The sequence below is a fragment of the Bufo bufo genome, chromosome 11 (genome assembly GCF_905171765.1).
Source record: "Bufo bufo chromosome 11, aBufBuf1.1, whole genome shotgun sequence".
Taxonomy (NCBI): Eukaryota; Metazoa; Chordata; class Amphibia; order Anura; family Bufonidae; genus Bufo; species Bufo bufo.
This window is the reverse complement of record NC_053399.1, coordinates 31,762,486-31,906,664: the sequence shown is the minus strand read 5'-3', so window position 1 is coordinate 31,906,664 and position 144,179 is coordinate 31,762,486. Positions and strand designations below refer to the sequence as shown.

At 46.2% G+C, this 144,179-nt stretch overlaps 1 protein-coding gene across 4 annotated transcripts; it reads right to left on the bottom strand.

Moving 5' to 3' along the window:
- Positions 1 to 62,182: 62,182 nt before the first annotated feature.
- KTN1 (kinectin 1) lies at positions 62,183 to 142,587 on the bottom strand. Of its 4 annotated transcripts, XM_040412586.1 has the most exons (46): positions 142,026 to 142,587; positions 139,609 to 139,764; positions 138,265 to 138,450; positions 136,323 to 136,453; positions 133,664 to 133,777; positions 130,188 to 130,328; positions 127,197 to 127,303; positions 126,975 to 127,107; positions 124,942 to 125,029; positions 123,251 to 123,402; positions 119,842 to 119,910; positions 117,963 to 118,000; positions 117,197 to 117,287; positions 115,696 to 115,764; positions 114,025 to 114,062; positions 112,792 to 112,882; positions 111,648 to 111,716; positions 110,071 to 110,108; positions 107,547 to 107,631; positions 106,288 to 106,356; positions 106,159 to 106,193; positions 105,021 to 105,111; positions 103,941 to 104,009; positions 100,507 to 100,544; positions 98,639 to 98,729; positions 97,032 to 97,100; positions 94,899 to 94,936; positions 93,899 to 93,989; positions 91,801 to 91,866; positions 90,849 to 90,889; positions 89,710 to 89,800; positions 89,548 to 89,625; positions 88,928 to 88,965; positions 86,972 to 87,062; positions 78,733 to 78,819; positions 73,189 to 73,272; positions 71,905 to 71,985; positions 70,234 to 70,323; positions 70,054 to 70,146; positions 68,745 to 68,810; positions 68,208 to 68,291; positions 67,053 to 67,136; positions 66,110 to 66,193; positions 65,284 to 65,376; positions 65,058 to 65,181; positions 62,183 to 62,338 (listed from the first exon to the last, which is right to left on the bottom strand). In XM_040412586.1, exons 1-46 carry the CDS (start codon positions 142,555 to 142,557, stop codon positions 62,334 to 62,336), a joined length of 4,299 nt encoding a protein of 1,432 aa, XP_040268520.1. In that variant the 5' UTR covers positions 142,558 to 142,587; the 3' UTR covers positions 62,183 to 62,333. The 4 variants fall into 4 exon arrangements, with proteins under 4 accessions (XP_040268520.1, XP_040268521.1, XP_040268522.1 ...); XM_040412587.1 differs by lacking the exon at positions 67,053 to 67,136 and having other exon boundaries at positions 142,026 to 142,557; XM_040412588.1 differs by lacking the exon at positions 78,733 to 78,819 and having other exon boundaries at positions 142,026 to 142,557.
- Positions 142,588 to 144,179: the final 1,592 nt, after the last annotated feature.

Here is a 144,179-nt window from a genome sequence, read left to right as displayed (position 1 = left end):
CTCCAGAAGGAAATAACAACCGCAAGATCTGCAGTGAGAGGCGGGCATAAATAGAGCCACTAAACAGCAAATTAGCAAAACCTGAGGAGTGGTGAGATCCTGCCCCCAACAACAGAAAGAACTGTCAGATAGACTCACGTGCTGCAAGTCTATCTGATCTTCTCAGACCTCTCACAGGGCAGGCAGTGACAGTACCGCCCCTTCTACGGGTGACCTCCGGGCACCCAGGACCGACCTTTTCCGGGTGTGCCCTGTGAAAGGCCTTCAGAAGGCGACTAGCACTGACATCAGTTGCCGGAACCCACATTCTTTCTTCTAGACCGTAACCCTTCCAATGTACCAGGTACTGAAGGGAACCACAAAGAATACGTGAGTTAATTATTCTGGAGATCTGAAACTCCAGATTACCATCTATCATGACAGGAGGAGGTGGCAAGGGAGATGGTTCAGCAGGTTCCACATAGTTTCTCAACAAAGATTTGTGAAACACATTATGGATCTTCCAAGCCCTGTGAAAGGCTTTCAGAAGGCGGGTGTGCCCTGTGAAAGGCCTTCAGAAGGCGACTAGCACTGACATCAGTTGCCGGAACCCACATTCTTTCTTCTGGACCGTAACCCTTCCAATGTACCAGGTACTGAAGGGAACCACGAAGAATACGTGAGTTAATTATTCTGGAGATCTGAAACTCCAGATTACCATCTATCATGACAGGAGGAGGTGGCAAGGGAGATGGTTCAGCAGGTTCTGCATAGTTTTTCAACAAAGATTTGTGAAACACATTATGGATCTTCCAAGCCTGCGGAAGTTCAAGATGAAACGCAACCGGATTAATAATGGCATAGATCTTGTAAGGACCAATAAATCTTGGGCCCAACTTCCAAGAGGGTACCTTCAACTTAATGTTCTTAGTGGACAACCACACCAAATCACCCACACACACGCCCGGACCAGTCATACGTCTCTTGTCAGACATACGTTTATATCTTTCGCCCATTTTTTTCAAATTGATTTGAATCTTCTGCCAGATAGATGACAATGAGGAAGAGAATCTCTACTCTTTAGGTATACCAGAGGACTCAGTCCCAGAAAAAGTACCAAACTGAGGGTGAAATCCATATGCACCAAAAAATTGTGACTTATCAGTAGACTCCTGTCTACGGTTATTCAAGGCAAACTCAGCCAAAGACAAAAATGAAGACCACTCTTCCTGATTCTTGGAGACAAAACTTCTCAAATAAGTTTCCAGGTTCTGGTTAGTGTGCTCAGTTTGTCCGTTCGACTGAGGGTGAAAATCCGAAGAGAAAGACAACTGAACTCCCAGACGAGTACAGAATGCCCTCCAGAACATGGAAACAAATTGCGTCCTCTTATCAGACACATCAGAGAGAATGCCGTGTAATTTCACAATGCTATGAATAAACACTTGAGCGAGAGTTTTGGTATTGGGCAAACCTGATAATGGTATAAAGTGCGCCATCTTACTAAAGCAGTCCACCAGCTCCAAAATCACAGTCTTCCCAGAGGAACTACGTAAATCAATGATGAAGTCCATGGACAAATGCGTCCAAGGACGGGGCGGGATGGACAAAGGAAGAAGAGATCCTGAAGGCCGAGTATGAGTCACCTTGGCACGTGCACAGGTCTCACAAGCTGCCACATAGCCCTCCACACTTTTACGTAAAACTGTCCACCAGAATCTCTGAGAAATCAGATCTACAGTGGATCTGGTCCCAGGGTGTCCCACAAGGACAGTATCATGATGCTCCTTGAACACCTTGTGTCGAAGCCCAGAAGGAACAAACAACCTCCCTAGAGGACAGGAATGAGGTACCTCACCTTGAGCTCCCAACACCTCCGCCTCAAATTCGGGATAAAGGGCGGATACCACCTTCCGATCAGCCAAAATCGGAGCAGGATCCTCCGAATCTCCCAACCCAGGAAAGCTACGCGACAAAGCATCCGCTTTGATGTTTTTGGCCCCAGGGCGATAAGTGACCACAAAATTAAATCTGGTAAAAAACAATGACCATCTGGCCTGCCTTGGATTCAGACTAGGGTTGGGCGATATACCGGTATCACGATATACCGCGGTATTAAAAAAAACGGCGATATCGCCGTTTCCTAATTACCGCAGTATTTTGTGACGTCATAGAAGTGGTCATGTGCGCTGACTGCTACAAAATCTGCGTCCGCGGCCGGCCGCCTGCCCCAGCATGAACCAATACTGGACATTTGCAGAGTACTTGTACTCGTGCAAATTTTCCCGATACCACTGCCGATACCTGCTGGCCGCTTGCGGCGGCGCTCTTAGCAGTTCGGCGCTCTTAGCAGTTCGGCGCTCTTAGCAGTTCGGAAGGAATTCTGTGACTCGCATTCCCAGCACCCGACCTCTGAGAGGACGATGTGATCCGCGCAATTAACCCCTCAGGTGTGGCACCTGAGGGGTTAATTGCACGGATCACAGCGTCCTGTCAGAGGTCGGGTGCCGGTAATGTTCTTCAGTCTATGCATTCGTGGCAGTGGGCAGTGCGCCCCCCTCTCCCTCCCCAGTATTAATCATTGGCGGCAGTGGCCACAGGGTCCCCCTCCCATCATTGGTGGCAGTAGGCAGTTCCGATCGGAGTCCCAGTAGTGTAATGCTGGGGCTCCGATCGGTTACCATGGCAGCCAGGACGCTACTGAAGTCCTGGCTGCCATGGTATTTTAGTGAGCAGCATTATACTCACGTGCGCCGTGGCCGCCGGGCGCTCCTTCTTCTCATAGGTCTGTGCGGCGCATTGCTAATGCTATAAGCATTAGCAATGCGCCGCACAGACAGAAGAAGAAGGAGCGCCCGGCGGCCACGGCGCACGTGAGTCAGCGCTAATCAGAGGCTGGGGGCTGATCAGAGGCTGGGGGCTGTTTTTTGGACTTTTGGTTTGTCTGTGGTCACAAAATAAATGTGTTATTTATTTAATTGTTATAATTGGTATCAGTGAGTACTTAAATAAGAGTATCGGTACTCGTACTCGGTCTAAAAAAAAATGGTATCGGGACATCCCTACTATAAACCACTCGTTCTGGTACAGAATTAACCCTGTATTGTTTTTGTTGTTACTAGAAGTCAATTGACTAGTTACAGATACCCGAAATGGTGAAAAATGACATCTAAAAGTATAACAATTAAAGTCTCCTTGTGGCTGCCTGGCTGTCCCCATACAGTATAATGTCTCCTTGTGGCTGCCTGGCTGTCCCCATACAGTATAACGGCTGCCTGGCTGTCCCCATACAGTATAACGTCTCCTTGTGGCTGTTCCCATACAGTGTAACATCTCCTTGTGGCCGCCCCATACAGTGTAACGTCTCCTTGTGGCCGCCCCATACAGTATAACGTCTCCTTGTGGCTTCCCCCATACAGTAGTGTCTACTTGTGGCTGTTCCCATACAGTGTAACGTCTCCTTGTGGCTGCCCCCATACAGTGTAACGTCTCCTTGTGGCTTCCCCATACAGTGTAACGTCTCCTTGTGGCTGCCCTCATACAGTGTAACGTCTCCTTGTGGCTGCCCCCATACAGTGTAACGTCTCCTTGTGGCTGCCCCCATACAGTGTAACGTCTCCTTGTGGCCCCAAGTGTTTTTTTCTTCTAAATGGGCATTTATCGCAATATATATCGTTATCGCGATACATTTCTTAATATCGTTATAGTGGGAATATTTTTGATATCATCCAACCCTAGTTCAGACGCTTCGCTGATTGCAGATAAGCCAGATTCTTATGTCAGTAATTACTGTAATGGGATGAATCGCTTTTTCTAACCAATGGCGCCATTCTTCAAAGGCCAATTTAATGGCCAGCAACTCTCTATTACCAACATCATAATTTCTTTCAGCAGAACACAGTTTTTAGAAAAAAAAGCACAAGGGCACCATTTGCCAGGAGAGGGACCCTGCGACAACACGGCTCCGACTCCCACTTCTGACGCGTCAACCTCCACATCGGGTTGCACCAGAATGGGAGCAGAAATGAAACATTCCTTTATAGCAGAAAAAGCATGCAATGCCTCTTCCGACTAGACTGAGAAATCCACACCTTTCTTGGTCATATCAGTCAAAGACTTGACAATAGTGGAATAATTCAGGATACATTTTCTGTAGTAATTAGTAAATCCCAAAAACGGCATCAGCGCTTTCTGATTCTCAGGTCAATCCCAGTCTAATACCGCACGGACCTTTTCGGGATCCATACGAAAACCTGAGGAAGAAAGCAAGTAACCCAGGAACTGCAGCGCCTGAACAGCAAACACACATTTTTCCAACTTAGCATACAACTTATTCTCCTGGAGGATCAATAATACTTGACTTAAATGATCCTGATAAGTCTCCATATCGGGCGAGTAAATTAGTATGTCATCGAGGTAAATAACAACAAACCTCCCCACCAAATGATGAAAAATGTCATTGATAAAGTGCACAAAGACCGCCGGAGCATTAGTCAAACCAAAGGGCATGACCAAGTTCTCGAAGTGGCCCTCAGGGGTATTAAAAGCCATCTTCCATTCACCCCCCTCCCTGATTCTGATCAGATTATAAGCCCCTCTTAAATCCAACTTGGAAAACACCTTGGCTCCGACAATCTGATCGAATAAATCCAGGATCAAGGGAAGGGGATAAGGATCCCGGACAGTGATAAGAATTAGCCATCGGAAATCTAAACACTGTCTAAGGGACCCATCTTTTTTTTAACAAAAAAAAAGCCTGCAGCCTTAGATGGTCTAATACAGCCCTGATCAAAAGTTTAAGACCACTTGAAAAATGGCAAAAAATCATATTTAGCATGGCTGGATCTCAACAAGGCTCCAAGTAGAGCTTCAACATGCAACAAGAAGAAATGGGAGTGAGACAAAACATTTTATGAGCATTCAATTTAATGAAAACAACGAATAAACTGAAACAGGCTGTTTTACAGCTGATCAAAAGTTTAGGACCACACCTCCAAAAAAAAATTTAAACTCCCCAAAACAGAAATCCAACTTCCAAAGATGAACTCAGTAATGAGTAGCTCCACCGTTATTGTTCATCACTTCCAAAATTCGTTTCGGCATGATTGATGCAAGCGTTTCCATGAGCGGAGTCAGAACATTTCTCCAAGTGGTGAAGACGGCCGCACGAAGGCCATCTACTGTCTGGAACTGTTGTCCATTTTTGTAAACTTCCCTTGCCATCCATCCCCAAAAGGTTCTCAATTGGATTTAGATCACGGGAACACGCAGGATGGGCCAAAAGAGTGATGTTATTCTCCTGGAAGAAGTCCCTTGTCCTGCGAGCATTGTGTACTGTAGCGTTGTCCTGTTGAAAAACCCAGTCGTTACCACACAGACGAGGGCCCTCAGTCATGAGGAATGCTCTCTGCAACATCTGGACATAGCCAGTGGCCGTTTGACGCCCCTGCACTTCCTGAAGCTCCATTGCTCCACTGAAGGAAAAAGCACCCCATATCATTATGGCGCCCCCTCCACCTTGGCGCGTAGAAAACATCTCAGGTGGGATCTGCTTGTCATGCCCGTAACGTTGGAAACCATCAGGACCATCAAGGTAAAAAAAATTCTCATCAGAGAATAGAACTTTCTTCCACCTTTGAATGTCCCATGTTTGGTGCTCTCTTGCAAAGTTCAAACGAGCAGTTCTGTGGCGTTCAAGGAGACGAGGTCTTTGAAGAAGTTTTTTGTTTTTGAAGCCCTTCAGTCTCAGATGCCGTCTGATGGTTATGGGGCTGCAGTCAGCACCAGTAAGGGCCTTAATTTGGGTCAAGGACCGTCCAGTGTCTTGACGGACAGCCAATTGGATCCTCTGGCTCAGTGCTGATGAAATTTTTTGGGGTCTTCCACTTGACTTTTTTGTTCCATAACCCTCAGGATCATTTAAGAAATTCCAAATGACTGTCTTACTGCGTCCCACCTCAGCAGCGATGGCGCGCTGTGAGAGACCCTGCTTATGCAGTTCAACAACCCGACCACGTTCAAAAAGGGAGAGTTTTTTTGCCTTTGCCATCACAACGTGTGACTACCTGACAGAAAATGACAATGAATCCACATCTTTGCACAGATTTGGCCTTTTAAAGGCATGTGGTCCTAAACTTTTGATCAGCTGAAAAACAGCCTGTTTCAGTTAAATCGTTATTTTCAATTAAAAATGCTCAAATGCTCAAAAAATGTTTTGTCTCACTCCCATTTCTTCTTGTTGCATGTTGAAGCTCTACTTGGAACCTTGTTAAGATCCAACAATGTAAAATATGATTTTTTGCCATTTTTCAAGTGGTCTTAAACTTTTGATCAGGACTGTATGTCCTTTTGCCAAACTCTCGGCAATATACTCTCGCATAGCTACTGTTTCAGGTTTAGAAAGATTATATAACCAAGACTGGCAATTTAGCTCCGGGAATAAGATTGACCGGACAATCATACTCTTGGTGAGGGGGTAACTCCTGATCTCCACCCTCAGAGAATACGTCCGAAAAATCAGAAAGAAACGGAGGTAAAACCTTAGTGGATACCACAGAAAGTGATGCGCCGAGAAAGTTGTCCATACAGAAATCACTACAATTACTCATCTGTCTTGCTTGCCAATCTATGGTAGGATTATTAACCATGGTAAACCTAGCACTAGAGGAGCAGGGAAACCCTTCAGCACAAAACGAGAAATGAACTCAACATGAGAATCACCCACCCTCAAATGAATATCCTGCACCATATGAGTCAGACACTTTTGCGAGAGAGAAGCTGAATCAATAGCAAACACAGATATCTCTTTGTTTAGTGCGCTTGTTTTAAAACCATGACTCTGAACAAATTGGTAATCAACAAGGTTAACCCCTGCTCCACTGTCAACAAATACTTCTAATTCAATATTTTTGGAGTCTAGCGCCACCATGGAAGGCAGGAGAAATCGGGTACTACAGGTAAAAGACAAAAATACCTTCTCTGACTCCCCATCCACGCTACCAAGAATAAGAGAACTAGATCTGTTAGTTAGAACCCTTTTTTTTTTCTTTTTCACCTTGAGTTTTAATATAACCTTCTTTTCCACAGAAGAAACAAAGTCTTCCCTGAACCTTGATGTTTCTATTACCAGGGCCTGAAGAGACCTGTCCCAACTGCATAGGCTCATCACCAGACTCTAGCTCAAGTGACTCAGAACCCCGAGGGACAGAAGAGATTGTGTCCCTATATGACAGTGCATCCCGAGAGAGGGGAACCTTGCATCTCTCTCTCAGGCGTCTATCAATCCGTACGGCAAGGGACATAGCCGCCTCCAAAGAATCAGGGTTTTCATGGAATACCAGAGCGTTTTTTAGTCTCTCAGACAGTCCCTGACAGAACTGACTACAGAGTGCTGGGTCATTCCACTCCGAATCTGTCGCCCATCTCCTAAATTCAGAACAATATGACTCTGCAGAACGTTCTCCCTGACTCAAGCTGCGCAGCCTAGATTCGGCCAGAGAAACCCGGTCTGGGTCATCATAAATAAGGCCCATGGCTCCGAAAAATTCATCCACTGATCGGAGGGATTGGGATCTGATCGGCAGAGAAAAGGCCCAGGACTGAGCATCACCTTTTGGCCTCATGCACACGACCGTTCCGTTTTTTGCGGTTCGCGCAAAAAACGGAAGCCGCCCGTGTGCCTTTCGCAATTTGCGGAACGGAATGGGCGGCCCATTGTAGACATGCCTATTCTTGTCCGCCAAACGGACGGAGGCCTCGGAACGGAGCAACAGATGCGGACAGCACACAGAGTGCTGTCCACATCTTTTGCGGCCCCATTGAAGTGAATGGGTCCGCACCCGAGCTGCAAAAACTGCGGCTCGGATGCGGACCCGAAAAACGGTCGTGTGTATGAGGCCTTCAGCAGAGAAATAATAATCCCCACTCTTTGATTCTCGTGCCCAGAGGAGATCGGACGTAGACGAAAATACAATTTCCAAGATTCTCTGAAGTGAACAAAATTATCACTTCCCCCAGAAAACCTATCTGGTAGGGCGACCTTAGGTTCAAGGCTGACCTGGTTCCCACTGCCTGAGAACCCCGAAGCTGTGCAACAGAATGACGGAGGTCAGCTACCTCCAAAGATAATCCTTGCATGCGATCCAATAGTGCATTCACAGTATCCATATCTGCACAGAGCAAGGAAAATAATGACGGTAAGGGCGGTTGTTAATATCACGGTAAGTGGGGAAAAGGAAGAACACCAAATAAACAAACTACAACAGTAACACAGACTAGGCCCCAAAGCTAGTGAGAAGGTGGATGGTAACCTCCTAGTTATCCCTGAGCCTCTCCCTGACTGCTAACAGTATGAACAAATCCTAATGGTGTAAGAACTCATACACCGGAACCGAAGACCTGCTGAAACGTTCACAAACCCTATATTTGGGAGCGGGGATGAGACTGCCGGAACCTTCCACCGTGAAGGGACCAGCGTCTCCCTGAGACCTGGACACAACACACACACAAAATAGAAACAGGAAGACTTAGCTTGAGATGAGTAAGAAGCAGGAGAACCTCTAACAACCAGCTTAGAACTTAAGAAGGAAATAACAACCGCAAGGTCTGCAGTCAGAGGCGGGCATAAATAGAGCCACTAAACCGCAAATGAGCAGAACCTGAGGAGAGGTGAGATCCTGCCCCCAACAACAGAAAGACCTGTCAAATAGACTCACGTGCTGCAGGTCTATCTGATCTTCTCAGACCTCTCACAGGGCAGGCAGTGACACTTAGTTGCTTAACGGGGTTGTCCAGGTGTTTATTACGGATGACCTATCCTCAGGATAGGTGATCAAGATCTGATCGCTGAGAATCCGATTTCCCACTGATTAGCTGCCTATAGAGGCCGCGGCACACCATGGGCGCCGTGGCCTCTTCCTAGGCCAATGACGTCACGTTCATCAGTCATAGAGCCTAGGCACAGCTCAGTCCTATTCTGGGCTGGGCTGCAATACCAAGCACAGCTGTTATGCAATGGACAGGGTTGTCAGGTGTCAGACCCCCACTGATCAGATACTGATGACCTATCCTGAGGATAGGTCATCAATATTAAACACCCAGAGGTTTGCACCAAGGCAGACAACCAGCCACTAAAAACCTCTTCCAGCATTTCCTATGTAAAATCGTAGGGTGCAGACAGTGTGAAAATCCATTCCTTCATTTTCTAAACATTATGTAATCCGAGCAGTATTTCTCCTTTCCCTGTTATTTCTGACACTTTAATGCCATCTCTCCTGTTGTTGACACAGCGTGATTAACGCACAGCTACAAATTTAATACCCTTGATCCTACCATCTCGGCAAGAGCAAAGGAACGGTTTTATGTCAGTGTGCAGACACAGATTATCAGTTAAATTACAGGTATCGGCAGCCGGGGAAGTTTGCTTTATCAAATGTGATATTATCCAAACTCTGAAGGAGAATTTACTTTGAAATTCGCTTTCAATAAATGAAGAAGTCCTGACGTCTCATTTCCAGGTCAGGCTGGGTTCTGGGATCGCATTTGGTCAAAGACAAAAACTGCAGAAAATGTTGCCCAATTTACAGAGGGTTAAAAAAGGCACGGTATGACAAAAATCACATGTCAGCAGTAGTTGGGTCTACGTGTGTTATCAGCGGGGGGGGCGGCACATAAATAGAAGAGGATTACACAACCATTTCATTTACCAGGGGGTTGTGGAAGGAACTCGTTGTATGGATCATGTAATGTCTATCCTGCCGAGGCGAGGCTGATTATATCCCTTAGGGTACTTTCAGACTAGCGTTAGAAGAATCCGGATCCAGAAATCCGTATGTAAACAGATATCATTTGTTTCCGGATTGTCTGACAAATGCTTTGAAATACCGGATCAGTCTCTCTGGTGTCATCCGGAAAAAACGGATACAGTATTTTTTTTTCCTTTCCTTTCCACATTTTTAAAGGTCTGCGCATCCGGATCCATCAAGGCGGCAATTTCATGAACACTTGGTACAGGATCCAGCATTAATAGATTTTAATGGAAATTAATGCCGGCGTGTTCCCGGAATTTTTGCCGGAGAAAATACCATCGGAAACTTTTCAAGATGGGCGGTGACCATGGCGGCCATTTTGAATCCAACTTTTGTTTTTTCAATAGGAAAAGGGTCATGTGACATCAAACTTATTGGGAATTTCACAAATAAAACAATGGTGTGCTTGGTTTTAACGTAACTTTATTCTTTCATGAGTTATTTACAAGTTTCTCTTTGTTTACAGCCATTGACAAGTCGCCGAGGTTAACACGTGAGGAGCGGATAGAAATTGTGTTGATGTTAGGGCAACGGAGTGCTGTCTGCATCTTTTGCGGCCCCCATTGAAGTGAATGTGAATGCGGACCCGAAAAAAGGTTGGGTGCATGAGGCCTTAGGCAGTACTTAAGAGCAGGGGGTATATGCAAATGGTTTGTTATGTAATGCAAAATGCGTGAACAGATAGCATCAGGACTGATTTCTGACCCATTTATTTCAAAGGGTAGGTGCCCATGAGCCTCTGTCTCCTTAGCCTTTAAAGAATAATCAGCATGAGATTCACAGACCTAGGAACGACACATTAATAAAAACAAAATGGACATTCACTTTGAATGGTTATATAGCCAATATGATTATAATCAGTCGGCAATGAGTATCTGTGGCTGTGGGCTGTGGGGTCATCTAGAATAGCTCTTTTGGTGTGTTATTAACTCGCCCCCATTTGAAAGGTCTCGGTTTGTAGCTTTCACACAGACAAGCTGCCTCCGTCATACTATTAGGATAGCAGATAATGAGATGGGAGAAGTGGCTGTCGGATAAATTAGGCTCCTGTGGTATTATTATAACGATTATGATCATTAGAGGCCTAGTGGGATTACACATTCCCTCGAGGGAGGAGATTGCTATTTTCAGACAACAATCAATTTTCTCTACATACATTTCAATTGCAGGATGCTGCTGAATTCTGACCAAATGAGCCAAAAAGTAGACATTTTGATACAATAAAATTCTCACATTGCATAAGCCAATATCACTGATATTATCATCAGAGAAGTCTAATATTATGTTATCAACACTCATTCTTCTGCTTCTTTTCAAGTGGATTAATGGAATTTGCAGATAGATAGATAGAAGATAAATAGATAGATAGATAGATATGAGATAGATAGATAGATAGATAGATAGATATGAGATAGATATATAGATAGATAGATAGATAGATAGATAGTAATAGATATATAGATAGATAGATAGATAGATAGATAGTAATAGATAGATAGATAGATAGATAGATAGTAATAGATAGATAGATAGAATTGTTGGGTGAAATGTAAATAAAATTCAATTTCTGCCACTGTTTATGGCATTTTATTTACCTGGCTTGTTTTTTTGCAGGGAAAACTGTAGTTTTTATTGGTACCGATGCTCTGTAATTCTGCCTTTTGATCATTTTTTATTTCATTTTCTTGGGAGGCGAAGTGACCAAAAATATGGCAATTCTGACTATTGGATTTTATTAATTTATTTTTTTGGCATTCACTATTAACCAGCCATGACAACCACTCGGCACCCTGCGATTGTGTCGTGGGAAGTTGAGTGGACAGGGGAGTCGCCTCTCTGTGTCTTACCACTCAGAGTCACAATTGACTGCAGCATCTGAGGGGTTAAACAGCCAGGATCGAAGTTATTTCCTATCCCCACGAGCCAGCTGCATACACACCCTGCGCTCCAACAATCTCTAACGTACACTGCAGTACATGTTGGGGTTCAAGGGGTAGTCTGGCCTTTATTTTGAGGATAAACAAGTAAATAGCTAAAGAAAAACCCATGCACAATAGTTACCTTTGGGCAGGGGCGTAGCTAGAAATGACTGGACCCCATAGCAAAAAATGTTATGGGCCCCCCCCCTCCCGGATCTCCCACCCCCACATACCTCTCGGACCTCTCACCCCTTCCAGAGCTCCCACCCAAACACCCCTCCTAGACCTCCCACCGCCATGAGCATAGGAAAGTCAGAGGAAAAACCAAATAAGTATATAAACATTTTTAGTCAAAATTGAAAACCATTCAGTAACTGATAAAGTGGCAAATCTAATAAACACGAAGAATTGAAAAAAACTAATAATTAGTAATTGTATTTTAAAGTAAAGTGTGTGTGTGGTGGGGGGCGGGGGAAATTAGACTTACTTGTAAGACCTGTACGTTCACTAGTTGTGAAGTGTCCTCTTCTTCGCAGACTTGCTATTTCTTTTTTTAACTTCCTGACGTGTCATCATTAAACGTTACCTTTAAAGGAGAGGGGAAAGCTTTAAGATTTAATCTAAACACACAATACTACCCATCTGTTCTTTTATACTTACTTAGAACTGTATCCAAATATCTGTGTATAATACCATGACATATAATAGCATCATATACTATATAACCCTCTGATGTCACAGATATCCCCTCTTCATCAAGTGTCCTGCTCCCCCCTCCTGCCTATATAATGGTCCAGACCTCCAGGGTCCTGCTTCCCCTTACTCCCCATATATAATGGTCCAGACCTCCAGGGTCCTACTCCCCCCTCCTCCCTATATAATGGTCCAGACATCCAGGGTCCTGCTTCCCCCTCCTCCCTAAATATAATGGTCCAGACCTCCAGGGTCCTGCTCCCACCTAAATAGAATGGTCCAGACCTCCAGTGTCCTGTCCCCCCCCCCCATATAATGGTCCAGACCTCCAGGGTCCTGCTCCCCCTTCTTCAATATAATGGTCCAGACCTCCAGGGTCATGCTCCCCCCTCTTCCCCAGATATAATGGTGCAGACCTCCAGAGTCCTGCTCCCCCCTCAATATAATGGTCCAGACCTTGGAGATCCTGCTGCTCCCCCCTCAATAAATTGGTCCAGACCTCCAGGGTCCTGCTCCCCCCTAAATATAATGGTCCAGACCTCCAGGGTCCTGCTCCCCCTCCTCCCCAGATATAATGGTCCAGACCTCCAGTGTCCTGTTCCCCCCTATATAATGGTCCAGACCAGACCTCCAGGGTCCTGCTCCCCCCTTCTCCTTAAATGTAGTGGTCCAGACCTCCAGGGTCCCGCTCCCCCCTTCTCCTTAAATGTACTGGTCCAGACCTCCAGGGTCCTGCTCCCCCCTCCTCCCCAGATATAATGGTCCAGGACTCCAGAGTAAGTTTTACCAGTCCCAGAGTCAGCCAGCCCTCACCACACAGCCACTTGAACGTCTGCGCGCCTACACTCCAGCAGCGCTGCCAGGCCCAGCAGCACGCAGCTTCGCTGTATGCTCCACCTCCTCCACTTCTAGCCAGTAGGACTGCCGCCGAGACTGGGAGCGGGACCACTCCCTCTCCTCACTGCAGGTACGCCTCTCTGCCTCCGGCCGCCCCCTATCGCACCGCCCATAGCCTGCAGATAGCGCTTTCTCTGTCTGTCCTGGAGGGGCCTGCAACCCCTGTAGCTACGCCACATGAATAAAAATATAAATAAAATAATCCTCAGCCAGCAGCCCGGGCCCCCAGTGGCGTAGGGCCCCATAGCTATTGCTATGGCTGCTATGGTGATCCCTACGCCCATGCCTTTGGGTATCACTCATTACAAGGCTGGGGCTCCTTCGTAAAAATAGTTTTTAAAAATATAAAAAATATATATATATAGAAATTCAAATCACCCCCTTTCCCCAAAATTAAAATAAAGAAAAAAAGGCGTCGCTGCATCCGAAAATGCCCATACTATTAAAATATATTGTGAATGGTGTAACGCAGGGATGCTCGACCAGCGGCCCTCCAGCTGTTTCAAAACTACAACTCCCATCGTGCCCTGACAGCTGTAGGCTGTGCAGGCCTGATGGAAGTTGTAGTTTTACAACAGCCGGAGGGCCGCAGGTTGGGCAACCCTGGCGTAACAGAAAAAAAAAAATCAACATGGCTGATTTACCATTCTTTAATGACTTCACCTCCCACAAAAAAATGAATAAAAAGTGATCAAAAAGTCATCCACCCCAAAATGTTATCAATAAAATCTACAGATTGCCGAACAGCCTGCCGGACCCTGCTGCCGCCAGTGTGAACGTAGCCTTACTAGGTTGATTGACTCAGCCCGCCACCCGGTTAGTGGTTAATGAGTGTTAGCTGAGAAAAGCTAGAGACAAGACCTACATGTGTGAGCCCCTGCAAAGTAGGCCTTGAGAGAAGCTTTATCCAGAAGACACCACTCCTGAGACTGAACATCCACTAGAAAGCTATTTAAGTGATAGAATTCTCAGGAGGGAAAGAAAATAGACAACCATACAAGGTTTAGAGCCACCAAGGTCGTTCATTGGATTCAGGCAGTAAGGTACTGCTTGTTTATGGTATTTAGACTTTACTGCTGTGGAAAAGGTTAATGGCCTCCAGCACCCACCACACTTGGAAGACAGACTGGCCATCCGGATCTAAGATCTGCACCCCTCAGCCCAGGAACGGCAGAAGGAGATGTACAGAATTGCATGCCTGTGGTTATGTTGGAAAGAGTGCAAAGTGTTTAAAGAGTAACTCAAGGACCACTACCACCATCATTGCTGCTGCCCATACACAGCTGCTGGGAAAAGAACTACATTATGATATATATGTTGGAACTGTGCTTTTTCTGCTATATGTACTACTACTGCTTGATATACAGTATTTTGGAACTGTGCTTTTGCTGCTATATGTACTACTACGCCCATCAACAACCATGGAACAACCCTGTTCATCCATTCATTTCATTGGGTGCTATGTATTAGTACTTTACCCATTCTGGGATCGAGCTTCCTCAGACTCCTGGTCGGCTCATCATTGAGGAAGTTCTCTCAAAGGGGTAGTCTCATTTCAGCAAATGGCATTTATCATGTAGATACAGTTAAAGGGACATTCCAGTAGGTAAAAGTTATACCGTATCCAGAGGATAGGGGATAACTATCAGATCGGTTGGGGTCCCAGCGGTAAGACCCCCACCGATCACGAGAAATTCAGCCCCATACCTCCTACAAGCCCCTTGCTGCTCCCCTAAAATTACCAAAATGGCACATGCATGCGGCTGTCCCATTTATTTCTGTGGGAGTTCGTTGAGCGATGTACTTGACTATCTCCGGAACTCCCCTAGAAATGAATGGAGCGGGCGCGCACATTGTGCTTTTTTGTGATCCTGGGGTTGCAGGAACTTGAGAGTCACACTATGCCACTATTTAGTTCCATTATATTATAAGGCCGCACTGCCACGCAGTGATCTTAGTTGTCAAAAGTCACCATGTAGCTTTACTGGAGTTTGATAAAAAAATACATTTGGCAATATGACCTCTCCCCTCTCCTCACATGCCTGTTTTAATAGCCTTGTGCATTCCCCAAGTAATAACAATTCTGGAACGTCTATTCTTATGGCTCTATGTTGTGCCATTCCTGTGTTATTTCTACTAGAAGTTATGAATGAATTGCTAGCAGTCTGCAGCAAGGGTACAGAGGGGTGGTAACCAGTTGGGGGTGTGTACCTGCACAGTCTGAAAATGGCAGCACTGATTGGATAGAGTGAGTCTGTGCAGGTACACCCCCCAACTTGTTACCGCCCCTCTGTACACTTACTGCAGACTGCTAGCAATTCATTCATAACTTCTAGTTGAAATAATAAAGGAATGGCACAACATAGAGACATAAGAATAGAGGCTCCAGAATTGTTGTTACATGTGGAATGCATGAAGCTATTAAATCACGCATGTCAGGAGTGGTGACAGGTCCTCATTAAAGGGGTTGTCCATTTCAGAAACTCCATATTCATAAATCCTATTAGGGAATTCTGAGGGGGGTTTCTCAATTTGGGTTCCTCACCTCTTGGCCAAAGTACAGAGCAGATACAAAGAGCAGCTCTCGCTCTGGAGGACCTGTCTTGTCCCACTGTACACAGATCACTCATTGATTTGAATGGGCACTGTGTAATATCTTATTTCTCCTGTGGTGGCGCTGCTGGGAAACTGAAAACTTAACCTCTTGGGGTCATAGGGCGTACAGGTACGCCCTGATGTCCCGCTACTTAAGGACACAGGGCGTACCTGTACGCCCTGTGTATTTCCGATCACCGCCGCGTGGCGGGCGGTGATCGGAACTGGGTGCCTGCTGAAATCAATCAGCAGGCACCCTGGGACAATGCCGAGGGCATAGAAGGGGTTTGTGTTCGAATGAGCCCATCGAGTCCCCGCGCTGCTGTGGCGGGGACTCAATGTCTCAGAAGGCAGCCTGATGCCGTACAGAGGCTGCCCAATGCCTTGCACGGCATCGGGACCTGCCTTCTACGGGAGCCGAGGAGATCCAGCCTTAGGCTGGGTCTCCTAGGCAACCTGTTAGGCAATGCAGGCAATGCATTACAATACAGATGTATTGTAATGTATTGCAGAGAGGATCAGACCCCCAAAAGCGAACATCAGAAATAAAGTAAAGAAAAAAAAAGTTTAAAAAAAGTGTTTTTAATAAAATTTATAAAGTAAAAAAAGAAAAAAAGACACCCGTTTCCCTTATTTTAGAATAAAAAAAAAAAAAAACACATATTAGGTATCGCTGCGTCCGTAATGACCGGCTCTATAAATATATCACATTATCCACCCTGTCCAATAAATACCATAAAAATACAGTGTAAAAAAAATGCTATTTTTGTCACCTTACATCACAAAAAGTGAAGCACCAAGTGATCAAAAAGGCGTATGCCCCCCAAAATAGTATCAATCTAACCGTCACCTCATCCTGCAAAAAATTAGCCCCTAAGACAATCACCCAATAAATAAAAAAAACTATGGCTCAGAATATGGAGACACTAAAACATAATTTTTTTTGTTTAAAAAATGCTGGTATTGTGTAAAACTTAAGTAAATAAAAATAATTTTAAAAAATCGTGTAAAAAAAAAAGGCATTTTTTTGTCACCTTACATCACAAAAAGTGTAATAGCAAGCGATCAAAAAGTTATACGCACCCCAAAATAGTGCCAATCAATCCGTCATCTCATCCCCTAAAATCATACCCTACCTAAGATAATCGCCCAAAACCTGAAAAAACTAGGGCTCTCAGACTATGGAGACACTAAAACATTATTTTTGTGTAAAACTTACATAAATAAAAAAAAAGTTGACATATTAGGTATCGCAGCGTCTGTAATAATCTGCTCTATAAAAATATCACATGACCTAACCCCTCAGGTGAATACCATAATTTTTAAAAATAAAAACTGTGTAAAAAAAGCCATTTTTTGTCACCTTACATCACAAAAAGTGTTATAGCAAGCGATCAAAAAGTCATACACACCACAAAATAGTACCAATCAAACCGTCATGTCATCCCGAAAAAAATGAGCCCCTACACAAGACAGTCGCCCAAAAAATAAATAAAACTACGGCTTTCAGAATGTGGAGACACTAAAAAATATTTGGTCATATTTGGTATTGTCGTGTCCATGACAACCTGCTCTATAAAAATACCACATAATCTAACCTGTCAGATGAATGTTGTAAATGACAAAAAACCAAAACAGCTATTTCTTGTTACCTTGCCTCACAAAAAGTGGAATATAGAGCAACCAAAAATCATATGTACCCTAAACTAGTACCAACAAAACTGCCACCTTATCCCGTAGTTTCCAAAATGGGGTCACTATTTTGGAGTTTCTACTCTAGGGGTGCATCAGGGGGACTTCAAATGAGACATGGTGTCAAAAAAACAGTCCTGCAAAATCTGCCTTCCAAAAACCGTATGGCGTTCCTTTCCTTCTGCGCCCTGCCGTGTGCCCGTACAGCAGTTCACAACCAAATATCGGGTGTTTCTGTAAACTACAGAATCAGGACCATAAATATTGAGTTTTGTTTGGCTGTTAACCCTTGCTTTGTAACTGAAAAATATGGATTCAAATGGAAAATCTGCCAAAAAAGTAAAATTTTAAAATGTTATCTCTATTTACCATTAACCACCTCAGCCCCCAGTGCTTAAACACCCTGAAAGACCAGGCCACTTTTTACACTTCTGACCTACACTACTTTCACCGTTTATTGCTCGGTCATGCAACTTACCACCCAAATGAATTTTACCTCCTTTTCTTCTCACTAATAGAGCTTTCATTTGGTGGTATTTCATTGCTGCTGACATTTTTTGTTATTAATCGAAATTTAACGATTTTTTTGCAAAAAAATGACATTTTTCACTTTCAGTTGTAAAATTTTGCAAAAAAAACGAGATCCATATAGAAATTTTGCTCTAAATTTATTGTTCTACGTGTCTTTGATTAAAAAAAAATGTTTGGGTAAAAAAAAAATGGTTTGGGTAAAAGTTATAGCGTTTACAAACTATGGTACAAAAATGTGAATTTCCGCTTTTTGAAGCAGCTCTGACTTTCTGAGCACCTGTCATGTTTCCTGAGGTTCTACAATGCCCAGACAGTACAAATACCCCACAAATGACCCCATTTCGGAAAGTACACACCCTAAGGTATTCGCTGATGGGCATAGTGAGTTCATAGAACTTTTTATTTTTTGTCACAAGTTAGCGGAAAATGATTATTTTTTTTTTTTTTTTTTCTTACAAAGTCTCATATTCCACTAACTTGTGACAAAAAATAAAAAGTTCTATGAACTCACTATGCCCATCAGCGAATACCTTGGGGTCTCTTCTTTCCAAAATGGGGTCACTTGTGGGGTAGTTATACTGCCCTGGCATTCTAGGGGCCCAAATGTGTGGTAAGGAGTTTGAAATCAAATTCTGTAAAAAATGACGAGTGAAATCCGAAAGGTGCTCTTTGGAATATGGGCCCCTTTGCCCACCTAGGCTGCAAAAAAGTGTCACACATCTGGTATCTCTGTATTCAGGAGAAGTTGAGGAATGTGTTTTGGGGTGTCTTTTTACATATACCCATGCTGGGTGAGATAAATATCTTGGTCAAATGCCAACTTTGTATAAAAAAATGGGAAAAGTTGTCTTTTGCCAAGATATTTCTCTCACCCAGCATGGGTATATGTAAAATGACACCCCAAAACACATTCCCCAACTTCTCCTGAGTACGGAGATACCAGATGTGTGACACTTTTTTGCAGCCTAGGTGGGCAAAGGGGCCCATATTCCAAAGAGCACCTTTCGGATTTCACAGGTCATTTTTTACAGAATTTGATTTCAAACTCCTTACCACACATTTGGGCCCCTAGAATGCCAGGGCAGTATAACTACCCCACAAGTGACCCCATTTTGGAAAGAAGACACCCCAAGGTATTCCGTGAGGGGCATGGCAAGTTCCTAGAATTTTTTATTTTTTGTCACAAGTTAGTGGAAAATGATGATTTTTATTTTTTATTCATACAAAGTCTCATATTCCACTAACTTGTGACAAAAAATAAAAACTTCCATGAACTCACTATGCCCATCAGCGAATACCTTGGGGTCTCTTCTTTCCAAAATGGGGTCACTTGTGGGGTAGTTATACTGCCCTGGCATTCTAGGGGCCCAAATGTGTGGTAAGGAGTTTGAGATCAAATTCTGTAAAAAATGACCTGTGAAATCCGAAAGGTGCTCTTTGGAATATGGGCCCCTTTGCCCACCTAGGCTGCAAAAAAGTGTCACACATCTGGTATCTCTGTATTCAGGAGAAGTTGAGGAATGTGTTTTGGGGTGTCTTTTTACATATACCCATGCTGGGTGAGATAAATATCTTGGTCAAATGCCAACTTTGTATAAAAAAATGGGAAAGGTTGTCTTTTGCCAAGATATTTCTCTCACCCAGCATGGGTATATGTAAAATGACACCCCAAAACACATTCCCCAACTTCTCCTGAGTACGGAGATACCAGATGTGTGACACTTTTTTGCAGCCTAGGTAGGCAAAGGGGCCCATATTCCAAAGAGCACCTTTCGGATTTCACAGGTCATTTTTTACAGAATTTGATTTCAAACTCCTTACCACACATTTGGGCCCCTAGAATGCCAGGGCAGTATAACTACCCCACAAGTGACCCCATTTTGGAAAGAAGAGACCCCAAGGTATTCGCTGATGGGCATAGTGAGTTCATGAAAGTTTTTATTTTTTGTCACAAGTTAGTGGAATATGAGACTTTGTATGAAAAAAAAAATAAAAAATCTGCATTTTCCACTAACTTGTGACAAAAAATAAAAAATTCTAGGAACTCGCCATGCCCCTCACGGAATACCTTGGGGTGTCTTCTTTCCAAAATGGGGTCACTTGTGGGGTAGTTATACTGCCCTGGCATTTTCCAGGGGCCCTAATGTGTGGTAAGTAGGTAAATGACCTGTGAAATCCTAAAGGTGCTCTTTGGAATATGGGCCCCTTTGCCCACCTAGGCTGCAAAAAAGTGTCACACATGTGGTATCGCCGTATTCAGGAGAAGTTGGGGAATGTGTTTTGGAGTGTCATTTTACATATACCCTTGCTGGGTGAGAGAAATATCTTGGCAAAAGACAACTTTTCCCATTTTTTTATACAAAGTTGGCATTTGACCAAGATATTTATCTCACCCAGCATGGGTATATGTAAAATGACACCCCAAAACACATTCCCCAACTTCTCCTGAGTACGGCGATACCAGATGTGTGACACTTTTTTGCAGCGTAGATGCGCAAAGGTGCCCAAATTCCTTTTAGGAGGGCATTTTCAGACATTTGGATACCTGACTTCTTCTCACGCTTTGGGGCCCCTAGAATGCCAGGGCAGTATAAATACCCCACATGTGACCCCATTTTGGAAAGAAGACACCCCAAGGTATTCAATGAGGGGCATGGCGAGTTCATAGAAATTTTTCTTTTTTGGCACAAGTTAGCGGAAATTGATATTTTTTATTTTTTTCTCACAAAGTCTCCCGTTCCGCTAACTTGGGACAAAAATTTCAATCTTTCATGGACTCAATATGCCCCTCACGGAATACCTGGGGGTGTCTTCTTTCCGAAATGGGGTCACATGTGGGGTATTTATACTGCCCTGGCATTCTAGGGGCCCTAAAGCGTGAGAAGTCTGGAATATAAATGTCTAAAAAATTTTACGCATTTGGATTCCGTGAGGGGTATGGTGAGTTCATGTGAGATTTTATTTTTTGACACAAGTTAGTGGAATATGAGACTTTGTAAGAAAAAAAAATAATAATTCCGCTAACTTGGGCCAAAAAAATGTCTGAATGGAGCCTTACAGGGGGGTGATCAATGACAGGGGGGGTGATCAATGACAGGGGTAGTGATCAATGACAGGGGGGTGATCAATGACAGGGGGGTGATCAATGACAGGGGGGTGATCAATGACAGGGGGGTGATCAGGGAGTCTATATGGGGTGATAACCACAGTCATTGATCACGCCCGTGTAAGGCTTCATTCAGACGTCCGTATGCGTTTTGCGGATCCGATCCATCTATCAGTGCATCCGTAAAAATCATGCGGACATCTGAATGGAGCTTTACAGGGGGGTAATCAATGACAGGGGGGGTGATCAGGGAGTCTATATGGGGTGATAACCACAGTCATTGATCATGCCCCTGTAAGGCTTCATTCAGACGTCCGTATGCGTTTTGCGGATCCGATCCATCTATCAGTGCATCCGTAAAAATCATGCGGACATCTGAATGGAGCTTTACAGGGGGGTAATCAATGACAGGGGGGTGATCAGGGAGTCTATATGGGGTGATAACCACAGTCATTGATCATGCCCCTGTAAGGCTTCATTCAGACGTCCGGATGCGTTTTGCGGATCCGATCCATCTATCAGTGCATCCGTAAAAATCATGCGGACATCTGAATGGAGCTTTACAGGGGGGTAATCAATGACAGGGGGGTGATCAGGGAGTCTATATGGGGTGATCACCACAGTCATTGATCACGCCCGTGTAAGGCTTCATTCAGACGTCCGGATGCGTTTTGCGGATCCGATCCATCTATCAGTGGATCCGTAAAAATCATGCGGACGTCTGAATGGAGCTTTACAGGGGGTTGATCAATGACAGGGGGGTAATCAATGACAGGGGGGTAATCAATGACAGGGGGGTAATCAATGACAGGGGGGTGATGAGGGAGTCTATATGGGGTGATCAGGGGCTAATAAGGGGTTAATAAGTGACGGGGGGGGGGGTGTAGTGTAGTGTAGTGGTGCTTGGTGCTACTTTACTGAGCTACCTGTGTCCTCTGGTGGTCGATCCAAACAAAGGGGACCACCAGAGGACCAGGTAGCAGGTATATTAGACGCTGTTATCAAAACAGCTTCTAATATACCTGTTAGGGGTTAAAAAAAACACATCTCCAGCCTGCCAGCGAACGATCGCCGCTGGCAGGCTGGAGATCAACTCTCTTACCTTCTGTTCCTGTGAGCGCGCGCGCCTGTGTGCGCGCGTTTACAGGAAATCTCGCGTCTCGCGAGAGGACGCGCCGGCGCGTCCACCCAGAAGAGCAGGGCCGCCGCAAAGACGCAATCCTGCGTACGGCGGTCCTGAGGAGGTTAATTCTTGTAGAACACCTAAAGGGTTAACAAAGTTTGTAAAATCAGTTTTGAATACCTTGAGGGGTGTAGTTTGTAAAATGGGGTCATTTTTGGGTGGTTTCTATTATGTAAGCCTCACAAAGTGACTTCAGACCTGAACTGGTCCTGAAAAAGTGGGTTTTAGAAATTTTCTAAAAGATTTCAAGATTTGCTTCTAAACTTCTAAGCCTTGTAACGTCCACAAAAAATAAAATGGCATTCACAAAATTATCCAAACATGAAGTAGACATATGGGGAATGTAAACTAATAGCTATTTTTGGGGGTATTACTATCTATTATAAAAGTAGGGAAATTGAAATTTGCAAATTTTTCACAATTTTTGGTAAATTTGGAATTTTTTAATTTTTTTGACTCAATTTTACCAGTGTCATGAAGTACAATATGTGACGAGAAAACAATCTCAGAATGGCCTGGATAACTAAAAGTGTTTTAAAGTTATCACCACATAAAGTGACACGTCAGATTTGCAAAAAATGACCTGGTCCTTAAGGTGAAAAATGGCCCAGTCCTTAAGGGGTTAAAGCGGTCGTCTCACTTCAGTAAGTGGCATTTATCATGTAGAGAAAGTTAAGACAAGGCACTTACTAATGTACTGTGATTGTCCATATTGCTTCCTTTGCTGGCTGGATTTATTTTTCCATCACATTACACACTGCTCGTTTCCATGGTTACAGACCACCCTGAAATCCATCAGTAGTGGTCGTGCTTGCACACTATAGGAAAAAGTGTCAGCATGTCTGGTGGCCGGGACCGTGGGAGCGCACATAGGCTGGTGCTTTTTCCTATATTGTGCAAGCACGACCACCACTGATGGATTGCAGAGTGGTCTGTAACCATGGAAACAAGCAGTGTGTAATGTGATGGAAAAATGAATCCAGCCAGCAAAGGAGGCAATATGGATAATCACAATACATTAGTAAGTGCCTTGTATTAACTTTCTCTACATAATAAATGCCACTTACTGAAGTGAGAGGACCCCTTTAATGCTGGGTCTTTCCTCAGATAACAGATGACTGAGGGGCAACAGCACTTTGTAATCACCTTTATAACAAATTATGTAGAAATTCTGCAAAAAGACAGTTCAACTGAGAATGGACGACCAAAAAGATTAAGATTTAATAAATACAATCATCGCAGCCTTCTGACTGAACTTCGAATAAAGGGAAAAAAAATTGTGCCCTTAGGCTACATGCACACGACCGTTCCTTGTGGTCCGCAAAGTGTGGATCCGCAAAAAACGGAAGCCGCCCGTGTGCCTTCCGCAATTTGCGGAACGGAACGGGCGGCCCATTGTAGAAATGCCAATTTTTGTCCGCAAAACTGACAAGAATAGGACATGCTATATTTTTTTGGCGGGGCCACGGAACGGAGCAGAGGATGCGGACAGCACACGGAGTGCTGTCTGCATCTTTTGCGGCCCCATTGAAGTGAAGAGGAAAACTGCGGCTCGGGTGCGGACCCGAAAAACGGTCGTGTGCATGAGGCCTAACACAGGGGTTTTTTTGTGCTGAAAATAAATAAATAAATTAATTAAGAATCCGCTTCAAAATTACACAGGGTTTTTGATGCGGTTTTTGATCCCGCCGATCTCATTAAAATCACGAAGCAGCAAAAAAAAACACTGTGAATTACCATGCCCCTTTCCTATTGAAATCAATGGGAGGTGGATTGTGTGCATTTTCTGTGCAGATTTATGCAAAGAATCAGCACCAAAATGCACATAGAAAAAAAACCTCAGTGTGAACACAGCCTAAAGGGGTTGTCTCCGCAGAAACAACATGGCCTGTATAGTGGCTCTCTATTCTTGCTCGTAGAGGGTGGTCCTGAGTGTGGGACCCCCATATATAACATACCTATGTCATAATAGGGCATGCGGACAGGGGTTGCCTATTACTAGCCACAGTCTGCCTCCCTTATCTGTGGATGCTTATTGGGAGACCACTTGTGATAGTAATGAGAAGACATACCGTATACATTAACCTCTGAGAACTCTGCCACCTCTAAAAAATTTGGCTTTTTTGGGGAGGAGGGGGGTGAAAATCAGAATGATATGAAGTTTGCCGCAAACAAGCGGCCAGTGAATGAATTCCACATCTCACAAAGGCGGCAGCCGCTAATAATAAGAAATGGGTCCACATGCTGAGAATCGGAGGTAGGCGCCTCGCTAGCTTTGTGAGCCATTGTGTGACGGTCACAGCAGGAGAAGCACGAACCATCTCCTGCCGGCTCTGCGCCAAAGCCTGTCTGTATATAGTCTGGAGGTCTGAGAGGTGAAGGTCCTGGTGGGTGCACGCTGTGACCAGGCAGGTCAGAGACTTTGTGAAAGGCGCAACTGCAGCTAAAATACTAGTTATATGCAAATCCAGAGCACTTTCCTGACATAAATGACAATGTACTGCTAAGCCGAAACTGAGTGAACCTACAGTGTAGCCATTAAGTATAAGCCCCCCTCCAGATGTCTATTTTCTGTCTGGTATTTTGCAGCTTCAAAATTGCCGCCCCCATCAATGTCCCCACATGTACATGACCGCCAGTTCTGAAACTCACCTCTAGTTCTGGTTTGACTCTTACAAACCTGGGCTCAAAGTCTAAAGCTGGCTGCACGTTTGTTCATCTGACAGCATCCCTCCCGACTCCCCCATACACATGCATGCTCAGTCCAGGCCGAGCGTCTGCAGAAGGCTTCGGGAGGGGAGAAAAAGGGAGCGCTGGTATTGGCAATAGTACTAGTCATGAAGCCGGTCCCCACTCTGACACTCCCTGGGCAGTGCAGCAGATGTAGGGGCACACCCTTTTCTTCCCCTTGGGGCACAACCTGATCTTGGGTTTCCTACCTGGTGGCGGTTGGGGAGTCCTTAGTGTTGATGGGTTTTGGGGTGCAAGGCAGGGATCTTTTGTGATGCAGGATGATATAATGCAATATAGTGGTACAATGCAATAGTGAAACCTGCTTTGAGCAGCCCGACTGGAAACATTGGCAGTTCATAAATACACGTACTTGTAAAAGCGTTGCATAATCTAATTTTCCCAAGGCTGCGTACAGAGTGGGTGAAAAGATATATTAGGGCCCCCTCTAAGTCCCTTTCGAGATAAACAGTGCAGTCTTCCCAAACCGACCAAAGGAGTGCAAATTCTCTCTCTTTCTCTATCAATGGCAGTACAATGCCCAGCTGCGGGGTGTAGTATTTTAACAGCTGGCCAGGCTGTCTCTTAAAATGGAAGGGTGGCTGAAGCTCCTAACCCAACCAAAATGCAGTGAAGTCCACAGCCATTATACATGCATTTCCTTCATTGGCTTTTTCCCTGGACCATACCTTGTAATAGTCACTCTATCTTCTATTAGGTTCAATTTTTCTCTCTTTTTCTCAGAGGCTAACACTTGTTTCTGTCTCTTTCATTCAGTTTGCTGTCTGCTACTTGCTCAAAACACTACTATCTCTCAGCTTGCTTTTTTTTTCATTTCCTCACTCACTACTCACAGCCCCCAGATCAGAAGAGTGGGACCAGCCCACACCTAGTAACTGAATCTAGGGCAGATAATTAAATTCTTTACCCCATATACAGCCTTAGGGAATTACTTTACATGCATTACAGTGAGATGAAACCTTTTTAGCAGTGAACCACAGGGTCACTGCACATGTATGTGTTGTCAATGGGAAGAAAGGAGAAAACCGCTGTTGGACACAAGAGAACAAAAGGATCAGGTAATCCTTCTCTTTGCCTGATCCTTCTCTCTTCATTGACACCATCTGTCAGGGGAGAGTCAGGAGCTCCCCGTCCTTGGTTGGTTCGGACTACAATACACTAATGCATATGGGGCCTTAAGACCGCTATCCAATGTGGCAGCCAAGTGTTCAGTGTGGACTACACCATGAATATCTACTGCAATTGAAAGTACAATACATGTGGATGTATTTTTAAAAAAAATGTGGGCAAAAATCTGCATGAAAAACAATCCAAGCATCCTGCGGACTTTCAAACCTGCGGCATGCCCATTCCTTTGTAGAAATGCCACAGGGAGTTTTACACTGATGACCTATCCTCTGGATCCTCTAGTCGGTGGGGGTCCTGCTGTCTGAGAAGGCATAGCGCCGTACATTGTATAGTGGCCCTGCTTGGTATCGCCTCTCAGTCCTAGTCACTGCAATGGGATATAGCTGTGCCTAGGCCATGTAACCTATGAACGTGACGTTACATAGCCTAGGCCAGTGGTGGCAAACCTATAGCACGGGTGCCAGATGTGGCACTCAAAGCCCTCTCTGTGGGCACCCACACCCTGAAAAAAGGTGTACCAATATGCCTTAGACTTCTACTGCCATTCATCAGCGCACTATGAGCGGCACAGGCAGCGCACTGAATGTAGGGAGCTATTATAGCTAAATGATAAGATACATAGAAGATATACTATACTGGACTGTAGTATTCAGGTAAATTGCTGTGTTGGCACTTGCAGTTTGGGCACTCTGCCTCTAAATGGTTCGCCACCACTGGCCTAGGCAAAGCTGAGAGAAGGCCGTGGCGCTACTGCGAGCGCCGGTGCCTTCTCAAACAGCTGATCGGCAGGGGTCCTGGGTGTCAAACCCCCACTGATCAGATACTGATGACCTATCCCGGGGACAGGTCATCAGTGTTAGACTCCCGGAAAACCCCTTTAACAATAAACCCCTTACAAAAGTATGGATTTTCCATAGTCACTACCCCTTAGAGTAGTTACTGGTTGGCAGTAGGTGCATTGCTGAGGATGCCAGGCAAGACAATAATACAGAGCCGGTCAGGATAGTCAAGTGTCAAAACCAGGGTGTCAAAATCTAGCAGGGAAACCATAAGAAATCAGAGATGCAGTTAGAAGACACAGCCGGGCTAAGGAGGGTATCGGATGTAAACAAGGCATTTAGGTTGGGATGTAATAAGGTGGGCACCATATGGGCATAACTACTGTGTGGGGGGCACAAAGGGGGAATAATTACCATGTAAGGGCACTAAGGAGACTTGGTGGGATTAAGCGTGTAAAGAGTTACAGGCGTGTCCTAGCATTAAAAAATTTGCCACGGCACACTACGCCGCTTGATTTTGAAAAGTTGGGAGGTGTGCGTTAACCAACCAACCAGCAAAGCTGGGACCTCACTTACAATGTGATTTTCGTAATTCTAGTGTATTCTCACCTTTGGGGTGAGGACTTTAGGGCCCGATGAAACTCCTACCTCTGCCCCCATATAGCTATGTCCCTACAACCAAGATGCCAGGGCCAGGAAGGATTCAGATGGGCCCCTTGTGATTACACTACTGGGCTGTGACCGCTAGCAAAAGAACCTGTCCGGAAACAAAAAGCACAGAGACTCTGGGACACGATCACTGCGAGGGGAGTAACGCTTTCACAATTCAGGCCTGATAGGAAGAGTCTCATGGTGCACCCCTAAAACTGTCCATTAAAAAAAAGTGGCAATAAATGGCAACTGCCTTCCTGCAAGGATGCATTCTGCACGCGCCGCCCAGACCTCTGCACACAGTGCCAGCGGGGATGCATACTGTGAAAGTTTCTGAAATCTGATGCTTCATGAGAACATTTGCCTTGGGAACCGCTCCAGGATGTGATTATATAAGGAACGCTCTTAGTTTAGGCTACATCGCCTACTAAGTCCATGGGCAGACACCATAAGTATGGCTCCTCTTCGAAATCGCAAACATAAAGAAGGCGGGCATTGTACCTGGTCGCAGAGTATACAGTATGCTATTAACCATTGCAGAAGGTACGTAAAAACAGAGGCAGAGTGTGCGATAGTGTGAGAACTTCCAGCATACACGAGTGCCAGACATATGGCGAGCAGGTGGAGGAGCGCGCACGCCTCCGACGGCACACTTCAGCTGAATTTCATTTGGGTTTCTGCTTTTGGATGGAAGAATAAATAATCCTTTAATCAACTTCCTGCAAATATCTTCCTGTTGAGCCCCATGTATGAGCAATGTTATGGATAAGAAATGTCCGCCACCCCTGAAGATGTTGAGGCACACTTAAAGGGAAATTTTATTAAAAATATACATTATTTTAAAGGCTATGTATTGGTGGTAATTTTTTTATTATTATTTTAAAGGTAAAAATCACTTTTTCAATTGATTGTTATTAAAAATGATGAGCCGTTTTCCCTGCACAGCTTTAAGGCCTGGTTCACACATGAGCGTTTTACAGCGCGTTCCTACGCGCTGTAAAACGCTCAACAGGCGAAAACCCATGTTTCTCTATGGGCATGGTTCTCAACTGCGCATTTTACAGCGCGTACGAACGCGCTGTAAAACTCCCTACGCCCAAAGAAGTACAGGAGCTTCTTTGGGGAGTATTGTCGCGCGTAACACCTCTGTTTTTCATTGGACGCCTCTGTGGTCAATCGCAAGAACGCACGTACGACGCGCGTTTCCTACTTCCAAAAACGCCCTGTGAAAACGTCTGACAAAAACGCGCTTGAAACGCGCGTATCAAATAGGCTCAAGTGTGAACCAGGCCTTAGTTTATCTGCTCTGTATTTTCTCTTTGCTTCATCAGGCAGGGAGCTGATGGGCTCCTCGTCTCTGACCTTATAAACACTTACTGATAAGAATGTGGCTTAAATAAGTGTTTATGACTGTTTAGTAATTTAGAGATAAGGGTTATTAGAAAGCACAAAGTAAGGGTACTTTCACACTAGCGTTTTTGTTTTCCGGCACCGAGTTCCGTCAAAAGGGCTCAATGCCGTAAAATAACTGATCAGTTTTATCCCCATGCATTCTGAACGGAGAGTAATCCGTTCAGGATGCATCAGGATGTCTTCAGTTCAGTCATTTTGACTGATCAGGCAAAAGATAAAACCGCGGCATGCTACAGTTTTATCTCTGGCGAAAAAAACGGAAGACTTGCCTGAATGCCGGATCCGGCATTTTTTTTCCATAGGAATGTATTAGTGCGAGATCCGGCATTCAAAATACCGGACTGATGGATCCGTCCTTCCGGTCTGCGCATGCGCAGACCGAAAAAAGAGGAGAAAAAAATGGATCCGTTTTGCTGGATGACACCTGAAAGACGGATCCGGCATTTCAATGCATTTTTCTGACTGATCAGGTATTTTTAAGACTGATCAGGATCCTGATCAGTCTTACAAATGCCGTCATTTGGCATACGTTTTGCCGGATCTGCTTGCGACGGAACTGCTTGCCGGATCACTCTGCCGCAAGTGTGAAAGTAGCCTAAAAGTACCATTTACACAGCTAGAAAAACTGTTAATCCTTTGTGACAGAAAGGCTCAATATTTTTAATAAATACCAATTGAAAAAATGATTTTTAGCCCAAAATGAGTAAAATGCAATCATAAAAAAAATTGTCCCGAACTCTAGGTTGCCAATTTCTGGTTCATAGAACTGGATGTTATCTGCTGCAGCGCCACCACAGGTGAAATTAAGTATTGCAAGGTGCAAGGGAGGCGGCTATAGGGGCTACAGATGAAGCAGTTATACCAAGACAGTGGACCTTGAAGCAATCCAAGGATCTCTCTGCTACATGAAAGACACCAGCATTATATATGGCATGTGGTAGGTGGGGGTTACAGATTTTGTACTGGGGCCCAGGAGCTTCTAGGTATACCACTGCAAAGTACCCACTGTCCCTGGCCTTCTCTCATAAATTAACGGGGTAGCGCAGGGGAAGTTCGACCCTTGTGGATTATGCCATCAATATCAGATCTGCAGGGGTCTGACTCCCACCGATCAGCTGTTTGAAGAACTTCAAAATTACCAGTGCGCCGTTTACTTTGCAGCGGCCGCACAGTGTAATTACAACTGGTCTTCCCATTCGCTTGAGAGGATTTAATCTAGTAGGAATAGGACAACATAGAATTAGGTGCTCCAGAATTGTAACTTAAAGAGGACCTTTCACCGATCCTGACATTGTGAACTAAGTATCATGACACATACAACAGCGCCCAGGGATCTCACTGCACTTACTATTATCCCTGGGCGCTGCTCCGTTCTCCCGTTGTCCTCCGGTATGTTCGGGGACTTGGTTATAGTAGGCGGAGGTTTTTTTCTCCCAGGCTGTGAGCTCTGCGCTGCGATTGGCCAGCGCTACAGCCTAGGAGAAGGAGACGCCCAGCAGAACAAGGGCAGACTCCGCCTACTATAACCAAGTCCCCGAACATACCGGAGGACATAGCGGGAGAACGGAGCGGCGCCCAGGGATAATAGTAAGTGCAGTGAGATCCCTGGGCGCTGCTGTATATGTCATGATACTTAGTTCACAATGTCAGGATCGGTGAAAGGTCCTCTTTAATGTGGAATACAATTATTTATTAAAACAGACATGTCAGGAGAGGTGACAGGTCTTCTTTCAAGGGGTTAGCCTATTAAAATAGATTGAGCTAGTCCAACTGCTGATCACCCCATCCCAAAAATGGAGCGGTAGAGCATGTCGGTCCACCACTCTATTCACTTCTATGATATATACACTGACCAAAAATATAAACGCAACACTGGGTGTGCCTTAGACTCACCACAATAAAAGACCATTCTCAAATGTGCACAGTTTTGCCTTACTGGGGAAGGGGGGGTCAGAAAACCAGTCAGTATCTGGTGTGGCCACCATTTGCCTCACACACTGCAACACATCTCCGTCGCATAGAGTTGATCAGGTGGTTGTTTGTGGCCTGTGGAATGTTGGTCCACTCCTTTGTGCAAAGTTGCAGAATATTGGCAGAAACTGGAACACGCTGTCGTATACGCCGATCCAGAGCGTCCCAAACATGCTCAATGGGTGACATGTCCGGTGACTATGCTGGCCATGCAAGAACTGGGATGTTTTCAGCTTCCAGGAATTGTGTACAGATCCTTGCAATATCATGCTGCAACATGAGGTGATGGTCGTGGATGAATGGCACAACAATGGGCCTCAGGATCTCGTCACAGTATCTGTGTGCATTCAAAATGCCATCAATAAAATGCACCTGTGTTCGTTGTCCATAACATACGCCTGCCCATACCATAACCCCACCGCCACCATGGGCCACTCGATCCACAATGTTGACATCAGCAAACCGCTCACCCACACGACGCCACACACGCTGTCTGCCATCTGCCCTGAACAGTGAAAATCAGGGCTCATCCATGAACAGAACGCCTCTCCAATGTGCCAGACGCCATCGAGTGTGAGCATTTGCCCACTCAAGTCGGTTGCGACAACGAACTACAGTCAGGTGAAGTCCCCGATGAGGACGACGAGCATGCAGATGAGCTTTCCTGAGACGGTTTCTGACAGTCTGTGCAGAAATTCTTTGGTTATGCAAACCGATTGTTGCTGCAGCTGTCCGGGTGGCTGGTCTCCGACGATCATGGAGGTGAACATGCTGGATATGGAGGTCCTGGGCTGGTGTGGTTACACGTGGTCTGCGTTTGTGAGGCCGGTTGGATGTACTGCCAAATTCTCTGAAACGCCTTTGAAAACGGCTTATGGTAGAGAAATGAACATTCATTGCACAGGCAACAGCTCTGGTAGACATTCCTGCAGTAAGCATGCCAATTGCACACTCCCTGAAACGTTGCGACATCTATGGCATTGTGCTGTGTGATCAAACTGCCCATTTCAGAGTGGCCTTTTATTGTGGGCAGTCTAAGGCACACCTGTGCAATATTCATGCTGTCTAATCAGCACCTTGATATGCCACACCTGTGAGGTGGGATGGATTATCTCGGCAAAGGAGAAGTGCTCACTAACACAGATTTAGACAGATTTGTGAACAATATTGGAGAGTAATGGGTCTTTTGTGTATGTAGAAAATGTTTCAGACCTTTGAGTTCAGCTCATGCAAAATGGGAGCAAAACCGAAAGTGTTGCGTTTATATTTTTGGTCAGTGTAGATTTATATATCCCATATATATTACTGTAAATAAATTCCACAAAACTGCTCAAATCCGACCCATAAACTGAGCTGCAATACCAGACACAACCCATGGGCAGGAGCGGTGGTGTTCTTGACAGTAAGCAGCTATGTTTTTCTAATCCGAGACAACCCCTTTAACTTCAGAAGTTGTGTGGAATATTCCGTTTTCAGCTGGATGTCTTCACTTTCCGCCCGCTGGACATGCTCTCCCTCTGGGTCTGTCGCGAGTAACTAATCTGAACGACAGGACCTTCTTCCCTCTCACAAGGGCCCAGGGGTGCAGTAATGGATTTACAGATGCAGGGAATGCAACTGGGACTTGGCGAGCTTCTTTGTAACTCTCCTGGACTCATCCTAATTGAAGTAGTAAACTATCTCGCCTGTGAGAAGCATCCATCATAATGACACGAAACAGAGGAAGTGAGTGCAACAACATATCCCCGCTCAGACTTCACTGCCAGCCATTTATCACCTATGGATGGACGGCTAATATTATGTGATCTAATGGGATGTATTGGCCGGACCCTTCTGAATATACTAATACTAGTAATTTTACCACACAATAGCGTAGAGCTTTTTTTATAATGCGATTTCTATCCAACCCAAGTTTACATTTCTTACGGAACTTCCTTCAGAAAATACACAAACCATCCCTAGAGGACGACCTACCGTAAATAGAGGCGATGTTGATTGATGACCATTTAACCCCCTAACACTTAATGCAGTACATGTACGGTACTATGCGTCCACATTTGTATGGCGCGGGCTGCTGCGGTGAGCACACTCCATACGCGGTGGGTGCCAGCTGTATCATACAGCCGTCACCAAGCCGCAATGACGGGGAACGGCGATCCCGCTGAACCCCGTTATTTAACCCTCGAGATGCCGTGACCAACGTTGTTTGCGGCATCTGTGGAGTTAGGCAGAGGGATCTGGCTACCTCTACCTTCGATCGGAGGCCACGGAGTGAAATTGTGGGGATTCGATTGGTTACCCATGGCAGCCTGGATGCTGCTGAAGCCTTCCAGACTTGCCATGTTAAGCTCCCTGCTGAACTATGCTCGAAGCACAGCGCAGCAGGGACAGTGTCATAATCCTATACACCGTGATAGATGGGTGAATAGCACAAGGCATCAAAAGATACCAAGTTCTAGGGGGATAATAGTTATTAAATAAAAAGTAAAAATAAAATTAAAAAAATATGAAAAGTTTGCCAATTTTACATATAAAAATATATAAACAATAAAACAAATAAGTATATAAGGTATTGCTGCGTCCAAAAATGTCTGAACTATTAAAATATAACCCAAAATTTCCTGTGCGGTCAACGCCGTAACGGACAAAAATATGAAAAATAAACAATTCACCATATTTTTGTCATCTCGCCCCCCCCCCCCCACAAAAAGATAGAATACCAGGGATCAAAAAGCCGTATATACTACACCTGCGGCAGTGTGATCCGGCAAGCAGTTCCGTCGTCGGAACTGCCCACTGGATCCGCCGATCTGGATGTGACTGAAAGCATTTGTGAGACGCATACGGATGCGGATCTGTCTCACAAATGCATTGCAAGAACGGATCCGTCTCTCCACTTGTCATGCGGACAGACGGATCCGTCTTGCATCTTTTTTTACATTTTTACCGGTCTGCGCATGTGCAGACCGGAAGGACGGATCCGGCATTCCGGTATTTTGAATGCCGGATCCGGCACTAATACATTTCTATGGGGAAAAATGCCGGATCCGGCATTCAGGCAAGTCTTCAGGTTTTTCGCCGGAGATAAAACCGTAGCATGCTACGTTTTTCTCTTTTGCCTGATCAGTCAAAATGACTGAACTGAAGACATCCTGATGCATCCTGAACAGATTGCTCTCCATTCAGAATGCATGGGGATATGCCTGATCAGTTCTTTTCCGGTATAGAGCCCCTGTGACGGAACTCTATACCGGTGTAACGTTATACTTCCCTACTTCATGAGATTTTCCTACACTCGTCACTTCCGGTCGCACCGGACATGACGTGAGGAGGTGTGCAGCGCCGCACAGGCGCACAACGACGGGTTAGGGAAATTTCACAGCAGAGTGCGCATGCGCCGGCAGCACCGCGCAGGCGCACAACGACGGGTTAGGGAAATTTCACAGCAGAGTGCGCTTGCGCCGGGAGCCTCTCCCGCGGTTAGGGTAGGGGAAAATTAAGGGCCAGTGCGCAGGCGCGGTGATCGGATGGATGTTCTCAGCTGGACACCGGCCGACACTGCGCATGCGCCGGGAGCCTCACCAGCGGTTAGGGAAGGGAAAAATGATGTACGGGCCAGTGATTTTTCCCTACCCTAACCGCTGGTGAGGCTTCCAGCGCATGCGCAGTGTCGGACGGTGTCCAGCTGAGAACATCCATCCGATGACCGCGCATGCGCACTGGCCCATAAATTTTCCCTACCCTAACCGCCGGCGAGGCTCTCGGCGCATGCGCACTCTGCTGTGAAATTTCCCTAACCCGTCGTTGTGCGCCTGCGCGGCACTGCGCTCCTCCTCACGTCATGTCAGGTGCGACCGGAAGTGACGAGGGTAGGGAAATCTCACGAAGTAGGGAAGTATGACGTTACACCGGAAAAGAAAAACGCTACTGTGAAAGTACCCTAAGCTGACTAAAACAGCCTCTGTCAACAACACAAGGAAATATGGCTTGGAGTCTGGGCACCTGATTACAGTTCTCAAGCTATTGAACAGTCCATATGTAGCAATCACTTTAATATATATATATATATATATATATATAAATATATATATATATATATATATATATATATATCTGCAACTGACACTATGTATCTCTGGCAGATAAATACACTGCTACAATAGAGCCACTCAATAGTGAAATTACAGCAACAGTTGCTTCTAACCCCTTCAGGACACAGACATTTTTCCCCTTAAAGGCCATGTATAAATATACCTTTGGAGGCAATTTTTTTTATGATGGCATGTTACTCATTTTTGGCTAAAAATAATTTTTTTCAATTGGCCTTTATTAAAAATATTGAGCCGCTCTGTCGCAAATGGTTAACTGTTTTTCTAACTGTGTGATTGGTACTTTCACTTTGTGCTGGTCATCTCATAAACCTCATCTCTAAACCACTAAGAGATCATAAACACTTACTTAAGCCACATTCTTATCAGTAAGATAAGAACTGAGCTATAATGAGTGTTTAGGAGGTCAGAGAGCACTGGGGTAATCTATGTTATCAGATGTACTCAGTGTGACCTCCTTTATGGGGGAAGCACCACAAGAAGGTTGAAGAATAAAATCCTCGAACATTTTAATTATGTTACAAATTCTTCTTATGTCAATATTTCGAATGCTGCCAGACGCTTTTTGTTTCGATGCATAGTAGGAGCTTATGAACTTTTTCTGCCTTTGGAATCGAGCGAGTTTTTCCCCTCTATTCGAGGGGGTGATTTCCAAAGGCGATTAATACAAAGGGAAGCCTTTTGGATTCTACGATTAAAAACAAGACATCCGAATGGTCTTAACTTAAGAAAGGAACTCAGGTATCTCTATTAGGATTGGGTCCATTCCATGTGTGCTTCTTCATATATATATATTTTATTTTCATTGTGTTGTTTCATCCAGATCAGCGGTTATGAGAATACTCTCGCCATGCTTGATTTGCATTTTTCTGTTTTTAACATTGTGAATCACTATTCAGACCATGCGTTTTTTTTTCAGGAATTCGCATTGGTTTTGTGTTTATTAATGTCTTGTCCATCACTTAATTTTTTTCGGAGGCTGGCACATTTTGTTATTCCTGATTTAGGAGTCTGAATAGTATCTATCTCATGTGCACTCACTTGGTTTTAAAAATGTTAAACTTGCACCAATGTTAATTTCGGTTGTTCCTATTGGCCGTGTCTTGGGTGTGCTGCAATCAGCTCCTTCTAGCTCTCACCTGGAGGTGGGAGGAGAGGCAGCGGCTAGCCTATATAGACATGGCCAGTAGGAGATCTGATCGGTCACGACTAAGAACATGTTTGTTCGAAACGCGTAGACGTTTGGTGGTGCCGTCACTGTATGGATTTGTACTATACTGAATAAAGGAACCCACGATATTTTCTAACTTCGATGCTGGATCCATCGCTTTATTTCTCCTGTCTGTTCCTGGTCTGATGGAAAATCCAAAGAGTGATTCTAGAGCATGTCAGCTGGGTCCATATTGTTAATAAAGGCCAATAAAAAAAAATATAATTATCTCAAAATGATTACAATGCAATAATAAAAGAAAATTTCCCCCAAAGCTGTAGATAGCCTTTAAGGACATGGGCAAATTTTGCAAATCTAACGTGCTGCTACACAGCACTGACATCCACAGCTGCACCATGGGACCCTTGCACCTCAAATCCACCAACACCAAGGGCTCCTCCACAGTTATAAGGCAGAAGAGCCCTAAAACCAGAGTGTGCCCCGAAGGCAGTAAGGCTACTTTCCCACTTGCAGCAGCAGGGTCCGAAACAGGCTGCCGGATCCGTGCCAACGCTAGCCCACCGTGCTGTCAGAACTCCGCTCCAGCCCTATTCACTATAATGGGGGCGGGCCAGAGGTCCAGCCGCAGCACGGCAGACAAGCCGAGAGGCGGCCAGACAAATACCGCAGCATTATAGTGAATGGGGACGGAGCGGACTTCTGGCGGCACGGTGGGCTAGCGTTAGCACGGATCCGGCAGCCTGTTTCGGACCCTGCTGCTGCAAGTGTGAAAGTAGCCTTACTGCGGCAGGCACGGATCCTGCCGCCAGTGTGAAAGGAGCCTGAAAGGTTCAATCTTACCCATCTCTGCACAGCCCAGGGACCGTCAGAACCCTGATTACTACAACTCCCATCCGTCAACACGCTTGCCCCTGTGGCTCGCTGCATGTTCAACTTCCGCTCCTTTGGCTTTCTGTCTTGGGGCAGGATGGAAAACAACAGCCATAATCTTCAATCAATAGATACATCTTGATATTTTATGTTTGCAGCAAACATCTCTTTCTGGCAGTAGACGTGATCTATGGCGGGAACGACCCGTAGTATGGCAGGGAGAAGTGCCGGTGATGTATGGGCAGGGAGAGGAGACAGCACTTATATATTCCAGGCGCATTTGCATGATCTATGGGTAATAAGAGGGGAAATCGCATCCCACAAAGTTTACAATCATGAATAATAAGCGCATCTTGACTTGCCGTTTGAATGCTTCACCATCTGAGCGTTTTACGAGATGAATATGTTACGGCCGCCGTGCGCATTTTGCTAGAGACTTTCTGCCAAGTCAAATCACCAGTTATTGATGGCGTGCGGAGGAAAACTGGCATTTTGCTGAAAGACAGATCATTACTCTGCAGATTTTTTTTTTTTACAGCACTCTGATTAGATAGATTTCCCCCGCACCTTATAAATACGTACGATAAAGGGAAACACCGTTGATAAGGGCTGACATCCTCCCATAATACCTTGAAGCGATGCGTTGATGATGACACTATCAGGGAAAATAATAACAGTGTCATATTTTTTGGCACACGTGACAAACCTGGCTCTCAACATACCATAGTCACAGTGTCTTTACCTTTAAGTAGCACTTTAAAGGGACAGGCCAACTTTTTCGGACTGCAAATCGTGCCTCTTTTTGCGGACCACGTCTCCTTTTCACAAGCCGCTCCATTCTTGTATAGACAGGCTGGCGGCCTCAGAGTTTGCGCTTGGACGCCGGGGTCTGATAATGCAGCATCCCACCACCACGTATAAGAAACATACATAAAGCAATGTTTTCCAGGAGGTCTCGGGAGTCTTCTGCTTGGGAGCTTCCGAGAGAGTTTGCAAGTATGCGTTAGGTCGCTTTCACACGTCAGTGTTAGATCAGTGATTGTGAGCCAAAACCAGGAGGGGGTCAAAATACAGAACAGGTGGAAATTTTTTCTATTATACCTTATCTCTATGATAAAATACCGAGCAAAGCGAAAGCAGCCTTAAAGGGATTGTCCACTTTGGACACATACTTTTTGTTAGAAGGGTTCCCCAGTGATTGATCAGCTGGGATCTATGGTGGGAACATAGCAGCAAGTGTCCAGTTTCCCTGATCCCGGGCCAGGCTGATATTGGATGGTGGCCTCACTATGCGGTACTTGGAGCACCCCCCCCCCACCCCCCATAATAATAAATAACGGTGTATAACTGCCTAATTATATGTGCCATTCAGTACGGTGCCCAAATAAGTGCCATAAGGTGGCCAAAAAAATAACTTCTATTCTATCACACAGCCCATGGACATAAGCGGTCTAATTTCTGGAAATAAAGCAAACCCTGTATTATAATTTTACAAGACCCCTTTAAAAGGGAAACGCCTTAAAAACATTCTGGATCCACATGTCTTTTCCAAAGTGAAAAGCAGCTACAATGAGCACCAGTCTCTCTGGAGGACCTGCCCTGTCCTCTATTACACAGACAGCTCATTGATGTGAACCAACACTGTGTAATACTCACTTCCCCCTGTGGCGGAGCTGCAGGGATATTGAACACTTAGGCCCCTTTCACACGGGCGAGTATTCCGCGCGGATGCGATGCGGTAGGTGAACGCATTGCACCCGCACTGAATACCGACCCATTCACTTCTATGGGGCTGTTCACATGAGCGGTGATTTTCACGCATCACTTGTGCGTTGCGTGAAAATCGCAGCAAGCAAGTGCGGATGCGGTGCGATTTTCACGCACGGTTGCTAGGAGACGATCGGGATGGAGACCCGATCATTATTATTTCCCCTTATAACATGGTTATAAGGGAAATTAATAGCAGTCTGAATACAGAATGCATAGTAAAATAGGCTGGAGGGGTTAAAAATAAAATAAAAAATTATTTAACTGTAGTCCACTTGCTCGCGCAGCTCGGCATCTCCTTCTGTCTCATTTGCTGAACAGGACCTGTGGTGACGTCACTCCGGTCATCACATGATCTTTTACCATGGTGATGGATCATGTGATGACCGGAGTGATGTCACCAAAGGTCCTTTACCTGTAATTAATGCTCACCACAGGTCCTGTTCAGCAAAGGAGACAGAAGGAGATGCCGAGCTGCGCGAGCAAGTGGACTAGAGTTAAATAATTTTTTATTTTATTTTTAACCCCTCCAGCCTATTTTACTATGCATTCTGTATTCAGAATGCTATTATTTTCCCTTATAACCATGTTATAAGGGAAAATAATACAATTTACCGAACACCGATCCCAAGCCCGAACTTCTGTGAAGAAGTTTGGGTACCAAACATGCGTGATTTTTCTCACGCGAGTGCAAAACGCATTACAATGTTTTGCACTTGCATAGAAAAATCATGGGTGTTCCCGCAACGCCCGTCTGAAAGAGGCCTTACTGCCAAGTTTCCCCTCAGATTACAGCTGATCGCTGGCGGTCCAAAAAGAAAGGAAATGAGCAAGTAACAAGTAGGGAATGTCCAGAGCGACCAACCAATTAAGAAGTATTCTCCAGACCAGTGTTCTATTACAGTGCTGTTTATTACCATGTCTTATTCTCACTCTGTGCACCCTCCGGCATCTTGTAAATTAGGAGGCGTAGTGTGAGGGATTTCTGGATAAACCATGCTGCACCCTATAAGGAGAATGTGACCGTCACAAGGCAGAGGTCAAGAACCTTTCGACATGAATGCAGCTTAGGCTTATTGCACACGAACGTGTGCGCTCCGTGGCCGTATTGCGGACTGCATTTGCGGATCCGCAATACACGGGCACCGTTCCGTGTGCATTCCACATCACAGATGGGGACCCATTCACTTTAATGGGTCCGCAAATCCAGAGATGCGGAACGGAACCCTACGGAGTGCTTCCGTCCCGCAAAAAGATAGAACATGTCCTATCATTTTGCGGAACGGGCGGATCACAGACCCATTAAAGTGAATGGGTCTGCGATCCGCTGCGGCTGCCCCGCGGTGGGTGTTTGTGCAGCACGGCCACGGGGCGCACACAATCGTGTGCAAGAGGCCTTAGGCTACTTTCACACTAGCATTTTTTGCAGATCTGTCATGGATCTGCAAAAACACTTCCGTTACAATAATACAACTGCATGCGTCTGTCATAAACGGATCCGGTTGTATTATGTCTTCTATAGCCATGACAGATCCGTCTTGAACACCGTTAAAAGTCAATGGGGGACGGATCCGTTTTCTATTGTGTGAGATTGAGTCGGAGAAGACGGATTCGTCCCCAATGACTTACATTGTGTGCCAGGACGGATCCGTTTGGCTCCGCTTCGTCAGGCGGATCCTTTTCCATTCAGAATGCATTAGGGCAAAACTGATCCGTTTTGGACCGCTTGTGAGAGCCCTGAACGGATCTCACAAACGGAAAGCCAAAACGCCAGTGTGAAAGTAGCCTTATGCAAAATGGAACATCAAGGGGGAACGGATCCAGATTATTATAATGTGACATTCCTGCCTATAAAGTGTAGACATTGGGGCAGATTTACTAATCCTGTAGATGGCGGTAAGCTTGGACCCGCTGTCATGATGACCTTACTCTGCAGGTCAGTGTAATTATGGTGACACCAAATCCATATAGTTTTTAGGCCCCTTTCACACGGGCGAGTTTTCCGCGCGGGTGCAATGCGTGAGGTGAACGCATTGCACCCGCACTGAATCCGGACCCATTCATTTCTATGGGGCTGTGCACATGAGCGGTGATTTTCACGCATCACTTGTGCGTTGCGTGAAAATCGCAGCATGCTCCTCTTTGTGCGTTTTCCACGCAACGCAGGCCCCATAGAAGTGAATGGGGCTGCGTGAAAATCGTAAGCATCCGCAAGCAAGTGCGGATGCGGTGCGATTTTCACGCACGGTTGCTAGGAGACAATCGGGATGGAGATCCGATCATTATAATTTTCCCTTATAACATGGTTATAAGGGAAAATAATAGCATTCTGAATACAGAATGCATAGTACAATAGCGCTGGAGGGGTTAAAAAAATAATTTAACTCACCTTAATCCACTTGTTCGCGCAGCCGGCATCTCTTCTGTCTTGTTCTGTGAGGAATAGGACCTTTGATGACGTCACTACGTTCATCACATGATCCATCACCATGGTGAAAGATCATGTGACGGACCATGTGATGAGTGTAGTGACGTCATCAAAGGTCCTATTCCTCACAGAACAAGACAGAAGAGATGCCGGCTGCGCAAACAAGTGGATTAAGGTGAGTTAAATTTATTTTATTTTTTTTAACCCCTCCAGCGCTATTGTACTATGCATTCTGTATTCAGAATAACCATGTTATAAGGGAAAATAATACAATCTACACAACCTTGAACCCAAACCTGAACTTCTGTGAAGTAGTTTGGGTCTGGGTACCACATTCAGTTTTGTATCACGCGCGTGCAAAACGCATTGCACCCGCGCGATAAAAACTGAACAACGGAACGCAATTGCAGTCAGTTTTGACTGCGATTGCGCTCCGTTGTTCAGTTTTTATCGCGCGCGGGTTTGCCGCAACGCATCCGGACCTTATCCGGACACGCTCGTGTGAAAGAGGCCTTAATGTTTTACTACTTTTAGAACAATAAAAACTTTAGGAAAAAAACGTTTTTCCTTTCCTAACTTAGCTGTTTTACTGAACTGCGTGAGGGCTTGTTTTTTGCAGGGTGAACTTTTAATGGTTCCATTTTGGGGTACATTCAACTTTTCAATCCATTTTAATTACATTTTCGTTGGGGGGGGGAGGTGTCCAAAAATGGCAAAATCGTGAATTTTTATTATTTTTCTCAATTTACCGTGCGTTTAGCACACATCAGAAATGTTTTTACATTTTAATAATTCGGACATTATCGAGCGGATGATACGCGTTTATTTTTTATATGTAAAATTGGGAAAGGGGGTGATTTGAATTTTTATATTTTAGTTGGATAGGCCATCAATAGTAAAATCCTGGAGAATCCATTTTATCATTCTGCACTGTTGCTTTGTGTTGGGAAGCAGGGGATCTGGAACTTTGTGTCTGTAAAACAGCCCCCCCGACCCCAATTATTATTATTATTTTTTTTTTACTTTTGATGACCAAGAAATGGCGTTCAAAATGTAAAGTCTGAGATATCTGACAAGCACAGTGAAGTTGATTCACTCTGATGAACTGGCAGCCTGGCACTCACCCCTGGCACTCAGTACCACTTCCAGGGCCTGCAGCGGGCAATCTGTGGTATAATAGGCTCTGTACATGCTCTGCTAAATTTTATAGTTGAAAACAGTAGCAAATGCATGCAGATTCCTCTGATATTACGGCCATAATCCCAGCAAGTTTCAGAAAGCTTTTAAGTCACGAGTCACCTTCACAACCTCCTCATTCATCCTCTGACAGCCGAAACGGCGTCATCCTTCCTGCGGCGCGGAAAATGCCGCTATAATAATACCCGTGCGCTTATATTTGTGTGGTGCTGACAAGGTGCACTATCCTACACGAACTGTGAGGAATATATAGCGGAATATTAATTAAAATACTGACCCTTGTATAGGCCGCTTTCATGGCGCCATTTTATTGACGTATTACCGCAATACCATACTTACGAACGTTTACGTTGGTAAAATTTGGGCATCCAAAACCCTGTCCCTGGAAACGCCCGAACTCCGCCTGGGAACATCACTTATGGGCGGTATTATCGTTAGCCATGTGCATTTTCGGCCCCGAATTCGCCAGGACTGAAAATCAGGGACAGTCCCTGCAAATTCAAGACTGTTGGCAACTATGCAATACATGGACCTACCAATGATTCTACTAAAGTGAATTCAGCTCACCATGCGATTCTGTGGTGATCGAAGCCTATAGACATATTATAGCCATGGATGACGCCTCCATGCGGAGGCCTGACCCATAGCCTATTACGTATGCTCAATCCCATATGGCCACTTTGTTGTGTGCCTCACATAGACAAGAGTGGGGAAGATTTATTTTTTTAAAAAAAGTGTATAATATATGCCCCCAGCAACCAATCACAGCACAGCTTTCATATCTCAAGAGCAGAATAAGTGAAAGCTGCATTATGATTTGTTGTTGGGGGCAACAAAGCTTTTTTTCTTTTTACTTTTAGAAAGCTTCATAAATCTCCCCCAATATTCCCTCTCATGAAAATGTTAAATGTCTGCAGCATTTAAAGAAGAAATCCAGAATTTTTTTCCTTTCCCTATATAGTGCAGGATAGGCAACTATTAAAGTATAAGGTACAGGCTGTTGTGTATTCCTGTTTGATTTGATGCGTAATTTGTGGGTCGCCAGCCATCTTGATTCCTTCTCACCTCATAAGGTTTTCCTAATAAATCCTACATTTCCCATCATGCCTGGCTTTGCAGAGACCGAGGGGGCGGAGTCTCACCACACCGCTCCCATTGAACTACACTGGAAAGTCATCACACACAGATAGTACAGACAGGCAGCGTGAGTCAGGAGGTTTATATGACAGCAGCTAGTCACTTGTGTATACTCGTCTACTATGTATCTGCTCCTTTAGATAGGGCAGACATTATGGGGGAGGGATATCAAGCCTGGCTCTTTCTGCACCAGTCTTGCTATCCCCTGTACTGTCAGAGGATGCACGTAATTTATGACAAGTCTCAGGTCTCATCATAAAATAGGTGCATCCACTAGCAGTCATGCGCCTAAACGGATATTGCCGTCGATTTCTGGCTTGATTTGTGCCAAAAAAATTGCAAAAAATGAAGATACAGTAAATTTGTTGCGGCTGCTGGCCATGCCTTCTTTCTGAAAAGTGCAGAGGGCAGCCAGGATGGATCTAATTGGTGATGAGTGCTTTTAATTAATATTCAAATGAGCTAGTAAGGGCCCAAACCACTCTGTTAACCCTTACTTCTCCTACTTCCTGTCAGTATCCTCTCTCTGCATAGTCACCTCGCCTGGCCCAGCCAAATCAAGGAGAGGGACTGGCTGACAGAGGAAGTAGGAGGAACAGAGTGCATAGAGTAGCTTGGGCCCGCTCCTCTGCATATGGATTAAAAGTGCTTGTGTCCAGAAAGAAGCCGCAGTCACTAAGGATGGGTTCACATCACGCTTTTCCCATTCGTTTAACGTATACGTTTTTTGTTTTTTTTAAACAGATGCCTCAGACTGATTCCATACAGTGGCATCCGTTCACCAAAGAGTTCTATTGTTCCTATTGTGGGGATTCGCTCTGGTAGTTAGGATTAGCGGGTGCAGCACAGAGGCAAAGTACAGGTTCTTGCTTCAAAACATCAGTGTTTATTCACACGTGAAAGCAAAACAAAAACGCAAGTTGCTTGGTGATCGTTCACACACATGAAAAGTTTATATACAAAACAGTCACCTTTTCTCCTGGGTGTTACTTCACACCTTGTTGGAAATTCTGCCTTGTCAAGTCCACAGGCAGGCGTTAGGGGGCCTGTTCGCCCTCACAGGGGTCTGAGCCCTCCAGCCCGGCTCAAGCCGCAGATCCCAACACAGCCCTCAGATCACAGCACACAGACCTCCTGAGCTCCACTGTCAGACGGAGGTAATCCTCCTCACCTGGCAGTGCTGGCTGTTTTTTATGCCTAGCAAAACCCGGCCTGGAACATGGGGAGTAGTCACCCACCCAGCACTTTGACTACTCCCAGTAAGAGCCGTCCCGGATCAGCTATTATAGCCATACTAAGTATCAAGGTGTCAAACAGAAACTGCTGCTGACGCATAAAAACCATCTCTTACTCCACCGAGGCCAGGAACCTCGGTGACACGTACCTACCATCCACGATGATTCCTTGTACCTTCTTACAAGAACGTGGTGTGCTGCGTTTTTTTTTAAATGTATAATGTCAAACGGAGGCATAAAACGTGATGTGAACCCTCCCTAAGTGAAAGGTATCATTACGGTCAGCTGAGCTAGCCCTACAAGACATCGTCCCTGGTTTATCAGTGACTTTCCTGGTGACAGGCTCCCTTTAAATCCTATGTATGTCGTTATTCAGCGAGCACAAGTAATATCACATAACAGTATCGGCACAGTTACAGGGTCTGTACAGCTTTCTTATTTCGCCTGTTGTGGTGTATAGTCAGCCAGTTCTGTACAACACTGCCACCAACAGGTGAGAAAGTATATACCAGGCCAAACCAATGCACTTATATTGCAGAGCTGTACATTTAAATATACATTGCCTTCAAGGTAAGTACGACTTTTTCCTTTATTCAAGCGTGCACACACTCACACTGGCTACTGCGAAATGCATAGGAAACCAATTAATCGCAGTAGGTTCTGGGGTATGGGAGGAAACCATGCCCACACGTGCAGGACTATAGAGTCCAGGACTGAATAACTGAACAGTAAGGAGTATTTGGGGTCACTTATTAAGACTGGCGTTTTAGACCAGCTCCAGCATGCTGCTTTTTTTGACCGTTTTACAGAAACGAGAATAACAACAAACTACACCTAAATGTTAAAAATGGCAGTAGCAAAAAAAATAAAAATAAAAAACACTTGTGTGTCTTGAGTTTCATATTTTCCATAGACCTTCCGCTAGCATCTGGAGCCGGAGTTTTTACTTCCAAAAAAAAAAAAAAAGCAAGACTGCAGAAAAAAAAAAGTCAGCTAAAACCTACATGTGGACCCACCCTTACGAAACAGGCAACACACCTAGGGATGAGCGAATTGACTTCGGATGAAACATCCCTACTTGTTAAAAGCATAAAAACACATAAAAGCTATGTAAGCCCTGCGATAAATACAGCACAGAGAATGCCTACTCCTCACACGCAGAAGATCCCAGGGATTTGGCTCATTGCCGGCCTATGGCACATAAATAACAGAGATGAGCAGGTGATGCAGTTTACAAAGCGCCTGCTATCGATCGGCGAGGCTCAGCGCCTCCTGCAGCCGCTCCCTCCACAAAGCAAACCTTTTGTCTGCTTTCACATGAGCGTATTTGCAATCTGTACATGGAGCGTATTTGGTCTACCGGAATCCACTGCTAATGTTAAAGGGGGGTGTCCCATGAAAAAGATTCTACATTTTACAAACCAGCACCTGAATACTTTTCTAATTTAGCATAGCCAGTGAGCTATTCAATAAAATGTATCTGTACAGCGCCACCTGCTGTTTCTTCTTTTCCTTAATTCTCCGTCCGCCTCATTGAGATGGCTGCATGTGCTCAGTTTCATCCCTTAAACTCCCTCCTGAGTTGTGAGAGGGAGAAAGCTGCAGCGGAGAGGACACGTCCCCTGAGCTGCTAGCTTGATATAAAACTAGAAGGGCAATTGGAGGAATGAATGGGGAGATCTCGGAATCCATGATGTACGGGGCTGGTTCTAGCTTTGTTAGAAAGAGACTGTCATGTCCTATATCAGGGGTCCGCAACCTTCGGCACTCCAGCTGCTGGGAAACTACAATTCCCAGCGTGCTTCATTCATTTCTATGGGAGTTTATAGAAGAGTAAGTAGGGATGCTGGGAGTTGTAGTTTCACAACAGCTGGAGTGCCAGAGGTTGCCTATCCATGTCCTACCGTATATGATGGCTAATTTTCTTTTTACATGAATCATGGAAAAACCCCTTAAATGAATAGGGTTATTCACACGGGCACTCAAAGATTGCGTGAAGGGAGTAAAAAATGGAGCCATGGGGAAGAATTGTGTTATATATATATATATGTGGTGTCCTGTATGTTGCTCTACTATATATATTAGGGATCGACCGATTATCGGTTTGGCCGATATTATCGGCCGATATTGAGGATTTTGAACGTTATCGGCATCTATTTTGCCGATATTCCGATAACGTATGGGGAACACAGAACGCGCTGCTCTCAGTGTCTCCCTCCCCCTGTGCCGCTGCTGCCGCTGCCGCCAATGACAGGACGGAAGACAAGAGGAGGGGAGGGGCTGTGGCCGCTGCGCCACCAATGAAGATACCTCTCTTTCACATACAGGAGGCGGGAGCTGGCTGCAGAATCACATAGCCAGCTCCCGACCTCTATGAACGGCAGCTGCGGTCCGCGGTAGTTAACCTCTTAGGTGCCGCGGATCGCAGCTACCGCTCATAGAGGTCGGGAGCCGGCTATGTGATTCTGCAGCCAGCTCCCGCCTCCTGTATGTGAAAGAGAGGTATCTTCATTGGTGGCGCAGTGCGCCCCCCCCCTCAAGCCCCCTAGTATTAGTCATTGGTGGCGCAGTGCGCCCCCCACCCCCATCCCAATAGTAAAAACATTGGTGGCGCAGTGCGCCCCCCCCCCCAGTTCTAATCATTGGTGGCAGTGGCCACAGGATCCCCTCTCCCCTGCTCCTCCGATCGGAGCCCCAGCAGTGTAAGCCTGGGGCTCCGATCGGTTACCATGGCAGCCAGGACGCTATTGAAGCCCTGGCTGCCATAGTCAGCTCCATGCTGCTGTGTGCACAGAGCACAGGGCAGCAGGGAGAGTGCGAGATCCTATTCACTCTGATAGAGATCTATCAGGGTGAATGGGACAAGGGTTCTAGTCCCTAAGGGGGCTAAAGGTTAGTAAAAAAAAAAAAAACACAAAAATATTAAGTATAAATGAAAAAGATTTACAAAAAAAATAAAATAATAATACACGTTAACAATAAACATTACTTTTCAGCAGATTTGTGTAGGAAATTTTTTTTTTTCCTCAAAAATAAAAATACCCAGAATATCGGTATAAATTATCGGCTATCGGCCTGAAAGTTGACAAATTATCGGTATCGGCCCTAAAAAATCAATATCGGTCGATCCCTAATATATATATTGACGAATGTTTAATGTCCGTCAGTATGTGAACTACGCAGCATAGATCCACCCATTACAGTCTATGGAAGGGGCATCAGAAATGCAGGAAGGAATTGATATAGTCCGCATGTATATCCGAAGGAATTACTGAAGCAATACTGATGACAGCCTGGATGGTATATCTTCCGGAATCTATGCGTCAGTAGATGAGTGGATGAAACCTGTAGTGAATGTGCAGGAGGGTGGACCAGGGCCGGCAGCACTGACCTTCCCTCATCACAGGACTTACAGTCATGTGAAAAAATTAGGACACCCTTTGAAAGCATGTGGTTTTTTGTAACATTTTTAATAAATGGTTATTTCATCTCCGTTTCAACAATACAGAGAGATTAAAGTAATCCGACTAAACAAAGAAAACTGAAGAAAAGTCTTTTCAAGATCTTCTGTAAATGTCATTCTACAAAAATGCCTATTCTAACTGAGGAAAAAGATAGGACACCCTTGCCCCTAATAGCGAGTGTTACCTCCTTTGGCTGAAATAACTGCAGTGAGACGGTTCTTGTAGCCATCTACCAGTCTTCGACATCGGTCTGAGGAAATTTTACCCCACTCCTCAATGCAGAACTTTTTCAGCTGTGAGATGTTTGAGGGGTTTCTTGCACGTACAGCCCTTTTCAAGTCACCCCACAGCATCTCAATGGGATTCAAATCTGGACTTTGACTTGGCCATTCCAGGACTCTCCATTTCTTCTTTTTCAGCCAATCTTTGGTTGATTTACTAGTATGTTTTGGGTCATTGTCATGTTGCATGGTCCAGTTCCGCTTCAGCTTTAATTTTCTAACTGATGGTCTCACATGTTCTTCAAGCACCTTCTGATACACAGTAGAATTCATCGTGGATTCTATGATGGTGAGCTGACCAGGTCCTGCTGCAGCAAAGCAGCCCCAAACCATGACACTTCCACCTCCATGCTTCACAGTTGGTATGAGGTACTTTTCTTGGAATGCTGTGTTTGGTTTACGCCAAACATGTCCTCTGCTGTTGTGTCCAAATAATTCAATTTTGGACTCATCTGTCCAAAGAACATTATTCCAGAAGTCCTGGTCTTTGTCAACTTTATCGCTGGCAAATGTCAGTCTGGCCTCGATGTTTCTCTTGGAAAGCAAAGGTTTCCTCCTTGCACACCTCCCATGCAAGTTAAACTTGTACAGTCTCTTTCTGATTGTAGAGGCATGTACTTCTACATCAACAGTAGCCAGAGCCTGCTGTAGTTCTCGAGATGACACTTTAGGGTTTTTGGATACCTCTTTTAGCATCTTGCGGTCTGCTCTTGGGGTGAACTTGCTGGGGCGACCAGTCCTGGGCATGTTGGCAGTTGTTTTGAAAGCCCTCCACTTGTAGACTATCTTCCGGACAGTGGAATGGCTGATTTCAAAATCTTTTGAGATCTTTTTAAATCCCTTCCCAGACTCATAGGCTGCTACAATCTTTTTTCTGAAGTCCTCTGACAGCTCTTTTGCTCTCACCATGGTGCTCACTCTCACTTCAACAGTCAGGAGCACACCAAACTAAATGTCTGAGGTTTAAATAGGGCAAGCCTCATTCAACATGCAGAGTAACGATCTACTAATTATGTGCACCTGGTGTGATATACCTGTGTGAGATCTGAGCCAATTTAAGAGGGAATACATGTGAGGGTGTCCTATCTTTTTCCTCAGTTAGAATATGCATTTTTGTAGAATGACATTTACAGAAGATCTTGAAAAGACTTTTCTTCAGTTTTCTTTGTTTAGTTGGATTACTTTAATCTCTCTGTATTGTTGAAACGGAGATGAAATAACCATTTATTAAAAATGTTACAAAAAACCACATGCTTTCAAAGGGTGTCCTAATTTTTTCACATGACTGTACCTGTACCAGGGCCGTGGGTGCAGCTGGGATTTCACACGATGAGACTGTGACGACTTGTCACCTGATGATAGCGGAGGGTTCTCCAGGGAGTGTTAATATCAGGCGATCACTAGAATTGGTGACGCACAGGTTAATTTCCATTACTTTGGCAGCGAGCATCTGAAAACAATCATGAGAAAGGCTGGGTTCAGAGGGAGGGGGGAATGGCAGTGCGTCCTATGGGGCGAAAACTAGTTAGTACAGTAGGACCGGGCAGTGTTGAACACAGCGCTCCCTGGTCTCCAGCTGCAGGCGCTGCACACTGACCTGCGCAGTGCGAGGACGTCGGTGCTCTGACCTCTCACTGTGCCACATCGGGTCACAGCACGGCAGGAAGAGGAACAGGAGAGGGAAGTGGATTTTTCTTTTTTTTTGTCTGATCTGAGGTCTGATTAAGGCCTCATGCACACGCAATTTGCGGTCCCCAATGCACGGGCAACATCCGTGCGGCGGCCGGGACAGATCGAGAACTACTCCATAGTGCTTCCGATCCGCACCACACCGCATCAAGTAAATGGGAGATATTGGAGATCTGATCTGTGGTCTGATGACCCAAATTTTTTTTCTTATTTTCCTCCTCTTAAACCTAGGTGTGTCTTATCAGGCGAAAAATACGGTATTTTCAGTAATGAAAAATACCTGATACCAAATCCGCATCAGGTTTTTTTTCTGATGTTATCTGTGCTGTTACATAGGACTGCAGGGAACATCTACTACATTATCTGTACTCAGAGAGTTATCACTGGATTATCTGTGCTGTTACATAGGACTGCAGGTAACACTTCCATTATCTGTACAGACAATGATGACTGTGAATTTACATAGGACTGCAGGTACCTGATACTACATTATCTGCACTCTGCTCCTGAAGGTACATGAATGACAGATATATTTGTCATGTTTAGTGAGCAGAGTGCAGATAATGTAGTATCAGGTACCTGCAGTCCTATGTAAATTCAGTCATTATTGTCTGTACAGATAATTGAAGTGTTACCTGCAGTCCTATGTAACAGCACAGATAATGCACTTATAACGCTCTGAATGCAGAAAATGTAGTAACAGGTACCTGCAGTCCTATGTAAACTCACAGTCATCACTTTCTATACAGATAACGGAACCTGAAGTCCTGTAACACCACAGATAACACTGTGATAGCAGAGCCAATGCTCACTCCAGCAGGGCAGGCAGCTCTGTCTGCACCCGCCGCCGCCTCAGGCCTCTGCGTGATGACGTCATGCGCAGTGCGTGCCAGCGCAGCCCTGACGGATCGCTTGCCGGAACTGTCGTCAGCCGACGGCCTATCCAACAAGGGGCCCGTCTGCTCCGGGTGCTTCTAACGTTTGTGGCTGCTGTTCAAAGGGCTCCCTCTAGTGGTGAATGGGCAAATACAGCCATGTAAATGACAAACACTGGGTACTAGAAGTAAAAATAATAATAATAATTAATTAATTAATTAAGAAAATAACTACAAATAATTAAAAATAAAAAGTTGAGTGTAATTTATGTTTGCAAACTGACGCTGAGTTTACACAGGGAGTTTTAGGACTCTACAAATATATCAATTTCCATTCACACCTTATCATCTATGAAACACTCCTGTAACAGGTTTTCATTACAAGACTTCTCATTCTGAACAAGTTTTTCAGTTTCTAAATGCAATTTTTTTTTTCACATCACAAACAGCAAGCAGAGCTCTTAAAACCATAAGGAATGAGAATGCATGCATAATAGAAAGCTGCAGAATGTTTCGTAGTACAGAAACGACATCAGGAATAGACATTCAATCTGGATATCTGCCGTCTCCACTAGGTGGAGCTATTTCCATCAGCCCATAGAAATGAATGGAGCAGTGGCCAGGCTTGCGCAGTACGCTACCCATTCATTTCTATGGGACTTCTGAAAATAGCCAAGCGCCACATGCACCGTCCACTCTCCTTCACTTTGCGGGCTCTGTGGGACCCGCACCCATTTGACATTGGGGGCATATCCTAGCAAGGCTTTAATGCTGATGACCTATCCTTTGGATTGTATAGCGGCTGTGTTTGGTATCACGCTCAGTCCCTTTCACTTCAATGGCGCTGAGCGCGATACTAAGCACAGCCGCTACACAATGTACGGCAAGTACAGAGAAGGCCGCGGCGCTCACAGGAGCACAGGTGACTTCTCAAACAGCTGATCGGCAGGGGACCCGGGTGTCAGACCCCCAAAATCAGATACTGATGACCTATCCAGAGGTTAAAACTGTATACAGTAGGCTCCCCCTAGTGGTGTCTACAGGCAGCCAAAATTTGATCCTTGAGGTAGGAGTATGCAGGGGATTTGGATCAATGTAAAAGAAAAAGATACTGTAAATAAATATTATAAAATGAATCGCCATGGAAACTTGGACCTAAAAAGGCATTAAAGCAGACATCTACATTATACTTCCATTTGTTATATGGTGCCAATTAATTTACGTAAAGGGGTTGTCTCACTTTAGCAAGTAGCCTTTATAATGTAGATAAAGTTACTACAAGGCACTTACTAATGTACTGTGATTGTCCATATTGCCTCCTCTGCTGGCTGGATTCATTTTTCCATCGCATTATACACTGCTCGCTGTTACGACCACCCTGCAATCCATCAGTGGTGGTCACACTTGCACACTATAGGAAAAAGTGCTGGAATATGCACACTCCCAGGGTCCTGGCCATCAGAGGGGGCAGTGCTTTTTCCTATATTGTACAAGCACGACCACAGCTCCTGGATTGTCGGGTGGCCGTAACCATGGAAACGAGCAGTGTAGAATGTAATGGAAAAATAAATCCAGCCAGCAAAGGAGGCAATATAGACAATCACAATACATTAGTAAGTGCCTTGTAGTAACTTTCTCTACCTGCAGCCCTCCAGCTGTTGCAAAAACTACAACTCCCAGCATGCCCTAATCGCTGTCGGCTGTCCAGGCATGCTGGGAGTTGTAGTTTTGCAACAGCTGGAGGGCCACAGGTTGGACATCCCTGCTCTACATGATAAATGCCATTTGATGAAGTGAGACAACCCCTTTAAGTGAACACTGTCCCTTTAAGCGGTGTCATTACGAAAATGTGGCCGATCACCATGGCTTTGTAATGAGGGTGGTGTTATTATCCTATCACAAACATAGTCTACAGCCCTGCGGGTCCCCAAGACGTCTTAGGAATTAAGAGTAAACACATTATATGGTGTGTGCAAGAAAACAGAAGGTTAGGATTAACAGAAACCAATGAATGGAGATCAGCGGCAAACAGATTAAAGGGGATGGTGCAGAGCTAAATGAGTCACATTGGGCTGCAAGGGGCCAAATGAACCGGGTCATTTAAGGGCAAAATGAAGTCAATATCAAGTTGCAGCTTTGTGCACGAAGGGTGTAATTCACGCAAGTCAATGTCCTGTAAGCAAACTTAAAGGGGTTGTCCAGAACAAGATGGCTGCTCTATTCCAAAAAGAGCACGACACCTGTGTCTGGTATTGCAGCTCAGCCATACTGAAGTGAATGTGGCCGAGCTGTAATACCACATACAACCTGTGGACAGGTGTGGTGCTGTTATTAGAAGAAAGCAGCCATCTTTTTCCAGTCCCGGAGAACCCCTTTGAAATGGGAAAACAGACATCCCCACACTGTGAATCAATATTTGTAAGGTCGTTCCTGATGGCCCTTTGTATCCCCCATATTATTATTTTTTATTATTTCATTATTCCATCCTTCCTGTAACAGCTGTTTGTACAAAGAAGCGCTGTCCTGCAGTTTAAAGCATGGGGGAGAGATACAGGAGGAGTTCTGGTGAGACAAAACGAGAGGGAACCAATAGCCTAAGACTTGATTTGCCTTTAGACCATCCTACAGCTAAGGGCTCGTTCGCACGAACGTATGAAGCCCGTGCTGTGGACTGCAAATTGCGGTCCGCAATGCACGGGCACCGTCCGTGGGGCAGCCGCATGGGGATCGTGGACCCATTCACTTGATTGGGTCCGTGATCCCTCCGTTCCGCAAAAAGATAGAGCATGTTCTATCTTTTTGCGGAACGGAACCCCAGGAAGCACTCCGTAGTGTTCCGTATCTCTGGATTTGCGGACCCATTGAAGTGAATGGGTCTGCACCCGTGATGAGGAATGCACACCGAACGGTGCCCGTGTATTGCGGATCCACAAAATGGCAAGGGGCAGCACACGTTCGTGTGAACGAGCCCTAAAGGCTGCTTTCAAATTAGCGTTTTTTTGCGGATCCGTCATGGATCTGCAAAAACGCTTTCGATACAATCATACAACCGCAGGCATCCGTCATGAACGGATCCGGTTGTATTATGTCTTCTATAGCCATGACGGATCTGTCATGAACACCGTTTTGGACCGCTTGCGAAAGCCCTGAACGGATCTCACAAACGGAAAGCCAAAACGCCAGTGTGAAAGTGTGCACATTACTCTTTCTTTTTACAGGATCCATTTTTTTTTTTTTCTGTTCTTCTGACTGATCAGAAGAACGGAAAATGAAACAGTGATGTGAATCCAGTCTAAGGGCTCATGCACACGAACGTATTTTCATTCCGTGTCCGTTCCGTTTTTTTTTCTGTGGACCATATGCAGAACCATTCATTTCAATAGGTCTGCAAAAAAAAAAAAAAATGGAAGTTACTCCGGGTGCATTCCGTTTCCGTTCCGCAAAATAATAGAACAAGTCCTATTATTGTCCGCATTACGGACAAGGATAGGACTGTTCTATTAGGGGCCACAAAAAAAACGAATACACACGGACGTCATCCATATTTTTTGGGATCCGTTTTTTGCGGACCACAAAATACATACGGTCGTGTGCAAGAGGCCTAAGGCTGCAACCATCACTAAACACCTGCCCATGTAGTCAGTGTATCTCAATCCTTTACGCTGCTTCCATAGAAATACACCGACATCACTTTATGGCAATGCTGCGATGTCCATGACTTTGTCGCTGTAGAGGCCTAGCCCAAGTCCAATGCTTTGCGGTCTCATGGCACTGGATGAAATCACTTGATGGTTGGCATTTACGGAATGCTGCACCTGACCCCACAATGTGTACCAGCCAAAATTTGAGGATTGCTTTTCCTGCTCCCTGCCAAGCATCTTCGAGCAGGATGACATATGTTTGCTATCCTTACTGTAATGGTTCCCATACATCTTTAATAGAGGTCGTCCAAAATCTCGCTTCGATTGATAGCTATTCTTCCTTCATCCCTATACACATGCATGCTCAGTTTGGCTGAGCATGCATTTTTAAAACGGCAAGAAAGGAGAAAGCGGCTGCTGCTGCCACACGTCACTGGCAGCGGCTTATCTTCTGACAGAACAAAATGATTGGGCATTGACATTCAAGTTGCCAGACACTTCTTCCTCTCATCATCATATACCAGGGAGACTCAGCTGACTATAACCTGGCGGACCTCTGCCATTCAGGTACAGCGGACATCTATTCTTTAAAGATGGCGCATGCTCAGGAGCTGAGCGGACGCCATAGCCGCCGGGCTTCTGTTCTACACTGCAGCAATGGCCGTAATCGGCGATAATGCCGATCACAGACATTTAACCTGTGAAATGCTGTGATCAATTGCAAAGAGGGCTCAAACTGCTCCCCCACACCGAGATCGAGGGAACCATTCAGTTGCTGTGTCAGCCTCGGGCCCTCTGAAGGATCCCAGGCCTGCCACAGCAATGTTCCTATAGGACCATCATGAATCTCTCATAGACTGCAATGTTAAATCATGATCGGCGTGATGAAGTTTTCACTGCCTGGCCCTGTCAATCGTGGCAGTTACAAAGAGCGTGGAGCCTCTAGGTGTAATGGCAACGCCCCCTTTGCTCCTAGAGGCTCATTTGCATATATTACATTATTAAAAACAAGATTTTGGTGAAACTCACCTGTAAAATCTCTTTCTCGCTTAGTTCATTGGGGGACACAGGACCGTGGGTATAGCTGCTTGCTGACACTAGGCTGAAAAGTGATAACTCCTCCCCTGCGGCTATACCCCCTTCAGCCAGGAGAGAGCACATCAGTTTGTGCCCAAGCAATAGGAGAAGGAGAAAAAAACTATACGGTAAACAACCAATAACAGACCAATGCTAGTCGGATCGACCCGAACTGAGGGCCATACCGGTTCCTCAACCGCCAGCATTTACAGCAAACCGCAATTACTGGGTGGGAGCTGTGTCCCCCAATGAACTAAGCGAGAAAGAGATTTTACAGGTGAGTTTCACAAAAATCTTGTTTTCTCGCTTGTATCATTGGGGGACACAGGACCGTGGGACGTCCTAAAGCAGTCCACGGGGAGGGAAAAAAACCACACGCCCATGGAGGAAAAAAAAAAAACAACATCGAGGATGCGTAACCCACTACCGCCTGCAAGACCTTGCTGCCGGGAACAGCAGCCGCCCGTAGGAAGACACCCGGTAAAACTTGGTGAATGTGTGCCTGGAAGACCAAGACACTGCCTTCTACAACTGGAAAGCTGCTGCATGACAGAGATGAACCCGAGAAGCGCAGGCCGCTGGTCGGGTGGGCCAAGGCTCAGCGAGCGATGCCTTACCCCAGAAGTGGAACGCCCGAGCAGCTGTTAAACGGATATACCTGGAAAACAGCCCTTGGAGGCCGTCAGCTTTGACAAGGACCTCCAGGAAAAAATTGGTAAAAGTCCGGACAGAGGAAGCACTAGTCATGGACAAGCAAACCTAGGAGGCCAAATCAAATGGCTGATCGAGAGCTCGGTCTGTAGAACGCGAGGGAGAAAGAAGAGAAATCCATGTCTGTGAGGACGTGGAAAGGCAACTACCTTCTGTAAAGAAAGAAGCTACTGGGCGGAGCACTGCCTTATGTTCTTGATAAAAGAAAAAAAGTAACTCCGAAAAATGCTACCAAAACGCTGGCTCCTGGTCGCAACTGTGGGAGTAGGGCTAAAATCCAGGTCCGCAGGATCCTCCTCTGGCCAGGAGAACTCTCCCTAGGAAGCGGGATATTGGTAGACCAATGCCCTTACAGATATAGAGGCTTGTGGTGAGATTTCTAGCGAGAGAAGTTGCTTGAGAAACCACCGAGACAAAAACACCTGAGCCAGGCATGCCCCACTGCAGGCCAAAGAAACAATACCTCGGAGAAATGAAAAGGTAAAGCCAACGAGAGCATCATCGGTGATGGGAAGCCCAGTCAGTGACCCTATATTCACAATGTGGCAACCCTGCCTGGAAGGGCGGATAGGTGGAACAAAGATGAGAGAAATACTCTTGCCGGGTGGAATGCGAATACGACGCCCACACCTCCACCGTACCCGAGGAGCCCTGGGTGCGTGGAAAAAATAGAGATGAGCTTCCCGAGTTATATGACCCATGGCTACTGGTCAGCTAGACAGAAGGAGAAGACGAACAGATATCCAGCTCGAGGAGGGACAGGGAAGGAAAAGTGTGTTCCGTCCGAGAGACGAAACCCTTACCAGCGGTGACCAGGCGTGACAGACACACGCTCTAGCCATCGTGGGAGACTCCCAGTCCACCATTGGAATGAGCCGTGAAAGAATGACCACCGTTGGCTTGAGGTGACGTATATATTACTCATCTCTGAAGAGAGGTAGCACCGATGGTGTCACGGCATCAACCATTAAAAACCCAGGTCGCACTTATAACGGCAACCTAGTGGTTGACTAGTGCCGCAGGGAAAAAGTTACCCAGTAGAACGCACTCGAAGGTAGGTGCTGATCCGCATTGGAAAGTACGCCATCGCCACGCCTGAGTTGACGACAAAAGGACAACCGTTGCCAGAGCAACAGGCACTCATAGGTAGTGTAAACCACAGAGAAGCCAGAGCTAAAGTCCATTGTCTCCGAGACTGACGCACTACAGAATCTATTGGTAATGTAATACTCCACCTGAAGATGAGGCCATACAAGGGAAGCCACAAGAGTAATGCTAACGCCATACTCCAGCTGAGGTGGAGGCCACACCGTAGAGGTCACTGATTCCAGAGTCAGAAGAATCCGTCATCTGACGAAAAAGGCTGTGCAGCAGGAACCCTAGCATGTAATGGCGACGCAAACACCCCTTGTGCAGTAGGAGCTACCACATGCTCCACCAGCGTAAAATGAAAAGGGCGCTGAACAGGAGCAACCGCCGAAGCAGTGGTAGGGTAGAACCCCTACCTGAGGGAAGCTGCCCCACTACAGCGATTACGACCATCTAGCGTGAAGACTTTCCACCCTTGTAATGGTCACTGCAGAGTGCCAGCATAACACCCTCACCTAGATAAGGAAGAGTGGTGGACAAGAATCCATAGTCAGTGGAATACTTTGCTTGCTGGATCATAATCACAGCATTCTGGGTGATGTGACTTACCTGAACGGTGGATGCCCATGGGGATGTGGGGTCTCTAGGACACCTAAGTGTTGCTGGGAGATCCCCCTGAGAGCACAAAGGTCGACATTTTCGTGCCCCCAACCCATGCCAAAACAGAAGGATACAATCTGTAAGTAGCCATAGAATCCCGTGGCCGTATCTGTATGCCACTAGATGGAGAGTATCAGGTACCAGCGGTACCGACTGTGGTCACGGACCACTTTGAAGGAAGCCAGGCATCTAGTGTCGTGGCGTAGACAAATTATAGCATGCAAAAAATGCTAGTGGTTCCCCCGTAAAGGAACATTTGTAGAGGGTAATGCCACAGGAAGCATGTGATGGCAAATGACTGATGGAATAGCATCCAGTGGTAGTGCAATCCTCTGGTTAAGGAAGGGGGTAGCACGAGAGTCAGAAACACAATCCACGGAAGTGTAATTACCCCACCTACGGAGGGGGGGGGGGGGAGGAATGGCTACGGTAAGCACTGAACACAGTGGCAGAGCAATCACTCCCCCTATGACAGGGAGTAACATATTCAGCAAGTACTGTAACCCAAGCTAGTGCAAGTACCTCACTTACCGAAGGGAGTAACGCATACAGCAGGAACTTGCATGCGACGAGTTCAGTACCCAGCGGGAAGTGTCCATTACTTCACCGAAGTAAGGAGGCCATGTATACGTAAACACTGTAACGGCCTTGAGAATGCCATCTAAACAAGAGACTAATACATACAGACAGTATTGTGTCCAGCGGAACTGCAATTCCGCCACCTACGGAGCTGGGGACGCCTATGGCTGGCATTGAGACCAGTGCTAGTGCAGTCAGTCCACCAAAGGAAGGAATAACTGAACCCCCCGGAACTAACCCCTCAAGGTTTTTTTTTAGCATGATCCTAGGGAGGAAGGGTGGGAGTGCGAAGGTGAGCCAGGAGGAAGTATGACCTGCTCTGGCCCGCTCGTGCGTAGTTCCACCTCTCAGCCTCTAGCCCATGGCTGTTGCAGGCCACACCGGTATTGAGGTAATGACCAAACTACCCCGTGGGTGGAATGGAACTCCTAAAGGTCCACTTACTGGATTGCGCAGGTGGAGATTTATCAACCAAACAACCCAGGAGGGTGGATTGGGAACTTCCAGAGGTCTTGAAAATTTCAGTTGTCCTGCACTGGCTTTGCACAGGTGGAGCACTATTAACCAAACGGCCCAGAGAGCGGGTTGGGAAACCTTCCGATGTACTCCACTGGATTTGCGCAGTTGGAGCATTATCAACCAAACGGCCTCAGAGGGCGGATTGTGAAACCTTCAGATATAGGCCACTGAATTTTGCGGGTGGAGCGTTATCGACCAAGCGGTCGGGAGGGCGGATTGGGAATCCTTCAGAAATACTCCACTGGATTTGCACAGTTGGGTCATTATCAAGCAAACGGCCTCAGAGGGCGGATTGGGAATCCTTCCGATGCACTACACTGGCTTTGCGCCGGTGGAGCACTATCAACCGAACTGCCCGTAGGGTGTATTGGGAATCCTTCAGATGTACTCCACTGGATTTTGCACAGTTAGAGCAATATCAACCAAACGGCCCCGGAGGGGGGATTGGGAACCCTTCAGATGTACTCCACTGGCTTTGCGCAGGTGGAGTACTATCAACCAAACTGCCCGTAGGGTGGATTGGGAATCGTTCAGATATACTCCAGTGGATGTTTCGCAGTTGGAGCAATATCAACCAAACGGCCCCAGAGGGCGGATTGGAAACTGTTAGGAATCCTCCACTGATCGGGAACAGGCCCTGGGCATAGAAAGCTCTGTGAGGAGGGCGGGACCTGTATGGGTGCACTTTTCTATTAAAAATGTTGTTCAAATTTTTTTGGGGATGAGGACCTAACCTCAAATGGACAAGGGGCAGGAAAGGCTGCATACTGCAATATTAAAGTGCCTTCAGATAGAAACCCAGGGTAAGGGTAATCTTGTCATCGGTCTCAAAGATGTGGCTGGGTAGGAAGGGTTAACTGTCCAAAGACCGGGGAGGAGCCAGCTGGCTCCCGGGGAGAATTCGCACCAGAAGATGAGCCCGCCCCCCCCCCCCCATACCTGAGGGAACTAAAGTTTTTCATGCAGGCCAACCGGAACTCACCGCCAGCTGAACACAGCGGTACCTGGATCGGTGCAATGAATGAGGCTGCCTGTGCCCACTGGCCGCGGAAGCCCACCCCGTGGGCCAGGATAAAAACAGCGCGGTCGGGAAGAAATGCGGTAGGCCTGAACAAAGCCGGGGCCTAGATTTGTGGAGCACGGCCGACCGGGATCTCCGCTCCGCCGCCGGAAAATGGAGGTACCCAGAACGGTACGAACAGGCGCCCAAGATGTATACCTGACTAAAGGTGCGGTGCTAGGCCGATCGGGGAGCCTGCCCGGTCTGACAAAAGGGGGGCACGGAACGGAGTGCAGTAAGCGGTAGTTTCTAATGTCCCTTGCTTGATATTAGATCGGAGGGGTGGGGAGAAAGGATCTAAAATGCTGGCACCAGGCGACAGGGGTCCGGGCAGAGAAGGGCTGGAGAGGAGGTGGCCCTCTTGCTGGCGGGAAGCAGGGGAGCGAGGCTGCCCTGGTCCGCTTTGTCTTCTTGGGGGAGACAGGGCGGTGGAACAAGCAACACCGGCCAGCCTCCCAGGGAGACAGGGACGCAAGCGTTCCTGTGCCCCATCCATGAAATCTGTGAAAAATAACAAAATGAATAAAATAAAAAAAAGGCCACCCTGCTAAGCAGGGAGGTTTGCCTCCCACGACCCCAAGCTAAAAACTGATGTGCTCTCTCTAGGCTAGAGGGGGTATAGGCGGCAAGGGAGGCGTTATCACTTTTTAGCCTAGTGTCGCCTCCTAGTGGCAGCAAGCAGCTATACCCATGGTCCTGTGTCCCCCAATGATACAAGTGAGAAACATTATTTTTCTCAGCAATGCGGACACATATGAACATGGGACCAACACAGATGCCTTCAGCTGCCAAGCGCACATGTAACAGGTCAGCCAGTGTCATAGGGACAGATCTGCTGACAGATGCCCTTTAAATTTTAAGGTCTGTTCTTAAAGGGGTCCATAGAGGACGTTCTACACCTCGCCAATGTAGCCCCCGGTTCTCATGGTTTCTGTAACCTACCTTCAGAAACAGCAAGCATTTGTACCCGGTCATCTCCGGCATCCCTAAATACGACAGACACACGGCTCCATTCAAATGGAGGCACATGGGTCCCCATTCTATTGATTAGTAGTTGGATAGGGACACGGGGGACAACCCCCTTTAGTAGTCCCTCTGCCCAACCCCCGCCCTTCAACATCTGACAACATAAAAGAAAAACATTAGCAACAAAAAAAAAAAAAAAGGAGTGCTTTATTTGTGGTTGAAATCAAGATGCAACTCTACTCCCAAAGTGGATTTTAAGTAAAACAGTGTACAACGTCTGTAATAAAAGGATATATATTTAATACATCGGCTTTATCATAGATGAATCTTCTGAATAAATCTGTACTGAACAAAAAAAAAAAAAAAAAAGAGAAAAAAAAGGTACGTACACGTCTTTACTGCAGCTTCAGGAATGTAAAGAGCTAAATATCCAAATAGGTTTTTTTTATTCCGTTTTATTTTGCTATAAAACTAAACTGTCTGCGGAGCGTCACTTTTTGTAAATTTTTTTATTTTATTGAATTTTTTTTATTTATTATTAGCGTCCTGTTTTAAATCAGTAGTTTAACAAGAATTAGAAAAGATGTCGCTCTGTTCAGTGTTTCTGACAAAGTAGAAAGGGTGAAGACATAAATAAGGCTTTAATTTTGGCAATTTTTGTTTTAATTACAATGCCTTCCACTACTTCCTCAATGGAGAAATCCCTTGGTGGCTTCATCCTGGGGAGAGAGACAAACAGTTTGTCAATAAAGTTTGTCAGTTTATATAAAGATATATAAAAAAAAACAACAACTTTCCTAGCAACCAATAAAACACAAGCTTTTAAGGCAACTTAAACTAAAGAACAGATCTGATTGGTTGTTGGGCAAGGGTATGGCCATAGCAACCAAAGGAAACTGACTGGTTGCTATGGTCCGCTTTTTGTCTGTACTCGTTTTTAAACTTAAAGAGGTTGCCCCCATCTCACACATTGGTGGTATAGATCGCTAGGACATGCCACCAATGTCCGATAGGCGCAGGTCTCACCTCTGGGACCTGCACCTATCTCTAGAACAGAGCCCGCAAAGTGAAGGAGAGAGAGCCGCATATGCGCAGCCACCGGCCATTCATTCCTATGGGAGTGCTGAAAAATGTTTGGAAGTCCCATAGAAACAAATTGGCGGCCAGTGCGCCATTCACTTCTATGGGGCTGCTGGAAATAGTCGAGCGCCTTTTCGGCACTCCCGCAGAAATGAATGGTGGGCGGCCGCCCACGCACAGTCCGCTCTCCTTCACTTTGCAGGCTCCGTTCTAGAGAAAGGTGTGGGTCCCAGTGTTGGGACCTGTACCCATCAGACACTGGTGGCACATCTTAGTGATGTGCCACCAATGTATGGGATGGGCCAAACCCTTTAAAGAGGTTTTCTAGTTATAATGATTTTTAAGCAAGTGCCCGCAGCCTGCCACCTAAAACAGAAGCTTCATCCTGCTCCACATCACATCCGCTGTCTCCATCTTTTGGTCCCAGCACGGTTTTGTCCCGGCGGTGCATGGGCATGGTCACATGCACCACTCCCGCCAATGACTGGCTTCAAAATCTTTAAATTATCAGAAACCCCCTTTAAAGGGGATGTGCCAAGGGTAAGAGTTATCCCCTATCCATAGGATAGGGCAGTGGTGGCGAACCTATAGCACAGGTGCCAGAGGCGGCCCTCTCTGTGGGCACCCGCACCCCGGAAAAAGTCTATGGTGTACCAATATGCCTTAGACTTTTCCTGCCATTCATCAGCACATGGCGCGCTATGAACAGCACAGGCAGCGCACTGAATGTAGGCAGCTATTATAGCTCAGTGATAAAGTACTTGGAAGATATACTATACTGGACTGTAGTATTCAGGGTAAATTGCTGTGTTGGCAGGATGAGATAAATAAGTGGGTTTTGGGTTGCAGTTTGGGCACTCGGTCTGTAAAAGGTTCGCCATCACTGGGATAGGGAATCACTAACTGATCAGTGGGTGTCCGACTGCTGGGACTCCCACCGACTCTTAGAACAGGGGTCCAGTTTGCCTGTTCTAATGGAGTGACATTTCAAGCATGTGCCCTGCACCTCCATTCACTCTCCATGTGACTTCCAGGCAAAGCAGAGCGCTGTACCAAAGGGGATCGGGAGAGATGGCGGTTAAGACATTTCATGTGAATTTCCTGAAGTGCTGTACAAAAATTAGAGAACTCAATCTACCTGGTTACATAGGTGTTAAAAGTCCCAAATTTGCAGGGCAAAAGCAGGCTGTCCCAGAGTAGGGTCTAAAAAAAAGCGACTTGAATTTAAGGAGTTAAATTCGTTCAAAATATCGCTTGTGCTGCGGCACTGAGTATCGGTGCAAGGGCAGAGGCTTTGCCGCTACCGGAGCAGCGCAGATACCAACTGTGCATGTGCTGCCTCACTTCCAGGTGTACCCAGATGTCAGCAGTGCATGCGCAGTCAGTATCTGTGTTGCCCATGTAGCAGCATCTCTGCTTTTGCACCGATCTGTGCAACAAAAGAATGTTGGTAACTACGCTGGTCGCCTAGAGCAGAACATTGCATGAGCCTGTTCTACCAGTATTACGGGGCACGAGGAGTAATCTTAGGCTCGAGGAACATTCGCTTAAGCCTCATCCTAATTACAGGCGAACCCTGCACAGAAATCAGAAAGGCCGATCGCCGACATTAATTACAGGACAGATGGGGGGCATCTATATATTAGTGGCTGCTTGTTTCTGGGTGATAGGACATAAATGGGGAGGCTGGGCAGATAAGGCTTTGATATAATGCTCTGCACTGGGGATTCAGGAACTTCAGAGAAGCAATGTTATTATCTCCAGTATAATTTACAGGAAGACAATGCGTTAGATTGCAATAATGTGTGGTTGTAATATAGTTATGATGTTAGATCACCCTGCAGGAAATTGGATTTAAAGGGTATCACATCGGTTATGAAAAATTGCTTGGCGCGAAACCTGCACCAGTGAGCCGTGCACCAGCAACCTTCTTAACAAGAGAGGATTGATTGTTTAGGTCCTATGGACCTGCATGAGGACTTGCCTCTGTATAGTACTGGTGCAGGCCATGTATACCGTCAATATGGAGCCAGTGTACCATCATCAATGTATGTGGTTTGGACTTAAAGAATTCCCATAACCATCAGTGACCATCTTGATCTCAAAGGCTTTGATATGGTGGGCATCATGGCTATTGCTAGACCTTCAGGTGCCCTCACATAGGTATAACCCAGATATGGTTAGATACTTCTTAAACAGGTTGTCCCACAATGACCTATTAGGGCACCGATTGTGGTGTCTACTACTCCAGAACCCCCTTCATGAGCCAGAAGGGACCGAACCTGACCATGGATGACAAAGTTGGCCATTGCAGCTGAATCGGATTCACAGGAATTGCTTCATCAGAGCTTCAATTACCTATTATTTGAAAGTGTTCTTGTCCCTTTGTGAGCTGCTGGTTCACCGCCTGAATGCGCTGCTGTACTTGCGTCACTCTCTGGCTTAAACTTGAGGATATTTTCTCCTTCTTCTGCTGCTCATCCTGGGGTAAACGCACGTAGGTAAGTTCAAGTGTACAAGGAGAAGACTAAAAGGACCATCTTAGGCCAGGATATTAAACCCTGTAATCTGCGGCCGCACTTACCAATTCTGGGGAAATATCACTATTTTCTATGACATTAAAGTCACCGTTGCCTTTGAGGATTTCTAGCTGAATGAGATCTAGAGATTTCTGAGCCTGCAGAGAAGAAAACCCATTCACAGTGAAAAACAAAACCTGTATGCGAAAAGTGGACAGTGTGAGGCCCTGATGAATGGTTAGAAGATTACCATCTAAAATTGTTTTTGACACAAACCCTACTAGCCCCAGTTCTTGGTGAGCACCAGGACATGACCAGGTTCACATCACCGCTCTGCATTTCATTCTTCTGATTCATCAGAAACAAAAATAAAAATCCTTTATTTTGAGCATCAGTTATGCTAATTTTGCATCCATTTTAGCCATTTCTGTCTGAGATCTGAAGTACTTCATGAAGTACTTCCTTTTTTTCATCTAAAATGATAGATCTCAGCTGGAAATGACTAAAACGGCTGCTAAAAATAAAAGGACCTGTTTTTTTATTTTTATGTTCTTCTGACGGATCAGAGACTTAGGCTGGGTTCACATGTTTGCCATTCGTTTAATATATACAAAAAAAGTATACGTTAACGGATGACTCAGACTGATGCCCGTACAGTGGCACCCGTTCACCATGGAGTTCCATTGTAAAAAAAAAAAAAGTATACATTTTATTTTTTTAACCGAATCCTGAAGGATAGAAAAGCGCGGTGTGCTACGCTTTTTTGCAATGTATACTTTAAAGGAATGGCCAAAACGTGATGTGAAAACCCACCCTTACAAGTACTGCAGGAAAGGAAACAAAATAATAAAAAAAAAGAAAAAGTAAAATGTGCTGCAAAAAGTTGCTTACCTCGTGTAAGTCACTTGCCACTTTCTGCCTTTCAGACTGTTCCACTTCTAATTTCTGCAACGTTTCATTCAGGTGAGTCTTCAGCTGTTGAGGTTAGAAGAGAAGGAACGAAGATTTACTACCACATAAACAAGAATCGGGGGCGTAAAAGTATTTAAAAGAAAACGGTCAGGTTAAATTCATGTTAAATAGTCCAGGCACTCGATGTTAGGTAGACAGCACTCTGGTCTGAATGAGATGCTGCGCATGGTCGCTGGCAGACACCCAGACAATCACTGCCCAGAATTTACTTGCTGCAGTGCTTCAATGCTCCAGGATTAGCAGCTCTTTTGTCTCAAACCAGTGCCCAGCCCCATTCTGCCTGACCCGGTGCCATGGGGAGCATGTCATGTGCCACCCTGCTCACCATGTGTGATGCAATACAGAGGATGGAGATGCCACACATCACCCATTCCACTGCGGCTTGCACACAGCACTGGGTCAGACGTCACAAGGCTAGAACGCAGCCACCCCCGAAGTAAGTAAGGTTACAAGGATGCAGAAAGCTCCGATAGCCCAATCTCCTTTTTGGCATGTTTCTTTAAATCACCCAATCCGGCGGGGGTTTTCAAATTGATTATGTGCTGGTTGGCCCAAGGTTTTGAAATATTTGCAGGGGTGAGGTTTGAGGTTTACCCACAAAACCGCGGCCGCCAGCAATCAATAACCAAGCAATTTGAAGGCCTCGCCGGCTTGCCCGTTGGTTAAAGCAATCTCGCCGAGTGAAACAAGCTCTTAATGCATGCAATGTGTGAACCACGTCAGATTTCTATGAGGACACGGATGGTGTTGTATTAAGGTAGAACAAGCAGAGTCGGAAGCGCTTGACAGAGGGAGAGCTCCGCGGTACACCCAACAGGATAGATTAGAAGACAGGTAGTGGGGAGCTCGGACTGGGTCTTACCAAGGTCAGCTCTTCATTCTGCCTTACTGCCTCTGAATATGAATCGTCAAGCTTTCTCCGCAACTCAGTCAACAGATCTTTCAGCTGGAACGAAGTTCAGATTTGGTGTTTTTTTTAGGCGGTGTTGAAGCGGTCAAAAAAAAGGGGAGCCACAATGGCATTTAAAAAAAAAAACTATAAATCATGATGCTCAACCTCACAACCCCTGCTGCTCTCGTTCCGACACTCTGCAAGCCTCTACTTTCTGGTAGCTGTCAGCAAACACAGGGGAAAAAAAACCCTCAGCCACTCACTGGCAGGGACCAGCAAGGGCCCGGAAAGCTTCAGAACAGGAGCACTGGGGGGGATTGGCGAGGCGAGTAGCACTACTTTTACCTTTTTATGCCTTTCTGACCCTTTGGGCGACAACCATAAAAAGTACAGGTCCGACATGGACTGTCACAGACAACCGCAACGCAAATGTGAAATTCACCTAGTTGTATAGTGATACTGTACATGATGTCTGCTTGTCATAGGGATTATCTCTTCTAGGAAAGATGTATGACAACCGTGATGAGGGCTAAAATGGAAGTGGTCACTATTCTGGTTGTCAGTCAGTGCATCTTGAAACATAAATCAAAGAAAATGTTCAGCAACTTTCCGATGAGAAAAAGCTGCAGGACATATAGGTGTATATGCATATCTTTTTAAAGGGTTTATCCAAGACTAAAAAATGTCCCCCATACGCCCGGGCCCCTCACACTGAATCTACTCGCCTGGCTCCCCGCGCCGCTCCTGGTCCCCGCACCGCCGCTGCAGCTTCTCCCCATGCGTGGATGAAAACATCCAGTGTTGGGGGGGAGCAGCCAATGACAGGTGGTAACGAGCCTCCTGGGTGATGCTAGGGAGGCTCGTTACCACCCGCCATTGGCTGCTCTCCCCCCCCCCCCCCCCCCACTGGATGTTTTCATCCACGCATGGGGAGAAGCTGCAGCGGCGGTGCGGGGACCAGGAGCGGCGCGGGGAACCAGGTGAGTAGATTCAGCGTGAGAGGCCCGGGCATATGGGGGACATTTTTTAGTCTTCGACAACACTCCTTTAATATCCCAAAATACACAAGCTTAAGTTATTCTTTGGCTTTCCAAAGGTGAACCAACAACTTTCACCCCTATTTACCTCTCCTACTTCAGACACATAAGTCGCCCTCTCATTTTCTGCCTTTTCAAGCTCTGTTTCCAAATGTTCCTTCTCTTTTAACAACTAAAAAAATAAGAACAAAAACAAAAAAAAAGTTAAATAATTAGTTTAAAGGAACACCATAAAATACACACAAATACTCGAAACTTAAAAGTTATTTTTCTTGGTTTAAAGGGAATTCTGTATCATCTTCCAATAGGCACAGGCGGTCTCTCCAGATCTTTGCTAACAAGCGATCTGCCTGTGACCGCTGCAGCCAATCAGTAGCCACAGAGGTTATGCGCTGTACTACTAGCATGATGGCACGTGGCCACTGATAAAGAAAGTAGAGAGTAAGAAAGAGATGTGTATTATTTATTACATTATAAAATTTGCAGGTGGTTTATAAGTTTTAATTTTAATTTTTTAGATGGTGGATGACCCCTTTAAGCACAATGTGGGTGCACCTATAGAACTTGGTACCCGGGAACAGCAGATTTCTATCATTCCCTCTCCCAACAAATTCCTGGAACGTACATTTTCTGACTCCTGACTTTTCAGTTTTTCCAGCTCCTGCTCAAATGAATGAACGGCTGACTTTGCCTAAATGAAAAACAGAAATGTATACCCTTAATAAAAAGGCTAATAAACATGTAAACAAATATTCTATAGGAAAAATAATGTAAGTCGTGAGGAATAATATCCAGCCAATACAAGGGAATCTAACCCACTACTGTGATATGTATGTCTTAAAGGGGTAGCCCCATCTCAAAGTGGGATATGGCATCACTATCTTCTGGGTGGTCCATCCGCAGGGATCCTCTTCACAGCCTTGAAAGGAGCTAAGCTGCAGAATTCCATGCACAATGAATGTTCAGGAGTAGGGATGAGCGAACCCGAACTTTACAGGTTCGGGGTTCGGGCGGTGAAGGAATCCCATTATGGATTCCATTATAATAAAAGCCTATGGGCAGCGTTACGGATCTGTCCTGGATTACGTTATGCAGAACAGAAAACAGAGTCCTGTGTAACGGAAACCAGACGGATCCGTCATGCTTGGCCATAGACTTCTATTATGATGGAATGCAAAAAGGATTCTGTTTTGCATTCCGTCTACGAATTCCGTTCAGATTCCGTTCAGGTTCCGTTATAACGGAACCTGAACACCGAACCTGGTGAGGTTCGGGTTCTCTCAACCCTAGTGGGGATCCCAGTTCTGCCTTCTTGCACAAAATGCAAGGCTTCAAAGAAGACGCTATATGAGAACATCTTGGAGATCCTCATCAAGTGTTATCTTGTGTGCGGGGGGGCACCTATTCTGACCGCTATACCCCTTTGAGATCTAAAGACTGCGGTGGAAATCGCTTATTCACTGCAATGAGACTACAAGTCCAATCGCAAAAATGAGAAAATTCGGACAAAAGACTCCGCAGTGAAAACCTCTTCAGGTCAGAAGACAAGGGGGCACAGCTCTCGGGTTCATATTGGCGTTTGGTAGGGGTCACTAAACCCCACTGATACCATGCAAACACGGTCATGGGTATACAGTACGGTGTACGCTTCCTTACTAGATGACTGTGTGGAAGATATTGCGCTACTCCATAAGGTAAATAAAAAAGTATACCAGCCCAAATGGAGGCCAAAAAGATAGTCTTTTGGCCTCGATCAGCTGACTGTGGTCCTATGGATACATTTAAAGCATGCACTGGGAGCTTTCCTGGTGCATTCGGCAAGCAGACACCTCAAAGCGCAGTGTGAAAGCAGCCTTACAATCTGTCCTGCATGTACATGTACTGCACTGTCTAGGAAGGGAAAGCAGCAGAATCACGGACTTCACTATACAGACCTCTTGTAGCTCGTTCTGAGACTCCTCCAGCTTCACCTTCCACCGCCCTTCCTCTTCTTCCACGCTACGCTGCAACCTCTGTAAAATTCCTTCCTGCAAATAAGCACGCAATAGTAAGTCCTACAGGACTGCACGCCGCATAAAGCCTGAACCGCAAGCCAACTGAAAGAGGATACATACCGTCTCCGCTAGGACCGATTTGTACTTCTCACACTCCAGCTGCAACAACGTATGGATTTCCTCCCCTTCCTTCAGTCTCTGCTCCAACGCCTACAAGACAGAAGTCATATCTGGCTCACTAGGAATAGATCAGTGACTTACCGGGGTGCACTGGCAGTTACATTAATAATGATATTAAAGAGGGCCCCCCCCCCCCCCCAATACACTTATGACCTATCCACAGAATCAAGAGAAGGGTGTCCCACACAAGAAAAGGGGTCCGGAGTCCCCTGCAGCTCCTCACCCACACGAACGCAGCAATCCCCATTCTAGTGATCTTGAGGGTCCAATAAGTGGATGTATTTCAAGGGAAACCCCCTGTAATTGGCCTAAAATAATAAAATGAATGGATACTCACCTGTTTTCTAGACTCTTTCTACCTGCGCTGTGCTCCAGTCCTCCCCACAGCTCTTTGTTTTTCTGGCTGCAGGGGTGACGTCCTGTGAACACAGGTCAATGCTGCAGCCAATTACTAGCCTCAGCAGAGACGTCCCATGTACGGCTGAGGCCAGCGACTGGCAGCAGTGGAGACTTGTGCATGGAACGTCACCACTGCAGCCAAGAGGATGACAACAGCAGGAAGGCTGGAGTGCAGCGCTCAAAGAAACAGCGGAGAAAACAGGAGAGTATACATTCACTTGTTATTTTAGGCCTTTTGCAGGGGCTGCCCACGTTTTTTTATATACCACGGGCAAACCCCTTTAAATAAAAGCATCTGCAAGAGAAGTGCTTTAGGGTACTTTCACACTTGCAGCAGAGGATTCCTGCAGGCAGTTCCGTCGCCAGAACTGCCTGCTGGATCCGGCAATCTGGACGCAAACTGATGCAATACCGGATCTGTCTTTCCAGTTGTCATCCGGAAAAATGGATCAGTTTTTCTGGAACACTTGGGGCCGGATCCGGCATTATTGCATTTCAATGGAAAATAATGCCGGATTCAGCAAGTGTTCAGGATTTTTGGCCGGAGAGAAAACTGCAGCATGCTGCTGTATTTTCTCCGGCCAAAAAAACGTAAGAGGGACTGAACTGATGCATCATGAACAGATTGCTCTCCATTCAGAATGCATTAGGATAAAACTGATCAGTTTTTTTCCGGTATTGAGCTCCTAGGACGGAACTCAATACCGGAAAATAAAAACCCTAGTGTGAAAGTACCCTTAAAGGAATGCCTGGAGGAGATATGGCAAATAAGAGTCGATGTGCCGTCATTCTCCACTGAAAGGAACGTGCGCTACTGAAACCATAGCCCACTGGTGACAATCGATGGACCCCACCGACTTATAATGGGTCCGTCAGGTTGCGACACAATGTCGATTGTGTTTATGGGAAAACCGTGCTGCATGGAGTTCTATTCTTTCTGTCAAAGGCAATGGAATCTGCAACAGGTACTCCAAACAGAGCCCCAGAGATTACAGCCTTGTATTCCTTTAAGGTGTCCATACTTCCATTTATTTCAGTAGAAAGCAGCGGCAGAGCATACGCCATCTGCTCTCCAATGAATGCAGGTGGGGTCCGGGATCTCACTACGTGGGGTACAAGCTGTTGGTCCCAACTTGATAACGAAAAATAATGAATAATTATGTCAAGTCAAATCAACACCCGTGCATCCTGACAGAAACCCCCTTTACTCACTTTAACCTGCTCGCCGCCTCCACTTTCATTCAAACAGACTTTTGCCATCTTCTCAAACTCTTGGATCCATTCGCAATGCCTCTAATAGAGGAAAGGAAATATTGTGAGCTCCACTGGGGCACAGTGATGATATGATAATGTCTATATGACAGCGCCACCTTATGGTAGTAATGGAAATTTTAATCAGTTCTTCTTTTCGGCTCAAATCAGAGGCAGAAACGTAGCCATAGAAGGTGCAGATTTTAAAGTCTTAACGGGTCCCACTAAACTGAGGGTGGGGGCTGTGCTTTTACATAGGACCATACCAGACTGGTAAACTGCACTTGATATGGTGCCAGATCACAGATTATGCACAGGATCTTAAAAGATACGCCACCCGGTGCTCAATACAGACTAGTGCGGCAGACTTCCAGGTCACATGTAACCTAGAGGCACATTGCAATACAGGAGGGAGGCATGATGTGCAGGATGATGCACCACCCTGTGAACGTCTTCAGGGAGATATAGAAGGCTTAAAGGGGTGGTCTCATCACAGACAATGGGGGCATATCCTAGTGATATGCCCCCATTGTCTGATTGGCACGGATCCCCTATATCGAGAAAGGAGCACTGCACAAGCGCTGCCACCCTCCAATCATTTTCTATGGGGCCGCCGGAAATAACACAGAGTGCTGGCTCGGCTATTTCCGTCGAGCCCACAGAAGGTGGCTGGTCTGTTATGAGACAACCCCTTGAAAAGGGAATAGGTTACCTCCAAAACAACCCCCAAAACTATAGAGTAAGAGGTGTATAGTGTAAGTGACGTCAAGTCCGGTTATGTGATTTTTATCTTCATTCCAATGCTATGCTCTGACAAACTGGCTGTAAAATACATGGAGAGGACTCCTCAGCTCACGCACATAATGGAGAGGACCCAAAGAGGAGTCCTCTCAATGCATTTTACTACTGGTTTGTTGGAGCACAGCGTCAGAAATCAAGGGAGTATGAAGATAAAAATGACATAACCGGACTTGACGCCAATTACACTATAATCTAGTATGTGGGGGGGGGGGGGGGGGGGGGGGATGTCTCGGAGCCGACATATTCCCTTTAAATACGTGGCCACTGCTGCTCTAACCAAGCATCTTGTATTTCTAACCACCCTGACAAGCTTCCATGGCACCCGCACATAGGATGAATGTTCAAGCTCAGCTAGATATTTTGCGAGGTGTTTAGCAGCCCCAGCTTGGTAACCCTTGGGGCGCCCCTCCTCTGGGAACGCACCCCCTGACTTTGGGTTCTTACCAAACTAGCAGAAACAGACACATTTGGGAAGATCTTCTGCAGGATTTCCCGGGCCTCATTGTCCCCCGTGTTCTGCTGTCTCTCCTGCAACAAAACAAGACATCGCCATCAGCATCCAAGTGGAAAAAGCAATCTATCCAAGATGGGAACATGGGCGAAACACACAGATGTTATGGCGTAGAGGATGTGACATCAAACGTATGCATTAGCTAGGAAAAAATATTATCCGTCCGCATGCACATGAAACCTCTGCCAACTCCTCTCAGACGTCGGGACATCCACTCGGACAGACTAGATGCAAGCAATCACTGGCGTTCCTTATTGGACATGTTATATGACCGTAGCTACATAAAGGGGTTAACCATCCCCAACTGTCACCTGCGCCATCCATACATTGGTGCCTATAGTGGGGGGGGGATAGGGATAGACTATCTGGTCACACAATGAAGCATGACCACAACGGTCTCCAGCACCAAACACGGGTCGTGGAAGATCTGTCCTGTCTTTTTTATCCTGCTGCTGATCCTTGCGAGGTGCAGAAAATCTATAGAGCGGTGACAGAGCACAGACATGCATGCATCACCACGATAAAAACACATGCATGAAATAGGCTAGATTCACCCCCAATGATCTGCAGCCTAAGATGGGGCGTGCACCTTTAGCCGCTGCTACCAATCCAGCTTTATTCTGGCCATACACATTAGATGTTTATCAGCCAATCCCAGGGATTTCAGCAGGACCGGCTGCCCACCTACTGTATATGGGACCTCACGACTTCTCTGATGACAGATTCCGGGGAGATAAGGATCAGGTTGATTGGATTTCAACATGCCCAATATTTTTGTTCTCAGGGGAGACATGCTTCCACCAGAGACGGACGCGCACACTTGGCTGAGGCCCAGAAAGACAGTTGTAGGCCGACTGCTAATGTGTGTGGCCAGCCTTAAAGGCTATGGACACCTTCGGAGGCGTTTGTTTTTTTTATGATTGCATCTTACTCATTTTTGGCTAAAGAATTTTTTCAATTGTCCTTTATTAAAAATATTGAGCCGTTCTGTCACAGAGGGTTTACCGTTCTTCTAGCTGTGTGACTGGTACTTTCACTTTGCCGCGGTCATCTAACCTCATCTCTAAACCACCAACGGGTCATAAACACTTATTTATGTCACATTCTTATCAGTAAGATAAGAACTGAGCTATAATGAGTGTTTAGGAGGTCAGAGAGCAGAGATAAGGAGCCTGTCTGCTCCTGGTCTGACGGAAAAGATAGAAAATCCAAAGGCTGCTTCTAGAGCATCTCGGCTCTGTACAGAAAAAAGGATGCCATCATTTTCATAAAGCCCAATTAAAAAGATTTTTTTAGCTCAAAATGAGTACAATGCAATAATAAAAAAATATTGACCCCAAAAGGTGTACATAGCCTTCAGCAGGTTCAGGCATACTGGTGGGGTGGATCCTGCTGATTAAAGGGCATCTGTCAGCAGATTTGTCCCTATGACACTGGCTGACCTGTGACATGTGCACTTGGCAGCTGAAGGCGTCTGTGTTGGTCCCATGTTCATATGTGCCCTCATTATGCTTTAATAAATGCAAATGAGTATCTAGGAGCAACAGGGGCGTTGCCATTACACCTAGAGGCTCAGCTCTCTCTGCAACTGCTGCGCCCTCTGCTCTTTGACAGGGACAGGCAGTGTAAATGTGACCACACATGGTCCTGTCAATCAAAGTGTAGAAGGCGCGGCAGTTGCAGAGATGCCATATTTTTGTAAAGGGGTAAAGGAAAGATGTAGGGTACAGCAAAAGAGCAAGTGGCGAGGCAGAAGCGTCTTAAGGCTCTGTACACATACTTATTCCCCAGGGAATAATAATTCTAGCTCTATTCTTAGGACTATGCTGCGCCATTCCTTTATTATTCCTGTTAGAAGTTATAAAGGAATTGCTAGCATTTAAAAAAAAAGGTCCAGCTGGATGTTACCAATTAGGGGTGGAGTGTCTCATACTATCTAATCAGTGCTGCTACTGTTAGGCCCCTTTCACACGGGCGTTGCGGGAAAATGTGCGGGTGCGTTGCGGGAACACCCGTGATTTTTCCGCGCGAGTGCAAAACATTGTAATGCGTTTTGCACTCGCGTGAGAAAAATCGCGCATGTTTGGTACCCAAACCCGAACTTCTTCACAGAAGTTCAGGTTTGGGTTAGGTGTTGTGTAGATGTTATTATTTTCCCTTATAACATGGTTATAAGGGGAAATAATAGCATTCTGAATACAGAATGCTTAGTAGGTGATCAATTGAGGGTTAAAAAAAAATTAACTCACCTTCTCCTCTTGTTCGCGTAGTTCCCGTCTCTTCTTTACTTCTTTAATTATGAGTTGTGGGCTAAAGGACCTTTGGTGACGTCAGATCACATGCTCCAATCACATGGTACATCACCGTGGTGATGGACCATGTGATTGGAGCATGTGATCTGACGTCACTACAGGTCCTAGCCGGTATTTTCATCTTTTGAGAAGTAAAGAAGAGACCGGGAACTACGCGAACAAGAGGAGAAGGTGAGTTAATTTTTTTTTTTTTTTTTAACCCTCAATTGATCACCTACTAAGCATTCTGTATTCAGAATGCTATTATTTTCCCTTATAACCATGTTATAAGGGAAAATAATACAGTGAATAGACTATCACCTAGCAACCATGCGTGAAAATCGCACCGCATCCGCGCTTGCTTGCGATTTTCACGCAACCCCATTCACTTCTATGGGGCCTGCGTTGCGTGAAAAACGCAGAATATAGAGCATGCTGCGATTTTCACGCAACGCATAAGTGATGCGTGAAAATCACCGCTCATCTGAACAGCCCCATAGAAATGAATGGGTCGGTATTCAGTGCGGGTGCAATGCGTTCACCTCACGCATCGCATCCGCGCGGAATACTCGCCCGTGTGAAAGGGGCCTTAGGGATGCGATGCTTTTTTCACTGATAGTTGCTAGGAGATGTAGTTTGTAAACCTTGAGGTTTTTTTTCACGAGTGTGAAAAACGCATCAAAACGGATTGCACCCGTGCGGAAAAAAAAGAAACACTGAAAGCAATTGCAGACAAAACTGACTGAACTTGCTTGCAAAATGGGGAGAGTTTCACTGAATGCATCCGGAGCGTTAGTGTGAAAGCGGCCTTAGGGTCCATTCACACGTCCGCAAAATCGGTCCGCATCCGTTCCACAATTTTCCAGGACGGGTGCAGACCCATTAATTTTCAATGGGGCCGGAATGTGCTGTCCGCATCCGCATTTGTGGATCCGCACTTCCGCATCCGTGCTTCCGCTAAAAAATAATAGAACATGTCCTATTCTTGTCCGCAATTGCGGACAAGATTAGGCATTTTCTATTATAGTGTCGGCGATGTGCGGTATGCAAATTGCGGAATGCACATTGCCGGTGTCCGTGTTTTGTGGATCCGCAAAACACTTACGGACGTGTGAATAGACTCTTAGACGAATTTTGCACCCCACAGTTTCCACAGTTCCTGTGTAGATGGGAGCACCTAGCAGGCTGCACAATGCTGCTCATAGTCAAATCTGTCATTTCATTGTCCCCAAGCCCCCCCCCCGATGAATGGAGTAGTAGTGCACAAGTCTGTCCACCGCTCTCTTAATGTGGCTGGTGTGCACAGCGCTCTATCAGTCCCACAGGGACCCGGTTACATTTTGCACGCGGTATACGGCCATTGCATGCACGCGGCAAAGACGTTAATGGTACAGATCGGCCTCTGCTGACGTCACACCACACACAAGAACGCTGGCATGCCCATGAGGAAACAAAAACACAAAAGAGACAGATGAGCAAAAAAGTCAGGATAGAAGAGACAGGAGGAACATACAGTTATGATTGGGAGGTTCTTGTCCGCAGCCAATCAAGGCTTCGCTTTGTTACCCCCACTAGTGATGAGGCAGTACAGACCCCGAGGACGCGCGGCGCCTCTGCTACCTCACCGCACTAGTGACTGGTCCGTGCACGACTGCTCTGGCTGTCGCTTTAACTAGGTATTCTCGTGGGAAGAACTGCATGCCGATCCTGCCCTCAGTCCCGCTAATTCATGGAGGTGGGGAATCTATTTTTCCAACTACACACAAAGGTCTTGCAATACTGGAGTATTGGTCAATACCTGCATGACATTTGGTTGGGTGCATCAAATGCCCAGTCATGATGGTTAAGATCCGATACCCGGATTATTGTTGCCCGCTTAATATCCTGGGATTTAAAGTGAACCTCCGCCTTATATCATCACGCCATGTTCTTATTTCTTAAATTCAGAGCAATTTCATAAAATAATTTTAAGGAGGCACAAGCTCTAGTGTTGCGCTTCATCCCCTTCACCTCATTTAAAGGGAACCTCCACCTTTTATTATCACGTTATGCTTTTAGTGCAGGTTCAGTATTGTCCGACTCAGAGGTCCAAAACCCGTATATATGTATATCACAAGCTGGCTTCCTGCAGCCGCCACTAGAGGGAGCTGAATGTATACTGTCTTATTATTGAGTTTAAAAGGGTATCCCGATCTTGTATAGTGATGGCACATCTCTAGGAGAATGAAGGGAGACAGAGCTAGTGTAGCACGGCATCCCCTTCACCTGATTTCACTGTACAGCCTCATCCCAGTCACCCGCTCTGCAGATAATTTCAGGTCAACGCTGCGCTGCAGACCCCTGAACAGCAAGGTAGCCGGGAACACCGCTGTACTGGAAAAACTTAGAAAGGGACCGACCACGAAACTGGCCATGCGGCCCCTGCATTCTCAGGATTGGTGAGGGTTCCAGAAGTGCAACCCCCAGTTATCAAAATGCGATTGTGTATCCTACCAACTAACTACAAGATGGGAATACCCATTTAAAGCATAATAGTATATTTTTGGCTCTAAAGCTCCCTCCAGTGGTGGCTGCAGGCAGACAGAATGTCATATTTTATAACTATATGGTGGGAATTTGAAGCTCCATATCAGAAAAACCAAGCCCTGGGTGCTATAATGATATAGATCAAAGGATTACTCCAGTTAGAAGTTATCCCCTATCCACTGGATACGGCATAACATACAGGCACCTCCACGATTACAAGTCCACAGGTCCCGTTCCCCTGTATGGAGTGGCAGTTCGAGCATGCCTGCTGCCGCTCTATTCAAACTCTATGGAACGGTCGGAGATAGGCACGCAATGCTACCTCCAGCAGTCCCATAGTGATGAATTGATTGGCAGTGCACAGGGCCCCTGTTTTTGCGAATGGTGGGGGTCCCAGCAGTTAGAGCCCTACCGGTCCGTTATAAAGTGGATAGGAGAGGACTTGTTTTAAGTGGAATACGCCTTAAGATATGACCTCATTAAACCGGTGGACGTTCACTTTAAGGGGCAGGCGCGGACTTTGGTTCATCTTGGCAGCATCGGCATGCAGCTTTATAAAAATCCATTCCACCATCTCAGAAACCGAGCTAAGAGTCAGCAGACAGAGCAGCCGTGCCCGGGTACAATCTGCGCTACGTCCCCCACCGGTAGCATTACAACCTTGGCGGTCTTGCCGACTCTCTCTTGTAGCATTTTTTCAGTTGATGCCAATGCCTCCATTGCTTTCCAGTTTTTCTCCCGAAGGTCCTAATTGTTTTTAGAAAGAGTTATTTCAGTTGACCCAGATACTAAAAACGTCTTCATAGTTCATTCAGCAAGTTCAATTAGAAGGGGCTGACGGAGATCTCTCTTGCCCAAATCCACCAGACTGCGCCAGCGCTTCACACGCCAGACATATGGAAGATCCCACACAGGTGACTTGCAACGCGTCAGCTTTGAGGAGGTAAAGTGAATCCGATTTGTGAGCAAAAAGGCCTAGCTGACCCATCAGCAGGAAAGTCCATTAAAAAGATCTCAAATTAAAGGGGCAATCCCGATTTTGTAAAGTGATGGCAGATCACTAGGATGTGCCGTCACTTTATCATTGTTGGGGGGCTAGCCTCCTGGAATCCCAAGAAAGAAGGGTCTGTAGCTTTGGTGTATGGCTATGCCCTCTTTAAGGACACCTCACCACCCACAAGCAAGGTCCAGCTGGGTGTGTGCCCCTGCACAGTGTGACACTATATAATCAGTGCTGTCAGACTGTGCAGGGACACCCCCCAACTGATAACACCCACTGCAAACGGCTAGCAATTTATTTAGGAATAATAGAGGAATGGCACAACATAGTGCTGTTATAACATGGGTAATGCAATAGTTACTAAAAAAGAGACCTGTCAGGAGAGATAAGAGCTCCTCTCTAAAGGGAATGTGCCAACGAAATGTTTTCACCAAGTTAAAACCAGATAGCAACACATATTCTTTTGCTCCCAACCTGTTTTTATCTTTTTTTTATTCTAAGTTTTTAACATGATCATGGGGGGCAGCCATCTTGCTTGAGCTGTTCTTAAAGGGGTTCTGAACCCGGACAATAACCCATTTTCCACCCCTCCAGCCCCCAATTTTATGCTCCGATGTACCCCCTTGCCCTGCAACGAGCAGGGCAAGGGCTGTTTGTGCACATTTTCACGCTGCTAGGCGGAGGCTTCCCAGTGACATCACCGGCAATAATGACCGCCCATTAGTGGCAGTGATGTCACTGGGAACACTGCTAGGCGAAAACTCCGCCTAGCAGAGCCCGGGGCGACACCGCATCTGCAGAAAAAGGCCTTGCCCTGTGCTATGCTGCGCAGTGCAAGGGAGAGCATCGGAGCTCTGTGACCTATGCAGAGGAGATAAGCCGTGATATAACCTATTGTGAAAGGGGAATCCTGTGTTATCTATATACAGGTGATATATCACTAGCCCTGCCTATGATGAGCAGATAACTGCTGTAAAGTGATCTGCACAGACCAAGATGTGGAGTCTATTAGGCTTTGTAGCCAGTGCAAGAAGTGCAGGAATTTATCTTTTGTTGTTTTTTGTTTAAAGGGGTTCTGCACTTTCATTTAACTGATGATCTATCCTCTGAATAGATCATCAGCTCCTGATCGGCGGGGGTCCGACACCCAGGACCCCCGCCGATCAGCTGTTTGAGAAGGCAGCGGCGCTCCAGCAGCGCCGCGGCCTTCTCACTGTTTACCGCCGGGCCGCCGACCCACTGACGTCACGACTAGTATCAACTAGCGTGGGCGGGGCTAAGCTCCATTCAAGTGAACAGAGCTTAGCCGCGCCCACACTAGTTGATACTAGTCGTGACGTCAGTGGGCCGGCGGCCCGGCGGTAAACCGTGAGAAGGCCGCGGCGCTGCTGGAGCGCCGCTGCCTTCTCAAACAGCTAATCGGCGGGGGTCCCGGGTGTCAGAAGGTCCAGAGGATAGATCATCAGTTAAATGAAAGTGCAGAACCCCTTTAAATATAGTTATTGACTTTGAAAATAAAAAAACTCACCCAAAATCTTTTAAAAATACATTTACCTACAAACATGATTTAAACAGCAGGTCATTTTCTGATGACACATTCCCTTTAAGGATGAAGCGCTCTTTATTTCATCTCTAAGCTTTTGTCTCACAAAAAGGAGCAAAGTCGATGCCTGCGGACGTCACTCTGTGGGAACGGCCATAGACCATCCTTGCGTGATCGCATTGTGCCGTGTCTGTGATGGGAGGTTCTTATTTTCACAGTCCAATTTGAAACGCTACTTTCAGGGGGGAACATTCGTGTGAAAAACATTGGCCTAATGACTTGTGAAAAAGAGTAAAGTTTTCAGAGAAAAAGAGCAGAATCCAATCCACCAAACAGGGGAGAAAAAAAAGGTTAATAATCAGAACGCAGAAGAACATCCTCAGCAGGTTTCATTTACAGGTTTAGAAAATGTATAAAAATAAGACAAACAAATAAAAAACACTTAAAAAAATGTAAGAGTAGAACCTGCGGCTGGTGATGTCGTGAGGGGGAGATGTACTAAGCTAAATGCACCAGAAGCAAAAAACTGGTGCACCTGCCGAGCAGCACATTTATTACGTGTTCAGGACTCTCTTTCTGGGATGCATTAGACAAGGAGCGCGTCTTAAAATGCGACACCGTGCACCAAAATAGTTTGCGTAAAGCAAGACAAGACTGGCCAGCAAGCTGCACCAAATTTAGCATCCAGCCTGAGGCACTGGAATAAATTTGGCACATCTTTAGGGTAAATGCAGCGAGTAGAATTGCATGCAGAACAGCCACAGCATTTTCCGTAGCAGCAAATTGGGCGAATTTAAAGAAAAAAATTATAATAAATCTCATCCACACGCTCTGCCATGCCGATTTCATTGTGAAATCTTTCCAGAGGATGAAATCTGGGGCAATCCATAGCATTTATGCACCGAAATCCACAGCTAAATTAGGATTTCAGACCAACAGGCTGTGGATCTTCCTCTGAAGAAAATCCACTGCGGACCTGCCGTGCGTGGCCGTACCGTATCTGTCTCCATGATCAACCCTACTAAACCAGGCATACTACTCATTAGGTTTGAACCTGGTATATAAGATTCGCCCTCTATTGCTGACAACGGATATACCTTTGTAGAATAATAGTTACTTTTATTTGTATGCAAATGAGGCAAACGGAGCACCCAAGGGCTGGGCTAGCCCCTCGGAGCACAACTTCACCTCATCCCCTTCCACATCACTACTCCCCCTCATGGCTTGATAGACAGGGACAGACATCCTCACTGCTTGGATGGCTGGCCCTGAAATTTTGTGCCAGAGAGACTTCAACGGCACATAAGTGGTTGATCTCAGGAGGCTTCCTTCGCTCTGAGACCTGCACTGCATAGGCCCCAATGTGATTCTAAGGGCCAGGCGTCCGAACAGTGAGGATCTAAAGGAGGAGTTAACTAACCATCAGCACCACCTGCAAAAATCTCTCTGGTGGTTCGTTACAGCGTATCGCTGTTCAGCTCACAGAGCACTGGAACTGGATGCCACCGTATCCGCTTCTCAGCGGAGAGCAGGACCAGCTGCATACAGTTCTGCTGATTCTGACTATGCTCAAGAAAGTTCTTTTTCGCTGACAGTAGAGACGAGAAAATCATTTCATACCAATCGACTCATTCATAAAAGATTTCTTGAGCAGCGAGGAGCTGGCCGCGCTACTCAAGAGACCCTCCCCCCTTGATTGACAGTGAGGGATATATCATCTGGCCGTGTGTTTCTTGCATTTGCACTAGGGCTGGGCGATATGGCCTAAAATCAGCATGTGCGATATATCGATATATTATTTTCTTCTGTATATCATCCATGTCCCCCAGCCAGCGCCATCAGCCCCATGCCATTGCCACCATCTTTATGTTCCACAGCCAGCGCTATCAGCCCCATGCCATTGCCACCATCATGTCCCACAGCCAGCGCCAGTTTGCCACCATGTCCCCCAGCCAGCGCCATCAGCCCCATGCCATTGCCATCATGTCCCCCAGCCAGCGCCTTCAGCCCCATGCCATTGCCATCATGTCCCCCAGCCAGCGCCTTCAGTCCCATGCCATTGCCATATCATCCATGTCCCCCAGCCAGCGCCATCAGCCCCATGCCATTGTCACCATCATCATGTCCCACAGCCAGCGCCATCAGCCCCATGCCATTGCCACCATCATCATGTCCCCCAGCAAGCGCCATCAGCCCCATGCCATAGCCATCCTCCCCCCCCTAATCCCCTGATAGATTCAGGCCCCTGCTAATATACTTACCTTTCCTGCAGAGTGCGCAGCTGGATAAAGGAGTCCGCAGGAGACGGACTGCGTCTTTTTCCCAGCATGCACTGGGAGGGACCTGACGTCACACACAGCGTCAGCCAGCACGCTGACGATGTGTGCACGCAAGGTCCTGGCAATTGCAGTGCGGTGCAGAGTCGGGAGGCCACGGAGCGGTGAGTGAGAAGCTTCTTAAATTCACTACCGCTCTGTGGTCATATATCGCGATATGGCGATCAAGCTAAAATCAATATAGTTGCCTGAATTTATGACGATAATATCGTATATCGTTTATATCGCCCACCCCTAATTTGCGCCATTGCTCTGAGTAGTGACTGAAGCGCAGAAGCTCTGCTGTTGATTCTAGGTACCTGGAAGTGTAGCGGCGCATGCACAGTCAGTGCAAATCCTCTGCGCTTGAGCTGCTACTTGAGAAATGGTGCAGACATAAGATTGACAGGGTCAAGCGAGAAGTTTGGCCCTGGCGATCAAGGGGGAGCCTCTTGACCAGAGGAGCCAGCCTCTCACTGCCCAAGGAGTCTGTGTGATGAACGAACCAATTCGCTCATCTCTGACCGCTAACAAATATCTCGAAAATGGTGACGAATCGGAACCAAACGATATTAGAAAGCTGTAGGACGTTTTATTTATCTAGAGATTATGCTTCATTTACATAAAAAGGGGGACGCTCTATAGACATCTATGCTAGCTTCTGATTTGGGAAGATAATAGAATTTTATAAATGTATTCTCAAATAAATTGAATACACTTAGTTATGAATACATTTTAGGACTTTTTAGAGAATTAGTCAAATGATAGGATAAGTTATCGCCATTCATTTCCACCAGACTATACTGTATCCTTACAGACACGTCTTCTTTAGTTCCACCTATATATACGGTGATGATTCTTTGGACTGGTCCCTAAGGACTGCAGCCACTAGTGAGATCCTGGCGGTAGTCATCATGCTAAAGTGTATTCCTATGAGGCATCCCTCCAGTGGTAATATGGGAAGAACCAGTAAGACTGTGCTGCTGCCTGTCATAGCTGTCTGCATAGTCCTTGTGAATGGCGCAGGCAGGCGTACCTGATTATATCACTGCGTTTTGCAGAAGCCTTGACCGTTCTCTGCCTTGAGTGATTTGAGGCAGACTGGTTACTAGGGATGTGCTACCTGCCAGCCCACTGATACTGCAGTGGAAACACGAAATAATCTGCAGGCAGCATGTTACAGAGCAGGAGAAGCGGAGCAGATTGATATATAGTTTTATGGGAAAGATTCAGTATAACCTGTGTTTCGTTGATTTAAATTCCTGCTCATTGTGGGCTTTGAAGTCCAGGAGGAGGTCCTATCAGTGACTGACAGCCTTCCCTCTGAGGAGGAAGTCCTATCAGTAATTGACAGCCTTCCCTATATGAGGAGGAGGTCCCATCAGTGATTGACAGCCTTCCCTCTATGAGGAGGAGGTCCTATCAGTGATTGACAGCCTTCCCTCTATGAGGAGAAGGTCCTATCAGTGACTGACAGCCTTCCCTCTATGAGGAGGTGGTCCTATCAGTGACTAACAGCCTTCCCTCTATGAGGAGGAGGTCCTATCAGTGACTGACAGCCTTCCCTCTATGAGGAGGAGGTCCTATCAGTGATTGACAGCCTTCCCTCTATGAGGAGAAGGTCCTATCAGTGATTTACGCCTTCCCTCTATGAGGAGGAGGTCCTATCAGTGATTGACAGCCTTCCCTCTATGAAGAGGAGGTCCTATCAGTGATTGACATCCTTCCCTCTATGAGGAGGAGGTCCCATCAGTGATTGACTCCTTCCCTCTATGAGGAGGAGGTCCTATCAGTGACTGACAGCCTTCCTTCTATGAGGAGAAGGTCCCATCAGTGACTGACAGCCTTCCCTCTATGAGGAGGAGGTCCTATCAGTGATTGACAGTCTTCCCTCTATGAGGAGGTGGTCCTATCAGTGACTGACAGTCTTCCTTCTATGAGGAGGTGGTCCTATCAGTGACTGACAGCCTTCCCTCTATAAGGAGGAGGTCCTATCAGTGACTGACAGCCTTCCGTCTATGAGGAGGAGGTCCTATCAGTGATTGACTCCTTCCCTCTATGAGGAGAAGGTCCTATCAGTGACTGACAGCCTTCCCTCTATGAGGAGGAGGTCCTATCCGTGATTGACTCCTTCCCTCTATGAGGAGAAGGTCCTATCAGTGACTGACAGCCTTCCATCTATGAGGAGGAGGTCCTATCAGTGATTGACAGCCTTCCCTCTATGAGGAGGAGGTCCTATCAGTGATTGACTCCTTCCCTCTATGAGGAGAAGGTCCTATCAGTGACTGACAGCCTTCCCTCTATTAGAAGGTCCTACCAGTGATTGACTCCTTCCCTCTATGAGGAGAAGGTCCTATCAGTGACTGACAGCCTTCCCTCTATGAGGAGGAGGTCCTATCCGTGATTGACTCCTTCCCTCTATGAGGAGAAGGTCCTATCAGTGACTGACAGCCTTCCCTCTATGAGGAGGAGGTCCTATCAGTGATTGACAGCCTTCCCTCTATGAGGAGGTGGTCCTATCAGTGATGACAGCCTTCCCTCTATGAGGAGGAGGTCCTATCAGTGACTGACAGCCTTCCCTCTATGAGGAGGAGGTCCTATCAGTGATTGACTCCTTCCCTCTATGAGGAGAAGGTCCTATCAGTGACTGACAGCCTTCCCTCTATTAGAAGGTCCTACCAGTGATTGACAGCCTTCCCTGTATGAGGAGGAGGTCCCATCAGTGATTGACTCCTTCCCTCTATGAGGAGGAGGTCCTATCAGTGACTGACAGCCTTCCCTCTATGAGGAGGAGGTCCTATCCGTGATTGACTCCTTCCCTCTATGAGGAGAAGGTCCTATCAGTGACTGACAGCCTTCCCTCTATGAGGAGGAGGTCCTATCAGTGATTGACTCCTTCCCTCTATGAGGAGAAGGTCCTATCAGTGACTGACAGCCTTCCCTCTATTAGAAGGTCCTACCAGTGATTGACAGCCTTCCCTGTATGACTGTGCATACAGAGAGCTGTCAAATCACTGATAGGTCCGCCTCCTGAACTTCAATGCTCAGAATGAGCACAGATATAAATTCAGAAATTATAAAAGTTATACTGAAAATTTTCCCAAAAACATTATATACCAATCTGCTCAGCTCCTCCTGCTCTAGAACATGCTGCCTGCAGCTCAGACACCATGTTTAAGGCGACAGGTTCCCTTTAAATAACCATGCTGAAAGGAAAGGAGAGAGAAGGAGGAAAGCAGCTCCATGACTTTCCATGATTCAAGCTGTGGTGTTAAATACATTTTTGTAAAAATAAATTTAGGTGAAGAACCCCTTAATACACACGGGGGTCGCCACAGACATTAGATTACAGCTGGTCTCAAGGTAAACAGCGAGAGCTGCTAAGAATAGTCTGATAGCTATGGACCACCCTGGATGGATGTAAGATGGGGGGAGATGTGGTAGGGGAATATAAACCTGGCCAAAAGGAATATATTCGTATTTACAGCACTCACCCACTACCAGACAGCTGCCGGCCAAACACTAGTTTGGTTAACAGATATTCCTCTCCGCTCCACTATAAACATGCACACTCGTCTCGGCCGAGCATGCAGGTTGCAGGTTTTAATGGGGAGAGTGGAATGGGAATCAGCTGCTGTCGGATCCCCCTGAAAACCGCTTATCTCCTGGGTAAGGAGAAAAAAAAAAGTAGTTCTCCGGGACTGTATTCGTGATTACGTATCCATAGGACAGATCATCAATGGCAGATAGGTGGGGGTCCGATAAGCTGTATAAAAGGGCAGCTAAGCTCCAGCACAGATCCACGCACCGAGTAGTGGCCGTGAATGGTACTGCGGCGCCGTATTGTGGTTCTGGAGCAGCTCATTTAAGTAGTTGATCCCTAGAGGTGCTGGGAGACAGGCCCAGTACTGATATCATATTGATGATTATAAGGACTAATATAAAACTCCCAGCACCCCCCCCCCCCCTCCCCCAGGACAATATACAGCTTCAGGCCTTTCCTTGAAAAGTATAAATACAGCAAGTTGTCCATTTACTTACATTGTTCTTCTTCCTTTGCTGCTCCACTGCCGATTTTTGAACTTCCAGCTCGGCGAGCAGCTCCGTTATGTCCTTGTCTTTCTTTGCAATCCTAGAAACATGGACAACACATCAGGTGGTCATATACAGGGTCACTAAATGCGATATTTTATACAATATGATCTGTTTTCCCAAGAGGTTACGGCACGGATGGACAACCCGCGGACCAAGCTGTTGCAAAACGACACCTCCCAACATGCCTGAAACAGGCTACAGCTATTAGGGCATGCTGGGAGTTGTAGTTTTGCAACAGCTGGATGGCCACAGGTTGGGCATCCCTGGGTTAAGGTATGTCAGACTAGGATCTCTACACACGCAGAAGATGGACAACTTTACTGTAAGGAGGTCACCCGTGTAGTGCGGAGATTATGTAATGGATTCCTCTTCATAAGAGAGCAGACTTCAATGTTAAATGAAGGATAACTATAAGGATCTCCATGTTCAGCGTAGGTCTCAGGAAGGCTCTAGGTGTACACACCGCACGATATGCCACGTGTGTTATTTTGGCATACACTGGGCCAGTTGTCGTTGCCATCACTTTAATAAAGCATTGTCTGGGTGTAAAGAACAGAACTTGATCGCACATCCACAATGCTATGCTTTGATCTAACTCGCTGCTCAGTGCTATATTAAAGTGTACAGCCCCCCATACTGCATGCTGTACAAGAGGCATTAGTGTACATTTAACGCGCTGAGCAGCGAGTTAGATCAAAGCATAGCATTGTGGATGTGCGATCCAGTTCTGTTCTTTACCCCCAGACAACTCTAATAAAGCATATTCCACTAAGCGTGGTTATATAGCAGGACAATGTAAAAAGCACAGGCATATCGTGCAGTCTATCATTTTGTGTTTACCATGAGAGTCAATGGCAGGTGTATGTCTATAAGACATAGCTTGGAGGCTTCAGTCATCGTATACGTCAGGGGATACTCTCGACATGTTCCTCCGATGGAGTCAAAAGGCAAGATGCGAACAGAGCCTTATTTTTGTGACATGTGGTTTCAACTGGCTTGTTCGTATTCCCCATTAGTTCTGTTTTTCGGATCCCTTTCAATCAGCCAAAGCACAGGGCCACAATAAACAGTTTCTCTTGCGCTAGGTTACCTGGCATATCTGTCCATTCTTTTTGTCAGTGCCTGCTGTGTAATACTTCATTTACCCTGCAGTCACCATTATCTCTAGTCAAAGGGGTTTTCTTGGAATTAAACAATGATGGCCTGTCCTTAGGATAGGTCATCTGTACCATCAGCTCTCTGAAGGGCCACAGCGCCGTTGACTGGATAGTGGCGGAACTTTGTATTGCAGCTCAATCCCATTCACTTAAAGGGGTTTTATGAGAGTTTTTTTTTTTTTTTTTAACTTATGACCTATCCAGATCTGGATAGGTCACCAGGATCTGAACGGTGGGGTTCCAACACCAGAGACGCCCGCCGATCAGCTGTTTGAGAAGGCAGCGGCACTTGCCTTCTCCAAGCTTGCCCCAGGCCATGTGATGTCACGTTCATCAGTCACATGGTCTAGGTGCAGCTCAGCCCCATTGAAGTGTCTTAGGCTCAGCTGCAATACCAAGCACGACCACTATACAATGTACGGCACTGTGCTTGGGGAGCTGACAGAAAGCCGCGGAGCTACCAGGAGTGCCGATGCCTTCTCACTCAAACAGCTGATCGGCGGAGGTCACGGGTGTAGGTCCCCCACCGATCAGATATTGATAACCTATGTAGAGTATATGTCATCAATTAAAAAAAAAAAGAATAATAATATTATATATATATATATATATATATATATATATATATATATATATATATATATATATATATATATACATATATATATACACACACATATATATACATACACACACACACACACTCCTTAAAATAGGACTAAGCTGGATGCAGGACACTACTTACAAGGCTATTAATTCTTCATTTTTAGCAACTGAAGAAACCTAAAAGAGAAGAAGAAAAGTCAGAACAAATGCATCCATCCTTACCTATTAAGTTTTATCAAATATAGGATTTTGAACAACCTAAATTTTGTTTTGTATATACAACTCCTATAAAGATCCAAATGTCTCCATGGTAACAGACTACAATCTAATCCTGTGTAGTCTGATCCTGCAGTAGAAATGTATGGGTCCGCAATTTCATTCCGCAGAATGAAGAAAAGAATTGCGGATGTGTGAATGGAGCCTTACTAACATACATTCGGCAGATAAGCAAGAAGTGTGGTGCACACAGATGGTGATCTAACCGGATCAGACTACACAGGGTTTATCTGTAGTCTGTTACCATGGAGACATATTCTATATAGGAGGCATAGACACAAAACTATTGATTTTTACATTAAGATGAATTATAAAGTTGATTCATTGATTCTGGAACAAAAACTGGTTGCAAAAGTGGTAAAAGACATTAAATGAATTTGCAGCCTATTTTAGTTATTTCTCCACCCTTTGCTCCTCCACAGTGCACAATGGCTGCGGACAAATGGCGGAAAACTAAAAGTCGGAACTGTGCACAATCCACACCTGCCGTAGTTGTTGATCATGCTTCTTTTGTAGTTCACAGGCCTGAATTTTCAAAATTTCATTTTCTTTTTTCAGACCCTATGAAGAAGAAAAAAAACGGTCAGTGTGGTGCCTGGCGTCATGGTTGCCATCTACGCGGCTGCTTAGGGGTTCTGAATTTACCGTTAATTCCTGAGTTGTGACGGTTATATTTGCCTCCCTCTCCGAAAGTGCTGCCTCCATGTTCTTAATTTTCTCATTCTGTTGTTCTACTCTGTATGCAGAGAAAAAATAAATAAATAAATAATTGATTTAATAATGCATCTACAGGGTACTCTTTAACCCTTAGATGCCAATGATGTATGTAATATGTACGGACTTTAGAGTGCTGCAACTAGGACAGGGTTACAGCACTCATTTTAAGCCCGGCAATGAAAGCAGAAGCAAGGAGTGTCTATAAGGGCGCATTCACAAGACCGCGCAGTGTTCTGCGGATGCCAGCCGTGTGCGTTCCGCAATTTGCAGAACGGAAAGCCCATTATAGATATGCACATCTCCAACGTCAGCTGGATTTATATCAATGTGATGACAGAATCCTTTTAGGCTGGGTTCACACTTGAGCGTTTTACAGCGCGTTCAAACGCGCTGTAAAACGCTCAACACATGAAAACCAATGCTTCCCTATGGCCCTGGTTCTCACTTGAGCGTTTTACAGCGCGTTTGAACGCGCTGAAAAACGCCCTACGCTCAAAAAATTTCTTGAGCTTCTGTGGGGCGTTTTGTCGCGCGTTTGCAGCCATAGGACACTGCTGTTAATCACACAAACGCGTGTAATACGCGCGTTGACTATGGACAAAAACGCGCGACAAAAACGCGCGTTAAACGCGCATATCAAATATGCTCAGGTCTGAACCCAGCCTTAAAGGGGCGAGATGATCAGTCATTAGCTGATGTCATCATGAATGAACATACCAACTATTTATATAAAAAAAAAAGCTTAAAGGGGTTATCCCATCTTAGATAATAGGGGCATATCGCTAGGATATGCCCCCATTGTCTGATAGGTGCGGGTCCCGGCACGTCTGGGACCCGCACCTACAAGGAGAACAGAGCCGGGGAGAATTGCGGCTCCATAGAAATGAATGGAGGGCGACTGCGCATGCGCAGTGCGCCCTCCTCAACTTTCTCCGCTCCGTTCTCCTTGTAGGTGCAGGTCCCAGAGGTGGGACCCGCACCTATCAGACAATGGGGGCATATCCTACCGATATGCCCCCATTGTCTAAGATGGGATAACCCCTTTAAAGAAATACAGGTAGACTTACATTCTCTGAAGATCTTGCACTCCTGTTGACGATGAGTCTTGCTATGAAACAAATAAAGCAAATATAATTTTACTACTTTTGAACGTTTTCAGAACGGATCCGTTTGTATTATCTGTAACATAGCCAAGACGGATCCATCTTGAACACCATTAAAAGTCAATGGAGGACGGATCAGTTTTCTATTGTGCCAGATTGTGTCAGTGAAAACGGATCCGTCCCCATTGACTTACATTGTGTGCCAAGACTGATTTTTGGCTCAGTTTCATCAGACAGACACCAAAACGCTGCAGGCAGTGTTTTGGTGTCAGTCTCTAAAGCGGAATGGAGACTGAACTGATGCATTTTGAGCGGATCCTTTTCCATTCAGAAAGCATTAGGGCAAAACGGATCCGTTTTGGACCACTTGTGAGAGCCCTGAACGGATCTCACAAACCGAAAGCCAAAACGCGAGTGTCAAAGTAGACTAGCCCCTATAGCTGGCGGTGGATCCGCCGAACTTATGAAGAGGCGCCGGCCTCTACATAACTTCGGCGTATCCAGCGACAGTCTAAAGACAGCTTCCTTGCTGGTTTAAATTTAGACCATTTTCTACGCCTAAAACAGGTGTAGAAAATGATGAATGGCGCCCACTTTTTTAGACCTGGCATAAGCGGGGAAAAGTCGCAGATTACAGCGCATATAAACTTTGCGCCACAAAATACGTCTAATATAGGCGTATTTCTGGATAGCAAATGACCCCCGAAAATCTGCAGTAAACCAGCAGAACCTGACAGCACTGCTGCTTCAAGCTTTGGGTATGAAAATTCAAACGTTGATCATTCTTCAGAAATGTAAGTTGTCAAAAACCACTTTTCAGCTTTTCTGTGAAAACTAAAAGCCCATTTTCTATATTCCTTCCAGGTGGTCTCCTTTAAAGAAGCAGGTGCTGATATACACGTGCAATGTGCAGTACCTGCAGTAATTTCTGCTTGGCTTCTTCAATATGGATTCTCAGCTGCTGACTTTCTTTTCGTAGATCCTTCAAGAACAAAAAGCATACTCAGTTACTTCACATGTTTCCTCATGGGCGGGGTGTGGAGGAGACATTCATTTTATTGGTTTGCGCTACCCGACACTTACAATAATACTGAAAAGTGTTGTCCCGCGACAAAATATTACATTTCTCTGTTAGATCCTGCAAAACAATTTAGCGATGGGAATCATTTTTTGAGGTGGTGGCCCATCTCACACATTGGTGGCATATCCTAGTGATATGCCACCAATGTCAGGTAGGTATGGGTCCCATCTCTGGAACCCGCATCTATCTCTAAAAGGGGGGCCCCAAAGCAAAGGAGAGCAGACCTCTCTCTCCATTCACGTCTACGGGAGTTCTGAAAAGAGCCAAGCGAGCATGCTCGGCTATATCCGAAACTCCCATAGAAATGAATAGAATGCGAATGGAAAGCGCACAGCACGAGGGAGGCCACCCCTCCATGGAAGTAATCGGAGGGTGGCCACGCTTGTGCCGTGCACCCTAGATTATTTTGGAAGCAATGTTCTAGAGATGGACCCTTTGGGAACCGCAGCTATAAGACATTGGTGGCATATCGTAGCGATGTGCAATTTTTTTTAAAGGGTTGGCCTGTGTCTAGGTATAGCCGTTACATACTTGTTACGGCACCTCCTGCAATTCTCCTGATTCCTTAAGTCCAGCTCTGGTGAGAACGGCAACAATTCTTATTGCTGGCCTGCATAATCTTAGGAGACCCCCCCATAGAATGTATACAAGAGGGTCTGGCCAGTGGGACTGAGCTACTGGGCACGTGTGACCGCCATCACAGTGGTCACTGTTTATCAGCGGTTTTCTGCATGTTCCTAAACCAAAATGTCTTGCAAAAATCCTGCTGAGAACTCAGGGAGTAATCTCCCATTGATCTGTTCCATCTATGGAGACCGAGTTTTAGCAAGGTGGTGGGCTAAAAAAAAATATTCTCTCTGTTCTACTGCGGGCAGGGCAGGCTCCTGTTAGAGCCAGTTATGGCCATAGGATATAGTGAGGAGGAAAGAGGCATAGCTGTGCTCCTTGGGTCCATAGAGACAAATTCTTAATGTGCTTCTCAGTTTTAAATTGTAATATGAGACAGAATCAGAGGAGAGGAGAATATTCGGGGAGGAAGGGCTGGGATATTTTTTTTATTTTTGTTTCATTTTCTGTTCTTCGTGATCCTTCAGGTGGATCTTACCTTCTTAGGGATCCGACGAGACTAAACATTAAAGGGAACCCCTCATCAACGTTATGCTGACCTCACTGAGGGCAGCATAAGTTAGATCTCAGCGCTGTGTCACTCGTGAGCTAAAAGTAAGTGGTTGCAGAGAACCAGCATCATAATCATTGCAGCGCGGGCCTGGAAAAGAGTCACGGCCACCTGAGAAGAGTCCTGGTTATTCCTAATCTCCTGCTCTCGCCCATCTGCTGATGATTGGCAGTTCTCTCCTAGAGAGAAAAGGAGAAAACTAGGTAGGAGACGGTCAGCCATCAGCAGGTGCGCAGGAGAGCAGGAGATCATGAATAACCAGGACTCTTCTCAGGTGGCCGGGACTCTTTTCCAGGCCCAGTCTGCAAGGATTGTGATGTTGGTTCTTGGCAACCACTTACTTTTAACTTATAAATGACAGACCGCTGAAATCCACTCACCTGTCTATACTTTATTCTGCCATTAGTATGGGCAGCATAAAGTTAATGACAGTTTCCCTTTAACAGCCTTGACCATGTCTGATTGGTGGGGGGCCGACCCTCAGGACCCATGTCATTCATCAGGACAAAGGCGTCGTCACCTCCTCACTGTCTATCCAGGCACCGCGACACCACTGCATGTGCCAGTGCGCCCGGTGATACAGCTAATATGCTAAGCACTCCATTGTTCCCTGCAAGCAGCCATTTCTGACCATGAATAGGCCGCTGTTCTGTTGTACAATAGGAAGACTCATCGGACATCCAGGAAATATTTGACACAGCGATTTGACTTGTTATCATACGGATTGCAATGATCAAAATGAGATGAGAACGTTACCTCAATCTGCCTCTCCTTCTCTAGGACCACCTGCTGGCGTTTATTGAACCGTTCCTCCATCACCTTGAAGCTCTCCTCCTTGCCCTTCAATCTATGAAAAGACCAAAAATGACTTCAGACTCTGCCACAATAAAAATAAATAAAATAAAAACACTAAGACTCGCCATCCGCTGCCAGAATTGCTGCATACTCTGGAATAATGGGAGTGGGGGTCTACAGATATCATGACCTCATTTACAATCAGTTGATAGAATTGCAGTATATTATAGAAGGCCACCGACAGAATGACCATCCATAATCCACAGACCGAACTGCAGCATTGCTAGACAAAGACTATTTGTCCTTTCACACAGAGCAGATTTTAGGTTCACATTCAAATAATGAGTGAATATTGTAATGCTCACCCGATGGAAGACATTGCTATCTAGGACTACCTACCACTGTGGACTAATGGCTTCTACCTCGTTTTTTTTTTTTTGCCTTCCTCTGGATCAACTTGCAGGGTGACAGGCCGAACTGGATGGACAAATGTCTTTTTTCTTATGTACTATGTTACTATGTAATTGACACTTAAAGGGGGTCATCTGAGGCTATAAAAAGCTCCCCCATACGCCCGGGCCCCTCACAATGAATATACTTACCTGGCTCCCTGCGCCGCTCCCGATTCTCCCCATGTGCGGATGAAAAACTCCGGTGTCGGGGGGGGGAGTAGCCAATGGCAGGCGGAGACGGGGACGAGCCTCACCCACGATGCTAGGGAGGCTCGTCTCCGTTTGCCATTGGCTTCTCCCTCCCCCCGACACCGGATGTTTTCATTTGCGCATGGGGAGAAGCAGCAGCGGCGGTGCAGGGAGCCAGGTAACTATAATCATCGTGAAGGGCCCGGACGTATGGGGGAGCTATTTCTAGTCTCGGATAACTGCTAGGTGTATGAAGTTATGCCGTTCGGTGATTATTCAGGTCATTTACAGAAGAGAAATAAGCAGCGAGTGATACATACTGGTTTTGAAGTTCCTGAACTTGTGTAGTAGTAGAGACCTAAAGAGAAAATGAAAGCATAAGGAATGCCAGTAAGTGGAAAACCCAAATCATAATGTCAGAAGAATTTGTGCGCAAATGAAATCAAATGCAATCAGTGAAAATTAAACATTTAAAGCAAGTTAAAAAAAAAAAAAAAACGGGAAGTATCTGTACTGAAGGTGAAGTCATGCCCGGCTTTCCTGCATTACTACTGCAATTAAAAGAGTTTTCCAAAGATTTAAAGCAATTGTCTCACTTTAGTCATGTAGAGAAGGTTAAAAGGGGTTATCCTTGCTTTTAGTATTGATGACCCGGAATCCCCGCCAATCAGCTGTATGAAGGGAAGGTGCGCGCACTTCCTACGTGCCGTCTTCCTTCTTTCTTCCTGCTCGCCATAGAAAGAGAGACTGAAGACGGCAAGCGTGCAGGGCGCATGCCTTCTCTTCATGCACCCGATTGCTGGGGGTCCCCTGTCGATTCGATATTGATGATCTATCCTGAGGATAGGTCATCAATATTAAAAGGCTGGCAAACCCCTTTAATACAAGGCACTTACTAATGTATTGCGATTGTCCATATTGCCTCGTTTGCTGGCTGGATTCCTTTTTCCATCTCATTATACACTGGTCGTATCCAGGGGTTACGACCAACCTGCAATCCAGCACCGGCGGATGCGTTTGCACACTATTGGAAAAGGGGCCAACCTCTCTGTCGGCATGAGTACCTATAAGCAATCCCACAGTCCAAGCCACCAGAGAGCCCTGCGCCTTGTTCAATATTGTGCAAGCACGTCCACCGCTGCTGGATTGTAGGGTGGTCGTAACCCCTGGATGCGAGCAGTGTATAATGAGATGGAAAAATGAATCCAGCCAGCAAAGGAGGCAATTTAGACAATCCCAATACATTAGTAAGTGCCTTGTATTACTTTCTCTACATGATGAAGGCCATTTGCTGAAGTGAGACTATTTATAAAAAAAAAAAAAAAAAAGAAAAGCCAGGCAATGTTAAAATAAAAAAGAAGCTATACATGCTCTCACTGACACCCCACCACTACCACTACCTTTCCAAAGATGCTCCTGTCTCTGCTGCTCTGCACTTCCTATCCTGGCTCAAAGGCAAATGTTTGCTCAGCCAATAACTGGTCTTAGCAGTGTCCCAGTGATTGGCTAAATAGGCCTTTCTTGGCATTTTCGAGCCAGGAGAGCAGCAGGGACGGGAGATCGGCGGGGAGGTGTATTGTATTGCCAAGTGCTGGAGCTGTGCAATACACGAGTGAGTCCTCATTCATCAGGTCCTGCTTTCCCCACCGCCCTGCTCAAATAGGAAAAGTGAGGACTCACTGGCACGTCCTGTGTACGGAGAATTGAAGTAGGGGACCTGGCGTTTTGCTAAGAATATCAGTCACCAGTTTCTGCAGCCCTCCAACAGGACAGCACAAAACTAGTGACAGATTACCTTTAAAGGGGTTGTGTGGGAAGAAATAACTTTTCATTGATGCTTGAAGCCTGTCTTCGCTTTAGAAAGAATCATACCTGTGTGCTCCCCGCCGCTCCTGTCCTGTGCGCTGGCTCCCAACGTGTCCATCTTCTGGCCCGCGGCTTGTTGGCTTCACCTGCAGCCAACCACTGGCCTCAGCAGAGATTTCATCACTGAAGCCATTCATTGGCTGCAGCGTAATAGGTGACCATGCCCATGACGGGGAGAAAGAAAACAAGCGGCAGACCGGAAGATGGACACCCGGGAGCCAGCACACAGGACCAGAGCGGCAGGGAGCAGGCAAGTAGGATTCTTTCCTTAGCAGAGCATCAGTGAAAAGCTACTTATTACCGGACAACCCCTTTAAGGCTGCTGAAAACCGTAGGGAAGGATGAGAAAAGGGGGGCTGCACTGCACACAGAATACAATAGGGATCAGACATCACCCCAATTTTACGCTGCTCAATTACAACTTCCAATACATAAAAATATATATACATTAAAAAAAAAATTATATATATATATATATATATATATATATATATATATATATATATATATATATATATCTATCTATCTCAATTTTTAGCCCTCGACATTTTTAGATATGGCACAGGATCGGTCATTTTGGGCGTTACCTGTTCAGCCTTCTCAAGCTGGCTGCTTGCCAACGCTTCCTTCAGGGTTTCTATTTCTTTAGTCAATTCCTTTACAACAATGAAAACAAGACGCATGGGAGACAAGACCACAGCACAATGGGATGTAGAGCGGACGTGCCCTTAGCCCAGTCACAGCTCATAATCATCATCATTACAATGTGTAAAAACTAATACTGCAAATGGGCTAAGGTGCAACGTGTGATGAGACAGGTGCATGAACTACAATGTAACATACAACTGCAGACCTGGCATTTACTGTTGATGACCTATCCTCAGCATAGATCTATATCTAATCGGCAGGGGTACAACACAGCCACAATCATCTATTCTGCAGTCGCTCCAGAAGTCGCCGCAGACACTACACAGCTCCATCCATTGCAGAGTAGACAGAGCTGGAGCAGCGAGGCTCCCACTGATGTGAAAGGGTGCAGCACTGCACCATCAGAGCTACCCCGAAACCGCTAGTCTGCAGAGGTGCAGGATGTTAGACCCCCAGTGATCAAATACCGATAACTTACCCTGAGGATAAGCCATCCAAATAAATATCCTGTACAACCCCTTTAAGACAATAATATTAATACATTTGAGTAAACAAACCCAAATCTTGAGTATTAACAAGTTCATTTAGAATTCGGCTTTAACGCTTTTGTCACTTTAGATAGGACGCTCTCATCCAGCCCCTACAGTGTCTTCTGCCCTAGGCTTGTGGAGATGTGTCGCCACCATGATGCCGGCAGTAGTCATGGACTTTCAGAATAGCAATATCTTTCAGTGACAATATGGGGGGGGGGGGGGGGATAGGAATGCTAAGATTACACCTGTTACCTGTAAGGCTGGGCTCCCATCGGATGCCATAAACCAGGGATGGACAACCTGCGGCTCTCCAGCTGTTGTAAAACTACAACTCCCACCATGCCCTCCTGTGGGCTGATAGCTGTAGGCAGTCTACAGCTATCAACTGGAGAGCCTCAGGTTGGCCATCTCTGCCATAAACGATCCCCTTGTTTCCATCAGATGTTTTTTTGGAATCTAGAGCATCGGTCTTAACGCTGGATGTCTCTCTGCACAAGACAGAAAATGCAACATGCGCCATTTTCCACCCATCTTCCTCCATCTGAGAGCCAGGAATGGAAGCGCTGGTAGTGAAAATATAGACATGAGGGACAATCCCAGCTCTCTACAAAAGCAGGCCATCTGCTAATGTCACCAGCAGTCTTAAGGCGCTGCAGCACAAATTTACTGGGGCCATTGCTTAGCCAAAATGTTTTTAATAGGGTAAAAAAAAAAAAAAATGCTCCCTTATGAATAATTAAAGGGGCTGCCTTATAAAAGGCAATCGGTTTCCATTTGCACTATTACAGCGTGGACCTCACAGAGAAGTGGTCCTGCACTTAGGATCCTTGTCTATGAGCCATCTCATGACCTGTCCATGCACAAGCAAGGTATGGCCTTTGTGCAATACATTTTCATACACAACAGAAAGTATATAATTGCTGGTGCTGAAGAGTAGGTGGGCAGCAGGATGAATGCTCCTTTCTGAAGAGCAGGGAAGTGGAGACAACATATAGCGGATAACTGGGGAATACCTGTACAGTTCTCCCTTCCTTGTCCGCCTTTAGCTGCTCGGCCTGTAGGAGATCTTCTACCGACTTTATCCGGCCGTCCTTTTCATGGATCCTAAAGGACAATGTATCAGTAAGTTTATACAATAGGAAAATACACTTTTAAGGGGTTTTCCCCGAGTGTTTTATATTGATGACCCATTCTAAGGATAGGCCATCAGTATGTGATCGGTGGGGGTCCAACTCCCGACACTCCCGCCAATGAGCTGTTTGAAGAGACCACGGCACTCGGGTGAGGGCTGCAGCCCGCTTGCGGGTCACTAAGCACAGCGCCATCCATTGGATAGGGGAATGCGATGGGTATCAAAGCTCAGCCCCACAGAGTTGAGCTTAGACCATGTGTCCGATGAAGGTTACGTCACTGGCTTAGGAAGAGGACTGAGCGGTCAATGGAGCAAAGCCACTAAATGCTGATGACTTACTGCCTATAGTATAGGGGTGGTCTCGCTTCAGACTACACCTTTAATTTGGGGAGACTGCTGCTGTCATGATCAGTGTGGGGGGAAAACTCCACACTGTATTCAGGGGGGAAGGGGAACAGTAACTGGGCCTGGAAACTAGGGAACGAACAGGACACCTCCTAAACAACCCTAATCCGGGCCCTAACCACCTAGCAATATGAATAGACCTTCAAGGTAGGAATATTCATATGCAGGATACCTAGGCCCTGATTTCCCTATAATGCCCTGGAATAAGGTTAGGACCAGAGACAACCCATTCCTCCCCAGATGGACGAATGGAAGTCTCTGTCTCAGGCCCAGATACAAACAACAGGGAATATAACAAACACAGTACAATAGGAAAAGACAAGACTTAGCTTAAAGTAGAAAACTGGCAACTCCAGAAGCACCATAGAGTACAACCGACCAGCTAGTAAGAAGACAGGAAGAAAATCTATAAACCGCACCTCCAAGAGTGAGAAGCGGCTACTTATGGGGAAGGTAAATTACCAACAAGCAACACCTGAAGCAAGGGGTGTGGCATTCACCAAAACACAGACACAATAAGATCTGCAAGGAAGTTGTCAATTTAACCCACGTGTTGTCAGTCTCTCTGATCTCCTGGTACCTGCCACGGGAACGTCCGTGACAGCTGCCATGAGGTGAGGTCAATCGAACAGTGAAGGGGAAATATTCTATCACATGGCGCCAATTTAAATGGCTCAAGTCAAGACAGAAGGATGGGGAAGACACCATGGCTTCCCATGGCAAAGTCAGCCATTTGGTGGGGGTGCCAAATGTGGGAACCTGGCCTATCAGCTGATTTTTCAAAGGGGTTAAACTTGGATGATACGACTCTCCTAATTAATGAATTCTTCACCTTTAACAACCAGAAAACTTGGACTTCATACGAGTAGCTCGATTACTTTGTTTTCCTCCTGAAACCGGACAACCCTCGGGTTCCGTCTGCAATAGATGACTGGTAAGTACTTACATGACAGATTGCCCGTCGCTGCTCTGATTCTCCCGGCTGGGCTCTATTTACCTGGATGCATAGGTGACGTCACGTTGACAACACGTGACCAATTTAGCCAACCACTGGCCTCAGTGGAGAACCCGACTTGCCCAGTGATTGGTTGCCGCAGACATGTGTTGTCAGCTTGATATCACTACTACAGCCGGGTAAATAGAGACCAACAGGAAAAACCAAAGCGTTGGCACGGGATCTGTCTTACCAGTTCCTTATTGCAGGTGGATCCCAAGGGTTGTCCAGTTTCCTCCTGAAACCAAACAACCCCTTTAAGTTGCATTTATGATTAATCTTCGTGGGACATAACCTCAAACTACTTTTTCTTTCCAACATTTACAAGATATAAATTAACATCAACTTACGCATTTTTCAGATCTTCAACCACAGATGTGAGGGCTACCTGAAATAAGACAAGATGACCCATTATCCCAATGTTTAGTGACAAAAGGTCCAAACTTTCCAAAACAGCAATAAGTCATATGGCAGTGGTTCTTAGCAGCATTAATGTTTAAAGGGGGAAAGATGCTGATGGTTTACACATAAGATCCCCCTTAAAGGGCATCTGTCAGCAGATTTGTCCCTATGACACTGGCTGACCTGTTACATGTGCGCTTGGCAGTTGAAGGCATCTGTGTTGGTCCCATATTCATATGTGCCTGCATTGCTGAGAAAAATGACGTTTTAATATGTGCAAATGAGCCTCTAGGAGCAATGGGGTCGTTACCATTACACCTAGAGGCTCTGGTCTCACTGCCAATACCACCCCCTTTTCACTTTGATTGACAGGGCCAGGCAAGACAACATCTATACTTCCTGGCCCTGTCAAACAGAAATCTACGGCAGCTCTGTCTTCATTTGCACCAGAAAACTGGGGAAAATGAAGATTAAACTTTTTGTGGCCATGCCTCCTTTTAGAAGAAACGCGCTTTGCAACTTTTTCTTTTGCCACTTTCCTGATGCATGGGGGATGAGAACACTTTGCCTAAAATTTCCTTCAGCGCCTGGGAAATTAGGGATTACACGGTGCCCCATACAAATCAATGAGTTGTCTGAGTAATAAAGGACAGGGCTGACATGTTAATATATTTGGGCAATGTGGAACAGTCATTAGGTCCTGTCATGGCACTTATACGGGAGTTTGGGGATAGGTCTGGTCTCCGTATCAATTGGGACAAATCTACTCTCCTACCGATGGATGAATCTGCTGTAACTCTTGTCCCGAATTCTTGTCCATTGCAGATTGTGCATCAGGTCAAATATCTGGGGATAGTGGTTACAGCACATCCTAACAGTTATATTAAACTGAATGTTGAGCCGTTATTAATCGCAATGTTGGATAAAATCAAGGCATGGTGCAAGCTACCGCTATCTGAAATTGGGAGGAGTAACCTTCTTAAAATGATTCTCATGCCCAAACTCATGTATATATTACATAATTCCCCGGTATGGATTCCTCGCAGAATATTCATAAGGATTGATAGGTTGTTTAGAGATTTGATTTGGCGCCATAAAAAAGCACGGATTGGGCTGGACACTCTGCAGAGGGGAAAAGAGGAGGGAGGTCTAGCAGTACCGAATGCATGGTTGTATTACATCTCGGCCCAGCTGCAACAGTTGAGGGGATGAGGAAGAACTCCTGGAGATGTTGCCTCGGCCAGATTGGTGGCACATATTATTGGGCACAGTTCTCCGGTGGCTCTATTGGAAAATAGCGGAATTGTAGGTAAGCTGTCGGGGCACCCCACACTTTTTATGATGTATAAGGTTTGGCAAAAAAGCCGAGCGCTGTTATCAGTACAGGGGTTTACACAGTTTTCTCCTATCTGGAGGAATCCGCACCTTCCTGAAATATTCCAGTTAGATGGCTTTTCACCCTGGGAGTGCAAAGGAGTGAGATATCTATGTCAACTTCAGAGTGCTGCTGTTTTCAAGTCCTTTGAACAGCTGAGAAATGAATTTGGTCTCCCGCATTCGGCCTTCTATCAATTTTTACAACTTCGTCATGCCTTTCAGACACAGGCTAAATCTGTGTCGTTGAAATGCACTGTGGTCCCGTTGTTTCAGCAACTCCTCACAAACAGCTCCTCGAGCGGTCTGATATCCTCTATCTATAGGAACTTGTATGTGAAGTCATTGAAGCAAGGGGTCTTAGCAGTCAAATCTAAATGGGAAAGGGAGGTCGGGCCGATCTCAGAAGAGCAGTGGAAATCGCTTTTGGCGCTCACTCCACAATTGTCAGTTTGCGAGGGGCAGCGTATGTCCCAGTTGTTTTTAATACACCGGGTGTATAGGACGCCAGAGTTTTTATGTCGGATAGGTGTTCGGGAAGGCGCGGATTGTCCTAGATGTGGCAGGAGTCCTGCATCCTTGTTACACATGTTCTGGGATTGTGCGGAGCTCAGGAACTTTTGGTCCGCGGTTTTAGCCCTAATAAAAGACGCATATAATATTGCAGTCCCGCCTGGTCCGAGAACGTGTGTGGTCGGGATATTAGACATCAAAAATCGTCATCATCGTTTGGGAGTACAGCGTCTACTATTTCAAGCTAGGAAACTCATAGCTAGATTTTGGCTTAGACCTCAATCTCCGACTAGGGGAGAATTCCTCAATAGAATGTCAGAGATATTACGCTTAGAGAAAAGTGTGTATGTTAAAAGAAACTGTGCTGGGAAGTATGACAAAATATGGGATAACTGGGAGAAATGCAGGCTACAGTGTCCGGTTTAGCCTTTCCTCGAAGTTGGACTACGGGGTAGGAAGAGGCGCAGTATTGGTTTGGGTAGGCTCTCTATCTCCTCTATCCTAATTTACTCTGGATGTATGCTGTATGAAGGTGTGTAGTACTATGCAGGTCGGGTGTGCAGAGGTCTGATACACAGACAGGAGGTGTACACCAATGGATGTGCCTTTGACATGTTAAAAAGATGTCCAATCTTGGAGTTTGGACCCGCTCCATCGCATGGGTGGGGGGGGGGGGGGGGGTTTTGGGCTTTAGTTGGGTAGGGAGGGTGGGTTTCCTGTTGATAAATTATTGAATGGGAAATGTGGTTCTGTACCAGATATACTTTGTAACCAGAATACGTGATTTTATGTGCTTCTTGTATCATGGTTTATGTTACTTGTGATACTTATGTAAGTAACTATCTGTCCGATCGTGTAATGCTATGGTATTTTTGTCATCTACTGTTGCATATATGCTATACAGACTGTCTTCCTTTGTTTTGTTATGATTTTTTGAAAAACCAAATAAAAATTATCTGATTTAAAAAAAAAATAAAGGACAGGGCAAGTCCTTCGGACCAAGGTATGTTTTTGTTTTTTTAATAGCCACAGTCCATTCCGGTCAGGAGATGAGAACCCAGAACAGATGACCCCCACCTCTATTAGGGTATGTGAAAATATTAAAGGGATCCATATGGATATACCTTTAAATATGCTCACTATTTTGGACTTCAAAACCTCAATACAATGAAACCTCTCCAATCGACCGCCAATTTAACCCGATTTTCAGTTACTTCATGTACTACGCACACACCTCTTAGAAGACCACCATGTAGAAGGCACTTTAAGGCCATTTTTGGGAAGTCGTCTCAAAGAGGCATCTGTCTAACAAACATCGCCTATCACCAGATGGCCAGTTATGCAAATATCGGCACGTTTGGCGGACCTTAGACTATTGGGTATGGCCACCTTTGAAAGGAATTTTTAAGCAAGTTCTAATGTACTAGAAGGAGGCACCACCACAACAGACTTCTGTGTGACCATCTGTAGTTGAGGCGTCATCTGCCATTATTACCTGGTCGTTGTGCTGTGCCTCGAGATTCTGCAGATGCATTCTTAAGGACGCATTTTCATCCCTCAACGACTTCATAAAAAATAAAAATACATATGTTAGATGAAAAGTTAATCTAGGTCATCAAAACCTTACAGCATCCACAGATGTCTAATGTAAATTTGGAAAGCAGTTCTTTAAAGAGGTATTCCCATCTCAGACACTGGGGGCATATCGCTAGGATATGCCCCCATTGTCTGATAGGTGCTGGGACCCGCACCTACAATGAGAACGGAGTCAGGAAATGTACGGAGGGCGCACTGCGCATGCGCAGCCGCCCTCCATTCATTTCTACGGGGCCGGCTATTGCCGTCTGACCCATAGAAATGAATGGGAGCATGGGCCGCGCATGCGCGGTGCGCTCCCATTCACTTTTATGGGAGCAGCACTTAGTGGAGGACGGACCACGGGAAATCCAGGGTCCTCCAGCCACACCGCTCCCCGCTTCGTTCTCGTTGTAGGTGCGGGTCCGTTGTAGGTGCGGGTCCCAGCAGTGGGGCCAACCGCTGGAACCCCCACCGATGCAGAGAACTTGAGTCCCATTTCTCCGACCGGATGGAGCAGCAGGTCTATTCATTTTCTATGGGAGTGCCGGAGGGAGCCGAGCGCTGTGCTCCACTATCTCTGAAAGTCCCACAGAGAATGAAAGGAGCCGCTGGGCACGTTTCCGACCTGCCTCTCCAGCAGATCAGGGGAACGGGACCTCCGTTCTCTGGATCGGTGGGGGGTTTCAAAAGGATTGTCAAGTATAGCGAAACCCTCTTAATCTGGCAATCACAGGGTTACTGGATATTGTGGATTACTGGACTGCCATAGAAAAACATGTAGAACAGAATAGACAAGCTTTAGAAACACCCTGATAAATGCAGACAGAACGTCTGCTACCATCACATTTGTGTTTTGTTGTTTTTTCATGGGAACTGGATATTTTTTCTTCTCATCGTGAAAGATCTCAGATTATTTTGCAGTTCTGAGCCAGAACCAGAACTTCTGACCTCCCGGATAGTGGATGAAAGGAATTCAAGTAATGCACTGAACAGTTACCCGCAAATCTTCTTCTTTATTTGCAACCTCTATGAGTCCAGCTTCCAGCAACTCCTCAATGGTTTTGATTTTCTCATCCTTTTCTTGCACGCTTCAAAAATGGAAAATATCAAGGTGTTACCACGTCACGTGAATATTTAAAGGGGAGCAGGCGGCATGCAGACCATATATGTTGTGCTGTTCCTCTGTTATTCCCCCTGAATATTTATCAATGAACTGACAGCAGAGTGAAAACCAATCCCTCCAGTGTGAAAAAACATCACTATTAAAAAAATATATATATAAAAAACACTTGTGTGCTGCGTTTAATATTTCTCATAGACTTCCATGCAAAAAAAAAATGGAAGGTAGCATTTAAAAGATTCAAAGGTGACAGGGCATCAAAATTTGTGGACACGGATCTGCAAAATACAGATTGCATATGGAACACATTCCATGTGCAATTCGCATATTTGCTAAACCATAGGACATGTTGGATCTTTTATGCAGACACAGGGAAGCGGAGAGCACACGGTGTGCTATCTGCGGATTTTGCACCCCAATAGAAATGAATGGGTCTGCATCTAGTCTGCAAAAATGCGGAATGAACGCGGAAAGACAAATACGGTCGTGTAAATGGGCCCTAAACAACATTTATACTGCCAAGGTAGGAGAATTTAACTACTATCAAACAAAAGGCAGACCTATAAGGGGGTCAAATATTTAGGAATCAGCTCCTTTAAGTGGCATATATATTAAAGGGATTATCAGGGATTTTGATGGCGTATCTTCAGAATAGGTCATGAATATGAGATCGGTGGGGGTCCCACTTCCTGCAAAGTCGCCGATCAGCTGTCAGAAGAGGCTGCGGTGCTCAGCGAGCGCCTAGGCCTCTTCCTAGGCCATGTGTTGTCACTGTACATCGGTCCTAGGAGCAGCTCAGTCCCATTCAAATCAATGGGGCTGAGCAGCAATACCAAGCACATCCACTATACTATGTATGGCGCTGTGCTTGGTGAGCTGTGAGGCCGCAACACTCATCGGATCTCTGGGGAACGCAGCGGCCTCTTCTACCCGAATCTGATACTGATGACCTATCCTGTGGATAGAGACGCCAAGCCTAGATATAAATGCATTATAGGACACGGCAAACACGTACCTCTTCTCCATCTGAACAAGCACTTCTTTAGGTGTCTAAGAAGGTGCGGGAAACAAAAGAAAAAGCAATTGGCAGACACCATACAAAAATGTCAACAGGAACAAAGAGAGATCTTGTCTGGTTACTTACCTGGTCTTGGGACTGTTCCTGCAGCTTCCGCACCTGTTCCTGCAATTCATTATTCAGGTTTTGCAGAGCCTGAAATCACAATGTGATAAAGGGGTAGGGCACAGTCCTCTGTATGAAATAACTGCATACATAGCAACTCCCTAAATGTGCAATATCAAACAGACTGCATGGCGAGAGGATCTGAGGCATTAAAGAGCACTTGTCAGCAGGATCAACACTATTAAATCAGGACTGACCCTGCCAATTGAAAGGATACCTGTCTTGCAAAAAATGGATGAAGAAGAAGAAAAAAATGTTTTTATTGTTTATGCAAATGAAGGCTTAGGAGCACTGGCAGGTAGAACCTAGCCCCTCGGTGCACTGTAGCCTTCATTTGCATAAATAATAAAATAATAATAATAATTCACAAGACCGGTATCATTTTAATAATCAGGATCAACCCTCCCATTGGAATGCCTGATTTAATGGGGTTGATCCTGCCAACAGGTGCACTTTTATGAAGTTTTCGACCTAAGGCAACCTCCCTCCACATGTCCAATTGCAGCATACGGATGTCATAAAGGGGGCCTCCCGAGTTCGGGGTTCTCTTTTATAAGCCAGAGCAGAGAGACGCTAAGAATCAGAGGCTCCCGGTGGCCACCAAGCAATAGCACTCTTCCCCTGCAGCAGCCGTACGCGAGGGGATAGCAAAAATGCAGCATAATGGCTCAGTGGTTATTATCGTTGCCTTGAAACGCTGGACAAAATCTGCATGAAGTTTGTATGTTCTCCCTGTGTTTGCGTGGACTTCCTCTGGTTACTCCGGTTTCCTCACACACTCCCCAAAAAACATATTAAGAGGTTAATTTGGAAATTGTGACCACTAATGACCCTGTACAACACTGCGGCATATGTGGGTGCAGTATTAGGGCTCATTCACACGACCGTGCAAAACATGGATGTCGATTGTGTCCGTTCCGCAATTTTTAGAACGGGCGGCCCATTATAGAAATGCCTATTCCTGTCCGCAAAACGGACAAGAATAGGACATATGCTATCTTTTATTTATTTTTTTGTGGGGCCGAAAAACGGAGCAACGGATGCGGACAGCAAACAGTGTGTTGTCCGCATCTTTTGCAGCCCCATTGAACTGAACGGGTCCGCGCCCATTCCGCAAATCTGCTGAACGGATGCAGACCCAAAAAACGGTCATGTGCGTGAGGCCTAAATGGATTAAATAAGAAGGCTCTACTATTACACACCAAGCTATCAGCGCATACCTTCTGCTCCTCGATGGTGCTGGCCACTTTCACAAGCTCAGCCTCAAGTCTCTCCTGCAGATCTTTGATCTGGTCGTCCACAATGCTGGGGGAAGGAGAGAATAAAGTTTACCTACTGTCATCAGGTAAGTATTCCTATGGACCCTGCGTTATCTCTGCTCACAGACAGGTTCTCCCCGATTTACTTAAAAGAGGTTGTCGCATTATAACAACTTAGCCCCTATCCTGTGGATGATCGGCAGGGGTCCAACCGCTGGGGCCCAAGCCGATCACAAGAGCAGAGGCCTGTGTCCCCCTATTTGAATGCAGCAGCAGCAGCAGACATCCACATATGTCCGCCGCTCCATTTAGTTCGATGGGCCTGCCAGAGCAAGCCAGGTCCAAGTCCTCAGCTATGTCAAGCAGTCCCATAGAGCTAAATGGAAACGCAGTGTGCATGGATGTCAAACTAAAGGAAAATAGGCCTCCTTTCTCATGATCAAGCAGTCAGAACTCAGCCGATCAGACACTTATCCCCTGTCCTCACACTATCCTACTTGCTGGACTATGCACATCCCTTCTGTCTCCTGACATCCGCTGCTGGGAAAGAGTCAGAACACTGGTCGACCAATCCAGTGAAAACGGCACAATGGTTTTAAAAAAATAGAGCGGAGTTTTCAAAGCTGCCACAAGGTGGCACACTCTTCCAAAGGAAAAGAATGGTCAATATAAACTACAGTATACAGCTAAACTAATGGAGTCACCATAGTAAATGCTTGCAGGGTTAATCACTGAGGTGCTAAAAATATTCCTCCAGCTGTTCTCTTCAGTCAACCATTACATGGTTATATCGGTTTCTGTTAAAGCTGGATGACAACCAATTCCGGGACATTAGAGCTCAGACATGGCATGTCACTCGGCTTTCCCAGATCAGAACCGTCTGACTTTGCTTAAAGGGTTTCTATCACTTCGTTTCACCTATTTAGCTTTCAGACACTAGCGATCCGCTAGTGTCTGCTTTATCTAACCATCCTAATATAAGAGCTTATTGTCCTGCCGTTTAGCTAAAAAAATAACTTATATAGATATGCAAATGAGCCTCTAGGTGCTATGGGGGCGTGATTAGCACCTAGAGGCTCCGTCTACCTTAACAAACTGCCGCCGCCCAGCGCGTCCCTCCAGCCCGCCCATCTCCTCCGGAATGCGATGCTCCTCGTATTCGGCGCATGCGCAGTGAATGTCTGATCGCTTCCCTGCTCAGACATCTCCACTGCGCCTGCGCCGATGACGTCATAGTGCTCCGAGGAACAGGCGCAGTGGAGATGTCTGAGCAGGGAAGCGATCAGACATTCACTGCGCATGCGCCAAATACGAGGAGCATCGCATTCCGGAGGAGATGGGCGGGCTGGAGGGACGCGCTGGGCGGCGGCAGTTTGTTAAGGTAGACGGAGCCTCTAGGTGCTAATCACGCCCCCATAGCACCTAGAGGCTCATTTGCATATCTATATAAGTTATTTTTTTTAGCTAAACGGCAGGACAATAAGCTCTTCTATTAGGATGGTTAGATAAAGCAGACACTAGCAGATCGCTAGTGTCTGAAAGCTAAATAGGTGAAACGAAGTGATAGAAACCCTTTAAAGGGGTTGTCAGGATTCAGAGCCTGAACCTAGACATATCCCCATTTTCACCCAGGCAGCCTCCCTGATATGAGCATCTAAATGCTCTCCTTTGCCCTACGCTGAATCGGGGAGGTCCGGTGACGTAACGGGTACTCCATGGAAAAGCTACGCAGAGGCTTCCGCCTAGCAGTGTGCCTAGGGACGTCAACGGCACTAATGGGCGGGCTTTAGTGCTGCCCTGGCCTGCAAAACGGCTAGGGCCGCGCTAAAGCCTGCCCATTAGTGCCGATGACATCACTGGCAACACTGCTAGGCGGGAGCCTCCGCCTAGCAGTGTAAAAAATATAAACAGACGGCCCGTGCCCTGCGCGATCCAGCAATTTCACCTGCGTGAAAAATGGGGGATATGTCCAGGTTCAGCTCTGAATCCGGACAACCCCCTTTAACTACAGATATGTTGTTCAGGAGTCCAGGAAAGCTGGGTGAAAACCAGTTATGAAGCTGCCCATGCAGTAATACAAATCATCCCTCTTCACCGGGTACAACATAATTAGTATGTGGGTTACTATAGGAGTCTGTAAAACACACACACATTTATATATACATACACACACACACACACACACATACATACACATACATACATACACATACATACATACATACACACACACACACACATACACATACATACATACACATACACACATACACATACACACATACACATACATACATACACATACATACATACACATACATACATACACATACATACATACACATACATACATACACATACATACATACACATACATACATACACATACACACATACACATACATACATACACATACATACATACACATACATACATACACATACATACATACACATACATACATACACACATACACACACATACCTCTTTTCCAATTGTTTCAGAGTTTGAGCAGCAGCGGACTGAAACAGAAAACACACAATGAGGCTTTGATAATATGCTGGCAATGGAAAACATAAAAAACAAAGCCAAGAGGGATTTTCGGAGGGTAGAATACGGATGTCCTCAGGACAGGTCATCAGTATCTGATCAGTGGTGCAGCCCTCCTCGCAGCTCACCAAGCACAGCGCTGTACATTATATAGAGGCTGTGCTTGGTATTGCAACCCAGGCCCATTCACCTGAGTGGGACGGAAATGCATATGGGCCACGTGACGGATGAACATGACATCACTGGCCTAGGAAGAGGTCACCGGGGTGCCAGGAGTCAGACCCCCACCAATCAGATCACGATGACCTAACTTGAGGTCATGAATATTCTACTCCTGGAAAACCCCTTTAAAAGTCAGTGAAGACGGGAATAAATCACCCATCATGTGTCACCAAATAAAGCTACGGAAAAATAAATTAAATTAAACAGAAGACATTAACAGGGGAATGGTCACTGTACTTTCAGCAAAGGTTGTATAAATCAATGGTACAATGGGAATATACGAAGCTTTGTAAGGCCAGGTTCCCATATGCAGCACTGCTCAGGTTTCTGCAGCGCCAGATCTGGACGTCAACAGCACCTGCAGGATCCCATGGACCATACTAGGATCCAGAGGGTTGCAGCATTCCACCCGACTAAATACAGCTGCACGCAGCTTTTTTCTTTCCGGTATTTCTGGCAGAACCTCTGCCGCAGAGATAAACCTAGCCTGATATGTCTTGCCAAAGAAAAATGTCTCTCTCCCTTTCCTAAACGAACATTCTCAGTCTTGACAGATAAGATGGACTGTCAGCTCACTGAAGGATCAGATTACATGCTGCCCATAGAAGTCAATGGGGGTAGGAGGAGGAAGTGCAGAGAGACACACAGACACATGCTGCCCATAGAAGTCAATGGAGAAAGGAAGGTGGAGGAAGGAAGTGCAGAGAGACACAGACACATGCTGCCCATAGAAGTCAATGGAGAAAGTAAGGTGGAGGGAGGAAGTGCAGAGAGACAAGACACATGCTGCCCATAGAAGTCAATGGAGAAAGGAAGGTGGAGGAAGGAAGTGCAGAGAGACACAGACACATGCTGCACATAGAAGTCAATGGAGAAAGTAAGGTGGAGGAAGGAAGTGCAGAGAGACAAGACACATGCTGCCCATAGAAGTCAATGGAGAAAGGAAGGTGGAGGAAGGAAGTGCAGAGAGACACAGACACATACATGTCTACAGAGAAAGGAAGGGGAAGAAAGAAAGTGAAGAGACTGACACGTATTGCACATAGAAGTCTATGGGGGGGAGAAGGGAGGAAGTTCAAAGAGAAACACATAATACTGCCCACAGAAGTCTACAGAGAGAGGAGGAGGAGGAGGAGAAGGAATGAGCTGCAGAGGTAGAAGGCGGCATTCTTCTCTGATAAGATATTACAAAGTTTATTATATTCGTCTTTACTAATAATTTATGCAATGTTTGTTGAAGGTTCAATCAAGTTTAAGGAAGAAAACACCGACGTGTGAAGCCTCCTGACCTGTTCACTCTTGTCAGTCTGAATCCTCTGTAGCTCGGCCTTCAGCGATATGTTTTCTCTCTGTAGTGTCTGGAAGAGACAGAAATGTCAAGGTGACAACCAGGTCCATGAACTTGGACACCGCTGCAGTAGAGGGTCGTCTGATCGGGTATCCACGACTGTTTAGTGGAGGACTACAGGAATCCATTGCATGTTTCTATGCCCGCCACGAGAGGTGCATCACCGCCTAAGGCCCCTTTCAGACGAGCGAGTTCCACGCTCGGGACGTGCGGCAGCTCCCTTTCCTGACCTCCCAGCACCGACGGGGGTATCATAGCATTATACTGATTTATGATGCGATGTAACCCTTACAGTTCTGGAATGTATTAGTGGATAACACTGACAGCATTATGTCAGTGTTATCCAATACATTCCACTGTTATCGCCAAGTATTTAACCCCATATCGACTAGTTAGGCTAGGGCTACACGGTGACATGTGTAGCGCAACATTTATTGTAATGATAGTCAGTGGTGCCGCACTGCGACATATGACATGCTGTGACTAGGACGCAACAGTCGCAAAAATCCATCCAAGATGGATTCCTGTGCGACCCATCACCGCGTGGCCGTAGCCTTAGAGTGAGACGCAGTACACGTACAACTCTGATGTCAACGGGATGGGAGATAACTCAAATAGGACACCTTTGTGGATTACAGAGGAAGGGAGCTCCCTCTGTGCGATTCAAGACATTTAACCCCTTAAAGGCAGCCTCAAGGTGACCATGACATCTTAGCAGTTTACAGAGGCAGGAGGCCACCTTTTTCACATCAGAATATGACCACCCTCCTAAACAGGGATCCCTGCAGACGCCTGAACAAATGGAGATGTGGTTGGGATTGTAGTAGCAGCCATGCTTGCTGTGCTACGGTGTGGGCAACAACATGGATCAGTGAACCGGGCAATCATGACCACCTCCTGATTTATTCAGGTGGCATCCAGCAGCTCGGGAGGGAGTCAGGGGACCCCCATTCTAAAGACACAGAGGTGGGACCAGCATCAGACATTTAATGACATACCCAGTGCACATGCCACAAGCATTCAAGAACATCCCTCTAAGCTCTGAAATGCCGTTCCATATTCTTAGAAAGTGGCCGATAAATTACCTTTAGTTCCTCTCCACTGTTGGCAAAATTGGCCTGTTCAAGAGCAACCGCATCTTTCACCTGTCTTATCTCCTTGTCTTTGTCTTCAATGCTACAAGACAATAAAGTCCCCCAGTTACTGGTGGAGATTCATGTGCTGAAGTATAAAGAAACGAATCCCTATATGCAATATTCACCGTCTCCTAGGGCGGATACCAACAATATAGAGCCAAGACCAAGACATGGGCCCCTTGTTTTAAGACAGAGGGGTGGCCAGACATAGACCACTTCATTTATGGATCTCCAGAAAATCCCACCCTAGTGTGTCACCACTAAATGAGCATCTTTGCTGGTATATTGGGGGTCTCTGAGGCCGAGACCTGACGCCACGAGCACCGCCGCAGAGTCTCTTGAATGTTTTCAAGTAAGTGGTGCTGTCCTATTAGACATTTTTTGTCACCACTAAATGAGACACGGCTGGGAATGAGGATTGTCCCTTATGGTTGTTCAAATAGACCGTAGGAAGCAGATAAAAATGACTGGAGCTGAATCAGAGAAGAGAGGGTTCTGCGCAACCCTCCTTCCAGCAAGATCTATTACTCAATGATGGGTCTTGTCAGTTGTACCACACATAAGGAGTCTAGATTGCCATATTTTTTTCCCCTCAATGCCCCCATCCCGTACCCCCCACTGTCAGCACTTGTGAAATACACAGTCCCGACATTATGGAGAGGACTCCTTTGCGCATGCACAGCAGTCTCAACAACGTATTTCAGCGCAGATTTAAATGCTGACTGTGGGGGGGGGGGAAGCAGGGGGCAGTAGGAAAATAAAAAATAGTGATCTGGACTATTTATCTGCAGTATTACTCGAGATAATAGTCCAAGATCGTGGTGACACATTCCCTTTAATGAACGTGAACAATTCATAGAAGACCAAACTGCATCAAATCCATTTAGGTGGGGTTCGCATCTGCATTGTATCCGGCGTACATGACGACTAAGCCGGACAAAAAAAAAAAAGAGGCACACGCAACATTTTTTTGTCCGGCCAAAAAAAGTCGGCATATATGCTGGAATGCGTCCGGATCACCGCTGGATACCATTACAGTGAATGGAAATCCGGCGTGCAGTGGTATCTGGCTATGCCGAAGACTGTGAACGCCGGCAGTCTGTTCCTCTGCCAGGACAGACTGCCGGAGTTCCCAGCACAGATGCGAACCCAGACTTACTCTCCTCATTTCACTGTACTTACGTTTTCTGTAGTTGTTCAGCAATGACGGATGCCGAAGCCTGACAGATGAAGAAGCTTAGTGTTAATTAAACCAGATCAAATTTGCATAAAAAAATAAAAATACTATTTGGGCATGGCTCCCTTGCTCACAAGTAGTTACTTGACCCCCAGGTCTATAGGCAGAACAAATACAAACAAGTTCTCATAATCTCGTGAAATGCTTTTATTTGGTTTCCTGTTCAAAAATTATGGGGGTCATTTATCAACCTGAAATACACCTATATAGTCATATTCCAGGCGCAGATTGCAGCGCAACGCTTAGTTGTGCCGCAATCTGCGACTTTAATTCCGCTCATGCCAAGTGTAAAAAAGCAGCGGGGAAGGGCTGGTAGGCCCGTATCATTCATCATTTCCCACACCTGTTTTAGGCGTAGAAAATTGTCTGCGCCAAAGTTATGGGGAGACCAGAGCCTCTTCATAAACTCTGCGGATCCACCGCCAGCGATGGGGCTTTATTAAGACAGGGCGTATAAAACAGCGGTCTTAATAAATGACCCCCGATGTTCATTATAGAAACTCATTGTGTAGCTCCTGTTTCTTAGAGGAACACTCCTGACAGATCAGATGCCTGACGCAGGACCTGAGGAGGCGGAGCGCGACTTCTATATCTTGGTCTTCTCGGAATGCCCCACCCTCTCAGGCCCTGCAATAGTATCTATTCTGCCCGGGGGGTTCCTTTAAAGAAGTTATGTAAAGATATCAACACATCTCCTTGCCACAGAATAAAGGATCGGTGGAGGACGACCGGTAGGACCACCATCAAATCATGAGATTGGGGGCCCCATTCATCTGTATTAATGAAGTGGCAGTTGAGCGCACATGCCGCCACTGCAATCATTCTCTATGGAACTGCTGGAAATAGGTGAGCACTATACATAGCCATCTGCGGCAGTCCCATAGAAAATTAATGGAGCGGCAGTACAAATGCTCAACCTGCCCTTTCATCAACATGGGGGAAAAGAACCCCATTCTCATAAATGCTGGGGGTCCATGCTGTTGGCCCCCATTGATCAGATACTTGCATCTGTGGTGTTAACATGGACCCACGGGAAAGAGCTATTGGTTGCCCCCAACAGAGATTCAGCGGAGGCCGTACGGTCATCAGGAGCGATGCGGGTGCCGGGGTTGGATAACCCCTTTAGAGGGGTTTTCCGGCCTTCTCGCAGCTTTCCCAAGGCCAGTGACAACACGTTTAATGGTCACATGGCCTAGGCGCAGCTCAGCCCCATAGAAGTGAATGCGACTGAGCTGGGATACCAAGTACAACCGCTATAATGTATGGCACTGTGCTTGGCGACGGCGAGAAGGCTGCAGTGCTCACAGGGGCAGTAGTGCCTTCTCAAACGGCTGACCGGCAGGGGTCCCAGGTGTCAGACCCCCACCTATCCAGGGGATAGGTCATCAGTTAGAAAGTCTTGGAAAATCCCTTTAACATGTAGGTGAACCACCTTGGAATCCGTTGCTCCTCTTGCTTCTCTTACAGAAAAAAAAAAGAAAAAGAAAAAAGGAAAGCAACCCCGCAATGTTGGAAAGGAGAAGGCTAGTGATGATGGGAGAGGTCTCACTAACAACAGGCTTCAGCAACACATGTTGTATAGAAGAGTCTACATATTGGTATCGAACAGATCTTACCTGGACTTGCATTTGAGCAATGTACTTCTGTATTTGAATATTCAGAGACTCATTATGTTTTTTAAGGTCCTGCAATGCAAAAAACAAAAACATTACTGCATACAAGATACTGCTCAGTGACAACCGCATGCCTTAGGTGGATGACTTCACCTGCAGGAAGCAGAGCTCAGGTTTTAACGCAGTCACTATCCGTGTACGCAGCTCTAAGAACTGACATCCTTACACTAAGGGCTCATTCAGATGACCATATGGATGAGTCCGCATCCGTTCCGCAATTTTTTCGGAACGGGTGCAGACCCATTAACTTCAATGGGGCCGTAAAAGATGCAGACAGCACACAGTGTGCTGTCCGCATCCGTAGTTCCGTTCTGCAGCCCTACAATCACAGACAAGAATAGTCTTTTCTATCATAGTGCCGGCCATGCGTGGGCCACAAAATGCACACGGCCGTCTGAATGAGTCCTAAATATTAAAGATTACTTCGGAAATAACTTATTGTTCCAATCAATTTTTAGGTCGTATTATTTATTTTTTAAGTTTGTCACTCTCTATATTAAAAAAATAAATAAACCTGAAATCCTGTAGTTTTCACACTGACCACTAAGCCTAATAATAGGCTGACACTTCCTGTTCTACAAAGATTAGTTTTCAGCAGTCATCTCATAATCATCCCAGGTAGGTTTATAATGGCTGATCACCTATGTACAGATAACATCGGATTCCAGAGCTAAATACCCTTTTACGTGGGATGAGAGTGGGAACAACTGTCCCTCTGAAGGTTCGTTCTTGATCGTTGCCTGTTCGTTAAGTGCATTTACGCGCAGCAATGATCAGGTCTGTAAGTGGCTGAATAATCGTTACTACGATTGTTGGTTGACATCCCTGTTTACACAGAACAATGCGCTGCCAATGAACAAGGATTTGATATGCCACATGAAAGATGCAATCACTCGACAAATGATTGCTTGCTCAATGGTTGGGTGACCAGCAGCGACGTGACATGGGGCAATTCTTATCCAAATTTACTGCCCTGATCTTAGGCCTGTGTATAAGGACATTTAAAGGGGTTTTCCAGGATGACCATGTAGTTGGTTTCCTCATCTACATCTTCCCTACGGTTTATTTATTTGGACTCCCCAGACCCGTTCTCACCTTTGGTTTGTTTCCATCTTGTATGTAGCACTTCCTGTTGCTGTGTCCAACCAAACCCATGATGCACTTCTGCTTTCTCTGCCACAGTTCCTAATAATGCCCAGTTAGTTTATGGCTCCGCCCACCCAGCTATTTACATAGTCACGCCCCTATCACTGCCCCACCCATGGGCATAACATCACAGGAAATAAGAGCGAAATGCATGGACATGGTCATGTGACCACAGCCCAGAACAAAAGATAGAGGCAATAAGAGTATAAGAAACACATTGCAAAATGACAGCTACCTTCATAAAGAAGTATTATAAAGTATTTTGATACAAACTGGAAACCCCCTTTAAGTTTCTTACCTTGAGTTCTTCTCCACCGTTTGCAAAATTAGCCCGTTCAAGAGCCAAGGAATCTTCTATCTGTTTTACTTCCATTTCCTTCTCCACAATTCTAAAAAAAAAAAAAATAAAATAAAATAACCGGTCATATTAATAGTCAAAACTAAAAATCTACACACCCTTCACTGACAGAGCCCCCCAGGGGGAAGCAGTTAGGATCTTCTAGATTTATGCCATCGTGATCTTCACACTGATGTGTAACTAAGCAGACCTGTTACTCATAGAATGAAGAAAATTGGGCGACCCCGCTCCACGGAAGCGGCTAGGGCGTCGTTCACACCTCCGGTAACCTGATCAGGCAGACTGTTTCGGCACAGAACAGCCTGCTGGAGTTCACCGGATCAGGCACGGCTGTTCACCACTAGACCCCATAGACTATAATGGGATCTGGACGCACATGCCAGAAAGCATCCAGATCCCCGTCGGATTTGAACTCTCTCCACGACTGCGGAGCGGGTGGACTCCTCCCGCTGTGAAACGACTGCTATGCTCAGCCAATCAGAAGTCTACCCGCCCCCTGCATGCCGTTTCACTGAAACTGCAGCTGTCTCTCCCTCCTCCCCTGCTCAACTACTTACAGTTTGAAATTGACAGAATTTTAGTGCAAAGAGAAGCTATACTGTTATCTACTTTCATGCATTATTGAGTTATGCAAAAAATAGAAAAAGAATCAACACACTAATAATAAAAATTTTAGCCTACTGATAATCATCGTGGTAACACTTACTTTTTCTGTAGTTCATCCACTAAAACTGAAGCAGAAGACTGGGAAGAAAAAAAGAAAAGAAAAAAGAAAAAAAAAAACACATTATAAGCCTTTTTTCAAAAATGGCAACCAATCATATGCCACTTACACCAGAAAACAAAAAGCTAAAAACAACAACAATATCTGCTGGGGATAACCATCTGATTAGTGGAGCTCCGACCGCTGGCACCCTCTACAGATCATTAGAACGGGGGTCTAAAAGTGAATGGAGCAGCAGGTTGCGCACGACTGCTACAGCTCGATGCATCTCTATGAAACAGTGCAGAGATAGCGGGATAGGCCATCACTAACTGATCGTCAGGGGCCCGACACCAAGTCAATCAGCTGGTCTGTGTAGTTTGTCGACAGAAGTTGGCATCAGACCTTCACAGCACCAGCGTCATGGGCAGCACTATAGTAGGCCATCACTTAAAAACCCAGGACAATAATGGAGAGGTAGCAGTCATATGTGACCTGCTGCTCTTCATTTGGGGAAATGGAACCCCGGTTCGTGTGATCAGGGGGGTTCCAGCAGTGGTACCCTCAACTATCAGATGGTTATCACCTATCCTTGGCACAACTTCTTTAAAAGAACATTAAACACAGAAAGAAAAAGCATGATAAAAATAAAAAAAAACACTCCGGCACCTCCTCCTTTCTATATTATCTCATATTACTATGAAACCAGATAACTATAAGAAATCTTCTCTCTGCGTAACAGCAGATCTGCCATGCCCCCAATACTGGCTGCAGCAGGAGCCTCCCCGTTCCTGCCCCTTGGGCTAAGACTTGTCCTTCTATCGCCCTCTAGCCAAAACAGAACAGATCAGCAGGAGATTAACCCCCGTGTTTCTTGCACGATTCCTACAACTCTTACAGAAACTTCAAGAAAAGGGAAGGCCGTCCCCTGTTTACAGGTCTCATTTCTAGGATTAGGCTTGTTGCACACTTGCGTTTGCTGATCCAGCTGTAAACCGCTTGCCGGATCCAGCTGGAATACCGTCCGGCCCCATTATTAACTATAAAGGGGTCCGGTGGTGATCCGGAAAATATGGCGAGAAATGGCCGGACAAATACTGCCGCGCGCAGCGGTTTTTGACCAGCCGATTCCCGCCATTCTATGCCGAAACAGCCTGCCGGTAGTATGAAGCGGTCCTGCGTGTTCCTTTAAATCCCCACTGCTACGAGCCTTAACTCTGTGGCTACACTGAACTAAAGAGGAGACGAGGAGCTCTGTAAGGAATGCTGTATCGATTACTATCTACTGGATACCATCTGAAGGACTGCACCACCCCCCTTCCCGACTTTCGTCTGAAGTGTAGGAGAACTTTTGGTCATGCTCCTTACAGGAGGATTTATAGAAGTTGCCTCACTTCCGGAATTGGCATTCATCATGTAGGAAAAGTTAACAGAAGACGCTTACTAATGTACTGCGATTGTCCATATTGCCTCCTTTGCTGGCTGGATTCATTTTTCCATCACATTGCACACTACTCTTTTCCATGGTTAGGACCACCCTGCAATCCATCAGCGGTGGCCGTGCTTGCACACTATAGGAAAAAGTGGCGGCCAGGCCCATGGGAGAGCACATAGGCTGGTGCTTTTTCCTATAATGTGCAAGCATGACCACCGCTGCTGGATTGCAGGGTGGTCGTAACCATGTAAACGAGCAGTGTATAATGCGATGAGGCACAATACATTAGTAAGTGCCTTGTATTAACTTTCTCTACATGATAAATGCTACTTGCTGAAGGGACACAACCCCTCTAATCGCGGTCTCGTCTTAGACATCAGCCATGCACGAATAAACATAATCCTAAACCAAACCAATCATCAGGACACAAAACATCTGGGGTTTTACCTGCGCCTGCATCTGCGAATGGTATTTCTGCATTTGAACATTGAGGGCTTCATTTTGCTTCATTAAATCCTTACAATGAATAAGAAAAAAAATATGCACATGAATCATGCTGTCTCTACACCGCCGACAAGAGAGGACCAGACGGATACAACTCTGCAACAATCTTTACGGCTCCAAAGCATCCAAAAGAAAAGCAATCTTGCAAACAGATCATACTATCGTTTTGTGCATACAACTGCTACACAGACTTGTGTCAGTGCTCCAGCCTAAAAAAAAATACCTAGTAGCCATTGGCTCCTGAACTGAAAAATTTAGGAGCCAAATCAAATTTTTAGTCGCCAAATCGAAACTGAATCAAAATTTTGGTATCGTGACAACGCTATGCCGATCAGATCGGCGTAGGGTTGTTTTGAAACCAAAATTTTGATTCGCTTTCGTCACCATAAAAAAGTATTGCGATACTCAATACCGCGCAAAAAAAAAAAAAAAAAAAAAAAAGCCGCGTGCATTTCGCATTTTATGAAACATTCGGCCCATAAAAGAACAGTCCTATCCTATTTTTTGGGGTGACAAGGTGACTAAAAAATGGCGAATGCTCACCGCATAGGAGATATTTTTGAATAATTTAATAGTTTGGACAGCGCTATGTAATATGTTTATTTATTTATTGTTTATATATTTTATATGTAAAATTGGGAAAGGGGGGATTTAAACTTAATATTTTAGGGTACTTTTCCGGCATAGAGTTCCGTCCTAGGGGCTCTATACCGGAAAAGAACTGATCAGTGTTATCCCCATGCATTCTGAATGGAGAGTAATCCGTTCAGGATGCATCAGGATGTCTTCAGTTCAGTCATTTTGACTGATCAGGCAAAAGATAAAACCGCAGCATGCTACGGTTTTATCTCCGGCGGAAAAAAAATGAAGATTTGCCTGAATGCCGGATCCGGCATTTTTCCCCATAGGAATGTATTAGTGCCAGATCTGGCATTCAAAATACCGGAATGCACCCGCACTAAATCCGGACCCATTCACTTCTATGGGGCTGTGCACATGAGCGGTGATTTTCACACATCACTTGTGCGTTGCGTAAAAATTGAAGTTAATGGGGCTGTGTGAAAATCGCAAGCAAGTGCGGATGCGGCGCGATTTTCACGCATGGTTCCTAGGATGAAAGTCTACTGTATTATTTTCCCTTTATAACATGGTTATAAGGGAAAGTAATAGCATTCTGAATACAGAATGCATAGTAAAAGGTCAATATAATAAACATTGGTGGCGCAGTGCGCCCCCAATCACCCCAGTATAATAAACATTGGTGGCGCAGTGCGCCCCCAATCACCCCAGTATAATAAACATTGGTGGCGCAGTGCGCCCCCCCATCACCCCAATACAATAAACATTGGTGGCGCAGTGCGCCCCCCATCACCCCAGTATAATAAACATTGGTGGCGCAGTGCGCCCCCCATCACCCCAGTATAATAAACATTGGTGGCGCAGTGCGCCCCCCCTCAAAATAAACATTGGTGGCGCAGTGTGCCCCCCCCCCCCCCAATATAATAAACATTGGTGGCGCAGTGGGCAGTGCCAATGAGGGTTAAAAAATAAAAAAATAATTTACTCAACCCTAACCCGCCTCCTGTATTTGTATAATAAACATTGGTGGCTCAGTGGGAAGTGCCAATGAGGGTTAAAAATAATAAAAGAAAATTAACTCACCTCCTCCAGTTGATCGCATAGCTGCGGTCTCCTGTACTTACTTCTTTCTTCAGGACCTGCGGTGACGTCACTGAGCTCATCACATGATCCATTACCATGGTGATGAGCTCAGTGACGTCACCACAGGTCCTGAAGAAAGAAGTAAGTACAGGAGACCGCAGCTATGCGATCAACTGGAGGAGGTGAGTTAATTTTCTTTTATTATTTTTAACCCTCATTGGCACTTCCCACTGAGCCACCAATGTTTATTATACTGGGGGGGGGGGGCGCACTGTGCCACCAATGTTTCTTATACAAATACAGGAGGCGGGTGCCGGAATCAAATAGCCGGCACCCGACCTCTGTGACAGGGGGCTGCGATCAGCTACAATTAACCCCTCAGGTACCGCACCTGAAGGGTTAACTCAACTGCAGCTGGTCGCAGCTCCCTGTCACAGAGGTCGGGTGTCGGCTATTTGATTCCGGCACCCGCCTCCTGTATTTGTATGACAGGTCAGTTTTCTTCATTGGCGGCGCAGTGGCCACAGCCCCTCCTCCTCCTCCTCCTGCCTCTTCTTATTGGTGGAGGCGGCGGCAGCAGCAGCACAGGGGGGAGGGAGAGACTCCTCCTGCGCTGCTGAGAACATCAGCTCCTGTGCCGCCGCTGTATTGAGCAGAGCTGCGGCGGCGGGTCTAGTCGCAAATGGCGACAAGACTAAAAAGTCTTGTCGCCATTTGTAAATTCTAAGTCGCATTGGCGACCATTTTGGTCGCCATCTGGAGCCCTGTTGTGTGTCTCCATGGTTACAGACTACAAACACTGCATTGTAGTCAGATGCCGAAAACAAGCTACTCCCTTCCAACCGCCCCTGCTTTTAGCTAACCTAAAGACAGCAGAGGGGCAGAAAGAAAAAATAAAAAAATTCTACATTTACACAACTGTGATGACCATGCCGGTGTTGTGGACTGCAAAAAACATGGCTACCGGCTGTGCAGCGCGGTGCAGACCCATTGACTTCAAAGGGTCCACGACCCACAAGATGCGGTGAAAGACAGAACATGTCCAATCTTTTGCTGTGCAGAGGCACGGACCGGAAAGCCCACGGAAGCGTTTCTGGGTCCATGCATCCATACCTGGTCCGCATTGCCATGCTGAGTTCAAACAGCCGGTGCCCGTGGCCAGTGAATAGCGGCCATCAAACAATAGGACAGATGGACCCCTTTGAAAATCAATAGGCCAGTCTTTAATGGCCATTTAGACAGAAGTGCACCCATCTAACGGCGGCACAAGGTTGTCAACATGATCACACTGGTAGTGTAAAGTCCTGCTGCCTCCAGTGCACAGCGAGTGTTCCTGCAGAAAAGTTTTTTTGGGCCGTGTTAGTAAAATGATCAGGAGCCTCAAAATTATTATTTTTTTAAGAATCATGAAATGTATTCAAGCGTGCAGCTGCAACCTCCGAATGATCGTTCCAGAACGTACAATCAGAGATGGACTACAAGTGTCAAGAAACCGAACCGAATAAACAGACATAGGCAAAGTGCCGTCGGTTAATAAGGCTGATGGTCAGTTTCTGTGGGGTTTTTTTTCGGTTATCGGCCCAACTGAGCCACATCATGCGAGGAAAGCATACCATCGCCAAAAACCAAATCTACACCACATGCAAATGGGAATAGGAACGTTTGTGGAAGGATCTCCATAAGACAGTACCTGCACCTGCATCTGAAGGCTGTCGTCCTGCCCTTCATCCATAAGCTGCATGATTCTCTGCTCCAGCTGCTGGTTGGTCACAATGGTGTCTGTCAGTTTGCTGTGCAAGCTCTGGACTTCAGCCTCCTTGGACATGAGCTTTCCCTGCAAATCTGTGAAAGGAGCAAAAACTCTGTGACCACGTTGAGCGTGAACCTGTAGTGACCCATCACATGTGCACAATAGGTTCCACGCTCCAATAGGCAACCAGTTGATCGGGATCTACTGGTATACCCAACAGGTTCTGAGCAGATCACCATGACTTTAAGGGGTTATCCTGGAAATGAAAATGATGGCATTTCCTCAGGATAGGTCATCAGGATCACTTCGGTGGGGCACGAGTCCTGGCACCATGCCGATCCTGTGCTACAAGGAGATGTGGTGAGCGCTGAGGCCTTCTCTCTGTACATTGTATAGTGGCTGTGCTTGGTATCGCAGCTCAGCCCCATTGACTTGAATGGGCCTGAGCTGCAGGCTTCTGCCAATATGATATTGATGCCCTGAGGATAGGTGATCAATATCTTTTCCAGGATAACCCCTCAAGCTACAGGGCTTTTTTTTTTGTTTTTTCTGTTACCTGTCGAAAAACTCACACTCACCTGTTCTGGCTCCCTTCTGTGGTCTTCTGGTCCTGGTCTTGTAAACTTCTGGACGGATGGCGTCACATGCAGCACTGCAGCCAAAGACCAGAAGTTTACAAGACAGGGACCAGAGGACCATGGAAGGGAGCGAATCTTTCATGCCATGAGAAGGGAAGTGTCTATACATCTGAAACGCGTAACATATCTATCTGCTTGCAATGTGGAATTTTACTCGGAGTATAGTGGATGAGTTTTTCGACATGAACAAAACGTTCCAGGGGTCTGAAAAAAAACGAAAGGCCCAAAGCTGGCCGACCCATTCTCTAGGGGACAAGAAGGCTGAAGCTACTCACTGACCTCAGTGGTCACGTGTGGTGAGTAGCAGTAATGTGCCATTCTTGCACGTGAGCCCACAGAGGCCATCAACTGGCTGAAGTGGTTGAGTGACCGAGAACATGTCCCCATCACATTTGGTCCAACAGGGACTGTCAATAGCTGCATCCCTTAAACAAAGGGCGCTTTGATAGGAGAGTGTTTTTGTTTAGCCAACCCCTTACAGCTGGCCCAACGCTCCAGATTTCAGTTTTCTAAATGACTTGTCTTTCACGGGTATCAAACCAGATTATCAACGTCGTATGCCAAAACGGCTTCTGCCGCGATCTATGAACTGGACTATTGATGGGGACAAGTATCGCCAACGAGCGTACCCAACAACGATCCAAAAGAGTCCTGTGACCTAAACATGGCCGCAGCAGATCTTTAGTAGATTCTATCTTAGGCTGGGATCACATTACGTTTTTGCCGTCCGTTTAACGTATACATAAAATGTATACGTTAACGGATGCCTCAGACGGCTGCCATACAGGGGCACTCATTCACCACAGAGTATCATTATTTAAAAAAAAAAAAAAAAAAAAAGTACTGTGCTACGCTTTTTTTTTCTTTCCTTTTTACAACGTATCTGTTAAACGGATGGCAAAAAGTGATGTGAACCCTCCCTTACTCTAGTAGGTCTCTACTTCACCAAGGCAAGAACGAACATAGATCACGAGAAAATAAAGCAGTAATGACCTTGCTGGCCCATTTCTAAATCGGACATCCTTTTCCTCAGGTAGCTCTCCACTTCTTCCCGTCTCCTCTCTGACTCTTGTATCTGAGCCTAGAAATAAAACACAAATGTATAAGAACCACAGCAGCAAACATCTATAGCTGTTCTCGCCTGTCAATAAAGATGGCGGAAATATCGATCTATACGCTAAAGGTAAGTTCAGACGTGGCGGGTTGTCTGCAGATGCGTGGTGAGCAATCAGCACATTACAGTATGATACATGTAAATGGTATCCTCATGTAACGGGAATTATCTGCACGAAAGAAAAAAATAAAAATGAGGATTTTCTAATCCGCCACGTACTCATCCTTTTCTATTGTATAATGGTGAAATCTGCGGCAAAAATCTGAATGGAACACGTGAATTTTGCTGTGGAAACCTCAGTGGAAAAATGCCATCAGGAGGATCCGGTCTTAGTCTGACCAACCTTTTTCGCCTTATCACATCTCGAAAAATATATTTAAGGGGTATTCCCATCATAATGATCACTGTTAAATCTGTTAATCATTTGACAGTGACCATTTTTGTAAATATATTTGATTAACCAATTCCCACCCTTTAGGAGAAAATTCATCCCCACTTACCTCATTGTTGTCATTCGCTCTCCCCTAGTTACGACCACCGCTCTTCTCCAGAATCCCTGTGGCCGCGCTTGCACAGAAGACTCCTTTTCTCCCAGCCAGGCAGCTAGCTGTCCTGAACACGCAAGCCGTCGCGCATGCGCCATGGTGACTTCCTGGCCAGAATAGTACAGAGCCGCGAACGCGCACGCCGGCTCTGTACTATACTGGCCAGGGATAAGTCACCATGGCGCGTGCGCATTCAGTCCAGCGCGCGGCCTGGTCGGGAGAAGACTTCAATCAAGATGAAGCCTGCCCCCAGCCAGAATCCAGGAAGTGAACGGCGCGCTGGCAGCAGGTAAGTATGAAAAGGCGCCATGGGAATACCCCTTCAAAGGGGTTGTCTGAGATTTTGATCCTCAGGACAGGTCATCAATTTCAGATCTGTAGAGGTCACACTTGGCACGCTGGCTAATCAGCTGTTTGAAGAGGCCGCTGCACTCCATTGACACCCTGGCCTCTTCCTAGGCCAGTGACGTCACATTCAATGGTCTCGTGGTGTAGGCGCAGCTCTGTCCCATTGAAGTGAGTGGGCCTGAGCTGAAATACCAAGCACGGCCACTATCTAATGGACGGCGCTGTGCTTGGTAAGCTGCGGTGCTCAACAGAGCACCGCGGCCTCTACAAACAGTTGATCGGCGGGAGTGCCAGGAGCTGGAACCCCACTGATCACATATTAAACACCCAGGCAGCCCCTTTAAAAGTCTCTTGCTTACAGTATTAGAACCGCATTATGCGCAATTTCACCTAGGTGTCAGGAACAGATACTGGTCGGGGGAGTTACAGAGGACGCAATCCCCTATGTATGGTTCTTCTGGGAAATTCATGATACAGCTACACTGATGCAAGCACTAAGACCCCCAGTGGCTGAAATCTTGCAGTAGAACATTAAAGGGGTTCCTCTACAGGATAGCTGATAATTGTATGATCACTGGGGCCCCAAACAATCACCAGAACGTGGCTCTTTACCCCACAGGAAAATGGGAGTTTGAACACAGCAGCAATCAAAAATGTGTCGCTTTATCCAACCACTATGGGCCCGATGACAGAGCCTAGCACCATACTTGCCCTTCTCCCATAAGTCTACCGCTCTATTCAAACTCCTCTTTGCTGCGGTCATGCAGTGAGGAACAAGGGCATCGGGACCCCCGAGATCGCATGGATCCTAGGAGATGGATCTTCCACAATGCCACCTTCTGATATGTAACTGGTGTTAGGTGGAGCATCCTTTTACCTCCACAGGTGCTCCACCCCGCACCCCAGTTGCCCAGAGAGGCAGGTTCTCAGCCAACTGAATGAAAATCAATTGGTAGCAGAGACTAAAGCATTATCAGCATCATATCAAGAGGTGAAAAATGTCCTAATCCATATTGCACCTTCAGTCCACCGATTGTCTGCTCGTGGTTCTTCTTCTGCAGCTCCTCTTGTGCCAAGCTACTGTTCTTATCATTCAGTTCTTTGACGAGCCGGGCATAGTCCTGACGAAGCTTAATAAGCTCATTAGATTGCCTGCAAAAAAAAAGAAAAAAGGAGATAGAAGTATTATTCAGAGCAGGATCATCAGTAGTACCAAACCATTGCCCAGAAGAACCACCTACTTGCTTTCCATCTGGTTGGTGGCTGAGCTCACAGCATCTCTTAATATTCCGTTCTCCTGCTTCAGGTGGGCAATTTGACCCTCCAGCTGCTCGTGGACCTTCTGAAACTGCAATATACAGTACAATATATTAGTGGTCTGCAGAGTAGGGCCCGTGTAGCATAAAAAAAAAAATTACCACAAGGGCAGAAAATATCAGTCACATCTTATGAACATATGTAAAGAGTTGTCCCAAACCGTACTAAACGGGGAAGAACTGGGGATACCGAATGCGGCAAAGAAAGTTTTGAAGCTTTAACTTTGCCATCGCTCTATGTATAGGAATGCAAATTGCGGATCCGCAAAACAGAAATACCGGCCGTGTGTGTTTACGCATTTTTCGGAACGCACACGACCAGCCCTATGATAGAGCATGTCCTATTCGTATCCGCAATTGCGGACCAGAATAGGTGTTTCTATATTTTTTACGGGGCCGCGGAACTTTTGCGGTCCCATTGAAATGAACGAAACGGATCCGGATCCATAAATACGTTCGTGTGAATGTACCCTAAAGGGAAGGGCAGCAGGGCCCAAATCAGCGCAGGACCGGTGGGATTGCCAAAGGATGGACCTCCACCGGTCAATAAGTATGCCGCCACGTACCTCTTCATGTGATGGTTTATGCCGCCGGCCAAATATTTGTCTCCACCACAAACATGGCACACGGCTGAGTGTGTGCGACACGGTCAATGGGGAGAGGGGCCAAATACAAATACAACTTCTCCACCCTTGTCTACCTGTCGTCAGTTATTGGGGGACCATCAAAGTCCCCATACACATTAGGCCGGTTTATCCAACCTGTGTACGGACATCTTAACTATAAGCTTCCAATAGCACAAGGTAATCCCAGTAAAACAGACTTTCCCAGTTCCATACAGCACTGGTGAGTGTAGGCATGCACAAGCGCATTACCAGGATTTTATTTATTACATCAGAGGATTTTCATTACATACTTCTACTACTGCCATTACTAAAACTACTACTGCGGCTGCCACCCATACTACTACTGCAGCTAATACTACTGCCCCTACTAAAATTACTGATACTACAAATGGCACTACTAAAACTACTGATACTACAAATGGCACTACTAAAACTACCGATACTACTACAGCTACTAAAATTACTACTGCCGCTGCTACTAATACTACTACTACCACCACCACCACCACCACCAATACTACTGCCCCTACTAAAATTACTAATACCACAACTGGCATTACTAAAACTACTGATACTACTATTGCAGCTACCACTTACACTACTACTGTTGCCAATACTACTATTGCCCCTCCTAATACTATTGATACTATTACTGCCCCTCCAATACTAATGATACTACTACTGGCTGCTACTAAAACTACTACCACTACTATGACTAATGACACTACTATAAAACAATAGAAGACCACTGCGTTTCCAGAGTTTCCCAGCATATTCTCCCTATTCAGAGGAAAGGCTCCACTTAAAACCCATAATAACAAAGTCCCCCCGGGACGCCCACAGCTCTGCCTCATTTCCTGTCTCCGTCTCTATGAAATAACAGCGAGTAATCAACGTATCCAAGGGAGGACGCGGTTATTTATAAGTGCATAGCTACACACCCAGGTACGCTGAAGGATGTATTGGGGGCACCATCTGCTCTCAGCTTACGTTCTGCTGGTATTAAAAGAAGCTGAGCCACGGTTGAGTCCCAAGCTATAAATGGACCATCTGCGTGAGGGGTTAATTAAAGAGGCAGCGAGGATTGAGCGGTCAGCAAGAAGTACTACATGACAAGGCAAAAAAGGCAGAGCTAACCAACCCCAGAAGAAATCAGCGTGGTGGGCGGCACTGGAAATAACGGGGGAAAAGCTTATATGACGGTCATCCCACGCGGTTTTCATTCAGACAATGTAGTGGAAATTCAGTTTAGTCGGAATTTAAGAACTTTTTATAATAATGCTGCCACTGTATAAATACGCCGTTCCAATCCCGACCAGTGTAGCCTGTTACCACTACTACAAAAAATGGTCAGCGATGTTCCAAACACAGAAATATCTTGCCATTAAAAGGGTCAAGCAATCTGGGAAGCGCCAGCATCCAGCCGTTATCAGTATCCTCACTTTTAGAGCTCATTCAGACCGCCGTAAGTGTTTTGCGGGCTGCAAATTGCGGATCCGCAAAACACAGATACCAGCTGTGTGCGTTCCGCATTTAGCTGTCATTCTGGTCTTGTATGACATTATGGCATCTGTCAGCTTTCAAACATGACCAGCTGCATGTTTCTAGCTGCTACCATTCAGGAGATAGCAGCATCTAAGGCTACTTTCACACTAGCGTTTTTTGTAGATCCGTTTTCTATTGTGCCAGAGATTCGTCCCCATTGACTTACACTGTGTGCCAGGACGGATCCGTTTGGCTGCGATTCGTCAGGCGGACAGCAAAACGCTGCAGGCAGAGTTTTGGTGTCCGCCTCCAGAGCGGAATGGTGACTGAACGGAGGCAAACTGATGCATTCTGAGCGGATCCTTATCCATTCAGAATGTATTAGGGCAAAACTGATCCGTTTTGGACCGCTTGTGAGAGCCCTGAACGGATCTCACAAATGGAAAGCCAAAACGCTAGTGTGAATGTAGCCTAATGCAGCCCTCCCCCATCCACTTTCTACCCGAGCCCAGCTGGGGCAGAACAGTTAGCTACTTTTCCCACTGCCCCAGCTCGGGGAAAACAGTTAAGTGGTTAAGTCTTACTGGAACCACTCACCTCTAATTCAATTCTGCAACCACCTCCATTACATCCAGGGGTAGCAATAAAAGTTTGGTGCAAAACTTCAGAAATGCACAGAGCAAATAATTATTTGCAAAATCCAGTGTAAAAATCTGCATGCACATCCACAAACTGAGTGCGTTCCCCTGCGCATGCTGATTGCTTGGAGCACTGCACTTCTTCGTCATACATCATAACTTCTTACCTTGATCTGCATATTTTGAGCTTCCTGATAACTGGTATGGATCTTGGATTGGAGAGTAGCATGGTCTTTCTCCAGCAGGCCGATACGTTCTCTTGCTTTGGCTTCCACCAAGTTGGATTTTTGCTTTTCTGCTACCAGTTCCTTTAAAGAAACACATTGAAAAGACATCAGGAGCAAGGCCATTACTTAGTTATTCTGATGATACTAGGAGCACAAAATAACATATCATTTCCAGAACTACCACTGAGAACCAGTACTGGTCATAGGCCACACAGTGTAATACCGGCTCCTGCAAGCACTTGGAACAGAATAGATGTATGGAGTCCTGGCCAACTACAAACCAGTCAATGTACAGTGGAAGAAACACGCTACACAATATCATCACACACCCTGCAAGGGGATGAGAGCAAAATAAACCTTTACCAAGCCCTGGGTATAAAAACATTACATTAAAGCGGTATTCCAGTTAATTCAAATTATCTATAATCTCGGGCTGGGCGATTATGGGGGAATCTTTTTCCACTGTTCTCGGCATCACTGCATCCTGGCAGGATATTTACATGCAGAACTTCCTGTTTTCATCAGCATACTGCTGAGTTTTCTAACCAATCCCAGCATGCTTTGCTCTGTAATGTTTCTCAGGGCTTCACCTGCCTGGCACACCATTCCCTGTTCAGCAGTCACTACCCTACACCTCCCCCACGATAGGCGGAGAAAGCCCGCCGAAACATTACAGAGCAAAGCATGCTGGGTCTGGTTAGAAAACCCAACAGAAAGCTGATGAAAACAGGAAGTTCTGCATGTAAACATCCTGCCAGGATGCAGTGATGCCAAGAACCGGGAAGGAAAGCGCTGACGTGAAAAACAGGTACCGTATTTTTCGACCTATAAGACGCACCTAGGTTTTTGGGGAGGAAAATAAGAAAAAAACAATTTTTTAACCAAAAGGTGTGCTTTTGGTGGGTTTGGAACTAATGGTGGTCTGTGGATGGCACTATTACTGGGGATCTGTGGATGAGGGACACTGTTATGGGGGGGGATCTGTGGATGAGGGACACTGTTATGGGGGGGGGGGTCTGTGGATGAGGGACACTGTTATGGGGGGGGATCTGTGGATGAGGGACACTGTTATGGGGGAGGATCTGTGGATGAGGGACACTGTTATGGGGGGGATCTGTGGATGAGGGACACTGTTATGGGGGGGGATCTGTGGATGAGGGACACTGTTATGGGGGGGGGGGTCTGTGGATGAGGGACACTGTTATGGGGGGGGGATCTGTGGATGAGGGACACTGTTATGGGGGGGATATCTGTGGATGAGGGACACTGTTATGGGGGGGATATCTGTGGATGAGGGACACTGTTATGGGGGGGATCTGTGGATGAGGGACACTTATGGGGGGGATCTGTGGATGAGGGACACTGTTATGGGGGGGGATCTGTGGATGAGGGACACTGTTATGGGGGGGGATCTGTGGATGAGGGACACTGTTATGGGGGGGGATCTGTGGATGAGGGACACTGTTATGGGGGGGGATCTGTGGATGAGGGACACTGTTATGGGGGGGGGGATCTGTGGATGAGGGACACTGTTATGGGGGGGGATCTGTGGATGAGGGACACTGTTATGGGGGGGGATCTGTGGATGAGGGACACTGTTATGGGGGGGGATCTGTGGATGAGGGACACTTATGGGGGGGGGATCTGTGGATGAGGGACACTTATGGGGGGATCTGTGGATGAGGGACACTGTTATGGGGGGGATCTGTGGATGAGGGACACTGTTATGGGGGGGATCTGTGGATGAGGGACACTGTTATGGGGGGGATCTGTGGATGAGGGACACTGTTATGGGGGGATCTGTGGATGAGGGACACTGTTATGGGGGGATCTGTGGATGAGGGACACTTATGGGGGGATCTGTGGATGAGGGACACTTATGGGTGGGATCTGTGGATGAGGGACACTTATGGGGGGGGGTCTGTGGATGAGGGACACTTATGGGGGGGGATCTGTGGATGAGGGACACTTATGGGGGGGGGTCTGTGGATGAGGGACACTTATGGGGGGGGATCTGTGGATGAGGGACACTTATGGGGGGGGGGCTGTGGATGAGGGACACTTATGGGGGGGGATCTGTGGATGAGGGACACTTATGGGGGGGGATCTGTGGATGAGGGACACTGTTATGGGGGGGGGGGATCTGTGGATGAGGGACACTGTTATGGGGGGGGGATCTGTGGATGAGGGACACTTATGGGGGGGATCTGTGGATGAGGGACACTTATGGGGGGGATCTGTGGATGAGGGACACTGTTATGGGGGGGGATCTGTGGATGAGGGACACTGTTATGGGGGGATCTGTGGATGAGGGACACTGTTATGGGGGGATCTGTGGATGACGGACACTTATGGGGGGATCTGTGGATGACGGACACTGTTATGGGGGGATCTGTGGATGACGGACACTGTTATGGGGGGGATCTGTGGATGACGGACACTGTTATGGGGGGGATCTGTGGATGACGGACACTGTTATGGGGGGGATCTGTGGATGACGGACACTGTTATGGGGGGGGATCTGTGGATGACGGACACTGTTATGGGGGGGGGGGGGGAATCTGTGGATGACGGACACAGATCTCTCCCCCCCTCCCACCCCTTAACTGTGCCATCCACGGATCAGCCGCCCCCCCCCCGCATACAAATATAAAATGTCTTATTCAATAAAAATGTATTACATATGCCCCCTCACTCCTAAATTCCTAATAGTACCTTACATCCTATTCCTAATAGGTTCTGTACAATGCCGGCAGGCAGGCAGGCCGGGCGGCCGGCGCGTCACTCACTGACGTCACTTTCCTGCACCGCCTGCTTCATTCATAAAGTAGGCGGCGCAGGCACGCGACATCAGGGAGTTACGCTGCCGCCCGCCCGCCCGGCCTGCCTGCCTTGTACAGAACCTATTAGGAATAGGATGTAAGGTACTATTAGGAATTTAGGAGTGAGGGGGCATATGTAATACATTTTAATTGAATAAGACATTTTATATTACTATACCGGAGCGGTGGGGCTATAGTACACTGACTGCACCGCCCCGCTGCTATTCCCGGCCACCAGCTCCTCCTCCCAGTCCCTCCCCCGGCCCCCGCTCGCTCGCTCGTACATCGCATCCAGCGATGTTAAACTGTCAGCATTCGCCCCATAAGACGCAGGGGCATTTCCCCCCCCCACTTTTGGGGGGGGGGGGTGCGTCTTATGGGGCGAAAAATACGGTATGTAGGGTAAAAATATGTAGTGTCTTTGGTAGTCTGTGCAGTTAAAAAAATAATAATTATTATGAAACTAGAAAACTACTTTAAATGTTAATGGCCACTATGTTAGCATTGAAATATGTAATAAATGTCAATTATGTGAACTATACAGTCAACAGATACCACATTTTACAAAAGCGCCCCAGAGAAGCAGCAGGTTACCTGCGAGAGTTGCCGGCACTGGTCCTTCATCAATGCGGCTTCATCTCTAACAACAGAAAGCAACTTTTCCTTTTCCTGTAACTGAAGTAACGCGGCAGAATCTCCCTTATTTGCCTAAGAAAAATAGCAAATAAAACATTTAACAAAATTAACAGAAATTTACAAAGAGTCACTAAGTACAGTCTGTAATTATCCGGCCATGCGAGAAACACATTTGGATTTTCAGTCCTTCCCCTTACACTTGCCAGAAATAAAACAATGGGCGCGGAATGAGCTCTCAGACACTTCCTACAGACATTGGCACAGGCCGTGATACAAAGCTGGAGATCACCCAAATGAAGGGAAACCCACCCACACGAAGTGTTACTCAAGCCGGAAACACCACGGAGTGACAGAGGGTTGAAAGTAGACCCCAGACATTTATTCTACCGCTCGAGTCAGGAACTACCTACTTAGAACTCATGCAAACAAGCGTGTCCAATGCTGCAGACCGCAAATAGCAGCCAGCAATGCACAGGCACCATCCGTTTGCTGATGCGGACCCACTGACTTGAATGGGTCCACAATCCGCAAGAGACGGTCCGCACCGCAAAAAAAATAGGACATGTTCTAATTTTTTTTTTGTGGTGCAGAGGCACGGGTTGAAATCCCAAGGAAGCACTTCGTAGCTCTTCCATGGCCTTCCGCTCTGCAGCGCTCCATAACTTGGAGTGTGGACCCATTTAAGACCCGCTGTTTGCACGGGGCACACGCTCGTGGGCATGAGTCCTTAGAAAGAAAACTAAGTACCGTGCTGTGAAAGTGGGTTCATCAGCTGGTTCTGAAACTCACCAATGAGCTTAGCTACCATGGAGTACAGTTCATTAAAGGGCATCTGTCAGCAGTTTTGTACCTATGACACTGGCTGACCTGTTACATGTGCGCTTGGCAGCTGAAGGCATCTGTGTTGGTCCCATGTTCATATGTGCCAGCAATGCTGAGCAAAAACTTGATTTTTGTGGACTCACCTGTAAAATCTCCTTCTGTCATTGGGGAACACAGGACCGTGGGTATAACTGCTGCCGCTAGGAGGCGACACTAGGCTGAAAAGTGTTAGCTCCTCCGGCCGGCTATATCCCCTCCAGCCTGGAGAGAACATATCAGTTTGTGCACAAGCAGTATGATAAAAGAAATAAGAAATGGAATAACATAACAATAACAAGTGGGCCTGAACCCAGAACCGAGGACCCTACCAGTCAATCAACCGCTGTCACCGCGGCAAAATTAGAGAATAAACAATGGGTGGGTGCCGTGACCCCGATGAACTCAGCGAGAAAGAGATTTTACAGGCGAGTCCACAAAAATCTTGTTTTCTCGCTCGTATTATTGGGGGACGACACAGGACTGTGGGACGTTACAAAGCAGTCCATGGGGAGGAAGGAGCCTAAAGTACTGGAGCCTGCAAGACCTTGCGACCCCGAGTGGCGTCTGCCAAAGCAAAGGTATGCACCTGGTAGAACTTGGTAAACGTGTGCAAGGAAGACCAGGTTGCCGCCTTACACGACTGTGAAGCGGAAGAAAGGAAGGCACGGGGCGAAGCATCGCTTATCCTGAGAAACAAAAAGAAAAAAAAAACATAGCAGAATTGACCCTGAGAAGCAGGGAGGTCTGCCTCCTACGACACTAAGCTAAAAACTGATATGTTCTCTCCAGGCTGGAGGGGGTATAGCCGGCAGGGGAGGCACTAACACTTTTTAGCCTAGTGTCGCCTCCTAGCGGCAGCAGCAGCTATACCCACGGTACTGTGTCCACCAATGATACAAGCGAGAAATTATGTTTTAATATATGTAAATAAGCCTCTAGGAGCAACGGGGGCGTTGCCGTTACACCTAGTGGCTCGGCTCTCTATGCAACTGCCTCGCCCTCTGCACTATGATTGACAGGACCAGCTCATTTGCATATATTCAAACTCAGCAATGCGGACACATATGAACACGGGACTAACACAGATGTCTTCAGCTGCCAAGTGCACATGTAACAGGTCAGCCAGTGTCATAGGTACAAAACTGCTGACAGATGCCCTGGGTTTTCTATCTCATGAAGCCATGGCATATTGCTAGGATTTGGTGACGTTATTCCGCGTCTGTGTTTCAGCATGTTGAAGTAATGGCATTTTTTTTTTTTTTTTTTTTCAGGAGGGGTTTTCCATCTCTTCAATACGAAAAAAAAAAGCCAAAAAATTCCTTCAGACTGGCTCGGTCTCCAGCCCCTCTCTCTCCTCTCCTGAATTTATGACCAAATCAAATTTCAACTTTGACTTGTTCACAAACCAAGACGACCATTCAAGAAAAAGCAAGAGGAGCTGGAGACCGAGCTGCGGTTCACAGAACGGCATTCTGCTGCTTGCTGTACTGTATACGTGATGACTGCTGCAGAAGCCAAACAAAGCAAAATAGTTAATAAGAACCTATTACAAAAAACGTCTGTAGGTCAAAATGGACCAAAAAGTTTGTTTTTTTAAATGGCTCCAAAAGGTGTCCACAGCATTTATTCCTTGAACCTTAAGATTGAAGCTCAGGGATCAAAGTTTAACTTTGAGGTGTGTGAGCTTATCTAGCGCACCAGTTATAATATTATCGACTGCCCCTTTAAGTAATAATATCAGTGTGTATTTTCTTACCTTGTTGACCATGGCCTGCACAGAACTGGACTTAACTTTCAGCATGTCCACCACGGACATTGCCTCATCATCTGAGAAAATCAGGTTCTTCATGGTCGACACTAAATCTTTAAACTTCACCTCTGCATTTTCTTAGAATATAAAAAAAAAAAAAGGTCACATATAAAAACATACTTAAAGGGGTTGTTCATCCCTGGGGACCTTTTCTGAAGACCACACAGCATGGCCGGACCGGCAATGGTAATCATACTTAACCCCACTGCTGGGTTCGGGCACCTTCACTCCCCCAGCTCCTGGGTCTTTTAGCATCAACATCTTGTTTGATGTGGGTCATGTGGTCGCTGCAGCCAATGATTGCCTGCAGCGCTTAAGTGGGTGACACATCACTGCTGCAGCCAGTCACCCATGCCAAACCGCATGTTGGAGCGGAAAGACCTTAGAGCTGCCGCACAACAAGGAGCCAGAACCCAAAAGAGGGGATCAGGTAGGAATGGTCTGGACCCTCTGGGGAAGCTAAAGAAAAGGTCCCTAGCGGGTGAACAATCACTCCGTGCATATAGCGGGTTGGGTGGATTCCCTACTCCATACTGCCCTCTATGGGCCTGAACAGGGAAGCTCATGCATTACATGCTTGTAAAGCTAAATTTCCCCTGCAGTAGCCAATGCATAGACAGTTATGGCTAACCTCCAGCACTCCAGCTTTGCTGAAACTACAACTCCCAGCATGCTCCATTCATTTCTGTGGAGTTCTGAGAACAGCCAAGAAAGTGTGCATCTTGGGAGTTTTACGACAGCTGGAGTGCTGGAGGTTAGCCATCACATAGGAAATACCTGACCAGACATGTCTCCTGCCGGCCATGGCAGCTGATCGTTCAGGGGTTAGAGAAGAGAAGGCCTCAGAAATCAGCTGATCGCCACTCCACCTACCATTGAACTTGGACAAGAGACCACCCCTTTAAAGCAACTTGTTCTGCAACTATCCATGCCAGGATTTTACCAGTCCCTACCCAATGTTTGGCGTATGCTCCCAGTGCTACATCCAACATAGCCATCAGTACCATGTGTCGTGCAGTATATGTTTTCTTCGCATTGTGGCCAACGGTTGATGTCGTAACCCGATTGCCTATACAGTGGCATACCATAGAGGTATACGGGGGAATACTCCCAACATATACCTCTTCTGTACAGTCCAAAGAGGATGTGAACAGAGCTTAAAATCAAGCCAAATGAAAAGCCATTTCAATTTTAAGAACTGCATTCACACAATGCACAACTTTCATGGTCACTCTTGGAAGCAAGAATTGCAGAATGTCTATGGTCGCCCATCTGCTTCATCTCTGGTTGCCACTACACCCCACCCTTGTAAGCCACATGGACTTGCACACTGGTTAAGAGGGTTGTTTAAGTAGAAAACCAATAAAGAAGTGGCAAGTACCTACCTGGCATATCCAGTATCGCTGCTCAGCTTCTCCTGGCTGCAGCGGTGACGTCTTGTGACTGCTGAAGCCAACCTGTGGTCTCAGCGGTGCACCGCTGAGGTCAGTGACTGGATGCAGCAGTTAAGTGTTGTCGACATGACTTCACCACTGCAGCCAGAAAGACCAGAGAGGCGGTAAAGGATCGGCTAGGTAAGTAACAATCTATTCTTTACTGCTGACAGATCCCGAGGATTTCAGGAGTAAACCAGACAAACCCTTTAATATCAACCTGTATTCTGCCGACAGACTCCAAAAGGCAACAGAAGACAATTTGACTTCTGCCACAATCTTGGATTGTCCCTGTTTGTGATGGATGAAAGAACCATAGGTGGTCAGAGACAGAAGCCTGCCTACTTCCAGAAGCGGCACCACTGCTTGTGTCTGGTGCTACAGCTAGTGCCCATATTAGTTTGATGTTCCAGAAAACACTGTTGTTAATACGCAATAAAACCGCATGTAGTTACCTTTGCGTTCAACTTTCTCTGTAACATTCTTCCCTTTCTTGCCCCCACTCTTCTGAACTACCTCGGGAACTGCCGCTTTCTGCAAGCTGGCTACATCCTTCTTCTCCATCACGGGCGGCTCCGAGTTGTCCATCAGGGGGATGTATACGGCTTTCTGAATCAGCGGCTCATCTACCAAAGGTGGAACTAGAAGACAGAACCCGATTCATCGTTACCAGACCACTCCACACAAGTGCAGACCACCCAGAGTTCCAGTTTACCAGACAGCGTTAAAGGGATGGACCGCTATTCATGAACCCATGGATTTTGAGTGGAGCACAGAGGTGCATGCTCAAAGGGGGGACACAATACCCTCACTCATGATCATGCCCTTTAAAAGTTGACTAACGGTAAGCAGACTATGTTGAGCCCCATAGAGCAGGGGTGCAAAACCTTTTCTGCTCTGAGGGTCACACTGTCACAATTACTCAATCCAAAGGGCCGTATACGTAACCATTAATTTCAATGGGTCAGCAAAAAAACGGAAGTTACTCCGTGTGCATTCCGTTTCTGTATTTCTGTTCCGCAAAAAAATAGAACATGTCCTATTATTGTCCGCATTACAGACAAGGATAGGACTGTTCTATTAGGGGACAGCTGTTCCGTTCCGCAAAATACGGAATGCACACGGATATCATCCGTATTTTTTGCGGACCGCAAAATACATACGGTCGTGTGCAAGAGGCCTTATTGGGAGAAAGGAGGTCCCCCATTCGCCCTTCCAAATGTAACAGACTATGCATGCATGTGGCTCTCTCCATTGTACCTTATGTGAGTGGCTGATACAGCCGAGGGTTTCACTATTCCCATAATCAACAATGAAGATAGCCACACGGATGCACAGCCACCTCAGCACCTTAGGCTTCATGCACACAGCTGTATCCGTTTTTGCAGTTCGCAAATCACTGATACCGGCAGTGTGCATTTTCCCTTCCGCAGGTTTGCGGGGCCCCAGAATGGACATATGGATGTGGACAGCTCATGGCGTTTTGCTTTGCGACCCTATTGAAATGAGCAGGTCCAAATCAATCCGCTAAAAAAAAATAAAAAAAATAATGGGGACCAAAACTACAGTCTTGTGCATGAGGCCTTATCTGCTCCTTTCTGGAGAGTCACACAGAGGTCAGGAGACCCCCTCTCTGCTACTATATGGGGGTCCCAGAGATGACCACACAGGGCATGATTAGTACTTTTCCATCCCTGTAATGAAAATACATGTGAGCGGCATCGCAGGCCACATGTGGACCCCGGCTAGCAGGTTATAGACCCCTGCTATATTTTTTGCCCCCTCCACACACTACATACCACTTTCTACTTTCTGCCTCTTTTTTGGTGCAGTCTTCTTCCCAGATCCAGATTGAGATTCCTGAGGCTTCACCTCAGCCAAGGGGATGACCGATTCCGGCTTCTTAGAAGGCACCACTTGTTCAGTTTTTGGCTCTGGAGAGGTCGGGACGTCATCTGAGCAAAACAGAAGTGAAATCTCATTAGTCTAGGTTGGCAAATCTTGTAGGTTTCACAAGGATTTAAACAAAAAAAGAAATGAATGTCCTCCAAAACCTAGATGCACCTCATGCCTACTGAGATGAGAAGACACCGCTTTCAAAAAGATATATCGTTTTGTGTGCCCTAGAAGGTGCCCCCCTGGGTCATGAACAATAACCACAAAATAATTTTTCATGCTTCGGTTGCTTTAAAAGCAACATGGAAGTCTGCTGCCAGTCCCTTCAAAACCAGATGTGCCATGTGAGGGTTCATGCAGGCTAACCGTGTGCCAGTAACCTCTCCCTGCCATAATTACTCATCTTATCCCACATAATGCGGCATGACGCACCATTTTCTTTCATCAGCTTAGCGCTAAGGACGGTATTCTTGTTAATGACATGACACGTCTGCCTGTCAACATGAGTGACGACGGCTTTATTGTTGGGGCAGGGTTGGACACAGTTCCATGGAACCAATGGTCTAGAGACCCAAAAAGGTCCACTGATAAAGCCCCTCCCTAAACAGTGACCTAATACATTAGATCAGGGATGCCCACCCTGCGGCCCTCCAGCTGCTGTAAAACTACAACTCCCAGCATGCCCTGATAGCTGTAGGCTGTCCAGGTACCCCAAAACTTGTAGTTTTGCAACTGCTGGAGGGCCGCAGGTTGGCCATTCCTGCATTAGATGAAGAAGGGGAAAAAAACACAGACGGAAGAACCCCACGCCATTAGTTCAACTAATGTGTATTAGGGTGTGCAGGATTTCAACATGCCCAATCCTTTTGGTAGCAGCGTCTCCACCTGGTAAGCAAAAAGATCTGGCAACCGCTTATTCCCCTGACTCCACTGAAAAAAGCACCTGGATCTGAACACTTTTGGAATTGCATGTAATTAAAAATGTTGTATAGCTACTGAGTTATTCAATAAAATGTGTATCTATAGCGCCACCTGCTGTATGCCCTTTTCCTTTTCTCTCTGTCCACTTCACTGAGGTGGTCGCACATGCTCAGAATAAATCTTCATATGCTCCCGGCTGAATCTACTATTAGAAGCAGTGACAATTACAGGGAGAGAGGACGCACTCCCTGAGCTGCCAGCCTAAAATAAATCTAGCAGAGCAAATGGAGAAATGAATGGCGAGATCTCTGGAGGTACGGGGCTGGTTCTAGCTTTCATAGAAAGAGATTGCCATGTACTATATGATCTCTGATTTTTTACAGTAATCGTGGGTTAACCCCTTAAAAACAACTTATCCCCTATCCGGTAGAGAAAGGATAAGTGTCTGACCTGCGGGGGTCCGACCACAGGGGTCCTCAAGGATCATTTCTGAACGTGTGACTGCCGCTCCAATCCATTATACAGGGCTGCCGAAGATAGCCATGTGCTACGCTATCACCGTCGGTCCCACTGAGTTGAACGGAGTGGAGGACACACATGGACGTTTGGCGTTCCATTCAAATGGAGAGTACAGGACCCCATTCTCATGATCGGTGAAGACCCTCACTGATCAGACACTTATCCCCTACCCTGCGTCTAGGGTATAAGTTGTCTTAATCGGACAACCCCTTTAACCTAAGCACAAACACAATCCGTTATATTGGCGAAACTAGAGATTGCTGCAACCGTAAAAAGTTCATGTGCAGCATACACTCACTTCTGTTACATCTGCCTCACCAACAACTGGGGGCGACCAGCGCTGCCTGCCTCGCAGCTTGAGAAGCACAGATACATAACATAGCACTGGCCCTAAAGAGAAGGTGCCCGTAGGCATGAGCCCAGTCACTTCCCATTTACCTCAATGGAGACTGAAATATAAAGCAGTGTTATTTTGATTCATCGAATCACCGCACACCCACACGAAGGGGAAATGGATGCATATAATATGCTACCCGTATCAATATTGTATGGAAAATGCTTCGCAGATCAAGTGCGGTTTTCAGGATTCTCTTCATATTAGGCCTCATTCAGATGGCGTAATGCGGGTGCATTTTGTCATTCGTATTACAGCCGCAAATGGTGGACTGACCTTGGGTCTAATGATCCAAACTTGTAGCACCACAGATCTCCACAATACTGTTAGTTGGGAGTGGTCAGGCCAGGATAGGCGACTGCGATACGAATACTTTCATGCAGCCCCATTACACCGTCTGAGGCCTCACACGCCCTCCTTGACCCAGGCTATGTTGGGGATACCTGAGGATCAGACTTAAACACGTCAAGATAAAAGAATAAATACCTTGTCCGTTCTTCTGCTTTTTCTGCCCCTGCTTTTTCTTGGGTGCAGTAGTATCAGTAGGCGGTGGTGGTGGCGGCGTCGGCTGCTTGGTTACAGGCACCGGTTCTGGTTTCTTCACGGGAGTCTTCGTCCCATTGACTTCTTTGTTGACATGCTCCTCCACCGCCGGCTTAGCCTGCTTCTTGTCCTTCTTCTTCCGCTCTCTTACATTGGTAGAGTTCTCCGCCGGGATGACAGAAGCGGGGACGACGTGTTCTTCTTCGCTGGACAAAGCGTCTCCCAGGTCAAAGTCCCGGGTGGCCGCTTCGGAATCGGACTCGTGAAGGTTCCCGTTTTGGGTTTCTTTTTTCTTGTTCTTTTTTTTGTCCGTTTTCTTTTTGTCTATCTTGGCGGGGGGGAGTTTCAGGTCCTTCTTCTGTTTTGCAAGAACCTCGTCGTAGGAAGTCTCTTTCATGAAGAGGCAGAAGAAGAGGACACTGACAAGGATGACCACCAGTGGGACCAGGATAAGAAAATGCTCGTAAAACTCCATTGTGCTTTCTTTAACGTTGTGCAGGTCTTCTTTCTACAAGACACAAAAAAATAAAATAATAAAAGCTAAGAATATTAAAAAGTGGGAGACAAACAAGAGATACCGAGACATAATTCATCCTGAAAAGTCACTACAGCCAGAACGGGGGTCCCCGACCTCCGTCCCACATTGGTGAGCTGTTGACACAACTCCAATAGAAATGAATGGGGGAAGAGCCACTGACACGTACGGTCACCTCGCCATTCATTCCCTGCCTGGATACCGCGGCCTGTGGCTGCCTTTCCGGGTGCAACGGGGGTCTATTATACATTTATGGCATATCCATATTATGGCATAAGGCAGAACTACCCCTTTAAGGCTCTGTGCACACTGGTACTACAAGCCTCCCTTGCAATACCTAAAGCAATGGCGCACGTGTGAGAACGAAGGGCCAGGCAAGATTACATCGCCAGCCTGGCCCGTCACTCACAGCTAAGGGACGGTGCTATAAACGATAAAGGGCAGAGCTTTGGGTGCAACAAGGTGCGAGGGTGCCACCCTCGGTGCACCAACAGCAACAGGATCAAGCTGCCCCTGTGTTAACGCGCGTGATTCGCTTCAGTTATTGGTGCATGCACAGCACAGCCCTGGGGCACGATATGGGGCACCAGGGCTGTGCTGCACGTTCGCCAATTCCCAAAGCGATGGCGCACACGTGAGAACACAGGGCAAGGCGAGATTACATTGCTTGGCTATGTCACTCACAGCTTGGGGGGGGGGGGGGGAGACCATTCTGGACAAAGGAGCGTGTCCCAGAGGTGGGATCCACACCTAACTGACATTTAGAGATATCCCATAAATGTCCCAGAGGGGACAACCGTTTGAGGTATCTATACACATTAGACGAAAGCCAGCTAAACGCAGATTTTGGCATAAGTGGCCAACCGTGTAATGGTTGGGGGCATCCCGTGCAATGCGGGCACATATGAACATGGGACCAACACAGATGTCTTCAGCTGCCAAGCGCACATGTAACAGGTCAGACAGTGTCATAGGGACAAAACTGCTGACAGATGTCCTTTAAAAAAATGTATATTAAGTTCTGAGTATTATTGCCAGAGGCAGAAATTTAAAAAATTGTAAAATTAAAAAAATAATAATTTACAACCCATCACACTGAAGGGCAGAACAAAAGTGCTTTTTACTATTCCGTGCGACTAACAGAATAAGCAGAGCTGTGATAACCCGCGCGCTGACTGACCTAAGCCTGCTTATAAAGGATAACCCCTTCATGCCGCTCTGCACTCCATGAACCCGACAGCTCGGACTCCTACCCACGACGTCAGACCATCACCAGCCATCTTCTTCATTATACCCAGACGCCTCTCATTTGCCCGTCCCTACCTCTAAATTAATAGAAGTATATATAATCTAAATCTGGACAGCGGAGAAGGAAAATGCAGGGTCATTACATAGAAACCTCGGGGCCTTATGTGAGGGACTATTTTCCTATGCTAAATGCAATACATCCGGGGAGATGCAGGTGTTTGACTCGTGAGCTGCTGCCCACCCACAGAATGGGAAGAAAGTCAACCAAATTTATGGGTTTAAAAAAAAAAAACAACAACAACAACAACAACACA

Bases quoted from the DNA above. Each gene is read 5' to 3' on its own strand.
- KTN1 (XM_040412586.1), bottom strand. From the start codon at position 142,557: ATGGAGTTTTACGAGCATTTTCTTATCCTGGTCCCACTGGTGGTCATC. The intron at 110,109-111,647 runs GTCAGGAGGCTT...TTTCTGTTTCAG, and splicing joins AGACTGACAAGAGTGAACAG to TCCGCTGCTGCTCAAACTCT. The intron at 87,063-88,927 runs GTAAGTAGTGTC...CCATGTTTCTAG, and splicing joins AATGAAGAATTAATAGCCTT to GATTGCAAAGAAAGACAAGG.